The sequence below is a fragment of the Rhinopithecus roxellana genome, chromosome 16 (genome assembly GCF_007565055.1).
Source record: "Rhinopithecus roxellana isolate Shanxi Qingling chromosome 16, ASM756505v1, whole genome shotgun sequence".
Taxonomy (NCBI): domain Eukaryota; kingdom Metazoa; phylum Chordata; class Mammalia; order Primates; family Cercopithecidae; genus Rhinopithecus; species Rhinopithecus roxellana.
This window is the reverse complement of record NC_044564.1, coordinates 83,571,473-83,715,651: the sequence shown is the minus strand read 5'-3', so window position 1 is coordinate 83,715,651 and position 144,179 is coordinate 83,571,473.

Genomic DNA, 144,179 nt, shown 5'->3' with positions numbered 1-144,179 from the left:
AAGGGCCAAACTCCTGATGAGGAAATAGGAAAAGGAGCAAGCCTCTGTGATGCTGATATTGCTGTCTGTGGCCAAAGTGATTCACAAAAATTTAGTCTCTAAGTGCAAAGAGGCTTTGATTCAAACTTTGTGATATGAAAGAAGAAAATGTTGTTCAAGATGACTGACTAAAGGAATCTGTTACTGATCTTTCCAAAGAAAAACCAAAATAGTGAATAGATAATCACACTTCTAATAATCTAAGAGAAAACACTGCAATTTTACAGAGAAGTGACAATAAAACACCTTTCGCAAGGAAGGAGAGGGAAGCAAGGCAGCTTGTTCAGCCAGGATTGGCTGGGAGGCTGGAGAGGTTCCCCAATGTGAAAAAGGGGTAAGTGAGAGATCCCAAGTAGTCTACATTTTCACTGTAGACCCCTACAGTCCTAGCCATAGGAAAGCCCCTGGGCCCTCACAGGTCCTGAGACTAACATACGGTGGTACCTAGAGACCGTGCAACAGACTGCTCCAGAGAGCGAACTTACACTGGGTCCCATACACTCTCTGAGTTCTAAGTAGCTACAGCAAGGTGCCATATTGAGACCCCAGCCCACACCAGATTGCATCCTGCCTGGGGGGGCCAACAACCCCTGCATCTCCACATCCCTGGATCTCTATTGACATCCTCACCCAAGATACTGCCATAGCTGGCTGCTGCCATAAAAACTGAGCACAAAACATTGACAATGGCCTTATTGCTCCCCAGCAGCAAAGTCAGTGCACATTTTTACATGCCCCAAGGACAAACTCCTACCAACAGATGCTGCCACTGCAGGCTGCTGCAGCTAAGGCCAAAGCAACAGCAAAGACTGCATGCTTCTCAGCCAACTGCTGCCACTGAAAGCAACCCCACCCTTACCAATAGCAGAATGCAGTGCAGTTGCCACTGCTGCTACTCAAGCATTCTGCTGGGGTCCTGGGGATTACACCGCCACTACCTACCATGGCCAGGACATGCATGCAATGCTGGGGGGCCTGAAGACAGGTCTACCTGGCCCAGATCCACCTACCTACAGCCCAAGCATGCCATCCAGAGACCTGGGGAATGCCCAGCCCAGTCCACCACTGTTGGGCTGAAGCACTCCTCCTGGGTACCTGAAGTTGGGCTCACCCAATCTGCTGCTACTGGTACAGATGACACCCACCCACATGAGCTACCTGTGAGCCTGGGGACTGGCTTTCCCAGCCTGTCACAGCCACTGTAAACACCAGAGTGAACTACTCAGAAGCCAGAGGGTTGCCCTCCCACTGTGTTGCCATTATCCATTCCACATCCACTGCTCATGGGTCCAAGAACATGCCCACCTGCCTGGCCCATCACTGTCACTACCAATGCCTGAACGAGCTGCCTGGAGGCCCAAGAATTAGCCTGAGTGGACCCTCTAACACTGGTGCCGGTGTATGACACTTTAGGGCCAAAAAATTGGCATAATTGGCCCACTACTGCCACCAATGGGCATGAGTACAGGCCCATCTAGTGCCCTGTCCCCAGCAAAACTTCACCATAGCCTCCATTAACCACAGCACCCTAACAAACATCACTGATGCTGCATACAGTCAAATAAATGATATGGAGGCTGCATTTGTGGACATACTCAGAATCAAGTGCCTTACTTAACCAACACTATAAATATATCTTCAGAAAAACATCCTCCCCTACAAAGGCAAATATAAAAAATTGAAAAAGATATACCACATGTGCAGATATCAACATAAGGACATAAGAAACATGAAAAGACAAAGAAATGTGACACCTCCAAAGCAACACAATAATTCTCCAGAAACAGATTCCAAAGAAAAATAAATTTTATAATTCCAGGAAAGAAAAGGATTCAAGATAATGACACTAAAGATGCTCAGTGAGATTTAATATAAAAAAAAACACAAAAAATTATAAAAACAATTCACAATATGAATAAAAAACTTAGCAAAGTTACACATCATAAAAAAGAACCAAACAAATTGTAGAACTTGAGAATTTTAAAATAAAATACAACGTACATTGAAAAGCCTCAACAATAGACTGGATCAAGCAGAAGAAAAAATTTCAAAACTTGAAGTCATATCTTTTGAAACAACACCTCCAGACAAACATAAAAAGCAAAGAATAAGAAAGAATGAACAAAACCTATGTGACATACAGGACTCAAAATGTCACCCGATATAAAAATTTTAGGTGTCCCAGAAGGTGAAGAAAAAGTGAAAGGGACAGAAAATTCAAAAATCTCTTCACAGCACATTACAGTCAAATTGTCAGAAGTCAAAGGCAAAGAGAATTCTAAGAATAGCAAGAGAAAAGCATCTAGTCACCTATAAGGGAACATCCATCAGACTAATGGTGGATTTCTCAGCAGAAATCTTTCAGGCCAGGAGAGACTGGGATATGTATATGTGTGTGTGTGTATATATATATATATACAGCTAAAATAAGAATTAAAAAATACTGTCAATCAAGGTACTATACACAGCAAAGTTATCCTTCATAAATGAAGGAGAAATAAAGTATTTACCAGACAAGCAAAATCTGATGGAATTCAAAACCACTAAAAGGGTCTTACAAAAAGTGCTTAAGGCAGTCCACACCTGGAAGTGAAAAGACAATATCTGCCATTATGAAAATACATGAAAGTTAAAACCCACTGGTAAAGAAAACACACAAAGAAGGAAGAGAAAGAACTCAAATGTTAAAGAAAACTACCAAACCACAATGATAAACAATAAGAGGGAAAGAAACAAAGGATATACTAAACAACCATAAATCAATTAATAAAATGACAAGAATGAGCCCTCACATATTAGCAATAACCTTAAAATGTAAACAGATTAAACTTTCCTCTTAAAAGATATGGAATGGTTGAATGGATAAAAAATGACCCAACTATATGCTTGCTATAAGAAACTCATCTCACCTCTAAAGACGCATGTAGACTGAATGTAAAGGGATAGAAAAAGATACCCCACGCAAATAGAAACCAAATGTGAGCAAGAGCAGCTATGCTTATATCAGATGAAACAGAATTTATGTTAAAAGCTGTAAAAAAGAGAAAAAGAAGATCATTTTATTATGATAAAAAGATCAATTCAGCAAGAGGATATAATGATTATAAACATATGTACCCAGATATATGAAGCATATATTATTAGGTCTAAAAGAAAATACTTCAATACAATAATAGTTGGAGACTCCAACCTCTCACTCTCAGCATTAGATAGATCATCTAGACAGAAAATTAACAAATAAACATTGGATTTAAACTACACATTAGACCAAAAAAACCTAATACATATGTACAGAATATTTTATCCAACAGCTACAGCACACACATTCTTCTCAACAGCACAGAGAATATTCTCTAGGGTTAACCATATGTTAGTATACCAGACAAGTCTCAAAATTTTTTTAAAATCTCAATAATATCAAGTATTTTCTCAAACCACAATGGAATAAAACAATAATTCAATGACAAGAGGAACTTGGAAAATTGTACAAATACATGGAAATTAAGCAACATGCTTCTGAAAGACCACTTGGTGAAGGAAGAAATTAAAGAGGAAATAAAAAATTTTCTTGAAACAAATAAAAATAAAAACACAACATATCAAAACCTAAGGAATACAGCAAAAGTACTGCTAAGAGGGAATTTTACAGTAATAAGTGTCTACCTTAAAAAGGTAGACACATTTAAAATAATCTAATTATGCACGTGAAAGAAGTAGAAAAGCAAGAGCAATCCACAGCCAAAATTAGCAGATGATAAGCAATAATAAAATCAGAGCAGAACTAAAGAAAATGGAGAATAAGCATATAAAGGACAAATGAAATGAGGGTTGCTTTTTTGAAAAGATAAACCACATTAATAAAACTGCTAGACAGATTCACCAAGAAAAAAGATAGAAGACCCAAATGAATAAATTTACAAATGACATCAATAAATATAATGTATAACATTAACAGAATGAAGGACAAAACTCTATGACAATCTCAATAGATACAGAAAAAGCAATTAATAAAATTCAACATCCTTTATGATAAAAACTCTCAACAAACTAGGCATGGAAGGAACATACCTCAACATAATAAAGGGCATATACAATAAACCCCCAGCTAACATTCCACTGGATTGGTAAAAGCTGAAAGCTTTCTCTTTAAGTACTGGCTCAAGACAAGGATGCCCACTTTCACCAATCCTATTCCACACAGTACTGGAAGTTCTAGCCAGAGAAATCAAACAGGGGGGAGAGAGAGAGAGAGAGGGAAAAAAAGACACTCAAATTGGAAAAGAGAAAGTTAAATGTTCCTTTTTTGCAGATGACATGATCTTGTATCTAGAAAAACCTAAAAACTCCAAAATACTCTTACATCTGATAAATCAACTCGGCAAAGTTGCAGGATACAAAATCAACATGCAAAAATCAGTAACATTTCTATACACTAATAATGAACCAGCAGAGAAAGAAGGCGATCCCATGTACAATATCTACAAAAAAATTAAAATATCTATAAGTAAATTTCACTCTACAAAGAAAACTACACAACACTGATGAAAGAAACTGAGAAGGCCACAAACAATTGGAAAGACATCTCACGCTCAAGGATTGACAGACTTAATAGAGTTAACATGACAACTATGTCCAAAGCAATCTACATATTTAATGCAATCTCTATCAAAATATGAATGTCATTTTTCACAGAAATAAAATTCTAAAATTTATATGAAACCAAAAAGTAGCCTGAATAGCCAACGCAATGCTGAGTAAAAAGAACAAAACTAGAGCCATCACATTACCTTACTTCAAAATTTATTACAAGGCCATAGTAATGAAATAGCATGGTATTGGTATAAAAACAGCAACACAGATTCAATGAAACAGAATATACAACCCAGAAATAAATCCATATACTTCCAGCCAACTGAATTTAAATAAAGGCACCAATAACATACACTGGGGAAAGAACATCCTCGTCAGTAGTGTTGTTGGGAAAATTGGATATCCATATGCAGAGGAATGAAACTGTACCCATCTCTCACTATATACAAAAATCAACTCAAGATAAATTAAAGACTTAAATATAAGACCTGATGCTACAAAACCTCTAGATCAGTACATTCGTCCAGGCAAATATTTTATGGCTAAGACCTCAAAAACATAGGCAACAAAAACAGAAGAGACAAATAGGACTATATTACACTAAAAAGCTTCTGCACAGTAAACAGTTGACAGAGTGAAGACACAATCTGTTGAATGAGAGAAAATATTTGCAAATCATTCATTTGACAAGGGACTAATATTTAGTATATACAAGGAACTCAAACAACTGAACAATAAAAAACCAATAATCCCATTAAAAGTGGATAAAGGACATGAATAGACATTTCTCAAGAGAAGACATACACACAGCCAACAGGCATATAAAAATGCTCAACATTACTAATCATCAGGGAAATGAAAATCAAAATGAGATATCTTATCCCTGTGGAAATGGCTATTACCAAAAAGACAAAAAAATAACAAATGCTAGTCAGAATGCAGAGAATAGTGAACTCAAATACAGTGGTGTTGGGAATGCAAATTATACAACTACTGTGATAAACAGTACGGAGATTTCTGGAAAACAAAAAAACAAAACAAAACAAAAAAAACAAAAATAGAGCTACCATACGCAATCCCACTACTACTGGGTATTTACCCCCCAAAAAGTAATCAATATATCAAATGAATTCCTGCAGCCCCATGTTTACTGCTGAACTGTTCCCAATAGCCAAGATATGGAATCAATCTAGGTGTCCATGAAAAGACTGATAAAGAAAATGTATATAAACACAATGGAATACTATTCAGATATAAAAATGAATGAAATTCTGTCATTCATAACATCATGGATGGAACTAGAGGACATTATTGTTAAGTAAAGTATACCAGCAACAGAAAGCTAAACACATATTCTCACTCATAGGTAGAAACTTAAAGAAAAGCTGATACAGAAGTGAAAAGTAGAATAGAAGATACTACAGGTTGGGAAGGAAGGGGAAAGGATAAAATACATAGGGATTTGATAAGGACACAAAATGACAGCTAAATAGGAGGAATAAGTTCTAGTGTTCTAAACCACTATAGATTGAATATAGTTAACAATAACATAAGGTTTACGATAGCTAGAAGGAAGATACTGAATGTTCTCAAAATAAAGAAATAAATGTTTCTCAACACAAATAAATAAATGATGTGCTCATTACCCTAATCTGATTACTGCACATTATATGTATTGAAATATTGTGTACCCCATGAATATGTACTATTATTATTTGTCAAGTAACATAAATTTCAAAAAATATCACAAAAACATAATAGGATTATTTTTCACATTAAATTAAACCAATAAAACTAACTGAAGAACAATCAACATTTTACAATATTCAACTTTACTATTCAGGAACATGGCATGTTTTCCTACAGAGTTTAAGTAACAGACATAAAAGATGGCTTGAATAATTAATTGTCTTTATCTGGATTATCCACATTTCTTGTTAACATTATTTATATATGTCTTATAATTTTTACAGTTTTTATAAATGAAATTTTGGTCACATAAACTGTTTCCTAGGACATAGAAAAGTTATTGATTCCTACATATGTTTTATAGATTGCATTCAGATTCCATTCTTGTATTAAGTATACTTGGTTTTTGTCTCAAGTTTTTAGATATATAACAATGACAGTTGCTGAGTGATGAAATTGTATAATTTGTCCAGTATTTGTGATTTATTATTTTATTCACTATTAGCCAATGTTTCTCTTGTTTTCCTATTTGACTTGGTGATATTGCAAAATATTTTTATAAATTTCCTAAATTTAAAACATCCTCTCATCATTAAGATAAGTTCTACTTGATTACGGTAGATTGGTCTTTTAATATGATGTTATAATGTATTTTCTGGTACTTCCTCATAAAATGAGTTAGGGAGGATTCCCTCTTTTTCTATTGACTGGAATAGTTTCAGAAGGAATGGTACCAGCTCCTCCTTGTACCTCTGGTAGAATTCAGCTGTGAATCCATCTGGTCCTGGACTTTTTTTGGTGGGTAGGCTATTAATTGTTGCCTCAATTTCAGAGCCTGCTATCGGTCTATTCAGGGATTCAACTTCTTTCTGGTTTAGCCTTGGGAGAGTGTAAGTGTCCAGGAAATTATCCATTTCTTCTAGATTTTCTAGTTGATTTGCGTAGAGGCGTTTATAGTATTCTCTGATGGTAGTTTGCATTTCTGTGGGGTCAGTGGTGATATCCCCTTTATCATTTTTTATTGCATCTATTTGATTCCTCTCTCTTTTCTTCTTTATTAGCCTTGCTAGCGGTCTGTCAATTTTGTTGATCTTTTCAAAAAACCAACTCCTGGATTCATTGATTTTTTTGGAGGGTTTTTTGTGTCTCTATCTCCTTCAGTTCGGCTCTGATCTTAGTTATTTCTTGCCTTCTGCTAGCTTTTGAATGTGTTTGCTCTTGCCTCTCTAGTTCTTTTAATTGTGATGTTAGAGTGTCAATTTTAGATCTTTCCTGCTTTCTCTTGTGGGCATTTAGTGCTATAAATTTCCCTCTACACACTGCTTTAAATGTGTCCCAGAGATTCTGGTATGTTGTATCTTTGTTCTCATTGGTTTCAAAGAACATCTTTATTTCTGCTTTCATTTCGTTATGTACCCAGTAGTCATTCAGGAGCAGGTTGTTCAGTTTCCATGTAGTTGAGCGGTTTTGATTGAGTTTCTTAGTCCTGAGTTCTAGTTTGATTGCACTGTGGTCTGAGAGACAGTTTGTTATAATTTCTGTTCTTTTACATTTGCTGAGGAGTGCTTTACTTCCAATTATGTGGTCAATTTTGGAATAAGTGTGATGTGGTGCTGAGAAGAATATATATTCTGTTGATTTGGGGTGGAGAGTTCTGTAGATGTCTATTAGGTCTGCTTGCTGCAGAGCTGAGTTCAATTCCTGGATATCCTTGTTAACTTTCTGTCTCGTTGATCTGTCTAATGTTGACAGTGGAGTGTTGAAGTCTCCCATTATTATTGTATGGGAGTCTAAGTCTCTTTGTAAGTCTCTAAGGACTTGCTTTATGAATCTGGGTGCTCCTGTATTGGGTGCATATATATTTAGGATAGTTAGCTCTTCCTGTTGAATTGATCCCTTTACCATTATGTAATGGCCTTCTTTGTCTCTTTCGATCTTTGATGGTTTAAAGTCTGTTTTTATCAGAGACAAGGATTACAACCCCTGCTTTTTTTTGTTCTCCATTTGCTTGGTAGATCTTCCTCCATCCCTTTATTTTGAGCCTATGTATGTCTCTGCATGTGAGATGGGTCTCCTGAATACAGCAGACTGATGGGTCTTGACTCTTTATCCAGTTTGCCAGTCTGTGTCTTTTAATTGGAGCATTTAGTCCATTAACATTTAAGGTTAATATTGTTATGTGTGAACTTGATCCTGCCATTATGATATTAACTGGTTATTTTGCTCGTTAGTTGATGCAGTTTCTTCCTAGCCTCGATGGTCTTTACATTTTGGCATGTTTTTGCGATGGCTGGTACCGGTTGTTCCTTTCCATGTTTAGTGCTTCCTTCAGGGTCTCTTGTAAGGCAGGCCTGGTGGTGACAAAATCTCTAAGCATTTGCTTATCTGTAAAGGATTTTATTTCTCCTTCACTTATGAAACTTAGTTTGGCTGGATATGAAATTCTGGGTTTAAAATTCTTTCCTTTAAGAACGTTGAATATTGGCCCCCACTCTCTTCTGGCTTGTAGAGTTTCTGCCGAGAGATCTGCTGTTAGTCTGATGGGCTTCCCTTTGTGGGTAACCCGACCTTTCTCTCTGGCTGCCCTTAAGATTTTTTCCTTCATTTCAACTTTGGTGAATCTGGCAATTATGTGTCTTGGAGTTGCTCTTCTGGAGGAGTATCTTTGTGGCATTCTCTGTATTTCCTGAATTTGAATGTTGGCCTGCCCTACTAGGTTGGGGAAGTTCTCCTGGATGATTTCCTGAAGAGTGTTTTCCAACTTGGTTCCATTTTCCCCCTCACTTTCAGGCACCCCAATCAGACGTAGATTTGGTCTTTTTACGTAATCCCATACTTCTTGCAGGCTTTGCTCATTTCTTTTTCTTCTTTTTTCTTTTGGTTTCTCTTCTCGCTTCATTTCATTCATTTGATCTTCAATCGCTGATACTCTTTCTTCCAGTTGATGGAGTAGGTTACTGAAGCTTGTGCATTTGTCACGTATTTCTCGTGTCATGGTTTTCATCTCTGTCATTTCGTTTATGATCTTCTCTGCATTAATTAGTCTAGCTGTCAATTCTTCCACTCTTTTTTCAAGATTTTTAGTTTCTTTGCGCTGGGTACGTAATTCCTCCTTTAGCTCTGAGAAGTTTGATGGACTGAAGCCTTCTTCTCTCCTCTCGTCCAAGTCATTCTCTGACCAGCTTTGATCCGTTGCTGGCGATGGGCTGCGCTCCTTTGCAGGGGGAGATGCGCTCTTATTTTTTGAATTTCCAGCTTTTCTGCCCTGCTTCTTCCCCATCTTTGTGGTTTTATCTGTCTCTGGTCTTTGATGGTGGTGACGTACTCATGGGGTTTTGGTATAGGTGTTCTTCCTGTTTGATAGTTTTCCTTCTGACAGTCAGAAGGACTGTCTGTTGGTCTGTTGGAGATTGCTTGAGGTCCACTCCAGACCCTGTTTGCCTGGGTATCAGCAGCAGAGGTTGCCGAAGATAGAATATTGCTGAACAGCGAGTGTACCTGTCTGATTCTTCCTTTGGAAGTTTCCTCTCAGGGGTGTACTCCACCCTGTGAGGTGTGGGGTGTCAGACTGCCCCTAGTGGGGGATTTCTCCCAGCTAGGCTACTCAGGGGTCAGGGACACACCTGAGCAGGCAGTCTGTCCGTTCTCAGATCTCAACCTCCGCGTTGGGAGATCCAAGGCTCTCCCCAAAGCTGTCAGACAGAGTCATTCGCGTCTGCACCGGCTCCCGCTACTTCCCCTGTTGGTCTTCAGCTGTGCGCTGTCCCCAGAGGTGGAGACTACAGAGACAGGCAGGCTTCCTTGAGCTGCTGTGAGCTCCACCCAGTTCGAGCTTCCCAGCGGCTTTGTTTACCTACTTAAGCCTCAGCAATGGCAGGCGCCCCTCCCCCAGCCTCGCTGCTGCCTTGCGGATAGATCGCGGCAGACTGCTGTGTTAGCAGTGAGGGAGGCTTCGTGGGCGTGGGACCCTCCCGGCCAGGTGTGGGATATATTCTCCTGGTGTGCCTGTATGCTTACAGCGCAGTATTGGGGTGGGAGTTACCCGATTTTCCAGGTGTTGTGTGTCTCAGTTCCCCTGGCTAGGGAAACGGATCCCCTTCCCCCTTGCGCTTCCAGGTGAGGCGATGCCTTGCCCTGCTTCAGCTTTCGCTGGTCAGGCTGCAGCAGCTGACCAGCACCGATTGTCCGGCACTCCCTAGTGAGATGACCCCAGTACCTCAGTTGAAAATGCAGAAATCACCGGTCTTCTGTGTCGCTCGCGCTGGGAGTTGGAGACTGGAGCTGTTCCTATTCGGCCATCTTGCTCCCTCAGTCTCTGGTACTTCCTTTACATACTTTGCTTCTAAATTCTTAAATGAATTTTGTCTTTTTTTTACTCGCACTGATTGTCATATTTTGACTTCAAGGTTTTCCTAACTTCAGAAAATAAATTGAATAGTCTTTCATCTTTTCCTGTGCTCCAAAGAAAATTATACAGAATTAAAAATGCCTGTTTTTGAAAATATGAAATACTTTGTTTTTAAAACTATCAAAGGATCTTTGGTGCCTTTTTGAAATAAAGGCACCAAATTTATTTGATTTAACTTATTTATTGAATTTATTGAAATAACTATTTTATACTGATTTTAAGATATAGGGACATGTAGTAGATAGGGGTATATGGCTGTATATAAATTCAGGAAGGAAATTTGGTTTATCGTAATGTTTAAAAATATTAATTTTGGGTGAAGTCATTTGGGTGGTTTTTTAATTGTTCTTTTTTATTTCTCTATGCTGTTCTTTCTAAATTACCTATAATTAACACATTATGTCTATAACAAAATGCTAAAACATATTAATGAAGGATATAAATTCCCATATTACATAATTCAGAAGCGCTGTGCCTTCAAAATATCAGTTTGCACCACTTCTCAATTTCATGTAATATTTAAATATATTTATCTAAAATCAAGGGACTAAATTTATTCTGCAGAACTTGGCACATTTTCTTCATACAGAGTCAATAACCAAGAAAAACTTCCCTAAAATCCTCATTACATAAAAATAATTCATTCTAAACATGATGAATATTGTTATAGTGCCAATATTAGAATAGCCTTATAAAATTTCATCTGTTTCTTACATAGATCATGAGTCTGAGAAACAGAGACCTGCAATACATGAAGATTGAAATGGATGGATCTTTTTAATGGAGAATCTTTAAAGCATAAGATTCAATAGAAAGCCTTTTTTTCATAAAATAATTCCTCAGAGGAGAGGAGGATACCTTAGATGCGTGTTCTTAATGTATTTCATTTTACAAATTGTTTTAAAGATTAATTGCAATCCTAACCAAAATCCAAATTTATATGAAGATGTAAAAGGTTATAAAAGCTTAGTCAAGGTGTAAGAGCTTTTCCTACAATTTTCAAGGTTTATTATAAAGTCCCAGTAATTAAGACAGTGCAGAGCTAGACACAACAGAATAAAGGGACTAGAAACAGATCCTGATTACATGCATACTCATTATATACAAAGGTATTCAATAAGTGATACTGGACAATAAGACCTCTATATAGAGAAAATGGCATTAGACATCATACGATACATAAAAACCAATGAATACATGTAGACCTAAATGGAAAAGGCAAACTACAAGGCTTTTAGAAGATTATATAGAATATCCTTAACTAGGAGATAAAAAGCTATCATAGACAGGACCAAAATGTCTGTATACTAAGGAAAATGATAAATCCAACTATACTAAATCACAGAAGATACCACAAAGAGATACAAGCCAAAGAATGAGGAAGAATACTTACATATGATTAATAAAAAACTTGTGTAAAGAACATTTGCAAATCACTATTTTTAAGAAGCACAATAGAAATGTGCACAAAATTTTATTTTTTGCTTAAATTTTTTTTTTTTTTTTGGCTAGATAGAATTTTTTCTTTATTTTCTTCCCAACTTTTAGGTTCAGGAGTACAAGTGCAGGTTTGTTATATAGGTAAATTGCGTCACAGGAGTTTGGTGTACAGGTTATTTCATTACTCAGGTAATAAGCACAGTACCCAATAGTTTAAAAAATCCTCACCCTCCTCCCACCTTCCATCCCAAGGTAGGACCCAGTGTCTAATATCCCCTTTTTCGCATCCCTGTGTACTCATGTTTAGCTACCACTTCTAAGGGAGAACATGCGGTTATTTGGTTTTCTGTTCCTGTATTAATATGCTTAGGACAGTGCACTCCAACTCCACCCAGTTTGCTGCAAAGAATATAATTTTGTTCTTTTTATGGCTGCATAGTATTCCATAAAGTATATGTACTACATTTTCTTTATCTAGTCCACCATTGATGGGCATCTAGGTTGATTCCATGTCTTTGCTATTGTGAATAGTGCTGCAATAAACATATGCCTGCATGTGTCTTTCTGGTAGAATGATTTATATTCTGTGGGATATATACCCAGTAATGGGACTGCTGGGTCAAATGGTCGCTCTGTTTTTAAGTTCTTTGAGAAATCTCCAAACTGCTTTTTACAGTAGCTGAACTAATTTACATTCCCACCAACAGTGTATAAGCATTCCCTTTTCTGTGTGACCTTGCTAGCGTCTGTTACTTTTAAATTTTTAATAATTGTTATTCTTACTGGTATAAGATAGTATCTCACTGTGGTTTTGATTTGCATGTTTCTAATGATTAGTGGTGTTGAATATTTTTTTCATATGCTTGTTAGCCATGTGTGTGTGTCTTCTTTTAAGAGGTGTCTGTTTATGTCCTTAGACCTTTTTAAAATAGGGTTTTTTTTTTTTTGCCTGTTAATTTGTTTGAGTTCCTTATAGATTCTGGACATTAGACCTTTGTCAAATGCATATTTTGTGAATATTTTCTCCCATTCTGTAGGTTGTTGGTTAACTCTTTTGATAGTTTCTCTTGGTCTGCAGAAGCTCTTTAGTTAAATTAAGTCTCATTTGTCAATTTTTGTTTTTGTTGCAATTGCATTTAGAATCTTCATAATATTTGCAAGAGCCTATGCCCAGAATGGTATTTATTAGGTTTTCTTCTAGAATTTTTATAGTTTTCTATTTTAAATTTCAATATTTAGTCTATCTTGAGTTGACTTTTGTCTATAATGAAAGGAAGAGGTCCAGTTTCAATCTTCTGCATATGGCTAGCCAGTTATCCCAGCACCATTTATTGAATAAGGAGTTCTTTACCCATTGCTTTTTGATGACTTTGTCAAAGATCAGATGTTTTTAAGTGTGTGGCTTTATTTACGGGGTCTCTATTTTGTTGCATTGATCTGTGTGTCTGTTTTTGTACCAGGAACATGCTGTTTTGGTTTGTGTGAGGCCTTCATTCTTTTTGCTTAGGATTGCTTTGAATTTGGATTTTCAGGGTCTTTTTCGGTTCCATATAAATTTTAGAATTTTTTTCTAATTCTGCAAAAAATGTCATTGGTAGTTTTAAAGGAATAGCATTGAGTCTATAATAGGTCTGAGTAGTATGGTCATTTTAACAGTATTGATTCTTCCTATCCATGAGCATGGAATATTTTTTCATCTGTTTGTGTTATCTCTGATTTATTTCAGCAGTGCTTTGTAATTCTCATTGTAGATATCTTTCACCTCCCTGGTTAGCTGTATTCCTAAGCATTTTATATTTTGTGGCTATTGCGATGGGATATGCATTCTTGATTTGGCATTTAGATTGGACATTGTTGGTAGATAGAAATGCTATTGACCTTTGGTACATTGATTTTGTATCCTGAAGCTTTGTTGAAGTTGTTTATCAGATCTAGAAGCTTTTGGGCAGAGACTACAGGGTTTTCTAGGTATAATAAAATTATATTATCTGTGAAGATATATCTGTGAAGAGATGTAGTGAAGAGATAGAGTTTGACGTTCTCTGTTATTTGGATGCCTTTTATTCCTTTCTCTCACCTGATTGCTCTGGCTAGGACTTCTAGTACTATGTTGAATAGGAGTGATTAGAGTGAGCATCCTTGTCTTGTTCTGGTTCTCAAGGGGAATGTTTACAGCTTCTTCTCATTCAGTATTATGTTGCCTGTGGGTTTGTCACAGATGGCTCTTATTATATTGAGGTATGTTCCTTCAATGCCTAGTTTGTTGAAGGTTTAAAACATGAAGGGTTATTGAAGGTTTGAAAGTCTTCTCCATCTATTGAGATGATCACATAGTCTTTATTTTTAGCTTTGTTTATGTGAGGAATCACATTTATTGACTTGCCTATGTTGAAGCAATCTTGCATCTCAGGGATACTTGATCATGGTGGATTAGCTTTTTGATGTACTGCTGGATTCGGTTTGCTATGATTTTGTTGAGGATTTTTGCATCTACGTTCATCAGGGATATTGGTCTAAAATATTCCCTTCTTGTGTCTCTGTCAGGTTTTGGTATCAGAATGACACTGGCCCCATATAATGAGTTAGGGAAGCATCCCTCCTCAATTTTTTGGAACAGTTTCAGTAGGATTGGTACCAGCTCTTCTTTATATGTTTGGTAGAAATCAGCTGTGAATTTGTCTGGTACAGGACTTTTTCAGGTTGGTAGCCTTTTTGTTACTGCTTCAATTTTGGAACTTGTTGTTGGTCTATTCTGGGTTTCAATTTCTTCCTTGTTCAATCTTGGGACATTGTATGTTTCCAGGAATTTGTTCATTTCTTCTAGATTTTCTAATTTGTTTGCACATAGGTGTTTATACTAGTCTTCGAGAGGTTTATTTTTTATTTTTATGTGGCATTGATAATAATGTCCTCTTTGTCATTTCTGATTGTGTTTATTTGGATCTTCTCTCTCTTTTTTTTTTTTTCTTTTTTAGTCTAGCTAGCAGTCTATCAATTTTATTTATTTTTTCTTCATTCATTCAAAGAACTGACTTTTGGGTTTTTAGTCTGTTTATTATTTATTTATTCTTTTAATTTTATTTGATTTATTCTTTCAAAGAACTTTTAGTTTCATCCATCTTTTGTATGCCTTTTTGCATCTCAATTTCATTCAGATCAGCTATAATTTTGGTTATTTATTGTTTTCTACTAGTTTTGAGGCTGGTTTGCTCTTGTTTTTCTCCTTCCTCTAGGTGTGATGCTAGGTCTAACTTTTCCATGTTGGCGTTCAGCAAAACTTTACTCTTAACATTGCTTTAGCTGTGTCTCAGAGCTTCTGGTATTCTGTATCTTTGTTGTCATTAGTTTCAAAGAATTCCTTGATATCTGCCTTAATTTTATTGTTTACCCAAAAGCAATTCAGGAGCAGGCTGTTTAATTTCCATGTAATCATATGGCTTTGAGAGAGCTTCTAAGAATTGAGTTCTATTTTTATTGCACCGTGGTCTCACAGTGTGGTTGGTATGACTTCAGTTTTTTTGAGTTTGTCGATAACCATTTTATGGCCAATCGTGGGTTCAATTTCAGAGTATGTCCTATGTGTAGATGAGAGGAATGTATACTCTGTTGGAGGTGGAGTGTTCTGTAGGTGACTGTTAGGTTCATTTGGTCAAGTGTTAAGTTCAGGTATTAAACATCTTTGAGAATTTTCTGCCTCAATGATCTGTCTGACACTGTCAGTGGGGTGTTGACATCTACTATTATTGTGCAGTTATGTACGTCTCTTTGTAGGTCTCTAAGAACTTATTTTATAAATCTGGCTCCTCTAGTGTTGGGTGCACATATATTTAAGATAGTTAAATCTTGTTGTTGAATTGAACTATTTATAATTATATAATGCCTATTTGTCCTTTTTTAAATTGTTATTGGTTTAGTTTGTTTTGTTTAAAATTAGAATAGCAACCCCTTGCTCTTTGTGCTTTGTTTGTTTTATAGATCTGTCTCCATCCCTTTACTTTGAACTTATGGGTGTCCTTGCATATGAGATGGGTGTTTTCTAAACAGCATATAGTTGGGTCTTGCTTCTTTATCAAACTTGCCATTCTGTGCCTTTTCTGTGGGGATATGTAGCTCATTTATGCTCAATTTTAATATTGATATGTGCAGATTTGATCCTGTAATTATTTTGTTAGCTGGTTGTTATGAAGACCTGATTGGGTAGTTGCTTTGTAGTGACAGTTATCTATGTAGTTAAGTGTGTTTTTATGGTGGCTTGTAATTGTCTTTTGTTTCCATGTTTGGCACTCTCATAAGGGCCTCTGGTAAGGCAGTCTGATGGTAATGAATTCCCTTAGCATTCACTTGCCTGAAAGGGTTTTATTCTCCTTCACTTATGAAGCTTACTTTGACTGGATATAAAATTTTTGGTTGGAATTTCTCTTCTTTAAGAATGCTGAATATAGGCCCCCAATCACTTCTGGCTTGTAGGGTTTCTGCTGAAATGTCTCCTATTAGCCTGATGGAGTTCCCTTTGTAAGTGACCTGCCCTTCTCTTTAACTAACTTTAATATTTTTTCTTACTTACTGACCTCAGAGAATTGGATGACTATATGTTTTGGGGATGGTCATCTTGTATATTATCTCATACCTGTTTTCAGCATTTCCTGAATTTGAATGTTATCCTCTCTATTGAGATTGTGGAAAGATTCATGAACAATATTCTCAAACATGTTTTGCACATTGGCAGCTCTCTCCCCCTCTCTTTCAGGGACACCAATGAATCATAGGTTGTCCCTATATAATCCAATATTTCTTTGAGGTTTTGTTCATTATTTTTAATTCCTTTTTGTTTATTATCAGACTAAATTGATTTGTAAAATTGTTCTTCGAGCTCTGAGGTTCTTTCCTCAGCTTGGTGTACTCTGCTGTTAATACTTCCAATTGTATTATGAAGTTCTTGTAGTGAGTTTTTCAAGTCTATCAGAACAGTTTGGTTCTTTTTCAAAATGGCTATTTAATCTTTCAGCTGTTGTATCATTGTATTGGATTCCTTAGATTCCTTGGATTGGGTTTCAACTTTCTCCTGAATCTCAATGATCTTTTTTCCTATCCAGATTTTGAATTCTATGTCTGTCATTTGACCATTTCAGCCTGGATAAGAACCATTGCAGGGGAACTAGTGTGGATGTTTGGATATAAGAAGACATTATGGCTTTTTAAGTTCCCTGAGTTTTTGAACTGTTTCTCTTTCATCTGAGTGGGCTGATGGTCATTTGGTCTTTGAAATTGCTTTTCTTTGGATTTTTTTTTTTTTCTTTTATAGTATTTAATTACCTTGAGGGTTTGACTGTGGTATAAGGTAGGTTGAATTGACTGGCTTTGTTTCTGGCAGATTTCAGGGGGCCAAGGCTTTGCTTGGCACTCATGAGCTGTGGATTCTAACCCTGGGGTCTGGTACCAAGCCTATGGGTTTGTTCCCTGGCCCCTCAAGGTTAAGCACCTGCTGAACTGGAGGGGTTGAGGTATTCCTGGTCCACTGGCAACAACACTCCAATGGGGAGTGCAAGCTAATATGCTTCATTGGGGCAGTGGCAGAGGGTCTGAGCTCATATGCACATGCCAGTAGTGGCAGTGGCATGGCAGGGTGCACATGTGTCAGTGGGCATGTGGTTCCGAAGGGAGACGGGGTGGCAGTGGAGTACATGTGTGTCAATGGCAGTGGTGGGCCATGCTTGTGTGCTGGTGGTGGAGGGGTGGTGTGTTTTACTTGCACACATGACAGCAATGCAGTGCACAAGGGCTGCAGATAAGTGTATGACAACAAAATGGTGGGGGGAGGCTATGGGTGGGTGGTTGTGCATTGACAGGGTTCCTTCTGATGGAGTTCTATGATGGTCATGTGCAGTCTGCCAGTGAAGTAGCCTTGTTGTTGGCTGCTAGGAAGCACCTTATTGGGCACCTGAGGCTACAAGTGGGTGTGGCCAGGCAGGGACTCCATGAGAGCCTGGAAGACAGAAGGGAGTTCAGATCAGACTGGCTTCATCTCACAGGCAAGAGAGCCCAACTCCATCCAGGTCCAACCATCAACAAAGGCCAAAACCACCTAGAAGAGTGTGGCAAGCCTTTGGGGATGGCTATTCCAGCTCATGCTCCACTGCAACCATTCCCATGCCATACCCTTTGGGCTTTGCACAGGCTAAAGTCCTGTCCCTGCTACCTCTCCAAACTGCTTTCCCTTTCAGCTTGTGTCTGTGGGGGTTGTTAGGACTCCTGCAGCTAGGATTCTGGAGATCTTTGGCAGTATAATATAATATGCTCACTCCTTACTCATTTAACTCACCTCTTCCCCAGGAACCACTGGGGTCCAGGAATGAGTCCCAGTACACAGTAGCCCTGTGCACATTTCCCAGCTGCCTTACTCTTCAGCCCAGGATCTGTATTCTCCCTCTGTTCGTTCTCAATGCCTTCTTTCTAAAGATATGCCTGGAGTATTCCAGTTTTTTTGATGGTGTAGTATATCAGTGGGAGACACTCTTCGTGGCTGTGTACAATCAGCCATCTTGGCTCCTTCCTGGGCCAAATAATTGAATGGGGATTTAACAAAAGAGGAAATCCAAATAATTAATAAATGTAGGTAAAAATACTGAACCCCAATAGTAAGTCAAATTTAAAATCACAACCACCATATTGCCAAACAATAAAAAATGTCTGTCAATACTAGGTGTTGACGAATTTGTAGAGCAACAGAAATTTCCATGCCCTACTACATAATAGGCAAATTGGAATACAACGTTGGAAAGCAACATAACATTCTCTAGTAAGTTTAATGACAGGCATATCTCATAACTTATCAATTTCAGATCTGAGAGTATGCCCTGAAGAAATATATGCCCATATGCCAGGAAACATGTACAAAGATGTTCATAATATTTGAAATAAATTAAAAACAGAAAAAAAAGTAAAAAATATCCACAATAAACTGGATAGCTTACTTGTAGACTTTCCATACAATGTCCTTTATACGACAAAAGTGAATGTACTAGGGCCACAGGTAATAACAACAATGCAAATAAATTTTACAAACAAAAAGTGGAATAAAAGAATTCAGTCAGAATACATACATTTATATAAAGTTTAAAATGATGAAAAACTAAGCTATAACATTTGATGACGCTCCTATAAGTTAAAACTATAAACAAATAGAAGAAAGTTATTTTCAAAAGTTACCATACTGGTTATGTCCTTGGGAGAGTGAAAAGACCATGAGGGGAAGACACACCTGGAGAGCATCAGGAGTACAGAAAACATTCCATCTTGTGACTTGCCTAATGGTTACAGAGGCACTCACTTAATATTTATCATTTAGGATACAGGTACTCTTCTGAATGTGTGTATATATATCATAACAAATTTAAAATATTTACATTGTTTATTAATTCCTGGAACAGTTTAAATCCCACGGGAAGTAACTATTCCCTGAAGATATGACAAATCCATTCATGCAACTCTCTGAACTTAGATGTTCTTATAAAAGTAATTATTTGATAATGTCTTTTTAAATTTTATTCTCTCATTAATTCAGCTGCTCAGGTGTATATTTCTAAAATGATTATTTGCATTTTCCAAGGAAGTTATCCTTTAGGAAGATTTTTCCATTGTATTACCATACAGTTGTCCACTAAAATCACATATTTTAGGTTATATATTGTGTGTAGGTAATTGCTGTTTTTTTGCCATTCCTCAGTATTATGACTTATATGTCTAGTTACATATCTAACATTCTGTTTGTGGGAATTTCCAGCTACCATGGAATTTACCATGGAATTTGTGGGAATTTTACTACCATGTACATATTTTCACTTAATTGTCTTCATTTCTGTATGCTTTGCCAGATACTTCATTCACACTATGGTAATGTCTGAGACTGTCCATTTCCTTATATCCAATATTAAATCTTAATATTACCGTACTTTTAAATTTTACCAGTTTGATGGATAAAAAACAAATTCTCATTTTATAATTTGCATTCTTCTGATTATCAGCAAGCCTGAACATATTTTTTCATTACTTACTGTCCATTTCCATTATTTACATTTCCACTCACATGAATTTGTTTTCTATTTTCTTTTCCTAATTATACTTCTTGAAGTTGCTTCTTTTACAATGAATTTACAGTTGGTGTATAGAACTGCTAATCCTTTGTCTACATACATGTCAAAAAATTTCCTCATTATATCAGCTCCTTTTTTCTTAACAATCATGTTCAATGTCTTTTGCCATGGAAGAATATTTATTTTTATACAATATTCCTTTTTTTCATTTAAGGCTTTTGGATTTTATTCCCTCCATAAGAAATTTTCACTCACCTTAATGTATGCAAATATTATTTTCTAAATTATATATATTTAATGTTTTCTATAATTATAGATTACATTCATAATTGTATATGTAATCATATATAATTGTATATAATTATATATATAAAATACAAAAAAATTACCTGGAATTTACTTCTTTATATGTTGTAAAGGAGAGCCTATTCTTTTTAAATCAACAAGTATTTTTCTTCATTTGACTTTTCCATGACTGTCTTTGTATACATGTACCCTTTCTTTTGCTGATTGTACTAGATGAGGTATAATGAAGCATTTCAAAGTATGGTGTTTGAAGCTGTTTTGGCCCTGCCTATTGTTAGATATATGAATGGGAGCAAATAACTATATGAATTCTCTGTTTTCCACTTCATCATCCTTACTTTATCTCCAATAATACTTTGTTCTACTTAAAAACAATTTTAATTGAACATCTAGATAATTCCTCTTTTTTGCTAATATTAATGTATTTAATGGTGTACTTTTTCATAGATATTTGCTTTTACTAGAACCACAGATTTTGTTGTGAACTATTATCCTTATCCTAATGCTAAGAATTGACATTTTGATTTCTTTTAGAACAAAGAGTTATATAGGATAGTGATTCAAAATATACAAATGATTGAATATTTTTACATTTCATAAGTAGTTACTTATTGCATAAACCTCAGTATTTAAAACCTGCTCTGAAGTAATTACTGAGGAGTTCTCTCTTCTCTGATACACAATCAATTTTTATAAGTGATCCATGGGCACTAGAAAAGAAGTTACTTTCCAAATCTTTTTGCAATTATAATATTTAATGCAGTTTATTCAGTAGATTTATATGTATCATCTACATTCTCCCTAGCCATTTTATTATAATTTATCCTTCAAAGTGTTAGAAATGTATATTGAATCTTCTGATTACTACTGTTGAAAACAAACGTATGTTGTCTTATTATTTATACTGTTCTTGCCATTATAACCTATAGATACTTTATAGCCAAAAGAACACTTCTTTCTGGTTATGAAAATTCTCTAGGCTAAAGAGAGAGAGCAGAAATATTTATTTATATTGGAAAAACTGCCAGCATGGGCTAGGAGGGTGAGTTTCAAACTTTCCTATGTCTAAATAGAATAGCTGTAGTTAACATACAGAACTTGGTAGAATTAAGCGTGATGAGGTTGTGTGTTATACTGGACAGTATTCATTTGAAAATTTAAACCTGTTTAAGTAAAACAACAACAAAAAACTGATCTAAGGAAATCTGTAGAAAAAGATGAGATAGATAACCCTGGTATAAATAGTTCCAGCCTCCAAAAGCTGTCAGCAGTCTCTTTCTTGCTGTTTATTTATCTGTGCTTCCTCTGTGTTCTCTCACATGGAATAACCTCAGGAGTAGAGAATCAATGCTTATATATTTTCAAACTTACCCAGAAATGTGGGGAAATTCTCCTCTATTCACTTCAATCAGAAAAATTTCAGTGAAGTGTTTTGATTGATTTGCTGGCATTCGAACCCATCAAAAAAGCAAGGGCGGTAGTCATTCCCATGAATGCTCAGATCTCAGGCACAGGTCTGCCTCTATGGCTCAGGGGATGGGGTGCTGTCATTGGCCACACTCATGGAGTTAGAGTGGGAAAGGAGTTGAACAGGGTATGACCCTAGAAGACGACGGTAAAGTTGTGCAAGGAACAAAAAAAGTATTGTCCCGCCAAAGGGAAAGGGGAAGAGGCACTAAGGAGAGTTTAATTCAGATGTGGGAAGAGGATGTAGAAGCAGCAGCAAACATTTAAAACAGTCTGATGATGATGAGGCAGACCCACAAAACAGTGGAACTGTGAATGTTAGAAGGACATCATTCTTGAGGGCTCACAGGAAGCAGAATGCCTCACTCTTTCCCTTGAGTTGTCTATTACAAGGTCCTGAACTAGAGTAAAAGCGCCATCTAAACCCTGGGCTTTTTTTTTTTGAGACGGGGTCTCACTGTCGCCAAGCTGGAGTGCAATGGCGCGATCTCGGCTCACTGCAACCTCCGCCTCCCGGGTTCAAGCGATTCTCCTGCCTCAGCCTCCCAAGTAGCTGGGACTACAGGCCCGTGCGACTAGTCCTGGTTAATTTTTGTATTTTCAGTAGAGATGGGGTTTCACCATGTTGGTCAGGATGGTCTCAATCTCTTGACCTCGTGATCCACCCGCCTCGGACTCCCAAAGTGCTGGGATTACAGGCAGAAGCCAGCGCGCCTGGCCACCCTGGGCTTTCAAATGCTGTCTCAGACCAAAATATTATAATTTTACTATGTCTTACCCCACAGTAGGACAACCAAAACTTTGCCGAGAATACAAACAGTGATAGCTGCGTTGCCTGGCCTAGTAAAATGTCTTCTAAAAGGAAAAAATAAGGTTAACTGCTGACAGGGGAGAGAAGAGGGAAAAAAAAAAAATAAAGGTTTAAAAATGCCTAGAGAAGAACCTCTTATTCTTATACAACTGTTTCCTCTACCAGGAGAAAAGCTTAATCACTGTCTGATGGAGTAAAACCCGTTGGCTGGGGAAGGGGAAGCCTCAGGAAATATGGTGGAAAACGCCAGCCTGCCAGCTGTGTGGGACCCTTGGGCCCTAAGTCCCAGCCGTGGCAAGAATGGGAGGGTGGAAGGGAGCCGCTGCTCACCGATCTGACTCGAAAAAGGAAGGAAAAGGCCACGAAAAGGCCTTGGAGTGACAGGGGGTGGGGGATGGTTTCCCCCACCCTCACAAGTCCCAGGATGAAAAGGCTTAGAAACCACAGTGAGTTTGAGTCTCCATTTCACTCACCGCTTCTCAAGTCCCCACGTTGTGCGCCAAAATTGTTGCAGGGCTTTTCCTTAGTTCAGCAAAAGACGGAGTTCTTTGTCCCACGGCCACAAAATTTCAGGCTCGCAGACAATTTCAATGATGAGTAAGACACGGTTTTATTGGGTGGAAAGAAAGAAAAGCGGGAAACAGACACTCATTAGTTCAGAGTCCCTGCTAGGGCGCTTTGCCTGGCGGTTTGAATCCCAGGTTCCACACAGGAAGAGGAGGAGCCAGGCTCTTCCCCGCGGCAAAGGGCAGGAACTTCCCAAAGCTGTCCCCAGTGCGCCGGCCGGCTGGAGTTTTCCCGGGCACCCGGTGGTACGTACCTGGCTGTCTCATACTCACAAATTAAATGCCTTATCCATCTTAACTAAACACTTATTATACACTGTGGCAGTAACTTTTGCAGTTTGAGTTGTGACAGCAAAACTAGCACACATTTCTTTCTTTTTCACAATTTTATGGAAAGTTCATTCTTATTTTAGATCTTAGAAACCCCAGCAAATGATTTTGTTTTCTTTGCTTACTAAGTGAAGAACTTTCACCTTTTTACTTAAAGGCAGCCCTTTACAGTTTCTCTTTGGCATATCTGAATTGCCATAATCACTACTCTTTTGCTTCAGGGCCATTATTGACTAAAATAAGAGTAACTTGAAGACAAGCAATGTGATACCATGACCGATGATCTTGTATCCAAGATGGCTACTTAGTGACCAAAGTGCAGGCAGTGTATATAGCATGAATATGCTGAACAGAGGGATGATTCATGTCCTGGATGGGATGGAGAGGGACAGCATGAGATTTCATTAGGCTACTCAGAAAGATCCACAACCTAAAATTGTGAATTTTTTATTTTGGAATTTTCCTTTAATATTTTTAGACCATGGTTGACGACGGGTAACTGAAGCCACAAAAAGTAAAACAACAGACAAGCAAGAACTACTGTATTTTACACAGATGGCCCCCAACTTAAGATGGTTTGACTTACAATTTTTTACCTTTACAGTGATACACATTCAGTAGAAACTGTACTTTGAGGACCAATACAACCATTTTGTTTTTCACTTTCAGTACATTATTCAATAAATTACATAAGATATTTAATACGTTATCAAAAAACAGATGTTAGATGATTTTGCTGATGTAAGTATTCAAGCACTTTTAACGTAGTCTAGGCTGAGCTATAATGTTTTGTGGGGCAAGTGTATTAAATGCATTTTCAACCTAACTGTACATTCAACTTATAATGGAGATATAACCTCATTTTAAGTGGAGGACCATCTGTATGCTGTTTCTATATTGCTATTTTGTCATGTAATATCACCTTATAAAAATTTTATACCTAATATTCTTTGAAAAATTAATTTCTAATTATGACCTGATTCCAACATTTGACTATACTAACAGGTAATTATTTTCTTATACTTGGACATTTATATTATTTTTACTTTTCACCATCATAAATAATGTTGTATAAACATTTAAAAATATAAATTTTTGTGGATACCTCTGAATATCTTTTAAGTATAAAACATTTAATGTTGGATTACTGGTTCAAAATGATAGAAATTTTTAATTGCTGTTTATACATTTCACTAGTTTATTTTTCTAGATGGTTTCACCAATATCCATTTCCACTAGAAGCCTTATGCCCAATTTCTGAAAAGTGATTTAAAAATTTTTGCCAATGTCATACATGAATATTAATATTTCATGTTAATATCATTTTCTTTAATTTTATAATATTTGTTAATGATTATCATGATTTCTGATTTTCTATATTTAGCAGTTTTAACTATATATTATTTTATTAAAATATATGTTATATATATTTATATATATTCTTTCCTTTTGCTTGATGCCATCTTTTTTACTGTATCTATGCTTTACAATTCTACCTTGAGTGATTAGTCAAATAGTATAATATGTTTTATTCTAGCTTTTTATGGCTTATGTCCATTTAATTAATTGATTCATTTACTATGTATTTACATGTATAAAGTAAGATAATAATTTAACTTAATTTTCTTCTGAACATTAAAAAAGTATGCAGTTTTTCATTAGCTTGCAGTTTTTTCTTACAGCTGTACTAAAATCTGTTCCATGTGTTTTGCTCTGATAATTGATCTCTATGAGTTTGCACTACTATCACATTTTTTATAATGTGTATTTATTTTGATTATTTCAATAGCACTGGCTGTTTTCAAAATATTTATAAAATAAAACACAGTGTAAAAAGAGAAAAATAAAACCCATGAATGATTTCATCATCACTGATAACATTTCTGCCTTATTTTGTGCAGTCACAGTTTTGTGCACACAAACAAAAACACAAGCACTCTAAAATGATATGGAAGAATTGTTTCTATTTTGTCCTCTGAATGACTGATTTCATTTTCACCTGGATGTACTCTTCTCTGCTTCAAATAAACTCTTTAATTCTGTTATTAAATTTTGAGTTTCCTTGTAATCCAGTTTTATCTCATCTTTCTGCTACTCTTTCATTGAATGCTGTTTTCTAACTTCCTAACAAAGGTGTGTGAGTATGCTTAAAGATTTCCTTTTGTTCTATAGCAAATTCTTTCCCAATGTATTAATATTTGTTTTCTCTAACTCTTTAGAATAATGTACATGTTAACTTTCATTTTTTCTTATTTATCAATTTCTATCTAATTTATCATGTATCAGTCAATATACCTACCTTCTTACATACTCATCCTTGTCCTAGAACATGAAGAGTTTCAAACAGACCCAATGCCTACCAATAAATAAGCTGGAACTTCATCTTGAGCAGGTACTCTGTCTTTGCTACAGTATCACAATATTATAATTTCCTTCTCATACCAATAGCTGAAGGGCAAGATAATGAGTTCAACTCTCAAGGTAATTTACACTTTCTAACAGGAATGCATTTAGTGTAGCATTGATAGATTTTGATCGGAATTTCTTCACCTGCTACATTCTGTTTCTGTGTACAACAAACACATTAAATAATTTATAAGAATGATCACCTCCATGAATTGCTACTAGTGTTTTTTTGAGTATGTTTTCCCAAAGTGCTTTATCTGCTGGGACTTTACTTCCCAGAATGTAATGTGTCATGCCCCAATTCCTTCGATTTTTTTTTCTTCCTTGGAAGTTAAACTTTCTAGTTGGATGAGGTAGGGAATGGAATCATAATAAAGAGATGGTAGCTTGGTGTTTGGATTGACACAACCTGAATTATCAAATCAGGAAAAAGGGAGTTAGTAAAAGCCCAACTGTCTTTTCATCTTTTTAATCCTAAGATTGAGAAGTCTGATTATGGTAGTCAACTTAGCTCCAAAGGTTTTGTGGTCACCAGATGTGCATTTCTGTTGTCAGTATTACTAAGAACTTTCTTCTTTTCAGGGCTCCATTAGAGTTTTAGTGACAAATTGGAAGAGGCTGACGCAGGAAGTATGGTCTTAGGAAATTTTAAACCAGAATACCCCAGAGTATTTATACTTGCCATAAAAGGCTCAAGACTCTAATTTATGGAAATCTGGGGCTTATGCCTCACTATGTACAACATGGGGTTAGAAAGGAGACTCCAGTTATACTACTTCTTAAGATAATGGTTTTCTTTTTCTTTTTTATTTTTTACTGTGGATTGTCTTCAATTAAGAATCATAGATAATAACTGTATTTATGTTGGCTAATTAATATTAAGCAATTTCTACATTCATTTGTACTGCCTAAGATTGTAAAATGCAACAACATATAATGTGGATAGTATTCTAGTTTTTACACGGTGTAAAAAATATAACTATTTTATAAAATAACTTTATTAAAATAATTTTACACTTATAATTTGAAGGCCAGTAATATTAGTAATTTGAAAGATCATTTTCAAAAAATTATTTACTTAAATGCATAATTTTATTTCTTAGTTATTGACTGTCAGAAGGGGTGGGGAACAATTAATGCTCTTTCAGAGAGAGGCTCCAACTCTTTTCATTACACTGTAGCAATTTTTCTTCTAAGAAATTCAAATTTTAAAACATTCACTATATTTTATCCATGAGAATAACCTTCTTTTCTTGAAAGAGATTCTACTTAATTTTGAAGAAAATACAATTATCCTTAAGAAGATATAACTCTAAGATTAGTAAAAGATAGGGTTTTGAAAAAGCATTTCAAAGGGTATTCCTTTGCCCTTTTTTTGTGGCATTTTCAGTAAAATCTCTTTCATTTATAATTAAGGGTTCCTATTCTAATGTTCCATTCCAGTAACATCATAATGAAAAATACTAACTTTGTCTAAGCAAAAATGATGATTAAAAGTGGAAAGATTGGTAGAACCCATCAAGCTCAATTCCCTTCTTTCGTCTGAACCCTAGAGTAGTTAAGTGACTTGCTCAAACCTATACAGCTTCTGATTGCCACACTGTGGGCCACAGGCAGCTCACTAGACTTCACAGTCTGCTGAAAATTGTATTGTGTTCCTATGAAACAATGAAATGTTGTCTAGCCTATTTACGCTCAATAGAATAGATCGATGAAATTGATACTTGATGGGATACATCTGCTTCGAGATATACCTATTCAGCCTGCTTCAAGTCTGGGTGACTATTCTCCATTATTTAGCTTATGTGTCCCTGCCAAATATCTTTTGTGCTTAATAGAAACAAAATGATTCCGCCTACACAACCCCAGGAAAGTCCTCGTAAAAATATGTCAAGATAGTATAAGATAATGGAATGATGACAAAGACATGATGAGTAAAACTCATTGAATCTCAGTGTATTTAGGCATATAGATTCTAAACTACCATGCCATTTTAATTCCTGCTGTACTCCTTATTGATTTTGTGACCTTGGGAAGCCACCTAACCACTCTGTCCCTCATTTTTTTTCATCATCAAAATTAACTTTGCAAAATATTACTGTATATGTCACTGCATCCTAAGCCTTAAAACAGCTTGAACCATCAACATTAAGGGAATTTCTGTTTGACTCAATTCATCTATCCAGAAAAGAATACCAGGAATTCTATGAGGAACTTAATCTGTTACGCAAATTACACAAACACGAGAACATCTGGCCTTGTAATAGGAAGTAAGCAAAAGGCACATCCTGCAAAAGATGTGTAAATCTCAGCCTAGACACATGCAGTGTAGAAAAGAAAACTTTCTAGATGTAAGTACAATTGTCTATGCCTAATACAGCAAAAACACTAATTGCCCTGGAATCGAACAGAACCCAAAGGAATTGAATATGAAGAATTCCTTCATCTAATTGGATGTAGATGGCCCAGGAAACCAGCAAATGACCTTCTTAGAGGAAGTACAATAGAGTAAGGATAGGTACACAAATCCCACTTTTCTTGCATCTATAATCTTGTAGCAAAGCAAGCTTACACAGAGGATTTCTCAACTGATTGTGATGACCTCATTAAAGCCACTAATTGGAGAAAACTGTGCATCTAAGAGTCCTGAGTTCTTAGCTCATCATGGTGGCTTAGGAGATGAGGCTGCCCTTCAGTACCAGCCTGATGTAAAAATTAGTAAAACGGTTTACGGCACTGGGCATATTTTATAATAAATTAAAATTGCCAAGAAACAAAGGTAATTTCTCTGATGTTGCTGTTAGCAAAATCAGTTTAAATTTATTTAGGTACTTGATTCTTCAGAATCTATCAAGTAAAAAATATTAGACATTTGTTGCATGCTGGAATATAGAAGGGTTATGGTTATGGAATTAACATTAAATACCTGGGACATAACTCAAGTTTCTTGTACAAAACAGTCACAGGGATTAAAAAGTCAAAATACATAAAACAGTGGCCACTGTTTGGCCTCCATTCTGATGTCTGCCAGGTAACTGACACAGGACTGTAGGTCAATTTGCTAAAAGCTTTAATATTGCTGGCGCCAGTACTGTTGAGAAGCAGTAGATGAGATACAATTTGTCCAAATATAATTTTTTTCTTAATGTTGAGAATTGATCATGTCAGATTCACTCAGCATTTAAAAGTGACGTGCTACATGTTCCTAAATCATTGTTAAAAAGATAACCCACGAACCATTCTCAGAATAATTCATGAAGTTTCTGGGTCAGGTGGCAGTTATAGTTCTTGTGTCATTTTTCCTTCCTCTTTCATGTGCCTGCTGGAAAATCCCCCACCCATGGCAAATGAAATAGCAGAAATACACAGTTGCTGTTCCTTAATGATCTTTTCCTATTTTTAGGCATTGCTTAGTTACTGGTTGTCCTGAAATGTCTCAGCATATTCAAAAAATAATGGTCTGAGATTGGTTTTATTTCCATGATTTTATTTCATTCCAGTAATGGAACAAAAATTATGCCATGAAATTGGTTTTCAAGGGGTGCAATTGTGGAGTGAGGGATACATTCCTTTGATACAAGATAAAGCTTTCACTCGTGATTTCCTTTCACTCATTCCAAAATGTATACCTTTTTATTTTTTCTTATTTTTTGTTTAGGCTAATATTATCAGAAAAATATTTACTAGTGATTTAGTTATGAGTAACTATGTTTATATTTTGGTTTGGTTTTATTTTTTATTTTACTAAATTTAATTAAAATGCTTCAATAATTTCTTCATTAAGCATGATGATCCAATTCAGAATGGTTATGTTTTAACATGTCAAGAAATAACGTTTTTCATTTTGATTATACACAGCATGGGAATTAATTTTTCTAACATTATTTTGACATTGACTTAGATAACATAATTTTCTTTTATGACCTATTTTAAAGTAGTTAGTGTTTTTGGTCATAATGTATTTTTTATTAAATATATTTGCTTAGTTTGAGGGTGATTTATTTTGAATAGATGAAACCATTGCATCTTCTTTTTTCTTTAATTTAGTTTTCCTTGCAGGCTTTAATATGTGTATTAGGAAAGATGTAAGAGTAATAGACATGCTGAAATATGTAAGAACGAGGAAAATATTTCTTGTGCTTGCACATACGAAGAAAAATCTTGAACAAGTGTTTCACGTTAAAACTCTTTAGATGTTGCTCCATTGTCTTATGGTATTTTAGATTTGCTTTTGAGGGTGGGAAGAAATTTCTTTCCTAGATTATATACAACTTTTTCTGAATGAATATTTGTAGGATTTTTCTTAATTTGTATAATTAAATAATTCTTCCAAAATGTATGTAGTTATTCTCTTTTTATTATTTTCTGCAAGTGTTCAGTGTGCCTTTTGAGTTTAGAATTCAAGTCTTCCCCCGTGAGCACCCCCACTTGTTCTGCTAATTCAGTCTATTATTTTTATCTTGAAATATTTTTATCTTTCATTTTTTCTGACTTCATGTTTAGAAAAATGAACTCTTCATAAAATAGGGCTTCAATTTCTGGCCTTCAGACCTAATGTGTTAATTTTGGTTATTATTGCATCTTTCTGATCTTTCTTTGCATTCCCAGAATATATGTCACATTGCTGATTTAATTTTCTACAACCTTGTTTCTGTGGTGAGAATGTCCAGTCACAATGGTGAAAATCTTGGTGAGCTGAGAGTCATTTTTCATATCACTAAAAATACTTTCTGTGAGGAAAATTAATCTACAATGTTGCCTGGTTTGGGAGCATTTACTCCTCAATCTTTTGACATAACCTTCATAGAATGCTTTCATCATAGTGAGCTAGATAATTTTTCTTATTTTAATATCCCTTTGTTCATTCCAGCCATCATAGGGGACAGGTTGAGAGTCACAGTCTTGTTCTCATAATGTCATCTTTTACATAAATTAACATATAGTATGTATTTTAATAATAAATGAAAAGCTCAATGAACAATACATTTTTCAGTGGATTTTATAATTAGAGTAAAGATTCAGAGAAGATATTTCTTATATATTTTTCCAGGACCTCACAAATGTGGGACTTTTTGATGAAACATTCACATATAAATATTAAATATTTGTTTATGGAAATGGAATTTATAGAACAAACCACTATATTAATATTTAGAAAATAGAGTATGTCTTCTAAGAGTGCAGCAAAACTCTTCTCTTAATTTTTTATTACATTTTAAAATAGCATGGGTATCAGCAAAGCAAAAAAATGCTACCTTAATTTCTTACACATTTTTAAAGAAAAAAATAGTAGACTTGAAGTCCATTATATAATTTTTTCTATGTATGTTCACTCCAACATCAAGAATGCTATAATCTGTCAATGGACTTTAATTAGCTGTCTGTAAAGAAACAGAAATTCATTAAGTATGTTCTAGTCTCATGCAGAGTCAATGAAACTAGCTTTCAGGCTACAGTTTTCTCTTACTCCTGTTCATTTTCTCATTATTCTTCCAAACAGATTCTTACCCCTTTTCAAAACAAAGTGTGTTTTTGTTGTTAGAATTGGCTTTCTTTTGAATGCAATTATTATTTAATATTTAAATATTAATGTGCAAAAGGAGTTAAGCATTAAAATTCTTAAATCTCATAGTAATACTTTAAAAATACAATTACTTCATGCAGAGGATGTTCAGGGTTCACAGTTGATTTTGAATACACTACAGTGAATTGCCAGTTATTGTGGGTCCTCTGGTCTCAACACATTCTTTACTGTAGGATTTGCCATCTGTGGTGAGGCCTGAAAAGTAAGTGAACTACATCAGCAGCTGATTTGGCAAGAGTCTGCAAAATATGTATTCTGGCCCCTTTCCACTGCTAAGGGGTGGGACTGGAGCTGAGTAAGAAGCCCTAGGTTTGCCAGACTCAAACTGAAAAAGGCAATTCATCTCTGAGGAAAAAAGATGCAAGGAACGTGTTATTTGAGTGAATTTTCAGGAAAATCTGTGCACTCTAAGGCAAAACTAGATTAAAACTCTTGGCTAAGCTAATGATACATTACAGGGGAAAAGAACTATCAAGAAACCAAATAGAAATAAAAAAACAAAATTTTGGAAATTAAAAAAAATGACCCTTTACATAAGAAGTCAGACAGAAATAGCAACCTTGTGTGGAATTGTGTAATGAGCACACAGCATTCACTTCACATAATTCATGCATTCTACCTCTTACCACTTAGCCAGAGTCACATTGAGATTTCTGGCAAACCACATGAGTTCCTTCATACAGCGAACACTCAATGATCATATTGCACACGAGGATTATTCAACTTGATATTTTACAAAAATCAATTCTCTCTACGTTGGAAAAGAAATCATTACAGTAGAGTAGGTATAATTACTCTGAATGGATAAGCTCCAGAGTGTGATATGGCAATTTTAATTTTTGTAGTGTATTCAGCTTGGTGAAATGAAAAGAGAATTTGTTTATCCTACAAATATTTATAAGTGTCCCTTTCCTCCTCACTCTCTACCATGTGTTTACTGGACCACTTATTAGAACACCTAGTTTCAAGTCAGAGTTATATTATCTGATGTATGATTTTTACCAGGTTACTCCTCTCCTTCTTATATGTAAAAGAAGGGCATTCAAATTGAGCAGAAGTTAAAAATTAAAATGGTAGAAATGGTCCTGCTCAACTTTTTTCATGTTTATGGGAGAAAATTCTATTCAAATATTACAACATATACTTATCCCAAATGAGGCCTCTTAGAATCTTTCATGCTTGAACAACTGTTATTGATATTCTGGAGGGTGAAAGCAAGATTGACTTCTTGGCAGGCCTCCATATTAGGTAAGAATTTATATCACATCTCAAGACCAGGGAACCAACCAAACAAAAACAAAAGTTTGCACCTCAACACAAGCAAAAATAACCGAGTTATTATGTTTAATTCTAGTCTTAAAATTAGGGAAAGCTCAGATGTTCTCTGAGTTTTTGACTTCCTGTTTTGACTTCCTAATGCAAACACCTTCACCCTTGACTTTTATAATGCTGACAATTGACACCATGTCAGGATATTCTTGGATATGATAATAATGGGAAAACATTGTTTTTTTCCACCATAAACAGACTAACTGTAAATTTGATAACCTGATAATTTTGCAGTTTTGTTTTTCCTTTAAACATATGTTCTGTCTTTATTTGATGAACCGATTTTTCAAAAATCTGGCTCCCTTGCAAACCATCTTTTTGAGTACATGACTTTTTCCTAAATGTTTTTCCTCTGCTTCTTCCTTCCCTAGAAGTTAAAATGTGAGATGAAACCTAGCTGTTATGTTTGGACTAGAAGAGTTGCAAAGAGCATTTTCTGTTCAAATCGCCTAGGATTAAGGCTCCTTGTGTAGTAGGAAAGTAAATGACCCAGGTTTCCTCCATTCATTTTCAGTTCATCCATCTTATTGTTAATGGGCACAGGGTCAAGTGTAGACCGAGGTTTATTGTCATTATTTTAATATTTGGGTTTCATAAATTATATAGCTTCATACAATCAATACTTACAATAGCCACTTGTTCTTCAAAGTGCATACAAGCAGGACAGTCACAGCTGCTGCTGTAGAAACAATATACTCCATATTCAGAATCAGTATACTTCATATTCAGAAACAATAGACTCTAATATATTCGTAAAAACTAAAGAAAATTGTTCACTAATTTGTTTCTTCTTTTTATTATTTTAAACAAATGACAGGCAAAATTATTTCTTACTGTAGAGTGAAACACCACCCCTTCCTCAAGGCTCAAGCTCAAATTAAATATTATGTTCATGAAATATTACTTTAATCCCTTAATCTTTAATTGCACATTCATATGAGAAATCTTTTCTATGTATATAGCTATTTTCTTATTCAAATGAGAGTAAAACATTTACATTTTTGTTTGCTTTGGATGTTCAAAAGGGATGTTGGTCCCCGGAAAAGCAGGGAAACCAATGAGGAGCCCCAAGGTCTGAGTCCTCTTAGAAGTTGAGGGGCAGTTTTCTCTTATGATTTTTAGCCTTTTAGAGTCAACCTGATGAAAAAAATACTGGACAAGCCAGTTTCAAACTGGAAAAGAAAAACTCCGTGCCTCAAGGTATGGAGGTATTTAATTCTTTTACACATCCTAGGGAATAAGAGGAAGTGGGGACACTAAGCAAGAATGGCTGGAATTTAATGGAGTTTCTCACACTGAAGCTAGAAGGTATGAGTGTATGAGTGAGGGCTATTCTAGAAGAGAGGAATTAACAGTGATGTGTTGACTGTGCTTCATCTCCTGCATATCTGAGTTGAGAGTGAGAGAGCCTGAACAGAAAGCATTTCTTCCTGATTGCTACAGAAATAAAATAGTCTGGGCAACAAGGACTGGAGAACAGCTGGGCCTCACAGTTATTACTCACCATTAAACCTAAAGGAAGAAGACCCATGAACTTCTCCAATAAGAACATGGAAAATGATTTCTGGTGTGGGTCAAAAAGGGATAGAACATTTGATAAAAACACCAATCTTTACACAAGTCAGATTTAAAATTCAGTCTTAGGATAAAAGAAAAAGCAATGTCCCATAAAGTCTGGCTGAGGCAATGGAAATACTGGACACCAGTATACGGAAGATTTTTTTTTCCCTTTTTTCCAGAATCAAAGTCCTGGCTTCCTCCTCAAGGAGCATCTCCTAGCAAAAGCATCCAGAGTTCGGGCTTCTTTGGAGGAGCTTCACAGGGAGTTTAACAGAATTCTGGGTGGAATGAGGTGAGGAAAGCAGAGGTAAGTGAAGCCCAACGGATTGATTGCCTCAGTGCTGGGGGTGTATAGACAGGGTAAGAGCTGAAGGCCCCTTACCCCAGTGGTACATATTGGTGAGACTCAGTGTTGCCTATTGCTTTTGTCCATCTTAGTCTCAGACCTGAGTGTTGTAGAAATTAAATCAAATGCATGCTTAAGTCATTCTTCAGGGTTTGACACCTACACTAATTTTCTGAAGCCACAGATCAAAAGATTTGTGATGTAAGCTTGTCAGTGATGCTTTGGGCTTTTTAAATGTCTCAGTGAGTAAATTCCATTGGTTGGGCATCCAGACGGAAAGCTGCTCGACACCTCCTCCACATTACCAGTGGAGTAGGAGCTAGACACTATGTGGATATAGAGGTTATTTCCGATGCCGGCTGGAAGGTGAGGAGAGGGGTTGGCATTGTGCAGGAGTCAGTAACAGAATTTGTAGGCTGAGACTGAGATTGTGCCTGGCACACATGAGCTTAATCACATTTTTGAAACAGACAATGCTTAGATTTGGTCTCTTCTACTTTTCTCTAACAACAAAGCCTTTCTTAAACTGGCCTGTCCTTTATCATCCTTCTACTCCTTCTAATCTAGTGTATCATTTTTGCCACTTACCTAACTAAAAATGAATAAGATATTAATGGTTTAAGCTGCAACGTTTTTCAGAATGTCAGTAAGGCATGCTTGGAGATCTTCCTTCAAAGATTTCTATACTGAAAGAAATGAATGTCGAAAGTCAAATGACTGCTAGTAACAATTGGTGCATTTGGCCAGTGGCCACTAAGACTTGTGAGTGATGAGGGGAGAGGCTCAGGTGTTGTTGTTATTTATGCCTGTCAATAAAATCTGTTCCTAATTTCCTCGAGTGACTTACTTTTCATATGAATATATAATCAGGCTATGTGCATGTCCTTTTCATGTTATGCTAATGAAGACTTCCTGAAGAAGAGAGTAACCAATAGTGGTTTTTTAAAAGCAGTTTTGCGTGTGTGATGAGAGAAATATATATACAAAAATTATTCTGAATGGTTCATACTTAATCTGAAACTCTCTGAAAAAAATTTAGAAGACAAAAATCGTCACACAATTGATGAACTCTTTGATGTCATAGGCTTTCTGATTAGGCGTGAGTATCCATGGGACTCCTGAGACCTGATATCTAGAAGATGAAACCAGTAGCTCATCTCTCTCAAAGAAGCCAGATTCGTGGGGCTCCTGCCTGGCTATAGGTATGAAGAGGTGGAAGATGCCCAGAGTTATCATGTAGCTATCCACAGTTCACACTGGAAGACTTGAAAGTGAAAGGGAATGCTATTCATAACTACACTGGGATAGCAGGACTAAGCCAAGACTTTCCCAGATGAACTGAGACATATGATCTCCTTAGCATTGCACTCTGTCCAGCTGGGTAGCTTGATTTTTACATACTGCCTGGACCTCTTGGTGTCAGCAAAGAGCAGGTTAGATTGCCCCAAAGAGCACTCTGTAGAACATGGGCCATGCTACTACCTAAAGTCTGACAGCATCACTGGCCTCTCTGCTACAATATGTTCTGATCTTACTTGTAATAAAATAGGTCAGGAGACTTACTGAGTACATTGAAAAAGAAGAGTTGTCTGGGTAGTGAATACATGTGGACCCAGGTCTCGAGTCTTTAGGAATTGATGGGTTTTACCAGAAGTCTTCTGGAGTTCATCTTTCAAAGCAAATCATCATTCACGGCCTGCCATCAGCTGTTACCAAGTACCTAGGCTAGGAGGTGGGGAACTTGCTTTTGGCAAATGATGTATAGCACCTGCCTTAAGTTTGTGGGTGGGTGCATGCTGCTTTAACAACCTGGGCAAGTGCCCCAAGGGGTCCCAGCAGGGCCTCTGGAGTCCGACTGCTTGGGTGTTAATCCCAATTTGCCCACTTAGTATCTGTGTGGGCAAGGCACTTAGCTGCCTTGTTCCTCAGTTGTCACAACTGTGAGATGAAAATAATAACACTAACAACATTGATAGCCTTGTTTAAACTATTAGAAATGTGTAACAGTGACTGGCAATGAATATTAAAGGATCCCATGGTACCTATACCCTCAGGTCATGGCAATGAGTAGAGCTGGAACAGCTGAAGCCCATTAAATAGCCCCCATTGCTAAACACTTGTGTTTTACCATCTCCTGGTGCAATTTATGTTAACTATTTTTCTCTTCCCTTAACAGCAGCTTGGGAAGGCAAATATTTTCAGCTGACAGATCGGATAGAGAACTTTCACTCTTAGAAGACTCATTAGGAGTTTGCTAAAGGCAGGGGTAAGTAAGTCCCTTGTTTTGACTAGGCCAAATTCTTTTGGGATAAGCAATGAGACAGAAATTTTAGTGCATCTAGGAGCCATTCAAGGAATTATTCTGCTGCCTTTTGTTCTCTATTCGCAATAGCATCACACAACACTTGGGTATTATCACATTGGTTTTAACTCACTGCATGTGAGGTGAATTCTTCCAAAAGTGCTAGCAGGTTTTCCTTTGTTCCCAAAAGGGAAAATGAGTTTGCTCATTTCCTGCATTTGTGGGCGAAAACCCAGAGACAAAATTGTCTACCATAGGATAATTCTAAGTAAACCGTTTTCTGACTTGTTTTATTATTCCTGAGGAAATAAATAAGTCAAGATCAGTAAGCGGTTCCCTTTTTTGAGGTTGGCATTGAAAAGTAAGCTGGCAGGATTTTGAACTAAGGGTCTCCAAGGAACTTTGCAAACATATATTCCATTTGCTACAACAACAGGAAATTTATCCTTCTGAAAACAGGTATATACAAATCTTGGTGTGATTTTCTGAAGAAGAAAAGGTATTACCATTTATTGCTTTCTTGAAAAAAGGAAAAGATCCTTAAATATATGGTGAGAGGAGAGTTAAGAGGCATTTCAATGCTATAAAATGGAATTTAACTCAGATTTTAGAAACCCCTTTGCCACTGTGGATATGGATAAATGGAGGAAACATAGTTTTGTTCCTTTATTTCTGCGTAATATTGATACACCAGGGGCTAGCAGAGTGACCCTATTTGATGAGTGTTCACAGTGCAATACCTTCTAGCTACAATGCTTGCTACCTTTCCCCAGGGTGCTCTGATCTCAGCAGCATGGTCACAGTAAGATCCAGGTTAACCCAGGGGCTGCCTTGGAGATATGAAATACTGGGCAGGCTGACCAAGTAAGGTGGCTGTACGTATCATCTGGAAAATCCCTCACCTAACTGCACTGTGTATCAAGACACCACTTTGGCTGTCCCTGGGTGTCCCCAAAAGGGAAAAGGAGTTTTCTGACCAGCACAGAAAATATCCTGGAGGCTGTCCTAGCTTTGTCCTTCACCATAGCTCTGCCTTGGGTTCCTTTATTTAATGCTCTTGTCGTATATTTTAATGTTCTTGTCTTATCCTTTCTTCTTTGCCCTGTGAGTCATTTTGTTTGCTTGCATTATTATTATTATTTTTTTTTGTTAGTCTTTGATTTGGGCTTCTTGTTAGCATTTCTGCTCCCTTCTACATTCTCTCTCATATTTCAGAGGCTAGAAGCCTAGAAACTACTTTTCCTATGCTTCCTTGCTAGCAGATTTCTGGTTTAGGTAGGAATCAATGAGAGGTTCTCACATGATGTTTAGAAGGTTGGATAGAAGAAGCAATTATTTCCCCAGTGGTCAGCAGGTACATGGGCTCTAGCAAGCAGCAATTATGTGGTTTTGACAGTAGTTGGGAATGTCCACACATGATTCAGCAGTGGTGGTTCCCCGCAAGTTTTGTGCTTTCAACTAGCTGAAAGCTAGTAGAGGCTGTCCTGACTTTTACTCTCCAACATCCAACAGCTCTTCCAATTGCTTTGTGAGCCTGTGACACTTGGTATTCAATTCTTTTCTGGGTGAAATACTTAGAATGGTTTTAATTTTCCAGACCAAACTCTGATTAATAATGTAGCCAAGTTTTAGATAGTGTATGTCAAGACTAAATAGGAAACCCCTTTGGATACTCACTTAAGCAATTTTATCCACACACTATAATGTATGGTGTTGAGAGACCACTCAATTGCCAGCCTTGGAACCCAAAATTTTACCAGGCAGGAATTCGTAGCCTCTTCTCCTCATGGAGTTAAAGGAGAATATTTCTTCCAGTTTTCTTAACATCATCACTCTGAGCAGTATTATTTTCTTTTACTTAACAGAAAGAGAAGCTAAGGGTTAGCAATTCTAAGTAGCAGCAAAGCTGATGAGAAGCAAAAGTCTGATTTAAGCCAAATTTTCTGTGCTATTTCTATAACCCCTTTGAATTCTTATGTGGAACAGAACTTGCAGGAATAAATTATAATTCTTATAATCCTTAAATCTAATTATAATCCTCTATTTCCTTTTAGCATTTTGATGATAGGTATTTATGGTTGTCAGATTTTAAAATTTGCTTTCTAGAAAACTTTATAACTGTGAAAGCAAAACTCTGGAGTAGTAGTGGTAGTATTAAAAAGTATCACTTAAAATCACTTTTAGTATCTCTGTTTAAACAAAATAAAAACTGAGACTCACAGAAGCTAAGTCCGAAGTTATATAATGGTTTATAGTGAAGCCAGGAGGGAAACGCAGCTCTCTCCAACTCAAATGCTTCTGCTGATCCATTTATTGGGCATTTTCTTTGTCAGGTAGTATTTTAGGTGCATAGGGAAGAAAAAGCAAGTATCATACAGAAACTAACATGGAAGAGGAAACGAGGAAGGGTGTGATGGAATCCAATTTGAAAAATTTACAGTGACTAGCAGGTACACACCTTCCATCAGTATGTTGTCATGATTATTAAGGATGAAATAAAACATTTTTTGAATGTATGTGTATTAGCTTTTCAAATAGCTACAAATTTGTTAAGATACAGATATTTATTAAGTAGTTGGAAACTAATTATTTAATAAAAAACTGAGAATGTCATGAAAAGAAATACTGAGATACTAAGAATGTTATGAACTGAGAAAGTTTGGGAACTTCTGGACTGTAAGATAGAAGTACAGTAAATTTCAACTTTAATGATGTAATCTTAAAATTTAGTTGATTATTCTAAATTTTAAGGTTTCTTCTTTCCTCAAAGAACATCTCAATCCCCTTAGATGTATGTGCTCTATGCTTTGATTTAAAAACATTTCTGAAAGCAAACAGATACAGAGAAACAGACAGGATTTTCTTAATAAAACAATGCCTCTTCCATTTGCTATTACTAATCTTTCACTAGGTTTTCATTATGAAAACGCTTATAAAAATGCCACTTTGCTTCAGAAATTATTGTGAGAAAAGGAATTGGGTGCTCAGAGTCTAGATTGAAAATGAACAAAGAGTGACTTCTCCAGAGAATGATCTGATCTTTATCCTTCATTTCGTACCATGTCTTAGTGCTTACAGGGATTATGAAAAAAAAAAATGCCTATTATGATTAGTAGTCAAAATACAGACTTTGATTAAAGGGGTGCTGAACCAAAAAAGTCGATTCCTTCCACATTTATTTATTTATTTGTATAACTGTATGGGGTACAAGTATAATTCTGTTAAACACATAGATTGAATAGTAGAGAAGTCAGGCCTTTTAGGGTACTCATTGCCCAAATCATGTACATTGTAACCATTAAGTAATCTCTCGTCATTCAACCCCTCCCATCACCTTACCCTTCCAAGTCTCCATTTTCTGTCATTCCATACTCTACATCTATGTGTACACATTATTTATCTCCCACTTATAGACGAGAACATGTGATATTTGTCTTTCTGTCTCATTTTTTTCACTTAAGAGAATGGCCTCTAGTTCCATTCATGTTGTTGCAAAAGGTATTATTTCATTCTTTTTTGTGCTTGAGTAGTATATATGTACCACATTTTCTTTATCCAATTATGCATTGATGGACGCTTTGGTTGGTTTTATCTCTGTGCTATTGTGAATAATGATGTGATAAATATACAGGTACAGGTATCTTTTTGATATAATGATGTCTTTTCCTCTGGGTAGATACTCAGTAGTGGGATTGCTAGATTGAGTGGTAGTTCCATCTTGAGTTCTATGAGAAATCTCCATACTGTTAACCATAGAGTTTGTACTAATTTATATTCCCACCAATAGTGTATAAGAATTCCCTTTTCTCCATGTCTTTGACAATATCTTTAATTTTTTCTTTTTAATAATAGACATTCTGACTGATGTAAGATGATATCTCATTGTGGTTTTAATTTGCAGTTCTCTGATGAATAGTGATGTTGAACATGTTTTCATATTTCTGCTAACCATTTTCATGTCTTCTTTTGAAAATGTCTATTCATGTTCTTTGCCCACTTTTTAATGGGATTATTTGTCTTTTTTTGTTGTTGAGTTGAGTTCCTTATAAATTTTGGATATTAATCCCCTGTCACATGCATAGTTTGCAAATATTTTCTCCCATTCTATAGGAGAATTTCTGTTCATTCAGTTTCTGTTCATTCAGTTAATTATCTATTTTACTATGCAGAAAGCTTTTTAGTTAAAATTATCTATGTCCTAATCTCAAATATATGTAAGGTAATTTCAGGCTCTATGTGATTTTATAAATCCTTCTTTTCATTTACTATATCACAGTGTTTTAATCACTGCAACTTTACACACATTTTATTATACTATCTAGTAGGGTAAGTTATCTCAATTTTTTCTTTAAAAATCAGCTATTGTCACATATTCTTCTCATAGATAAATTTTAGAATGATTCTTCTTGAATTTTATTGAATGATAACAGGTGCTACTAAATAGTTCTTTGTTTCTTATTGTACATCTCTTAAAATATTGCACTTATCCTGTGTATTCTAAGTAACATACTGTATTTTTGTATGTACCAGTATATTTTCTGAATCCTACCTTTTGTGTCACTTATTTATATAGTTTTAAAATTGGAGAGGTCTATACTATGAAAAAAAAAAAGAACAGATAGGTTAAGTAAAGAATAGACACTTCAACATTTATGAAGTGTAGAATAAAAAGGTAGTGAGAGACCAGAGATTGAGCAGTCTAATCTAGAGGTATTTTGAATACATGCTACCTGGCTTCCAGGCCTAACTGAAACCCATGTCATCTGTAGGAACTAGGGCCATTTTTCTATCCACTTGTGTGTAAAAATAGTACTTACTTCACAGGATTACTGTGATAATTAAGTGAGCTAATACATGTGGGCCCTTACTGTAGTACCTGAGACACAGAAAAGCTCATTTAATATAGTTGTTTTCTCAGAGCAGGTGGTAAATCAGTAAAAAATTTTAGGAGGGAATGCCATTGCTAAAGCTATCTTATAGAAATCTCACTCTGGCTGCAGTGTGGAGGATGGATTGGGTTTGGGAAATAGACCAGAAATAAAGAGCACAGTATAATGGCCTGACTGTGTATACAGAGTGTCAGGGAAATACTATGAAAAACAAAACATTCTTTCCACCCAGTATTCCTCCCACCAAGGTAGTAGAAAAAAATATATTTATTACTGAATAGGCATTAAATCAATGTGATGTCCATCACAGGCAATGTGCTAAGAGATTGCAAAAATTGAAAAGAATATCTGCCTCTTATACAATCAAGCAGATACAACTCATTGCATACCTATTTTCAAGATAAACAATAAATCCTTAAGTAAGAGGACTGGACAGTACCATTTGTTACACATTGTTCATCGTAACTTTGTTATGGCAATTGGAACAACAATCTGTGTTAACTAATTGGCTTCATCCAGAGGAAAAAAAACAAACTTCTCATATCTTTATGACAGGAGGTATTTTTGCAACTTGGAATAAGGTGCCTACTGAAGTTAGACTTCTATCCTCCCACAGAAACTGGGAAATAGGGTTACTCTTTCTCTCTCGTTGCTGACATTTCAAAGGGATAGCTCCCAGGTATTTCAGAAAGACATTCCTAGGACATAAAGCTGACAAAATGTCTATCTACTTTTTAAAAGGCTTTTCAATGGAGATACCACAGCTTGCCTGTAGTTTGTTCTCCCATCCTTCCACACAGAGATCCTAGACTTTGACCAAAGGCTCCATATTCATGTGCCATCCATGATTTTAAAAAATTATTTCCCTAAAAATTCATATCCTGTTTGTTTCTATAAGAAACTTGCACAGTATGGTGCTTGGTATTACTTTTTTCTGATTGGTAAATTATCTTATGTCTTTCTTAATATTCATTTTGCCTCTCATTGGTCAATTAATTCTGTGTTTAGGCCCATTGTGATATCATTTTTGCAGAAGTTCCTCAGGGTTTCTGAGCCAGTACACTCATGTTATAAGTAGTTTCTTGACTGTTTAAACTAATGTATATCTGATATTGTGGTAATTGCTTTTTTTTTTTTTTTTAACCGTTGTTAATGGTTTCTTTCCAAATCCCTGGTCCTCCTTTGGTCCCAAAGCACTGTAACAAGCACATTAGATGGTTAAGGTTAAAGCTTTTTTTTTTTCCTTCATTTTTTATTTCTGTGGGTATATAGTAGATATATATATATATATTTATGGGGTATTTGAGATGTTTTGACACAGGAATGTAATGCATAGTAATCACATAATGGAGAATGAGGTATCCATCCCCTAAAGCATTTATCCTTTCTATTACAAACAATCCAGTTACCCTCTTTTAGTTATTTTATCATGTACAATTAAGTTATTATTTGACTATAGTCCCCTTGCTGTGCTATAAAATCATAGGTCTTATTCTTTCTTTCTAATTATTGTGTTTTGTACACATTAACCATCCCCACCTCCCCCACAAATCTCCACTACACTTCCCAGCCTCCGGTAACCTTCCCTCTACTCTCTAACTCCATGAGGTCAATTGTTTTGATTTTTAGATTCCACCGATAAGTGAAAACATGTGATGTTTATCTTTCTGCACCTGGCTTATTTTACGTGACATAATGATCTCCATTTCCTTCCATGTTGTTACAAATGACAGGATCTCATTTTTTAATGCCTGAATAGTACTCCATTGTGTATATGTACCACATTTTCTTTATTCAGTCATCTCCTCATGGACATTTACATTGCTTCCAATCCTTATCTATTGTGAACAGTGCTGCAACAAACGTGGTAGGGCAGATATCTCTTAGATATACTAATTTTCTTTCTTTGGGGTATAAGCACAGCAATGGGGCTGCTGAATCGTATGGTAGTTCTATTTTTAGTTTTCTGAGGAACCTCCAAACTATTCTTCATGGTGGTTGTACTAATTGACTTTCCTGCTAACAGTGTATGAGGATTCCCTTTTCTCCACATCCTCACTGGCATTTGTTGATGGCTGTCTTTTGTATATAAGCCATTTTAACTGGGGTGAAATGACATCTCATTGTAGTTTTGATTTGCATTTCTCTAATGATTGATGATGTTGAACACTGTTTCATGTCCCTGTTTGTCATTTGTATGTCTTCTTTTAGAAAGGTCTATTGAAATCTTTTGCCAATTTTTTGTTCAGATTATTAGATTTTTTCCTACATAGTTGTTTGAGCTCCTTATATGTTCTGGTTATTAATCCATCAGATGGGTAGTTTGCAAATATTTTATCCCATTCTGTGGGTTGTTTCTTCACTTTGTTGGTTGTCTATTTTGCTGTGCAGAGGCCTTTTCTTTTTTTTTTTTTTTTTTAGGTGGAAGTCTTGCTCTGTCATCCAGGCTGGAGTGCAGTGGTACGATCTCCGCTCACTGCAACATCCACCTTCCGGGTTCTAAAGATTCTCTTGCCTCAGCCTTCAGAGTAGCTGGGATTATAGGCGCCAAACCACGCTTGGCTAATTTTTGTATTTTTAACAGAGATGGGGTTTCCCCATGTTGGCCAGGCTGGTCTGGAACTCCTGACTCCAGGTAAACCACCTGTCTTCGCTTCTCAAAGTGCTGGGATTACAGATCTGAGCCACCGTGTCCGGCCAGAGGCTTTTTTTAAAGAGAGAAATAGAGGCAGCAAGAGACTTAAAAATGTAGTCATGAGAACAACATCTGTTCTTACTATAATCACATATAAATATGACCCCTTTATCCTTCAGGTCACAGTTTAAATGTCATTTCTCTAATGAAGGCTTCCATTTCTTTACAGACCCGTTTATCAATCTCAATTCCACATACCCACAGTACTTAGCCTCTTGAAAACACCCAAATTTGAACAAGAAATCAAAAGTGTAATGACTCCTTCCCCGGGGATTCCAAGTCCCCTCAGACTTAGTAACAAAGTTTTTTGGTTTTTTTTTCCTTTTTTTCTTTTTGACAGTTTCACTGTTGTTGCCCAGCCTGCAGTGCAGTGACACGATCTCCGCTCACTTCAACCTCTGCCTCCCAGGTTCAAGCAATTCTCCTGTCTCAGTCTCCCGAGTAGCTGGGACTACAGGTGTGCGCCACCACATCCGGCTAGTTTTTGTATTTTTAGTAGAGACAGGGTTTCACCATATTGGCCAGGATGGTCTGGATCTCTTGACCTTGTGATCTGCCCTCCACAACCTCCCAAAGTGCTGGGATTACAGGCGTGAGCCACCATGCCCGACCGTAACAAAGCTTTCTTATCTCTGTGTCTCCAGCATTTAGCATGCTGCCCAGGACTTAATAAGCAAGTGTGAGAGTGATGGGGTGGTAAAAGGGAGAGAAGAAGGAAGGAAAAGAGAGAAAGTAAGAGGAAGAATGAGTCCAAAAGTAATCTGAAAAAGTTGAAAACTGTGTTGACTTCAGTAATTAGAAGAACCCAAGGCTCTGCTCTTAAAGCATTACTTTTGGAATGATGGCAACAATAGACCTTGAGTAACAAAGAAATAGCTCTGATAATGGCATCTGTTTGCTTGCCAAGCTCTGTAGATGAGAAATAACGGGAATAGCACAATTAGCAATTAAGTAAACCTATCAGCCTTTATATAAAACCTATTACTATTCTCTTACAGTAATAAAAAAGTATAGAAGGAATAGAGTGAGTGCAAGGGCTGGTTTCAGAGAAACGGCAGACAGAATGGCTCAGGCAAACAAGGAAATAACTCCCAACAGCACTGAAAAGCAACAGCAAAGCACAAGCAGCATGGTTCAAAGATTCCAAATTATAGTGTGTCATTCTTTCCCATAATTATTGTCAATGGATTACAATTAGCCTGGCAGGCCTTTCCTTCTTAGAGTGTAAGCCTTGGGAAATCAGGGAGCTTTCTTTAACCTTGGATGACTTTTACTTCTCTCGAATAAATACCCTCCACAGTCCCTTTCACCAAAGGCTGCTTCTATCAGTAGTGATAATGCCTATTCCCATTTCTCCTATATGTGAAATGAAGCAATATTTTGGTTTCAAAACTTTGACTATCCATACTTATTGTCTCTTAAGTGCAAACCATGATCAGAGAAGAACTAGACAGAGAGTGTGACTGGCCTCTCGTGAAATCATTGTTGTCTCTTGGAAAAGCAAATAAGCCTCATGCATCATGCCAGACTCTGTCATAGGAAGTGACACACTTATGAGTTGACAGGGTCATTAAATTCACGTTTCACCACTCAGGTCTGAGAGATGAATTGACTGTTTTTTTTTTTTTTAACAAAACCAAAAGCAAAAACAAAACAAAATAAAAAAACCACATAGGTGAATAGTCTTTGTTTGTTAATTCAAGGTGTCATAGCAACTCAGGATGTCCAGAAAATCAAACTGGTTTTTTGTTTGCTTTTTTTTTGTTTTGCACAAGCAAGAGCACTTAGTGAAACAGCTTAGCTATAAATTCTGCAAGTAGAAACAGCAATGGATTAGAAGACCACTAGAGAATGAGTAATTCAGGAAAATAAATTTATGTGTATTCCATATTGGGAAGAAAATGGAGAACCTTAACCATTGATACAAAGGAGGTTACTGAGCAATACACTGCCCCCACTAAAGCCAGCCTCCAAGAGACTTAGCAGACTGCAGACCCCTTGGGGGAAAGAGGTGAGTCTCATTCATTTTTGTGTCCTCACTGCCCCTCACCACCATTCGCAGAGTACGTTCTCCTTAAATGGTTACTGGCAGAATTCTTCACTGTCAAGTATTTGGAAGTGTGATTTACAACTCATAACTGTTACTCTTTAACACATACTCACTTACTTTGTAGCCTCTTGTTATCCAGCTCTGCCCTCAGTGAAACTGCCCTCCAAACTTACAATCTCTTTACAACAAAATATGTTATTATTTTACTTAAAAATGCAGTCATTTTCTTTAATAACTAAATTTAAATAGCCTGAACAGTCTTCATGTTATCTGGCCTTAGTGTAGTATTTAACATTTGACCACTATAATTTCTTAAAACTTTCTCTTCCATTGACTTCCTATGCATCCTGTCATCTGAAGTCCTCTATCAGACCCTCCCCCCAAATCCTCTTCTTTCTCATATATTCTAAGACTGCACAATTTACAAGATTCTGTCCCTTATCTTCTCCTTATTATACTATCTTACAGAGAGGAGCCTTAAATCTTCATTCGTATATCTGACTATTCCATAGAAGGCAAGTTACAAGGTGAAAGAGTATGTGTATTTAAAAAAATCTCTTGATTCACATTACAAATTTCTTTCCAGGACTCTCATACCAGTTTACATTCCACTTACAGTACAGTAGATGCCCACTTTGCTAAACCTGCATTAATATTGAATGCTGGCTTTGAAATATTTGCTAATTTGACAGAAAAAAGTTAGTATCACAATGGTTTTTCCTAAGTAGTTAAGCATCTCATAATGGTACGTGCTCTGAGCTGTCCCATACTTTCTGCCATTTTTATGTTGGGCATCCCTGAGTGAAAGCGAAGAGAGAGAAACTATCAAAGGGGCCAAGAATTTACAGATCCCAGAAAAGACAATTTGCAGAATTAGTTTGGTAGACAAGATGATTTTTTGTGTTGGAGGTTATAACCTCCTTTTATGATGCATGTAGGTTGTAAATCCTGAAACTGAGTAGGGGTGAGTCAGTGTTTCTTCACCTTCTTTAGTAAATTCTGACTTGCTTTAGATCATCACAGAGTGCAGAGTTTAAGAAGGTGTTTCTCATTGTTTCTTCATTCATAAGTAGTAGTTAGAAATTCTGCTCAGATTTGGGCAGATTTTCCATATATTTAATATACAGGGTCACTGCTATTGTTTGTGATTTTATGCATCTTTATAAAAGTTTAGAGTAGGTATACCAAGCATTTGCAGCCATTTTACAGAATGATTTATGAAGATAAATAAGACTAATACTCTGTTTTCAGGTGGACTACTTAACCAGTTGAAGTAAATAAGTAAAGCATATACATGACTATGGATCAAGTGTGATAAGTAAAGTACAAATGAAGAATATAAAGGATAAGTATAAGAATCATCAGGAAGGAAAATTCATAATCAGATGGAAATGGGAAAATTTTCAAAAATAATATGGCATTTGGTATAAGCCTAAACAGATGGATAGGGTTTTCACAAGTAGAATGAGGCTGTGGTTGGGGAAGAGGAAATAGCATTTGAAATTGAGGAAACTGTGCAATAGCAAAGAGTATGGGGGAGCAGCTTCTTGAAACTGGCAGGTACATATTCAAATTGTGGATGTTAAATTCAAGATGATGAGGTTACATTACATTCTGCAGCTATTAGAAGCCCCTGGCAGCCCCCAAATAAGAAACAGATATGATGTTAAGCTTTATTGTAAAGTGGTAATTCTAATAGCAATGTGAAATCTAGTTTAGAATAAAGAATTGGAGTATGATGCCTACATAGAAAGTTATCTCATTAGTCTAGGAAAAGGGGAAAGTATACTTCAACTGGGGAGGCAAGAATGAGAAAGAAAATGAGAAAGTAGATAAAGTTCTGGTAGAAGCAAAATCTAATTACTTAATACCTAACTGAATTTAGGACAAGTGGGTAATTTTCAAGTCCAGATGCCTAGAAAACTATTAAATTAATCACATTATTAATAGATAATAAAAGCAGAAGAGCAAGAAATTTTGTAAGAAGAGAAGTGAGTTTGGATTTGAACATACTGATTTTAATTTGACAGTTTTCATTCACTTATTTGAAAATAACAATAAGCAATTGGAAAGGAAAATTTGGGAATTGGGAGAGAAAAAGCAATTACACATGTTTAGGAACAATTACTATAATTGATCTTGGGATGAGCGTATCACCCAATGTAGGCAAATGAGATTTCTCTTTTAGGAACAAAATAAAGGAGAGAACGGCCAGTTCTGTTTTGGTGACACAGAGGTTGCTGACAGTGTCATGCCGTTCAAATTTAAGCAAGCTGTTTTGAGAGAAAGAAGCAAGCACAGAGGGAGGAATGGAGTTGAGGATGGAGAGAGAAAGCCCTGGTAGCACTTGAGTCCCTCATAAATGACTGCATCCCTTTTCATGGTTACTTGGGCCTTTTAAAAAAATTATCTCTGAGAAGAAAATTGCTAAATTAATTTGAAAAGCATTGCTATAATTTGTAACAATAGTGTCACAAGATCCTTAGGGTGTTGACTTTTCCAGCTGGAAGCTTCTGTGGCCAGTGGTGCCTTTGCCTGAGTTTTGCTCAGGCCCACTGGGCTCATTCTGTTCACTTGGCCTGGGAAGCTGCATTCAGCTCATGCTACTGGCCCAGATCTCATGCCTGCCAAAAGTGAGCCAGGCACAAAGTAGCAAAGGGTGTGTGAGCGAACAAGTGGCAGGTCTGGCCACTGCACACAGCCAGGCACACTGGCTGCTGCAGTGGGGCGGGCAGCTCCAGGCACTGGCACAAGCACCAGCTTCACACAGCCTGTGGTTGGATAAGGGGAACCTGGTGGCGTCTGGAAGCTTGGAGATGCCAGAAACTGCAGAGTTCCCAAGAAGCTGTCACAGCCCTGGCTCAGGGAGCCCCTAAGTTTGGGATCCTAGAAGAGTCACAGCTCTTCTCTCCTTCCCATTGCCCACAGTGTGGTGAGCAGGGGGGTGGGGTGCAGGTTTCAGCCCTGTTTGTGTTATGGCTTTTTCAGTCCTGCCATTTGGTGGGTCCTGAGTTCTTGCCCTGTGTCCAGGAGGAATGAGGCTTATGGACAACTGGAGGGTGAGCAAGGGGAAGAGAAGCTTTATTGAGCAACAGTACAGTTCTCAGGAGACCTGAAGTGAGTAGCTCCTTTCCACAGGCAAGTCATCCCAATGAGTATGCAGCTCTCAGCAGAGAGGAGACCCTTAGCAGGTAGCACCTAACTGCAGGCAGATCATCCTGGTTAAGCCTGCAGCCCTCAGTGGAGAGGAGACCCAGAGTGGGTAGCTCCTATCTACAGGCAGGTCATCCCAATGTCTGTGCAGTCCTTAGTGGAGACAGAGTGGGTAGCTCCCATCGCAGGCAGGTCATCTCTGCATCTGGCTGAGTCTGGCTGAGTCTGGGGTTTTTATGAACTCAAAAGGAAGTACATGCTAACTGGTCCCTGGGGGGCCATAGGTGGGCCTGAAAAAAATACCATACATTCTCACTCAGGGCCATGGACTTCACCTGGAAGTGGCAACTTGTCCCCATGCTTCAGGTTGTCCCTGACTTGAAGATGGGCAGGACTTGCCCCTTTCCACCCAGGAACCTGTTGGCCTCCTGCCATCAACATGCCATTCATGACACTCAGGCTGTTGGTGCCAAGGGGCACCTTCAGGCTTGCACTGAGCTGCCCTCAGCACCCCCTCCCCAGTCTCCTTCCTGAGCTTATTGGCACCCAAAGTCCAGAGGGGCTTGAGGTGGCATGCCAGCACTTCCCTGAGCATGTTTCCACTCAGTGGGGTTGCGACAGTGTCTGGGCTCAGCTACTAGTTTGCTCTGTGCTGGAGCAGGCACCGGGTGTGGGGAGAGGCCAAGGAGTTTGAGCAGGCACTTCTGAGCCTGCAGGGCCAAGAGGTGCTTCCTGGGCCCCCAAGAGTGCAGGGATGCCCAGCTCTGGAGCTGTGGCTGGGTGGCTGCAGCTGCACCTATAGAGTGAAGGGCTCCTGGCCCACCAACTTGGTAGGAGGTAGGGTTCCCACCTGTTGCCAGCCCTGACGGGCTCCATGGAATGCAGAGTTCCAGTTGTGCTTTTCTCATCCTGGCAGCAGCCACTCCCAATGGGTGGCTACCACCATCAATAGGAATCCTAAATGCTATACTATTAAAGAGTCTTCAGATATTTAATTCTTTTTTTTTTTTTTTTTTGAGACGGAGTCTTGCTCTGTCGCCCAGGCTGGAGTGCAGTGGCCGGATCTCAGCTCACTGCAAGCTCCGCCTCCCGGGTTCACGCCATTCTCCTGCCTCAGCCTCCTGAGTAGCTGGAAATACAGGCGCCCGCCACCACGCCCGGCTAGTTTTTTGTATTTTTTAGTAGAGACGGGGTTTCACCGTGTTAGCCAGGATGGTCTCGATCTCCTGACCTCATGATCCGCCCGTCTCGGCCTCCCAAAGTGCTGTGATTACAGGCTTAAGCCACCGCACCCGGCCCAGATATTTAATTCAAATTTACATTTGCTATAGAATGTATTCTGCTTTGATCTGAGCAATGTGAAAGTCTCTGAAGATAAATTAGTTATATAATTGGAGAGAGGACTGAATGGAGCAGGAATGTTTTGAAGTAAGTCTGGTTTAGTAGTGAAGACAAACCTCAATTTATGAACAGGCAGAATTCCAAATTCCCTTTTGTAAATTGGCTAGTTAGCAGTTGCAATAGTTTACTCCATAGAAACCTCATTCTGAATAGGTTGATGTGCCCAGGATATCTTGAAGAGAAGCCAGTTCTCTAGAAAATATGACAAATTAGACACAAAAACAAGTTTGACCATGTGTAGCTTTTTTTTTTTTTTTTTTTTTTTTTACAAAACTCATGCCTTGCAACACTTCAGGACACCAGGTATAGAGCCGACTTAGGTGGATTTCCATGAGCTGGATGAAATCCCTTTTCCCACCTCTTAAAAAGGCTGTGGCGACTGTAGCATGCAGATTCAGGTTTTAAAAATTCTTGATGTGTGAGGAAGGACTAGGACATATTAGTTGTGGCAGAGAGGTCCCTAGGCATTCCAACTGTGAAGAGAAAGGGGAATTCTCTCAGTGCTTATATGCAGTTGATTCCCAGCTATAGTTTTGTAAAGTATATCTGTAAATCAGGAGTTTCAGACTGAATTGTATATATCAAATAGGTGAATTTAAATTTCTACTATCTCTGCAATAAAGACAAACATCATGACAATGTAATTACAAGGTTTTGTATTCTGAGATAAAGTATAAATGAAAAAGAGATAAATATTACAAATACCCTCAGACATCATTTTCTTCATGCATTCACATGCGCATTTAGTAAGTTTTTATTTTTATTTATTTATTTATTTTTTTGAGATAGAGTCTTGCTCTGTCACCCAGGCTGGAGTGCAGTGGCATGATCTTGGTTCACTCCAACCTCCGCCTCACAGGTTCAAGTGATTCTTCTGCCTCAGCCTCCTGAGGAGCTGGGACAACAGGCATTGGCCACCACACCCACCTAATTTTTGTATTTTTAGTAAAGAAGGGGTTTCACCATATGGGCCAGGCTGATCTCAAACTCCTGACCTCATGATCCACCCGTCTTGGCCTCCCGAAGTATTGGGATTACAGGCATGAGCCACCACATCTGACCAGTAAGTCCTTATTAAGTACCTCCCATACTTTTCATACATTCAGCAAAGTGCCAAGCCCTGGAGATACAGAAGTAAGTAAACTTGGCAACTCATAGTCTATAATAGACAGAATAATTAGTTAAAAAATAATTAACAATGTATTATTTGGACCAAAGAAGTCACTTACACAGTTGTGAATTCTTCTAAGAAGCTCTTTTTTTTCTCCATAGCAATTGTTATTCCAAAATATAAAGTATATATTAACTCCTTATTTATTTGTCTTCTCACTTGAAAATGAGTCCCTTGGGGGCAGGGGAAAAATGAACTGTCCTTCTCACACATTTACAAGGAAAAGTACGAAGAATGAGTGCTTAACAGCACAGACAAAGTTAGGAATAAAAAGAAAAAAAAGTCTATCTCACATGCTGTCACATGCTTTATCTCACAGAGTTATTGTAGAAGAGTGATTGTAATAACAATAATAATAATAGTAATGTCAAATAATAGCAAATATTGCCATAGGGCTGACTATGTCCCCTGCACTGCTATTGATCATGTTGGGTACATTTACACATACAATCTTTACGTGCTTGTGTATTGGTGCTATTAAAATCCTATGTTACAGGAAGATGACACTGAAGTAAGGCAGATATTATGCAACTTGCCAAAGGTCACGTGGCTGGTAGGGGCAGGAGCCAGGATTTGAACCCAGATAGTCTGGTAGGAGATTAGGCCGAAAAGGTCAGACAGAAACCAAATCAAAAAGGGCATAAATTTCATGCTAAGGAATCTGTCTTTGGCTTGGAGATAATGGGGCACCACAGATGGGGGATTTTTGCAAGGGATCTGCATAATCTGATTTGTATGTTAGAAAGAGTGTCCTGGAGAAGTGAAGGATGGACTTGAGAGAGAAGAGGAATGGAAACGAGGAGGAAAGTGGTTACTATGGCGGTTCATGGAAGAAATAATGAGTCTAAATTAGGACTGTGGTGAAGGAGGAGAGAGTAAAAGAAAGAGTTCAAATTATTGAAAAGACATAAGCCACAGGAAGATGAAATATTCTACCAAATTACACTCCTGGTAGCCAAGTTTGAGTCTGTACATTGCACTGCCACCTTACCCATATTGGATGATTAGCATTGTTTCTGATTCCAGTTATTGACTTGTTGGAGATATTAATTTTTTCGTATTTAGAGATTATTTGTATATAGGCAAATTTTTCTTTGCCTATTTTTTCTATCATTTTCGTCTTAATATTTAAAATTTCTGAATTATTTTATGTGGTCCTACACATGACTCTGGTAGAGGCACTCTGATCTCATTTCCTGTCCCTTAGCTCTATGGGAAAAATGAACCTGACCAGCACTTGACTCCCTCCTAAAAGGCGATGGAAATTTAGGCAGTATCTTAATTAAAATGATAAGTTTTGCTAATAAAGATAAAAATTTATCTGTGATATGCTTAGTTTAATGTTCCCATTGAATGCTCAAGTGGATTGAACTATGCCAAGAAAATGCAGGATTGGAAGTAACTATTTAAGAATTGCTGGTGATGGTTAAAACCATGGACATAGACAAGATCACCAAGGAAAAATATACAGAGTTAGAATGGAAAAGTAAATAGCCTTATTTAGATACCCTGGAGATGCCCATTTACAGCTTTAGAGGGTGAGATCCACAAGAGGGTGACAGAAAGGTGAGAGTGAGAGAAGACCCAGCAAGGTATACTAGAATTAATGATTAGACAGATGTGGTGGGGGTGGAAATGGAAACAAATACTAATGTTTATGCTGAAAAAAATGAATTTTCCAGACCAAGAGAGTAGTGGAGAGACACTGAGGACAGAATAAAAGGAAGAATAAATACAACCTTTGTATTTATCCATCAGGTAGCCTTTGGTGAGTTTAGCCAGAGATTTTATGGATTATTAAGGATGAGACTGGATTTCCTTTATGTTGAGAAGTGAGCAAAATAACAAGAGCTGAAGTCCTCAAGCATACAATATTTTCTGAAAAACTTTGCTGTTAATGAAAGGAGGCAAGAAGAAAGGTCAGGATAGTTAATAGAAAGAGATGTAGGGTCAAGAATGGGCTAGATTTTTAGAATGAAGAAAATTCAAGTATTTTCATTGTGGGAAGGGGGAGAGTAAGTATGAGTGGCTCTTTGCAAATATAGGAGATGAAGCAAATTTGGAAGAGATGTAAGAGAATGGGATCCAAAGAATAGATAGAACAACTATGCTTGGATAGAATAAAACATATGCAGAAAGGTGTACCTGTTTTTGAGTTCAAAGCAATTGAGCAAATATGTATTAAGAGGCTAAGTGTGAGCCCACTGTTTTCAGCTGCATAGACACAAAGATTATTAATCCCCATTTATGCTCCTAAGAAGCTAATAGTCCAGTGGAGAGGTTGGTGATTGGGGTATGGGAAGGACAATGGGGATGCTCCTGATGGAAGTGATATATTTTCTATAAAGTGGGCAGTAAAGTCATCTCCCTTGAAAGTGAGGGCAACTGAGATTGGGAAAGACTTGAGAATGTAAGAAAGATTCAGAAATTCTGGTGATAGTAAGGAGGAAAGAAATGGATCAGGTGCAAGTAACAGGATTACCGAAGGGTCTAAAAACCCAGAAGAGGTTCAAAACTGTTTACTTGAAATGTCACCAATCTTTAAGCCTCTGTGATTTCTGCCAACACTCTCCTGGAGGAAGTGAGTGTGTGTGCTTTAATCCGGGTTTACAAATGAGCATTTGCAATGTGGAATGGGTATAATAGAAAAGAAAAAGGGAAAAAGGGACCTTATGAAGAGACAGTTGAAGTGATAAAACATGTATTCCAGGTTGAACTGGGAAAGAAGTGATACAGGAGCCTGACGGTAGTGGATAAAGGAGAAAATATAGACAGGAGCTCTTGATAGATTGGAATGGCAGGTGCCACTGGTAGCAAAGATAGAAACAGAGAATCATATTAGGAATATAGAAAATAGGGTTAAGGATCAAGGATTGGGTAGCTCAAATAAAGTAGAAATAAAGGCTATTATAAGACATAAAAAGGAAAATGAAAATAACTCATATTTATTGTGTATCTGTTTTGTTTTCGCCACTGAAGATGACGAGTTTAAGATACTGAAATCTAGGAACGTGGCTAAATTATTCATTTTGATGCCAAAGTCACCCAGTACAATGGCAGGATTTTGAGAGAAAGAGAAAGACTGTAACATATGCCAAGTGTTGTAATGAGTAACCGAGAATGAGCTGGCCCTCTTCATAGCAGCAGCAAATTGTGTGTATGTCAAGGGACACAATACAAATAATAAGACTTGAAGGAAGAGGAGCTTTTGCAAGGGGCTGAAAAACTTCAATTATCTAGAATTAACATTGGACTTCAAGAACTCTAAATGAGCCTTCTTTCCCTGTAGTATACAACCCAAAGGAAAATCAGTTTGTTTTTTTAGGGGGCTTTTTAAAAATTATTATACTTTAACTTCTGGGGTACATGTGCAGAACGTGCAGGTTTGTTACATAGGTGTACATGTGTCATGGTGGTTTGCTGCACCTGTCAACCCATCATCCACATGAGGAAAATCAGTTTTTACTTCAGAACACTTCAGCAGAAGTGGTATCATTGAGGTAAGAAATGTGTGTCATCTAAGGCCAGATGGTAAAGAAAGAGTTAAGAGTAGATGAATAAATTAGCTATTGCTGAATAACAATGGATTTCAAAATTCTAAAAGTATACATTAGTAAGGATTTATTTAATATATGTGCCTCTGGTGGATGGGGTTGGCTTATCTATGCTGGACTTGGCTCAGCAACTTATATATAGGACATCCTTGTACCATATGTATATTATTCTCCCCCTTAGATAGAGAATGATAGACCTATGGTACAACGCACATATGTTACAAGTATGCTGTTCTCAGAGCAATGCCAGAGGTGCAAGGGAACAGTAGCCCAGTGGAAAAAGTATATGTTGTGCTTCTGCTGCTTTATATATGACCACTAAGATCTCATTGTCCAAAGCAAGTCAGACAGACAAGTCCAATATCAATAGAGTGAAGAAGTATGCCACTCCCACAGGAGTAAAATAAATAAATGAATAATCAGATATACTGTAGAAGGGGAGTTTGATTATGGTCAATTGTAGAGGGTGCAAGTAAAATTAGGAACATAAAGGAGGTTCAGAGGTAAAAAGAGAATACACAAAGAAGATGTTCTAATAAGAATTGACGGAAGGATTCAGAGGTGCACAATTTTGTCAATGCAATGTGCCCAATGTGGAGTGTAGAGGAGAGGAATACTTGGAGTTAACTGAGCTGATGGTTCCCATTGGAATTCTGGTGAAAAAAATTTTTAGAGAGTTGTTTTTAGGCAATTTGCTCCCCCAGGATGAAAGGATATTTCTCAAATTTCCAAATATTAACTGATAATGAGGCATCAAAAATGTCAACACAATGTGAAAGTAATCTGTACTCCTTCAAGATTTTAGTCATGCTGTACTTCTTAAGTGTGTCTAGATTATTTAATAGATTCTGGTTGTCTTAATTTATGCTGATGGCTGTGGTACAAACTGAGGTGGAAGGTTGGATCTGCCATACAATAATTTCATGGATTATTTGGTATCCATGTCAATTCTAATTATGGTTTCAACTGCCTCCAAGAAAAGGCATATCTTACTTTAATGCACTTCACTTTATTGCACTTTGCAGTTTTTTAATAAATTGAAGGATTGTGACCACCCTGTGATGAACATGTCTATCCGTGCCACTTTTCCAACAGCATGCGCTTACTTTATGTCTCTGTGTCACATTTTGGTAATATCACAATGTTGAAAACTTTTTCATTATTTTTATATCCCTTATGTTCATCTATGATCAGTGATCTATGATGTTACTATTGTAATTGTTTAAATGTACCCCAAACCACATCATAAAAGTTGACAAACGTAATTGATAAATGTTCTGTGTGTTCTAACTGTTCAACTGACCAGCCATTCCCCACCTCTTTCTTTCCCCTCATGCCTTCCTGTTCTCTGAAGTATGCTAATATTAAAATAAGGCCAATTAATAACCCTACAATGGCTTCTAAGTGTTCACATAAAAGGAAGAGTTGCATGTCTCTCGCTGTAATTCAAAACCTAGAAATGATTAAGCTTAGTGAGAAAGGCATGGTGAAAGCCAAGACAGGCTGAAAGTCACATCTCTTACAACAGTTAGCCAAGTTGTGAAAGCAAAGAGAAAGTTCTTGAAGGAAATTCACAGTGTTACTCTAGGGAATACACAAATGATAAGAAAGCGAAACAACCTTAATGCTGATATGGAGAAAGTTTTAGTCGTCTGGGGAGAAGATCAAACCAGCCACAACATTCCCTCAGGCTCAAACCTAATCAAGAACAAAGTCTTACCTCTCTTCAATTCTGTGAAGGCTGAGAGAGGTGAGGAAACTTGCAGAAAAATATTTGAAGCTAGCAGAAGCTGGTTCATGAGGTTTAAGGAAAGAATCTCTCTATATAATGTAAAAGTACAAGGTGAAGCAACAAATTCTGATGTAGAAGCTGCAGCAAATTATCCAGAAGATCTAGTTAAGATCATTGATGAAGGTACATGGAACAACAGATTTTAAATGGAGATTAAACAGCCTTATATTGGAAGAATATGCCATCTAGAAGTTTCATAGCAAGAGAGGAGAAGTCAAGGCTTGGCTTTAAAACTTCAGAGGACAGGCTGACTCTCTTGTTAGGGTCTTAAAGCTAGTGGCTTTAAGTTGAAGCCAGTGCTCATTTTCCACTCTGAAAGTATTAGGGACCTTAAGAACTATGCTGTATTTACTTAGCCTGTTCTCTATAAAGTTTGAACAACAAAGCCTGAATGACAGCATATCTGTTTATAACATGACATACTGAATATTTTAAACCTATTGTTGAGACTTACTGCTCAGAAAAAGAGACCTTTCAAAATATCACTGCTCATTGACAATGCGCCTAAGAGCTCTGATGGAGATGTACAAGGAGATTAATGTTGTTTATATGCCTGCTAATACAACATTCATCCTGGAGTCCATGGATCAAGGAGTAATTTTGACTGTTACATCTTATTATTTAAGAAATAAATTTCAGGCTGGGAACAGTGTGGCTCATGTGTGTAATCCCAGCACTTCAGGAGGCTGAGTCAGAAGGATCACTTGAAGAAGTTTGAGACCAGCCTAGGCAACAAACTAAGATTGTCTCTACAAAATATAAAAAATAGTAGCCAGCTGTAGTAGTGCATGCTTGTAGTACCAGTGATTGGGGATACTGAGGTGGGAGGAATACTCAAGAGTACCAGGCAGCTGTGATGGTGACACTGCACACAGAGAGAGACCTTATCTCTGAAAAAAAATCACTTTATAAGTTTAACTGCCATAGATAGTGATTTCTCTGATGAATATGAGAAAAGTAAATTGAAGAAAACCTCTGGAAAAGATTCACCACCCAGATGCCATTTAGAACATTCATAATTCATGGGAGGAGGCCAAAATATCAACATTAACGTGAGAGTTTGGAAAAAGTTGACTGCAACCCTCAGAGTTGACTTTGAAGACCTCAAGGCTTCAGTGGAGGAAGTCACTGCAGATATAGTAGAAATAGCAAGAGAACTAGAATTTAAAGTGGAACCTGAAGATGTGACTGAATTGCTGCAATCCCAGGATCAAATTTTAATGTATAAAGAGTGGCTTCTTATAGATAAGCAAAGAAAGTGGTTTATTGAGATGGAACCTTCTCCTGGTGAAGATGCTGTGAACATTATTTAAATGACAACAAAGAATTTAAAATATTACATAAACGTATTTGACAAAGCAGCAGCAAGATTTGGGAGGATTGATGCTAAATGTTGAAAGAAGTTCTACTGTTGGCAAAATGCTATCAAACATCATTGCATACTTCAGAGAAATCTTACATGAAGGGAAAAGTCAATTGATATGGCAAACATCATTGTTGTCTTATTTTTAAAAATTGCCACAGTCACCCCAGCTTTCATCAGCCACCACCCCGAAAAGTCAGCCATCAACGTTGAAACAAAACTCTCCACCAGTGAAGAGATTATGACTTGCTCAAGCCTCAGATAATTGTTAGCATCTTTTAATAATAAATTATTTTTAGTTATGGTATTACATTGTTTTTATAGAATAATGCTATTGCATACTTTGTACACTACAGAATAGTCTACAAACATAACTTTCATGTGCACTTTGAAACCAAAAACTTCATGCAACTTGCTTTATTGCAATATGTGCTTTATTGTGGTCTGGAACCAAACCCCCAATATCTCCAAGGTATTCCTGCACTGATTTGGGAATTAAATAAGGTCTTCTACTTAGCTACCTGACTGCTTACAAAATTAAAAAAATAAAAAGCATCTTTGCAACATTTTGTTTGATAATTCTTGCAGTGATTTGAAAGGAATTTTAACAAAATTGTGGATTTTTTTTAAAAATTAAGATGAACTGATAGTAAATACCTGAGAACCTTTGGCTCACCAAATTTGCAGCTCTACAACTGCAAAACATTCTTCACTGTGAAAGTCCTCCAGAGAGATTATCATATTTCTCTTCTCCCCTTTCCAAATACATATATATTTAGTATGTTAACTATCTTTAAATATAGTCTATTTGCTATATCAATATTAAAATCTTTGAAATTCCAAGATGGTATGAAACAAATTTGAATCAAAATAAATTTTACATTTGCTGTCTGTTCTGTGCAGTGGTGTTTAGGCTTGTAGCTTTGATAGAGGGTGAACTGTGAGCATGTGTCACCTGTGTATTGTAATACAAAATGCCAGAAGGAGAGTCTTAAATTTTTCAAGGGGCCTTAATGACTCCCAAGACATTGGGTTGTAGCATGGATCTTGTTGAGAGAATATAAACTCTGTGTGACAGGAAAATAATCATCTAGCTAGAATGTAGAGAAGTGAAAAATACTTAACATTCACTCTTAATTGTTTGAATGGTCAGTAAGGAATTTAATTTTATAAAAGGTATTTTTAAAAATCATTCAACCTGAAAAAATCATAGTGAAAGGATGGAAGGCGGGATGGAGATACAGAAATATATTATTTAAGTTATATTTATAAAGACCACAGACCTTTTCATTCTCTCTCTCTGAGCAAAAAGGCTTAGAAATGATGTCCCAAAGGCATATAAGCTGGAACAAATTAAGCCATGAATGACAATAAAAACATAATAGAAAAATATAATTGCATTATTTAAATTATTCAGGAAAATAATGCTAAAAACTTCTTAATAAGGTCACCGTGAAGCATAATGACAATGTGTGAAATGTTAATCCTATGTGATTTTTGAAACAAATTTTCTGATATGAAAGTAATGCAAATACTGTTCAAATTTTGGGAAAGGTATAAAAAAAGAAGATGTTCAAATTTTGGGAAAGGTATAAAAAAAAAGATGAAAATAAGAGTTAAATCCAAAAATAAAAATTTAAAAATTCTATATAGTTTCCCAGTATTTTCTTTTTAATTATTGTTGACTGACTATAAAAGCAACGAGTTCCTTATAGGAATACAATATAGTCTAAAATAAGCCCTATCTATAATTCATCTGGCAGATAACAACTGTTAGCATTTTGAGATATATATGAATTTGCAATAATTTAAGCATGCATTTTTATCCAAAAATTACAACATGTACTATTTTACTCACTTGCAGGTTTAATAACAATACATTTTGAACATTTTGTATGTTATTAAATATTCTTATTATTCCCCATTTTAATGATTGCATAGATTTCCATTACATTTCAGACATAATGTGTTGATAAAATGTACTTTTAATGAAAAGTAGTGGGATGAAGATGAGGGAGCATGCACATTAATATTTTTCTAGGGTAAAGTCTGGGTTCATTAAAGGTTTTCATAGATATTTTCAATAATTTTTCATTACAATTTTACCAGATTTTCCTCTTGTCTACAGCTCATGGTTGGGTCTCTTTCTCTGCAACGACAGCATTGCCAAATCTTTGCAAACTATAATGTCTTTGCCAAACAGATAGAAATTTGAGCTTATTTCTTAAAACTCATTTTTTCTCTTTCTTTCTTTCTTTTTACTGATAGGTGATAGATGCACATATTTTAAGGGTATATGTGAGTTACATCTTGATATATTCATATAATGTGTAATAACCAAATCAGAATAATTGAAATGTCCATCACCTGAAACAGTTATCTATTCTTTATCCTGTGAACATTCAAATAATTCTCTATCAGTTATTTTGAAATGCACAATAGATCATTTTTGCTGTAGTCACTGTACTGATTTATCAAACACTACATCTTGTTTCTTCTATCTAACTGTATCTTTGTATTCATTAATCAATCTATCTTCATTCCCCTCTCACTACTCTTCCCCTTCCTCTGGTAATCACTGATTTACTCTCTATCTTCATAAAATCCACTTTCAGAGTGATACTGGAGGAGGGCAGGGAAGTGCTGGGTCCCTGGCTAGGGCTCCACTCCTGGGCCTGTGCCAGCGGACCTAGGTGAGGACAGGCATTTCTGTTTTCCTGTCCAAATGTTGCATTTCCCAAGACCAACCTGGTCCGCCACACCCCCATCTTGTGCCTATAAAAACCTTTAGACCCTAGTGGGCATGCACATAAGTGGCTGGACCTCAGGAGGAGTACACCAGCGGAAGAACAGACAAGCGACTGGACATTGAGAGGATGTCCAGAGGAGCACCTCGGCAGAAGAGCACCTCGGCAGAAGAGCACCTCCACAGAAGAGCACACTGACTGGCACCAGCAGGCCGTCAGGCCATCGACTGGTGGAATTACATGGAGTTTGGCTGGGGCCGTCAGAGGAGAGCCCGCGTCCCTGAGCGGCCTGACTCCAGGGAAAAACCACCTTCCCATTCCATCTCCCTTCTTGCTCCCCCATTTGCTGAGCACTACCTCCACTCATGAAAACCTTGCATTCATTCTCCAAGCCCACGTGTGATCCAATTCTTCCCATACACCAAAGCAAGAACCCCGAGATACAGAAAACCCTCTGTTTTTGAGATAAGAAATGGGTCTAATTGAGCTGATTAACACAAGCCTCCTATGGATGGCAAAACTAGAGGAGTAGCCTGTAACACAGTCCCACAGTCCCACAGCTGCATCCATGTCCCTACAAAGGACATCAACTCATCCTTTTCTATGGCTGCATAGTATTCCATGGTGTATATGTGCCACATTTTCTTAATCCAGTCTGTCATTGATGGACATTTGGGTTGGTTCCAAGTCTTTGCTATTGTGAATAGCACGACAATAAACATACGTGTGCAATGTGTCTTTATAGCAGCATGATTTATACTCCTTTGGGTATATCCCCAGTAATGGGATGGCTGGGTCAAATGGTATTTCTAGTTCTAGATCCTTGAGGAATCGCCACACTGTTTTCCACAATGGTTGAACTAGTTTACAGTCCCACCAACAGTGTAAAAGTGCTCCTATTTCTCCACATCCTCTCCAGCACCTGTTGTTTCCTGACTTTTTAGTGATTGCCATTCTAACTGGTGTGAGATGGTTTTGATTTGCATTTCTCTGATGGCAAGTGATGATGACCATTTTTTCATGTGTCTGTTGGCTGTATAAATGTCTTCTTTTGAGAAGTGTCTGTTCATATCCTTTGCCCACTTTTTGATGGGGTTGTTTGTTTTTTTTAGATTTCATTCTTGAATCCACTTTGATTCTATTTTTGTATGTGGTGAGAGAAAGGGGTCAAGTCTCATTCTTTTGCGTGTAATTATCTGGTTTTCCTGACACCATTTATTAAAGAGACTGTCCTTTCCTCAAGGTATATTCTTGGCGACTTTGTTGAAAATGAGTTGGTTGTAAATGCATAGATTTATTTTTGGGTTCTGTATTGTGTTTCACTGAACTATGTTTCTGTTTTTTGGTCAGCACCATGCTGTTTTGATTACTACAGCACTGTATATTTTGAATTCAGGAAGTGTGATGCCTCCAACTTTTCCTTTTGCTTAGGATTGGTAAGCAAAGGACCTGAAAATAATATTTAAAAAATGAACAGGCCAAGTCTTCAGTTCATCCATGACACAGGTGTAGTGTTCCCTTCTCTTATCATGTACTTTGAAGCATCCAGTTTTTTCATATAGTGTAAAAGCTAGAAGAACAAGAGTACATAAATAGAGAAAACATTCTAAAAATGTACGTGAAACCACAAAAGAAAATAAAGTCTTTCTTTATAAAGTCAGACTTTATTTTCTTTTGTGGTTTCACGTACATTTTTAGAATGTTTTCTCTATTTCCGCGAAGAATGGCATTGCATTTTGACAGGATTGCACTAAATCCATAGATCAGTTTGGATAGTATTGATATTTTAACAATATTCTTCCAATCCATGAGCTTGGAACATCATGCCATTTTTGCATCCTTTTCCATTTTTTTCATCAGAGTTTTATAATTTTGCTTGTAGAAATCTTAAGCTTCATATGTTTTGTAGCAATTGTCAATAGGATCACATTCTTGATTTATTTTTCAGATTGCTTCCTGTTGGCCTATATAAATGCTACTGATTTTTGTATGTTGATTTTGTATTCTGCAAGTTTACTGAATTCATTTATTAATTCTAACAGTTTTTGGTAAAGTATTCAGGGTTTTCTCAAAATAAGGTCATGTCATCTGCAAACAAAGCAAATTTGACTTTTTCCTTTCCAATCTGAATGCTCTTTCTTTCTCTTGTCAGCTCTGGGTAGAACTGACATTTGCACTAACTCTTACGTAGACATTTGCTATAATTTTCTGATGAGCCATCTGAATCTGCAGTTTTCTTTGTGGTAAGTTTTTTTTAATTTATAAATTTAATTTTTAAAACCGTTTAGGATCCTTCAGATTTTCCATTTTTTCTTATGTCAATTTTGGTAGTTGTATTTTTCTTACAATACTGTAAAAATTTTTTTCTTACAACTATGTAAGTATTATGTTGGACAAAAGTGATACAAGTGAGCATCCTTGTCTTGTTCCAGGTCTCAGAATAAAGGCTTACAATTTTTTCCTATTCAGTATGATATTAGCTGTGGGTTTGTCATATATGGTTTGTATTGTTTTCAGGTATGTTCCTTCTATACCCTGTTTGTTGAGCTTTTTTTTTTTTTTTTTATCATGAGGAAATGTTGAATTTTCTTAAATACTTATTCAGAATCTATTAAAATGATCAAATGGTTTTTGTTTTTGCTTCTGTTAATGTGGTATATCACATTTATTGATTTGTGTATGATGTGCCATCCCGGCATTTCTGGGATGAATCTCATTTGATTATGGTAACTAGTCTTTTTAATGCATTATTGAATTTGGTTTGCTAGTATTTTGCTAAGGTTTTGCATCAATGTTCTTCAAGCATATTAGCCTGTAGTTTTCTTTCTTTGTTGTGTTCTTAATTGGTTTTGGTATCAGAGTAATTCTGGATTCATAGAATGAATTTGGAAGTATTCCTTCCCGTTTTTTTTTTTTTTTTTTTGGAAAAGTTTGAGTAGAATGGGTATCATTTCTTGAGACGTTTTATGTAACTCAGCAATGAAGTTATGATGTCCTGGGCTGTTTTTATGGAAGATGTTTTATTATGGTTTTAATATCACTACTCTTACTAGTTATTGGTTTGTTCAGAATTTCTATTTGTATATGTTGTTTCTAAATTGTACGTGTCTAGGAATTTATTCATTTTCTCTAAGTTTTCCAATTAGTTGGTGTATGGTTGTTCATAATGGTCTCTAATGATTCTCGGTATTTCCATGGTCTTTGCCTTATGTGTTCTTTTTTATTTTTGGTTTTATTTCTTACGGTCTTTTTTTTTAATCTGGCAAAAGTTTGATTGATTTTATCTTATTATTGTTATTATTATTTTTGAGACAGAATCTTGCTCTGTTACCTAGGCTGGAGTAGTGAAAAGGCATGATCTTGGCTCATGGTAACCTGCATCTCCAGGGCTCAAGTGATCCTTCTGCCTCAAACATCCAAGTAACTGGGACTACAGGTGTGCACCACCATACCTGGCAAATTTTTGTGTCTTTTGTAGAGACAAGGTTTCACTATATTGTTCAGGCTGATCTTGAACTCCTGAGCTCAAGTGATCCTCTCACTTTGGCCTCCAAAGTGCTGAGATTACAGGCATGAGCCACAATGCTCAGCCTTTATCTTTTCAAAAAGCAAACTTTATTTTTGTTGAGATTTTATATTATTTTAGTCTCAATTTTATTTATATCTGCTCTGATCTTTATTATTTCTTTCCCTCTAACTTTGGTTTGGTTTGTTCTTGTTTTACTAGTACCTTGAGGTGAAATGTTAGGTTGTTAATTTGAAGTATTTCTACTTGTTTGAGATAGGCATTTACTGCTATAAACTTCACTCTTAGTACTACTTTGTAATTTTATAAATACACATTTTGATATGTTTTATTTCTACTTTCATTTGTTTCAACAAAGTTTAAATTTCCTTCTTAATATCTTCCTTGATCCATTGATTGTTCAGGAGCATGTTAATTTCTATGTGTTTGTGTAGTTTCTAAGGTTCCTCTTGTTACTGATTTCCAGTTTCATTTCATTGTGGTCAGAAAATATATTTTATATAAGTTTTACTTTTCTGAAAAGTAGTAATCAAGGCTTGAAGTGTGAAACAAGTGTCAAGATTTGTTTTGTGGCTTTAAATAAATTTATTTTAAAGAATGTTCATGTGATCATAAGACAAATGTGTATTCTGCCACAGTTGGATAAAATGCTCTGTAAATGTCAGGCCTAGCATTGTCTAGCATGTAGTTTAACCCTGACGTTTCTTACAGATTTCTGTCTGGATTATCTGTCCATCAGTAAGAGTAGGGTTTTGAAGTCCCTAACTATTGTGTTGCAGTCTGTCACTCCCTTTGGATATGTTAATATTTGCCTCATATATTTGAGAGCTCTGGAGCTGAGTGCAGAGATGTTTATTATTGTTATATCCTCTTGCTGAATTGAGCCCTTTATCATTATATAGCGACTTTCTTTATATAGTTTTACAATCTTAGGATTGTAGTCTATTTAACTGATAAAAATACAGCTACGCCTGTTCTCTGGTTTTAGGTTGCATTAAATAGCTGTCTCCACCCCTTCACTTTCAGTCTATGTGTCTTTAGAGGTGAGGCAGCATATACTTGGGTCTCGTTTCTTTTTCCGTGTAGCCATTCTATGTGTTTTACTTGGAGAACTGAGTTCATTTACATTCAATATTAATATTGATAAGTACAGAATTACTACTATCATTTTGTTACTTGCTTTCTGGTTGTTTAGTAACTCCTCTTTCTTCATTTCTTCCTTTGTGTTTAAGTGGTATTCTCTGGGAGTATGATTTAATTCATTGCTTTTTTAGTGTATTTATTATAAGGTCTTGTTTTATGGTTATCATGATGCTTATAAAACTATGTTATAGATATAACAGATTATTTTAAACTGGTGACAACTGTATTAGTCCATTCTCATGCTGCTAATAAAGACATACCTGAGACTGGGTAATTTATAAAGAACAAGAGGTTTAATGGACTCACAGTTCCACATAGCTGGGGAGGCCTCACAACCATGGTGGAAGGCAAAAGAGGAGCAAAGGTACGTCTTAAATGGCAGCAGGCAGAGAGCGTGTACAAGCGAACCGTCCTTTATAAAATGCTTATAAAATGAGATCTTGTGAGACTTATTCACTATCATGAGAACAATATGGGAAAAACCTGCCTCAATGATTCAATTACCTCCCACTGGGTCCCTTCCATGCTGCATGGGGATTATGGGAGCTACAATTCAAGATGAGAATTAGGTGAGGATTCAAAGGCTAACCATATTATTCCACACCTGGCCCCTCCCAAATTTCATGTCCTCACAATTCAAAACACGATATATCCTTCCAACAGTCCCCCAAAGTCTTAACTCATCCCAGCATTAACTCAAAAGTCCAAATCCAAAGTCTCATCTGAGACAAGGCCAGTCCCTTCCACCTATGAGCCTGTAAAGTCAAAAGCAAGTTAGTTTCTTCCTAAACAGACTGGGGGTACAAGCATTGGGTAAATATACCCATTCCAAATGGGAGAAATTGGTCAAAACAAAGGGGCCACAGGCCCCATGCAAATCCAAAACCCAGCAGGGCAATCATTAAACCTTAAACCTCCAAAATGATCTCCTTTGACTCCTTGTCTCATATCCAGATCACGCTGATGCAAAGGTAGACTCCTGTGGTCTTGGGCAGCTCTTCCCCTGTGGTTTTGCAGGGTACAGCCCCCTTCCTGGCTGTTTTCAAGGGCTATCATTGAGTGTCTGTGGCTTTTTCAGGTGCATAGTGCAAGCTGTCAGTGGATCTACCATTCTGGAGTCTGGAGGATGGTAGTCCTCTTCTCACAGCTCCACTAGGCAGTGCCCCGGTGGGGACTCTGTGTGTGGGCTCCCACCCCTCAGTTTCCTTCAGCACTGCCCTAGCAGAGGTTCTCCATGAGGACTTTGCCCCTGCAGCACCCCCCTGCCTGGATATCCAGGCATTTCCATACATCCTCTAAAATCTAAGTGGAGGTTCCCAAACCTAAATTCTTGACTTCTGTGTACCCGCAGGCCCAACACCAGGTGTAAGCCACCAAGACTTGGGGCTTGTACCCTCTGAAGCAATGGCCTGAAATGTATGTTGGCCTCTTTTAGTCACAGCTGAAGTGACTGGGACACAGGGCACCAAGTCCCAAGGCTACACACAGAAGAGGAGCCCTGAACTCGGCCCAGGAAACCATTTGTCCCTTCTAGGCCTCCGGAATTGTGATGGGTGGAGTGGCCTTGAAGAGCTCTTACATTCCCTGGAGACATTTTCCCCAATGTCTTGATGTTTAACATTTGGTTCCTCATTACTTATGCAAATTTCTGCAGCTGGCTTGAATTTCTCCCCAGAAGGTAGAGTTTTCTTTTCTACTGCATCGTGCAAATTTTCCAAACTTTTATGCTCTGCTTCCTCTTTAACACTTTAACACTTAGAAATGTGTTTTGCTAGATACCCTATATCATCTCTCTCAAGTTCAAAGTTCCACAGATCTCTAGGTCAGGGGTTAAATGCCACCAGTCTCTTTGCATAGCAAGAGTGACCTTTAGTTCTTATACTAGATTTATGAGTGGATTGCATATTATAATTACAGTGTCAGCCTATTTTGAATTTCTTTGCATACTTACTTTTACCAGTGGGTTTAATACCTTCAAATCTTTTCATTTTTGGACATTAGCATTTTTGTCTTTGAGAGTGAAGAATTACCTTTAGCATTTCTTGTAAAATGAGTCTGGTGGTGATGTATTCCCTCAGCTTTTGTTTGTCTGAAAAAGATTTTATTTCTCTTCAATCTTTGAAATGTTATTTTGTAGGGTCCAAAAGTCTCATTTGGGCGGGGTTTGATTTTGCTTCCAGCACTTTGAATATTTCATCCCACTCCTGCCTGGCCTGTATGGTTGTTATTGAGAAGCCTGTTGTCAGATGAATTAGATGTTCTTTATATGTTATTTGCTTCTTTCCTCTTACTGCTTTTAAGATCCTCTCTTTGTTCTTGATCTTTGAGAGCTCGATTATGATATGCCTTAGATTAGTCTCATTTGGGTTTAATCTATTTGGTGATCTATGGCCTTCCTGTAGGTTTATAACTTTCTTAAGTTTCAAAAAATTTTCTATTATTATTTCTTTAAACAAGCTTTCTCCCCTTTGCTCTTACTCTAATCCCACTTGAACAACAATAATTCTTAGATTTGCTCTTTTGAGGTAGTTGTCTATATCTTGTAGGCATTCCTCATTCCTTTCCACAGTTTTCTTTTTTTCCCTCTGACTGTGTATTTTCCAATAGCTTGTCTTTGAGTTCACTGATTGTTTGCTTGATCCAGTCTGCTTTTGATATCTTCTGAGAAATTTTTCTGTATAGCAAATGTATTTCTTATTTCCAGCATTTTTGACTATTTTATTTAAACCTCTTTGTTAAATTTCTCTGATAGATTTCTGAGTTGCTTTTCTGTGTAATTTTAGAGATCACTGAGTTTTCTTAAAGTTTCTATTTTGAATTCTTGACGAGAGAGCTTGCCTGTCACCATCTCATTATAGTCTGTCACTGGTTTCTTGCTTTGTCCACTTTGAGAGATCACAGTTCTCTGTTTGTTATTGTTTATTGTGGATATATGTCTATGCAGGGATATCACATGCATATATCACATGCAGGGATATGTTATTTATTCTATGCAGGTATAAGTTATTTATTCTAGTGTTCTCTATCTTGTTTTTCTTTTTTATTAGTTAAGAGATTTCTTTGCAACATACCATTGCAAGGTACCATTGAGTATCTTTTTTTGCTAAGTCACTACCTCCTTTTCAGCACTAGATGGCATTTTAAATTCAGGTTTGCCTCTACTCCAGTAAATTTCAAAGTGCTGTTCATCCTGAATTGGGGAGGTCCCAAAGGGAATATCCTGGCAGTGTGGAAAGGCTAATGAGGGGTTTATGTTCAGGGAACTTGTGGAACATAGTGCCTATAGCATGGTGCTACTAACGGCTACTCTGATTTGGTGGTTTCTTTGGCTGAGATATAGAGCAGAGTTTTCCAGTTTGGAGACGGTAGTCCCATCTCCCCTTTGTCTCTGGCTGTCATCAGGAATTTTTATCCTTTTAGGCACTTGCAAGGCTTTCTGTCAGTAGGACAGGCCTTTTGCCAGCGAATTCAACATGGTAGGTAAACTGGTTGTCCATCTCTATCTCATTTTTTTTTTAGTATAGTAACTGTGAGTCAGGGGGAAATTTTCTGCACTCTTGGGGCCTAGCAGATTGGGGGAAGGGTGTTGTGGATCCAAAGTTTGATTCTGTTACAGTCTACATGATTTTTTTAACCTTTCTGTGGCTCCAAAAACTGTCTCATTTTCATATTTGAGTTCTGGAATATTGCTGGTGATAATCTCAGCACTATATATTTGTTCTTGGTTTTCTGTGGGTGGAGGAGTGAAGTCAACTCACTTCTACTCTGCCATTTGGTTCTCATTTCTTTAACTTTCAAAAATATTTTTGACATTTAGGTGGTGTATTTTATGTAGATGTAGACTACAGAACTATGTTCAAACTAGGACATTTGTTTTACAGTATACTAATATATTCACTTATTTAGATTACATTTTTCAATCAATTTTCATGTTAAAAATACAGTTTAATGTAAACAGGCAGAACCCAGGAGTTGGTGGACACAATGCATATTAAAATATTTAGACTCTTCCTTACATGCCCAAATATCTGATTTACAAATTTATGTAAAACCTTTCTGATTTAGATTCAATGCAATTTTCATTTTAATGAAAGAGACTGGGAAGTCTTTTTTTGTTTTGTTTTATCACTACTTAATACAGCAGAAATAGGCAGCTATATATTGCTATAAAATGTTTTATCCAGTTTGGTATTATAAGAATTAATGATTCCTATAATAATAAAATTCTTCTGAAAATAGTATTTACATCTCATGTGTAAACATTTTTGCTTAACTCTCCTTTATTTGATGAAAATTTCTTCATCTTCTAAATACTCTTGACCTACAGATGCCAAATAAGTCTTCTGTTATCAGATATTGGAGTTGTAATTCTTTTTTCTTCATTCATTTCTCTTTTTTCTTAGTTTTAAGTAAGTTTTAAATAATCTGTGCTTTTAAACCAAGAATCTAGAAGAACATATCTGAGAATCAACAATCCCAATATTTATTTTTAATAAAGATATTTACCCATATTGTCTCAAATTGCCTTTTTAAAAAGTTACATGAAACAAAAATCTAGTTACCTCATGGTAAGTTATAATGTTAATTAGTGTTTCTAGTTCTTATTATGTTGTTGTGTATTGGAACCTGTTTCCTGCTGTAGACCATCAAAGAAAAATTTGGAGGACAGAGTTAAACAAAGACTTTACTGAAGATTATTCCAATAGGGGAGAATATCAAGAAGGAAGTTTATCATATGTGATTAGGCCATCTGTATTTGCTAACTGGTGCTCATGGAATTTAGGTTCTTACCTTCCTATAGAGACTGAAAGATAGGGGTTCTTATTTCTCTTAGTGATTACATTTTAAAAGGATGCTTTTTCAGCTCCTTGAGAAATGCGTTTGTGGTTTGTAATATCGGCAAGAAGCTGTGAGAAAACTTATATCTCAAAGGGGCAAATAAAGTATTTATGATGTTTTCTGTATAAAATGCTCTAAGAAAAAAGAGTTTGGGGAGCCACAGTCAGGAAGAAACCTGACTAATGTTCTGCCAAGCTGTTGTGGGAAGTTAAAGTCATGTTGGTTAAAACTCACTTGGAAAAAAAAAAAATTACTCTCCACCCCACTCTTCCCACCTTTCAAAATTATTAGAGGGCTCAGAGTCAGATCTTACTTGATTTAGAGAAAAAGAACACTTGATATTCAGGGAGCAATTTATAGTAGTAGACATAAAATAGTAAGAAAAAATAGGGGAAAAAACCCTTAGCACTTTTCTGGGTTTAAAAAAGAGTATCCCTTAAGAATGCTGTATATTCAATGATGCTTATTGACAAATATTTTTATATTTCCTATCTCAGAGTCATATATAATATTTTAAAATGTTATATGTATTATATACAACATAATGTGTATAATATTGTGAAACATTTTGTGAAATGTTCAACTTGTTTTCCACATTGATATATATTCTCAAGTTTCATTCATAATGGAAATATGTAATACCACTTTTTCTATTTTTTAAATTATTTTAATTGCTTTGTCAAAATTTATCTTATTGGCCTTTTCAGAGAAATGTCTTGGATGTGTTCATTAATTCTACCAATATTTCGTTGTCGTTAATTTTGGGTTCGTAATTTTATTAATTCTTTATTCTGTTTTGTTAAGAGTTAGGTACACATTTTATAATTTTAAGGTAAATGTGTAATTACTATAATTTTTGATGTTTAATTCAAAGGCATTTAAAACTCTAAAATTTTCTTTTTGGCTGCATCCCACAGATATTTTTCTCCATTGCCTTCGTTTTCTGGATATTTTTTGTTATTCTTGAATTTCTTATTTAAGAGTTAAGAGCTTTATCTGTTTTCCTTTTTACATTTCTCTTTTTTATCTTTTTTTTTTTCCTTTTTGTGGAGAATGGAGTCTTTCTATATTGCCTTGGCAGGTCTCGAACTCCTGGGCTCAAGCTATCCTCCCACTTCTGCCTCCCTAAGACCTGTGATTACAGGTATGAACCACCATGCCCAGCATCCTTTTTACATTTCTAAGCAATATTTTGTTTTGGTAAAATATATATAGCATAAAGTTTACCTTATAAGCCATTTTAAGGGTACAGTTTTGTGGTATTAAGTACATTCACATTATTGTGCAGCTGTGATCATCATCCATCTCCAGAATGCTTTCATTTTTCTCATTTGAAATACTGAAATACTGTATCTATTAAACATTAACTCCCCATTCTCCACACCCCTCAATCCCTGGCAATCACACCACTCTACTTTCTGATTCTATAAATATTCTAGGTACCTCATGTAAGTGAATCACACAATATTTGTCCTTTCATGACTGATTTATTTCATTTAGCATAATGCCTTCAAAGTTCATGCATGTTGTAGCATGTGTCAGAATCTTTCTCTTTTTAAGGGCTGAATAATATTCCATTTTGTGTTTATACCACTTTTTGTTTATCCATTTATCTGTTGATGGACACTTGGATTGCTTCTATCTTTTGGCTATTATGAGTAATGCTGCCATGAGCAAAAATGTGTAATAATCTATTCAAGACCCTGCTTTCAGTTATTTTGAGTATATAACCAGAAATAGTGTGCTGGATCATATGATAATTCTAAGTTTATATTTTTTTGAAGAATTACCATAACATCTTCTACAGTGGCTGGAATGTTTTATATTCTTACCAGAAATGTATAAAGGTTCCAATTTCTTTATATCCTCACCAACAATTGTTATTTTCTGTGTGTGTGTGTCTGTGTGTGTTTTTGTAATAGCCATTCTAATGAATGTAAAGTGGTATCTCATTGTGGTTTTCGTTTAAATTTCCCTAAAAATTAGTAGTGTTAAACTTTTTGTGTGTGTTTTTTGGCCACTTGCATATATTGTCTGGAGATATAAATTTGGATATCTTCTTTGGAAAAATGTCTATCCAAGTATTTTCTTCATTTTTTAATCAAGTTGTTTGGTTTTTTGTTGTTGTTGTTGCTGTTGAGTTGTAGAAGTTCTTCATATATTCTAGGTATAAATTTCTTATCGATATATGATTTGCCAGTATTTTATCTTATTAGGTGGGTTGCCTCTTTATTCTGTCGATAATGTTTTTGATGCCCAAAAGTTTTAAATTCGATGAAATCCAACTTATCTATTTTCTTTTGTTGCCTGTGCTTTTTCAGATCCAAGAAATCCGCTAAACCCACTGTCATGAAGTTTTTTTCTCCTATATGTTCTTCTAAGAGTTTTGTAATTTTAGTTATCAGTGTTTAGGCCTTTGATCCATTTTGAGTTAATTTTATCAATTTTGAGTTTTTTTTAGATAGTATAAGGGTTCAACAGTATTTTTGCAGGTAGATACCCAGTTTCCCCAATAACATTTGTTGAAAAGACTCTCCTTTCCCCACTGAATGGTCTTGGAATCCTTGTTAAAAATCATTTTACAGTATATACAAGGATTTCTTTCTGAGCTCCATTTTATTGTGTTGGTTGTTTTGTCTATCTTTGTGTCAGGACTGTACTGTTTTTGTGTTTTCCTGGGAGAACCATAACCTGGAGCTTCCTAATCTGCATTGTGCTGACAGCAGTCCTCCCAAATTCAGTTTGCAAATTGTGTTATTTATCTTTACTTAGATCACTGAAGTTATAGATGAGACATCTACTTTTTCTGGTTTTTGAAATGTTTTGAAGTTATGTTGTGGAAACTTGAAATGAAGATATCATTTCTGCTTCTTGTGAATATAATAAAGACAGATGTATAACAAAGTCATGGAAAAATAGCACATTTAAAAAATTTTTCTATTTAGTTAAAAATGAAAGAGATAAGTTTCAAAATAATATTATTTCTTGCCTTGATCATACTGAAGACATCATTTTTTCAGCTTCTCTTAAGAAAATAATATTATTCTAATTTAATATTTAAAATAGTATTGTCTGCATTGAAAGATCTTTGCTTTTGCTTTTTCAAATGCTTTAAAATGTTCAAACAACTAAATGAGTTATTAAACAATGTGAATATTAATATAGTTTTAAAAAGTACATCAACTGATAGATTCAATAATAAATAAACTAAATTTTTCTTAAAGATACCTGTTATTTAAAGCATATGAAAAGTCTTAATTAAACTTAGAGAATTAAGTTCAATAATTCACTTGAGCATTTTGATTGCAGTTCACTTTTTAATAATGTGATTTCTGAAGTTTATTTTGTAAAACTCAAAACAAAACAAAGTTTTTGAAAACATACATTTTTTACATTTATAAATTATGTTATTATAGTACTTTATGTACCTATTTAGGTATACAGCTACATCTGTGTTTCTGTCACTTTTTATTTCTATATTTAACAGATTTTACTTTACCAGATAAAAGGTCACAATTACCTCGGAATGAGCGATACCAGGAAAAGACTACTTAAACTGCAACCACTTGAAATCAGAACCAAATTTCATAGGGTATTGAGAACTCATATTTTGATTAATACTTAAATTGAAAAACAAAAAGTTGAAAATTATACAGCAATTTGATTTTAAAAAATGAAATCTGTTCATCATAGGCCGTGTCACAAAGAACATAGTATCTTTGCACATGGAGGTGGAACTGTATTACAAAAAGTGAAAAAAAGAAGGAAAAAACCATCTTGAGTTTGAGATAGACTTAATTTTTTCGGCAATAGCACAATGTAACAGCCTCCCTGGGCATTGTCATTGGTAATAATATCAGAAAAAAGACAATATTTCAGGGCTTTGCCAATTTCTCCAAAGGCCTCCTTTAGTCCCTCAATTTTCAAATCATTCTCTTCTGTAGCATCTGTCATATTATATGACTGTTGAAATTGGTCTCATTCTAGAAGACTCTCTTAAGACACTGTCTTTTGGTCAGATTTCAGCAGATCTCCAGTAGTACTTTCATCCATTTCATGAATGACACATTTTTTTAAAGTTTGAAATTCACTTTAGAATAACTTTGATTTAACAAAGTTGATTTGATGACTAGGGACACGTGTATTAAGCAGGAAAGGATGTTACGGAAGAGACAAACTTTGTTCATTTTGAAACTTTGTCTCTTGACGTCTGACTTCAGCATGGTATTGAGTTACCGTTGCAGAGTTTTAAAGATTTGAATTTTCATAAAACATGACTCCACGTTTTTAAAATCAATGTTACTTGGAACATAAATGTTTATGACTCATTTTCATTGAGGATATAATTTTTTTCTGTTTAATGTGTTTAAAATTGAATTTTATTTTCTCTGATGTAAACACTGAACCACTGCAAGAAAGCAAGCAACATTTTTTCTTTTTAATTTATCAAATATATTTTTGCTAATTATTCTACATTTGCCATTTTTGTTTCATAACTATAGGTAGGTTTCTTATAATCATCAACATTTATACATTAACTTGACATATTATAGTAGTGTTTTTCATTTAAAAAGGAGGAAATAACTTAGATATTTTATTTATTACCATAACTCCTAGGTTTTATCTTAAATTTTATTTTATTTAATATTTTCTAATTCTGTACATTCTTTTTTTTCCTGTTTCCCACAATTTGTTTGCTCTAAAGTTTTCCTGTTTTTATAGGCATATTCTAACAGCATCCATGTATTAAGTAGAAAGCAGGAAGGTATTTGATACAAAATTGTTGGGATATCGAGAGAAACAAATTATCCTGGGCCTCCAGGAATTATTTCTTGAACATGAAAGAATCGATCCATCAAAGGAACTATTATCTTTTAAGTCACTTTGGAAATATTGAGCTTAAGAATATAGTGTTTGAGCTGATATCCAAGGTGTAGGAGTGGAAATCAGGAATTACGACTGACTTTACAGCTTACCACTGATGCTAACATCACCACCACAATTGTCTGAGAAACTGGGGAATGGACACTGGACTGCTGATGCAGGAAAGCTGTTTCTCTACACCCTTGATTGCCAACAGCTAAAACAGAAAAATGGGCCAGATATAATTTTAATTCACTTCTGCTTTCCACAGTTTCTGTACTTTTACTTGATTGGTGAGAATTTTACCCAAATCTCCAGCTGTGAAGGAATCTGGAAAATGCATTGCTTTCCTCTCTGGGATCTGTATAGAAAGTTATCATGGAAGACAGGTGGGATAGAAATGGAGTGGCCAGTCCACAGCATCTATTCCAAGAGGGTCATGTTTTATTTATAATTCTACTTGAAGTTGTCGTTATGATTTTCTGCTTCATAAAATCAGTCTTAAACTCTAATTTTATAATTGTGAGCATTAGGAGATAATTCTCAGTCTTTGCTTATACGTAACTTAGTGTTTTCTAACTATTACACTGTACTAAAATATTGCATGGTAAGATATACATATGTGTATATATACATAGATAAATGTATCATACATATTTTTTCAAAATAATTTCTTCAACTTCTGCTCATAAGTTGATAAGCAGATTCTCAGAGCCATCTTCCATGTCTCACTGACATTTTGAGAGGTGTTTTAATAAAAAGTTTTAAAAATGCATCTGAGACATTATGCAAGAATCCAAAATCATAGTTTATTGGCTCAGGATGTATAACAGCTATAACAACACTTTCCTGTTCCAGCATATTATTCTTGTAACTTAAAGCTATTTCTCAATATATGATTTTTTGGTAGGATTTTATTGTAAATTGTCAAAATCTGGAAAGTGAATTTTTCTAAAGTTGCTTAAGGCAGAACAATATAGCACGTATGCAGTTTTCTTCAAAATCATCATGATCTGGAATTATCCTTTGCAATGTATTTTATTTCAGTGAATATGCTCCATAAGCATTCCGATTGCCTGATAGTTAAATCAATTTGGTAAATGTTAATTGTATACTTAATGTATTCCAGGCATTATAATAGGTCCTGGGGCTTCAACAATGAATGCCCCATTCCACCTCTAACATAATGGTCTGTTATAATCTAATATAAATTGATAAGCACTATGCCAAAAACATAAAGGAAGTATTATAGAAGAATCATTAATTTTCCCTGTTGGCTAAGAATCAGAGCAGATTTCACAGAGAGAAAATGGTTTGCCATATCTCTCAATTTCCTAGTTAAAACAAAAGGTAAACCCAGGACAGAGCTGTCATTTTAATTAAAACAATTAAAACAAATGCGAAGCATTTTACACCTGTGATTTTTGTTTGTGTTAAGACCTACAGAAAAATGAAGGTAAAGATAATAGTGATGATGAATGATGGCGATGATGATGATGATGAATATTACTGGTTGCATAACCAGCAGCTGTTTTACCATTTTCTTTTCCCTGCTAACATCCTAATTTTCCTTTTGGTGTCTACCCTCTTGATTTGTAGCAACCATGTGATTTGGAACGTTGGTTCCAGATCTAATTAGTTTAAGTCAACTAACAAAATCACATCTCCCAGTTAGTGATTGGTTTAGGAATCCAAGTGTATGCTAAGTAGATTTGGGAACTCCTTGTCAACAGAGATTGATTCTGGAAAGGACACAAAACCAGATTTGGATCATTGAAATGTAAGGGGAATTTTGGAAAAAGGATTCTGAGAAACTTTTTTCTTATTCTTAAGGGGAAATCTTAGGAGAGCTCTCTCCTGCTGGCCACTGGGAAATATACTACGACAACTATAGATACCTGATTACCAGCCTGTAGATGAAGCTAGTACATAGAGATGTCATCTGCTCTCTCTCCTCCCCAAGAATCACAGGGAAAATAAAGACAGAGTCATTAGATTAAGTAAATCCTAAAGTCCATCTTGTATATGTACTCACATATACAAGAGTTCTAAATGTTCTTATTGATTAAGCCAGTTTGATTTGACTTTTCCATTGCTTGTCATGAAAGACATTCTAATAATTTAATAATTAACTCCTGACAAAAACAGCTAACCCAAGGATTAAAATGATAAAAGGCAATAATATTTTTAAAGAATGTGAACAAAAATAATAATAGTAGAAAAGGTTAAAACCAGAGAACCTAAAATATTAGCTAAAATATGTAAAATTGAAAGTGTAAGTAGAAAATAATTAAATATTACAAATTAATTTGGTAAACAAAATCCTAAAATTGGCAAAAGTAGCAAACCTTATTTTTGAGAAAGCACCATGTTCCAGTGTATTAGTAAGGCTCTTTCAGTTGTAAGGGAAAAGTTGGCATGCACACTACTTTAGGAGTGTTGAAGACTTAATATATGTCAGGTTCTAACTGAGGTCCGAGGGGAGTTGATGGGTGAGTGGTGGTAGCTAGAAAAACACTCGAGGAATAGTAAACTGTTTTGACATGGCTTTACTCTCTTTCTCTCTGGTTGTGAGGGATCCTGGGCATGAGTTGTGTGCACAAACCATATATACAGCGTTATCAGGGTAATTATATCTTTGGCAGACAATAGTGGCTCTGAGCCAAGCACGAGCTCACCTGGGTGATTAACTAATGTGCCTCACATGGAGTGGTTACATAATGAGTGGAGTTGTGTGCCTGTGCTCCAAACTTGCTGAGTCAAGTAGGACTGGGTATCTGCCTTGGCCGATTCTTGACTGTAGCACATCCATTTTCCTTACAATATAAGAGATGCTTCCAGCTAAGGGTACATAACAGACATATCTATGCAGTTTTTAGAAACAACACGTTTCTAGTTTCAGCCCTGGTGATTCTGATAAGGCAGGCATTAGTGAAGTCTTGGAATGCAGTGTTATGGACTGTTCAAAACAACGCAAGTTCAGATATAAATGCCTGTGATAAAGACAACTCCTGTAAAATATAGGTGATTCTGTATTTGTGTCTCTCCATATGTGTCTTCCTGGGGTATCTTTTCATGTATGATTCAATATTTGTGTTGCCTCTGCCTTTTATGTGTTTCTGTGTGCATATCTCTATCTCTCCATGAGTCTTTCTGTGTGCCTGTGTATATGTCTGTATGTGGATGTGTCTCTGTGAGTCTTCTTTGTTGCTTTTTTTTTTGTCTTTCATTTCCCTCCGCATATCTTTGTACCTCTGTGTTACCCTATGTCTATTGTCTCTGTGTTTCCCTCTGGATGTGTAGTATATCTTTCTATGGTTGTGTCTTTCCCTGACTTTATGTGTTTGTGTTTGTGAGTCTGTATCTGTGTGTGTTTTACTCTTTGTCCCTCTGTATCTCTACATGTAGTCTTCTCTTGGTGTTCATTTATCTTTTTCTGTCTATGTGAGCCTCTCTTTGTGTGTCTTATTCTTTGTATTTTATTTGCCTGACACAGTTAATTGAGAAAAGAAATAAACTCAGTCAAAGAAACCTTATGTTCTTTCCCGCTCTGTACCTAAAACAGAAAAGAAAAAATAAAAGGCAAAACCAAATTCTAGGAATTTAAGTGACTGATGTTCCTTAAAGAGGGTCAATAAACCAATGAAAATTATTGTCTGTCCCTCAACCTTCATGTTTCCTTCAGAGCAATAAAACCACTGGACAACAATTAAGTCCTTCATCTCATGAGGCAAACATGTGTCTTTGAGTGCCTTGCAATGATCTCACAGCATAAGACACACCTGTTCAGACCTTGTCCCAAGCTCACGTAATACAAGACAGAAAACCACCAACACTGAGGGAAAATTTGTTATTCATTTCCATTATCCTAATCATAAATAATCCTACTTACATGCACATATCAGTACCTAGTCATGTCACTTCTAACTCCTTATTAGTTCTTGTAATCACAACGTTTCCTAGGGCATGGCCATCAAGCATAGAGCATAGCTACGCCACACATTCCTCAAAGGACACCTGCAGCTTTCTTCATCACAAAGCATTTTTGTGTGTTACAGGCATACCTCTGAGATATGGCAGGTTTGGTTCTAGACCACTACAATAAAGCACATATTGCAATCAAGTGAGTCATATGCATGTTTTTTTTTGTTGTTGTTTCCCAGTGCATTTAAAAGTTATATTTACAATAAGCTATAGTCTATTCAATGTGAAATGGCATATGTCTAAAAATCAATGTATGCACCTTGGTTAAAAATGCTTTATTGATAAAAAATGAGTATCTGAGCCTTCAGCCAGTCATGATTTTAGCTGGTGGGGGGTCTTGCCTCGACATTGATTGCTGCAGACTGATCAGGGTGGCAGTTGTTGAAAGTCAGAGTGGCTATTGCAATTTCTTAAAATAAGACAACAATGATGTTTGCCACAACAATTGACTTTTCTTTTTATGGGAGATTGCTCTGTAGCATGACATGCTGTTTGACAGTGTTTTGCCCACAGAACTTTTTGAATATTGGAGTAAATCCTCTCAAATCCTGCTGCTGCTTTATCAACTAAGTTTATGTAATATTCTAAATTCTTTGTTGTCATTTCAACAATGCTCACAATATTTACACAAGGAGAAGAGTTCATCTCAATAAACCACTTATCTTGCTCATCAGTACAAAGCAACTCTTCATCCATTAAAGTTTGATCATGAGATTGCAGCAATTCAGTCATATTAATTCAGGGTTCACTTTTAATTCTAGTTTTCTTGCTATTCACTGTGCCTGCATTTACATTCCCCACTGAAGTCTTGAACTCCTGAAAGTCATCCATTAGAGCTGAAATCAACTTATTTCAAACTCCTGTTAATGTTAGTATTTTGACCTCCTCCCATATATTATGAATGCTCTTAATGACATCTATAATGGCAAATCCTTTCCAGAAGTTTTCAATTTGCTTTGCCCATAGAGTCATCAGTGGAATCACTCTCTATGGTCTCTATAACTTACAACATGCATTTCTTAAATAGTAAGACTTAAAAGTTGACATTACTCCTTGGGGCTTCACAATGGATGTGCTAGCAGGCATGAAAACAACACTTATCTCCTTGTACATCTCCATGACCAGGTACCATTGTCAATGGTCAGTGATATTTTGGCCAATGATATGTTGAAAGGACTGTCTTTTTCCTGAGCACTAGGTCTCAACAGCAAGCTTAAAATATTCAGTAAATCTTGTCATAGTACATGTGCTGTCATTCAGGCTTTGTTGTTTCATTTATAGAGCGAAGACTGAATAGAGTTGGTGCAACTATTAAGGACTTTAGGGTTTTTAAAATGGAAAATGAGCATTGGCTTTATCTTAAAGCCACCAGCTGCATTAGCCCCTAACGAGAGGGTCAGCATGTCCTTTGAAGCTTTGACACCAGGCATTGGCTTCTCCTCTCTAGCTATGAAACTCCTAGATGGCATATTCTTTCATTCTAAGGCTGTGTCATTTCCATTAAAAATCTGTCATAAGCATAGCCACCTTCATCATGATCTTAGCTAGATCTTTTGGATAACTTGCTGCAGCCTCTATGGCAGCACTTACTGCTCCACCTTGTACTCTCAAATTATGGAGATGGCTTCTTTCCTTAAATCTCATGAACCAATGTCTGCTAGCTTAAAACTTTTCTTTTGCAGTTTCCTCACCTCTCTCAGCATTCACAAAATTGAAGGGAGCTAGGGCTTTGTTCTAGATTAGGTTTTGGCCTGAGGAAATATGTCTGGTTTGATATCCCCAGACCACTAAAACTTTCTCCATACCGGCATTAAGGCTGTTTTGCTTTCTTATCATTTAGTGTTTCTGATAAAATACAGTTTCAATATCTCCAAAGGTAGTTTTAAAATATGTTAGTAAAAAATATGATTAATGAGTCAGATAAAAAGAGATGGCAATGATCTGTAGATCTTTGGAAAGAAAAAGTTTACATCGTAAAAGCAGGAGTTCCCATCTTCATGATGACTCTGTGTCCTTGGAGGGACGTAACTTCTCCCAGCCTCTGTTGCCCATAGAAAAAATTAGGACTTAGACTTTATAATTATTAAAATATAACTGGGGCCGGGCGCAGTGGCTCAAGCCTGTAATCCCAGCACTTTGGGAGGCCGAGACGGGTGGATCACGAGGTCAGGAGATCGAGACCATCCTGGTCTACACGGTGAAATCCCGTCTCTACTAAAAAATACAAAAAACTAGCCGGGCGAGATGGTGGGTGCTTGTAGTCCCAGCTACTCGGGAGGCTGAGGCAGGAGAATGGCGTAAACCCGGGAGGCGGAGCTTGCAGTGAGCCGAGATCGTGCCACTGCACTCCAGCCTGGGCGACAGAGCGAGACTCCGTCTCAAAAAATGAAAAAATAAAAAATAACAAAAATAAAATATAACTGGACCCTAACAATTTCTGTTCATCATATATTTTTCACTGGAATGAAAACATATTACCATTTAACTCATAACATTTAAGGAATTAAAAATCATAATCCCCCATGCTTAAGTTTTCAATCAATTAAACAGTAGTTTACTTTCCAAAAATAAATTTGCATTTACATTTTGTACATGATTTCTAATCTGGCTTAGTTTGTTTTCTAATTTAAACTTTTGTAAAACTTTTACTGAGAAATTATTTAATTGACTAGAACTCATTTCACTGCTAAGAGGCTAAGTCCTTAATTTCATCTCTCATTATGAATCCCAACAACTTAGTTTATATTCATTTATTTACAGTACATTAATTGTCTTTTTTTCACACATGAGGAGTTTGAATCTAACATACGTAATCTACGCAAATTTACCAAGATTAAATTCAATATCACAAAGCAATAATGCTATTTAAAACAATGGGACATCAAGTACACTAATGCCTTTTGGCTCTCTAGCTACTTATCCTGAAAATGTAATCTTCTTGGAAATATAGAATGCTATATCTTCAGGCTTTTAGAAGATCTCTCATCAGAAATAATTCAATCCAAGATCACAACCAAATAATGTAGTAAACAGATTATGAAAAGAATAATGATTATAATACATGTTTTTAACACTTGAGTAGAAAGAGGAATAGAATGTTGATCAAACAATATTGAAACTATTTAAATGGGCATATGCAGGAACATACACTTTTGGCTTTGAAATAATTTTTAAAAGACTTCTGGTTTTGGAAATTTTTGTTATACATGAAAAGGGCACTGATATTATTATCAGCTAAATCTTGTTACTGTGTTTGAGAAATCTGTGCTATGCACAAAGCACTCAAATGACTTAAGCTTCTTAGCTAAAATAGAGACAAGGAATAAAAGTAAAGAAAAAGCATATATATAGAATCAAATCCTATAATTTATTTCTGACTTTTTGTCACTACTTTTTTTCTATGTTAACTGCTACATAGTGGTAACACTAAATAAAAATATCATTACAAGTGTGTTTTTTCATTATTTTTAGGATTTCTGATGAAATTTTGCTTTGTATATTGAAATGCCTTGGTATTTATTGAATATAAACAGACTCAGTCTTTTCATGTCTGTCTGCACCTTTCATCATTGTATATCTGCTTTCATCTTTCACCTGATATTTCCCTTAAATTTTATTGCTTTAAATATGGAAGTGGGAGAACAGTGGTGGCAATATAATTATTAGGCAGATCAGTTTGGTGTTTTATTCTTAACTTTGGCTAGTCATCATTCAGTATCCTTGGGGGATTGTTTCTAGGACCCCAACAAATACTAAAATCTGCAGATGCTCAAGTCTCTTGCATAAAATGGTGTGTAGTATTTGCATATAACTTATGAACATCCTCCTGTATGCTTTAATCATCTTGGATTACTTACGGTACCAATACAATGCCTACAAATTACTTATTTGCATGGATTTAACATAGTTCTTGGTGTCTGAAAATTCAAGTTTTGCTTTTTGTAATTTTGTGGAATTGTTTCCTAATTTTTTTTTAACTTTGAATGGTAGGATTCAAGAATGTAAAACCCACAATATGAAGGACCAACTATATTTTACTTTAAGCATCCTTTATGTAAGAAAAAATTTAGATGTATTACTTTATTTTGGTCTAGTTTCTGCCTTTCTACTTTTTGTAACTTGCCTTTTATCTATCTCAACAAATAAGAATTGTGTATCTTCTTAATGCCCCTTATGTGACCAAGAATTTTGCTAAGCACTAAGGATACTATATAAGTGATACTGAGTATAAGTTTTATTGAGCATTTTAATGTTTTATTGAATTAAGTATGATTTTTTAAATTTAGAAATAAAATCAATTTGTAGCATTAATGTTATACACACATATATGTATGTGCGTGTGTGTATATATATGTATATATATGTCTTGTCATCTTGTTCATCTTAAAACTTCTCTAGCTATTATTAATCCTTTATATAACTTTAATAGCCTACACAATAACTTTGGATTTAATACATGGGAAAGAGAAGAGTATATTTTATATCTTTATCTTTTCAGTCCTCTGCCATCCTAGTAATCTAATTAGAACTGTGAAGACATTGCTGTGTGTTTTTATATTGTATATTTTTTCTAATGTGTTTGTTTCAATTCTTGGATAATTCTAACTACCTACAGGTATTGCTTTCAGTGTTCTTATTTACTGACCTTCAATAGATGTATCTGTCAGCATCCATTTTCATCAACAATATCTCTGTTCCAAAATTTCTTTTGAAACTTGGCCTTCAAGACCTGGAAATTTTTCCTTGAGAAAATTTTGGTGAAAGGACATATTTTATGGATGTCTAAAGACATACATCATAATTCTTTTTTTACCTGTATATATGAAAGGCAGTATGACACAGACAATTCTTAAAATATGCCCGCTTTTTCTCAGAATTTTTAAACTTTACTTTGTATTTTCCAAGTAGCATTTTTTTTTCTCCTTAGTAGTCTAGACATTTATTTATCTTACATTATATTTAGAATTTTATACAATTATATGGCAATGAGGAGGGCTCTCACAACTATCCTCTTCACCACTGTTTCTGGCATGTATATGATTGCACTTCTCTGCTCCTTTATAAGTTAGACATAGTCATGTAACTTGCTTTGGCCAACAAAAAGTGAGTGGAAGTGACATATATTATTTCGATCAGAATGCTATAAAAGCATGTGCAAGTTACCCAGTTGCTCATGAAACCTTTGTAATGTGGGGTTTCTGAGTAATATGGTTTGGCCATGTCCCCACCAAAATCTCATCTTGAATTGTAGTTTTCATAATCCCCAGATGTTGTGGGACGGACCCAGTGGGAGATAACTGAATCATGGAGGTGGTTACTACCATGCTGCTCCCAACAGTTAATGAGTTCTCATGAGATCTCATGGTTTTATAAGTGGCTTTTCCTCCTTTGCTCAGCACTTCTCTCTCCTGCCATCATGTGAAGAAGGATGTATTTGCTTCCCCATCCACCATAATTGTAAGTTTTCTTAGGCCTCCCCAGCCATGTGGAACTGTTAGTCAATTAAACCTCTTTTCTCTGTAAATTAGCAAGTCTCAGATATTTCTTCACAGTAGTGTGAAAACAGACTAATATACTGGGGAACTGAAAAGGCAGAATCCTGCCCTCCAAATAATCTTCAATGGGCTTGTAGCATAAACAAGAACTTAATTTTTTCTAGATTCAGGTTTTGGGTTTATTTGTTACATTAGCGTAACTGTCTATCTTGGCTGAGAAGGATTACAACTTTATGATCATTCTTCTTAATTTTAGATACAACCTAGTAAATCTTATCTATTTTGGGGCATTCTTATGCAATCAAGAGGCAATACCCTTGACCACATGTGTGCTTATCAGTCTTATGCAAGTTAGTGTTTCTTTTCCTCTAATAATATATAATCTTAAAAGGTCAGATAGCTAAGATCAGTTTGGCAGATCTATCATCTTGTTTATGAAGCATTAAGTATTATTCCCAATTGTCTGCATCTCGGTGAAGCACAGAAACATGGTTTAGATAGTAGGATGGAGTGGATGGTCCTGTCATCTCTTTATTTAACTCTTCAACGTTCCACATAACTTTCACATGTATTTTCTTTTGTCCTACTTTAATATACACAATACAGATTCTACACTATACTAATTTTAACAGAATTTTAAGCTCATTTAATGCAGTAGTTATTATGCAACAATCTTTTCTAAATCTTATGTGTCATGTAAGAAACATGGTCTCTCCCAGCACTAGTTACTTGCAGCCAAAGAACTCGGGGGGAAAGAATCCTTTGAACAAATACTTAAGGAATAGAAAGGTCTAGCAAACTAAGGCAAACATAAGGAACTGATACAGTCTTAAATAGCTGTGTCAAACTCCTGAAGATTGGCAGGAAAGCACTGGTTAATGAACAGAGGTTGATAATCAGTCAGAGAGGAATAGATAGAAACTTCTCAGATTTTTTTTTAACATCTCCAGTTTTATTAGAAACACATCTTCTATGGCTTCCTAGGAAGAGTATATGAGAAGTAACATATATGAGTCCTTGCATATTGGAAATATTATGTGTTCATTGCCATTCCTTTTTTCTGATATATGTATTTATTTGTTCATTTATTTTGATAGATTTAGGGGACACAAATGCAGTTGTGTTACATGGGCATATTACAGAGCAGTGAAGTCTGGTCTTTTAGTGTACCCATTATCTAAATAATATACATTGTACTCGATAGGTAATATTTCATCTTTCAGCCACCTTCCACCCTCTCACTTTTTGGAATTTTCAATGTCTATTTTTCTTCTCTGTATGTCCCTGTATATCCATTGTTTAGCTCCCACATATAAGTGAGAACATGTGGTTTTTTATTTTCTATTTTTAAATTTTCAACTTTTATTTTAGATGCAGGAGGTACATGTGCAGGTTTGTTACATGGATATATTGCATGATGCTGAGGTTTGGGATACAGATGAGCCTGTTACCCAGATAGTTTGCATATTACCCAGCAGTTAGTTCCTTCCTCTTCCCTCTCTCCACCTTCTTTTAGTCACCAGGGTCTATTTTTGCCATCTTTATATGCATGAGAATCTAATATTTAGCTCCTACTTATAACTGAAAAATGATATTTGGTTTTCTGTACCTGCCATAATTCACTCAGGATAATGGCCTATAGCTATGTCCATGTTGCTACAAAAGACATGATTTTGTTCTTTTTTATGGCTGTATTGTATTCCGCAGTGTCAGATATGATTAGTTTTTGTGCCCCCACCCAAATCTCATCTTTAATTATAATTCCCATAATTCCCACATGTCTAGGGAGAGACCTGGTGGGAGGTGATTGGATCATGGGGGCAGTTTTGCCCATGCTGTTCTCATGATAGTGAGTTAGTTCTCATAAGATATGAGGGTTTTGTAAGGGACTATTCTTCCTTCACTACTCACTCTTCCCTCTCCTGCTGCCTTGCAAAGGAGGATGTGTTTGCTTCCCCTTCTGCCGTGACTTTAAGTTTCCTGAAGCCTCCCCAGCCATGCAGAACTGTGAGTCAGTTGAACCTCTTTCCTTTATAAATTACCCAGTCTCAGGTATTTATGTACAGCAGTGTGAAAATGGACAAATACAGTAAATTGGTACCGAGGCAGTGGTATACTGCTATAAAGATACTTGAAAATGTGGAAGTCAGTTTGGAACTGGGTAACAGGCAGAATTTGAAACAGTTTGGAGGGCTCAGAAGAAAACAGGAAGATGTGGGAAAATCTGGAACTTCCTAGAGACTTGTTGAATGGTTTTGACCAAAATGTTGATAATGATGTGGACAGTGAAGTCCAGGGTGAGGGGGTCTCAAATAGAGATGAGAAACTTATTGGAAACTAGAGCAAAGGTCACTCTTGCTGTGCTTTGGCAAAGAGACTGGTGGCATTTTGCCCCTGCCCTAGAGATCTATGGAACTTTGAATTTGAGAAAGATGATTTAGCTTATCTGGTGGAAGAAATTTCTAAGCAGCAGAGCATTCAATAGGTAACCTGGTTAATTTTGAAAGCATTCAGCCTTATACATTCACAAAGAGATGGTTTGAAGTTAGAAATTATATTTAAAAAGGAAGCAGAGCATAGAAGTCTGGGAAATTTGCAGCCTGACGATGTGATAGAAGAGGAAATCCCATTTTCTGGGGAGGAATTCAAGCCTGCTGCAGAAATTTGCATAAGTAATGAGGAACCAAATGTGAATTGTCAAGACAATGGGGAAAATGTCTTCAAGGCATGACAGAGATCTTCACAGCAGCCCCTTCCATCATAGTTCCGGAGGTCTAGGAGGAAAAAAATGGTTTCATGGCTGGGCCCAGAGCCTTGCTGCTTTGTGCAGTTTTGGGACTTGGTGCCCTGCATCCCAGCCATGGCTAAAAGGGGCCAACATACAGCTCAGGCCATAGCTTCAGAGGGTGCAAGCAACAAGCCTTGGCAGCTTTTACATGGTGTTGTACCTACAGGTGCACATAAATCAAGAACTGAAGTTTGAAAAACTCTGCCTAGATTTCAGAGGATGTATGAAAATGCCAGGATGTATGAGAATGCCTAGATGTCCAGGCAGAAGTTTGCTGCATGAGTGGAGCCCTCATGAAGACTATCTGCTAGGGCAATTAGGGCAATGAGGAAAATGAGGGATTGGAGCCCCCACATGGAATCCCCTTTGAGACACTGCCTAGTGGAGCTGTGAGAAGAGGGCCACCATCCTTCAGACCCCAGAATGAAGATCCACTGACAGCTGCATCATCCACCTGGAAAAACCACTCAATGCCAGCTTGTGAAAGCAGATGGGATTGGGGCTGTACCCTGCAAAGCCACAGGGGCAGAGATACCCCAAACCATGAGAGCCCACATCTTGCGTCAGTGTGACCTGGATGTGAGACATGGAGTCAAAGATCATTTTGGAGCTTTAAAATTTAATGACTGCCTTGTTGGACTTTAAATTTGCATGGGTAGGCATCCTATCTTGTTTTAGTTCTCAAAAGGAATGCTTCCAGCTTTTGCCCATTCAGTATGATGTTGGCTGTGTGTTGGTCATAGATGTCTCTTATTATTTTGCAGCACATTCCTTTATGATTAGCTTGTCAAGGGTTTTTATCATGAAGAATGTTGGATTTAATTGGAGACTTTTTCCATGTCTATTGAGATAGTCATATGGTTTTTGCTTTTAATTCTGTTTAAATGGTGAATCCCATTTATTGGTTTGCATATGTTGTACCCCAGGAATAAAGATACTTGCTCATACTGAATTAACTTTTTGGTGTGCTGCTGGTTTTGGTTTGCTAGTATTTTGGTGATTATTTTTGCATCTATATTTATCAGGAATATTGGCCAGAAGTTTTCTTTTTTCATGTGTCTGTGCTACCAGGTTTTGGTATCAGGGTGATGCTTGCTTTGTAGATGAGTTAGGGAAAAGTTCTTCCTTTATAATTTTTTTAGAATAGTTTCAGTAGAATTGGTACCAATTCTTCTTTGTATGTCTGTTAGGATTCATCTGTGAACTCATTTGGTCTAGGACCATTTTTGGTTGGTAGTTTTTTTTTTAATGATACAATTCCAGAACTCCATATTGGTCTATTCAGGGTTTCAATTTCTTCCTGGTTGAATCTTGGGAGGTTGAATGTTTCCAGGAATTTATCCATTTTCTCTGGAATTTCTTGTTTGTCTGCATACAGATGTTGATAATAGTCTAGATCTTTTGTATGCCTGTGGGATTCATTGTAATGTTGCCTTTGTTGTTTCTGATGGTGCTTATTTAGCTCTTCCCTATTTTTTGTTTGTTAAATTTAGCTATTGATCTATCAATATTGTTTGTCCTTTCAAATAACCAACTTTAGGGTTTTCTTGATTCTCAGTATGGTTTTTCACATGTAAATGTTGTTGACTTTATTTATTTCTTTGTTTTTTCCTGCTAGTTTTGGGGTTTGTTCTGAGTTTTCTAGTTCTCCTAGGTGTGGGATATTATATTGTTAATTTGAGATCTTTTTAACTTTATAAGGTAGGCATTTAGTTCTATAAACTTCTCTTAATGCTGCTTTATCTGCATCCAAAAGGTTTTCGTATGTTGTGCTTCTGTTTTCATTTCAAAGTTTTTTAAAAACATTTTTTGATTTCTGTTTTAATTTCATTGTTTACTTCAAAATCATTCAGGAACAAGTTGTTTAGTTTCCATGTAACTGTGAGGGTTTTGGTGATATTCTTAGTATCAATTTCTATTTTTAGTCTACTGTGGTCTGAGACTATGGTTGGTATAATTTATCAGGAATATTGGCCAGAAGTTTTCTTTTTTCATGTGTCTGTGCTACCAGGTTTTGGTATCAGGGTGATGCTTGCTTTGTAGATGAGTTAGGGAAAAGTTCTTCCTTTATAATTTTTTTAGAATAGTTTCAGTAGAATTGGTACCAATTCTTTTTTTAAATTTCTTGAGACTTACTTTATGGCTGAGCTTGTGGTTGACCTGGAAGTATGTTCCATGTACAGATGAGAAGAATATATATTGATGGATGTAATGTTCTGTAGGTGTCAACTAGGTCAAACTGGTCAAGTGCCAAATTTAAGTCTAGAATTCATTTGTTAGTTTTCTGCCTTGATGGTCTCTCTACTGCTGTCAGTGGGTTTTGAGGTCCTCCACTATTATATGGGGGTGTATAGGTCTTTTGGTAGGTCTAGAAGTACTTATTTTATGAATCTGTGTCCTCCAATTTGGGGTACATATATATTTATGACAGTTACGTCTTCTTGTAAAATAGAAAACTTTATGCAGTTTCCTTCTTTATTTGTTTGTTTTTAATAGTGTTGGTTTAAAGTCATTTTATGTGACATAAAAAGAGTGGCCCCTGCTATTCTTTATTTTCCATTTGTATGATAGATAGGTTATCGGTATCCAGATTCCTTCTCGAGCTCGAATCAACATTATACTTTTCAAAACGGGAGTTAACACAAGTGTATAAGTGACAATTAATGCACTGGACAGTGTGACTGTTAGCCCAAATTTTGATATTTCCCACTAACAGCATGTAAGGAGGCTTAACATAACTTTGTATAGGAATAGTCAGGCAGAGGTAAACAAAGCAGAATGTCTGAATCTACATTGATACTAAGGGAGAGGAGCAGCAGTGGCCACGCCCGATGTTCTCCCCAGTGAAGAAGCAATCCGAGGTGCCTGGGGATACCAAAGAGGTAGAGGGGCATACCTGGGCCGAGAATAATGATCAAAATGCCAATTGGAGTGCCATAAAGGAGGACTAACATCAAAAAGAGGAAAGGGGTTCAAAGGGGATTTATCATGGGGTTCAGAATCTTGGATGCAAGGGGCGGTAGAGGGGACAACAGACAGAAAATTTTCCCCTTCCCATACTCACAGTCTGGACATGGCAATAGCCAATTTCCAAAGTTCTGGGTGTTCTGGGCTCAGAATGGGGAATATCATATGAGGCCTCGGGGCCAGGGGGCGGGTAATGCCCTTATCTTCCGATTTTAAGGGAAAGAATGAGCTGAACCTCCTATGCAAAGTAGGGTGATGATCCTCCTCATCCTCCCAATAAGAAATAAAATAAGTAGCCTCCAGGCATTCCCTTCTGCCAGAGAAGCAATTGTTTTTTAAATAGCCCTTTCATGCCCAGTCTATTACTAAACCATATGAGTCATTTTTTAAATATTACTGCATGTCAGTTAACACAATCTTCCCAAATTAAAGTTTTAATGGGCCCTCAAAATTTTTAGGACACGTGGTTTTCCTACAGATTTATATTGAAAATATGGGGTACTCCTAATACTCCCCTTTTCATTTGTCTTGAAGGAGAAAGGGAGAGGCTGGGGACCAAATGTCCCAGTTTGTCTGTAGCTAATCTCTCCAGAAGATAAGCAGCCCAGACTTGAGTTTCTAGATGGATACAACCAGGTGCATATCCAAGGCACAGAGGAGGGTTTTTATAACCCATAGTAACATTAAATGCAGTGCCTTCTTCTCCTGATTCAGCAGAGCAATGATCATCTGTAGCTCCAGGCATCCACACAGTATCTTTAGTATAGGTTTCTGCAGGAGCATCCATGCAGGTGAGAGGTCAAATAAGTGGAGGAAAAGGCACATAAGCCCAATAAGAATAATATTTTTGTAGTAGGTAAATCAGTGTGAGAAGGAACAGGTGAGACAGAAAGTATAAGGAGGAGAATCATTAAATGAAACCTATTGTAAACGAGATTCAGTGCTGAAGGCAGAAGAGAAGAACAGGGGGATGTTATTTTCAGGTTAATAGAAATAGTGAGATTTTTAGGTTTGTAAGGAGAAAAAGAAAGGGAATTAGAAGTGGGATTAGTTAGAGGGGTCTCCGTTGCCATTAGGGAGGATCAAACCAGATCCATTTTGATTTGACATGCCAGTTTTTGAGGAGTTGGCACAGATCTTACCATGTATGAGGGTGGTCTCTGACGCAGATGTCTTTTTCTTGTGGTTTTCGTTGTCAGTATTCACATGAAGTTTAAGTCTCCCAGCGGGTACTCACTAAGGGGATTGATGATCTCCTGGTGAAACACAAGCATACCCTCTTCCCCACGTTATAATTGTTCCAGGTTCCCAGGTATTGGTCTGGGAATTTTTCCATAACACTGGTTTGCCTTCATTTAGGGAGAATTTTTTGCCTATATAACGGTGTTCAGCTGCAGTCAGAGTATTGTCTTTAGGAGCATTTAGAAAGTTTAAAGTAAACAATGCTAAATGTAATTGGGAGTGGGGAGTGGTCGAATTATGCTTTTGTTGTTCAGACTGTTTGGACAATTGCATTTTTAAAGTGTGATTGGCCCATTCCACCACAGCCTGTCCTTGAGGATTGTAAGAGATTCCGGTAATATGGGAAATTCCCCATTGTTGCATAAATAAATCAAAAGGCTTACTAACATATCCAGGGTGTTGTCTGTTTTTATTTGATATGGAAGCCCCATAACTGCAAAGCAAGAATACAAATATCTTTTAATATGGGCCATACCTTCCCGTTTGGCAAGTAGCCCAGATAAAGCCTGAAAAGGTGTCTACAGAAACATGTACATATGAAAGTCTGCCAAAGGAGTTAACATTAGTTACATCCATTTGCCATAAATCATTAGGAGTTAGGCCTCTGGGATTAATGCCAGGTTCCTGATTTGGAAGTACAAAAACTTGGCACTGAGGGGAGCGGTGGACAATAAGCTTCGCCTCTTTCCAGGTGAGAGCAAATTCGTCTTTTAATCCAACAGCATTGACATGAGTGAGATTATGGAACTCCTGAGCTTCTTGGGTTGCAAAAGAGACCAAACAGTTGACCTTTTAGTTGCCAGTAGGCATGGTAAAGTGGTATGAGATCTAATATGTGTAATACAGAAAGGGTGTCTGTGTTGGTGAACCGCCTGTTGTAACCTTGAAAATAAAGAAGCCAATTCAGAATTATCAATATGTTTGATAGTGGTGGTTTCTATATTTTTAGTGGCATGTACAACATAGGCAGAATCAGAGACAATATTTAAAGGTTTGGGGAAATCCTGTAAGGTGGTAATTACAGCAATTAACTCTGCCTTTTGATCAGATGTGTAAGGGGTAGAAATAAGCTTGTCTGTAGGACCCATATAAGCAGCATTTCCATTACTGGAGCCATCAGTGAACACTGTAACGGTCTCAGGAATGGGCTGATCTTTGGTCAATCGAGGGACCACCCAAGAAGTCATTTTTATAAAATCAAACAATTTGTTTTTTGGATAATGATTGTCAATAACATGGATAAAATCAGCCAAGTGGATTTGCCACAGTATGGAATGTTGAAAAGCAGCTTGAACTTCAAGCCGACTTAAAGGAACCACAATTAAATTGGGATCAAATCCAGAAATTTTAAGTATTCTACACCAAGCTTGTCCAATTAGGGTGGCTATTTGGTCCAGATGAACAGACAGTTTTTGACACAGAATGAGGAAGAAAACACCACTTCACTAAATCATTATGTTGAACTATTGGCCCAGTAGGGGAGTGTAATGAAGCCAAAACCAGAAGCTGAAAAGGCTGAGATGGCTGTACCCTAGACAACTGGGCAGTTTGGATTCTTTCCTCTATGAATTCCAGTTCCAATGAAGCCTCAGGGGTCAAAGTCTTGGGACTGCGGAGATTGGAATCTCCACGCAGTGTAGAAAACAAGTTAGTGCATATGTTGAAATGCCTAAAGTAGGTCTTAAATCATTAATGTTACCCAAAAGCCTTTGGAAATCATTTAAAGTTTTCAAAGAATCTCTCCTAATTTGAAACTTTTGAGGTTGAATACATTCTTTATCGACTACCATTCCTAAATATTGAACAGGAGTGGTCTGTTGAATTTTATCCTGAGCGATGTATAATCCAGCCTCTGTAGCATGGTGGCTCAAAAATTGATAACAGTCAATTAATTATTTATCAGTGGGGGCAGCAATTAATATATCACCAATATAATGAAGAATATAGGCCTGGGGAAATTGAGTTCAAACTGGTGAAAGCACCTGTCCAACGTAATAAAGCTGGCAGATGGTAGAGCTATTCAGCATTCCCTGAGGAAGTGCTTTCCATTGATGATGAGCTGCAGTCTCCTGATTATTGATAGATGGTACAGTAAAGGCAAATTTTTCACAATCCGATTTATGCAAAGCAATATAAAAAAATCTTTAAGATCAATAACTATGAGAGGCCAATTCTTAGGTATTAAAGCAGGGGAAGTCATGCCGGGTTGGACAGCTCCCAGAGGTTTAATTACCACATCAATGGCCCTTAAATCAGTTACCATCTGCCACTTACCTGATTTCTTTTTTACTGGAAACACAGGAGAATTCCAGGGGGAAAGAGAAGGTCCGACATTTCCAAGTTGTAACTGTTCAGAAACCAAGTGAGTTAAAGCCTCCAGTTTTTCTTTAGAGAGTGGCCACTGCTCACAACAGGTGTTTCTGATTTCCAGTTTAAACCAATAGGATTAGGAGGCATGGCAGTGGCCACCATTAAAAAGGATAAACTAAACCAGTCCAGTCTTGTTTTACGGTAACTTGAAGGGGGTTAGTAATTCCTTCATGGTTTGGACCCAGACTGAGTCTGGGAACAAACCCCATGTTTTCCATTATATGTTGACTGGGGGCACTATGAGTTATGTGGAATATTAATTTCAGCCCCCCCATTGTGCCAGCATATCTCTTCCCCAAAGATTAATGGGGATTGGTGTGACATAAGGCTGAATTGTACTCTTTTGACCATCAGGGCCAGTGCAAGGCAAGATAAATGTGCTCTGGTGAACTTCATCAGCTTTTCCAACACCTACTTGTCCCATGTTAGTGGGATGTTTAAGCCGGGAGGAAGGCCATAAATTAGAGGAAATAACAGAAACATCAGCCCCAGTATCTACTAAGCCCTCAAACTTTTTTCCTTGAATGTGTTTGGTGCAGGGAGGCTGTTGTTTAGAAATTACATTAATCCAATAAGTGACTTTTTCACTGCCGGTGCCCATCCCAGGGCCCTGTATCTTATCTCCTTTGTTTAAAACAATATTAGATAGTAAAAGTAATTGAGAATTGACTCACCAGCCAGAATGGAAACAGGACCCTTGGCACACACCATAAGTTTAATCTCATCAGAGGAATCAGAATGAATGAAACCAGTATGAACCATGATTCCTTTAGCAGAGGTGGATGCCTTACCTAACACCAGGCCCACCAAACCTTGAGGTAAAGGGTCAGTAACCCCTGTGGGAACAATTAAAGGCAAAGAATTAGTTAGTAAATTTAGAGTAATGGTACTACAGGGATCGACTGCCCTGCCCCCTACTGTGGAGATAGACAAGCATTGTACTGAGACAGAAGAAGAGGCTGGGACCCATCTGGGTTGATTGTAGGTAAATTTGTTTGTGCTGGGGGCTGCGTTGCGACCACTTGAAGTGGAAACGCAACATTGGTCTGAGTCTGAGGTGTCCCATTTGATATTGGGGCCTGGGATTGGCCCTGCTTCCTGTTTCCCTGGTTCTGTGGCAAGGGATTTCCATCTATATCATATTTAGAGTGGCAAGTACTTGCCCAATGTTTACCTTTACGACAACGTGGGCACACAGTAGCAGGAGCATTTGGCTGTGATGGTTGAACTGGCTTGGCCATTTTTAAGTTTTTAACAGTGCAATTTTTTTTGAGTATGAGCAAGTTGACCACAATTATAGCAGGCTCCAAGAAAGCAATCAGTTGAACCAGTTTGATTGCCATCCTTCATGGCTCGTGCCCACAGAATAACTTGGTGGGTCTCTGATCCAATGCCTTTACAAGCTTTAATAAACGCAGGCAACACCTTGTGATCAGGTAAATGTTGTCGTTGGATGGAACGCATGGCCATTTTACACTCATGGTTTGCATTCTCAAAAGCTAACATACAAAGGAGAATGCCTTGAGCGCGCTCATCAGAGACAGATTTTTGAACAGCATGTTGTAATTTGGCCAAAAAATCAGGATATAATTCATTGTGACCCTGTTTAACAGCAGTAAAAGAAACAGGAGTTTGGCCTGGGGCATGTAATTTATCTGAAGCTCTCATACACACCTTTGTTACTTGTTCCATAACACACCTTGCCAAAAAGTCCCAGTCTAAAGGAAGCAAAATGACCTCAGTACAAAGAGTCTGTAATACCATTTTAACATATGGAGAAGTAGGACCATACTGAGTACAAACATCCTTGAATTCTTTTAAAAAGGTTAGATTAAGTGGCGCATATCGACGCACTTGTACCCCTTGAGCATTTGGAGGTTCCAGTGTGACTGGATAAGCCCACGCCTTTAATCCACTTGTTTCTTTTGTTGTGGTGTAATAAGCATCGCATGGAAGTTTCAAGAGCCAGCACATGAGACAGAGTCGGCATAGAAGTGACAAGAAAAGTATGTGTAGATAAGGGAAACAGGTTGAGGAGATTGGACTGGTGTGAGAGTGTGAGAAAGGGGCATTGGGGGAGCAGAAGAGGCAGAAGCATACTGGTGATTATTGGTGTCTATGTGTGAAGAAGGGTACAGAGAAGCAGGTTGAGTGGATGGCAAAGTGACTAGTTGAGGGACCAAAATGACAGGAGGGTGAGGGGCTGTGGTGGATGGGGGAGGGCCTGCAGAATTACAGGTAGATTGTTGTTTGGTCCTGGAGCCATTAGGTGGCTCTGGAACCAAAGACTGACAAGGTTTGGAGAGGGAAGAGTTAACATAGATATGGTTCCAGGCTGTTCAAGTTGGGGCCACGGGAGCTACGAGTATTGGCTCTTCGTGAAAAGAAATGAGATCATCAAGGGGTGACGTTAAGCCAAAGCCACTGGAGTTAGATATTGAATCCTCAATGTCATCAGGTGGGGGAGGAGTAGGCAAAGGGAGAGGCTGAGCAGATAACAAAGGCCGAGTGGGAGAGGAAAGCTGAGGAAGAGGTAGAGCGTCACCAGATTCAGAAAACTGTGGTAACTGTAGGGGGTGATGGGATTGGTATGTCATTAGGACGGCATGTACCAAGGCCCAATCACCCCGAACAGTGATGGGAACATAGTTTCCTGTCGGGACCAGTTCCTGAAATTTTGTACCAAGATGATCCCATAGTTCCACATCTAACGTTCCCTTTTCAGGAAACCAAGGATAGTGTTCCTCCACTGCCCTGAATAGAGTGACCATATTTTCCATAGGCATTCAAACACTACCCTGTTTTAATAGGAGCTTAATATAGTAGAGATAAGCATGATGTTTAGACTCTGCATGACCTATAGTTACCCTGGACAATACACAGACAACTCACCAATCGTCAGGGAGCCGAACAGGCATTTCTGTGGACTAGACCAGTGAATGTTTCTCCATACATACCAAAGGGAATTGGGTTCCACATGCATTTGGGAAAAAGTAAACCATGTTGGGCATCAGATATTGGAGGAACCCACCCCCAATATTTCAATGTAGGTTCTTTGTATTTTCCATAAGGGTCAGCTGGCTGAGAAATGAAGAGAAAGAATACAAAGAGAGAAATTTTACAGCTGGGCCTCTGGGGGTGACATCACATATCGGTAGGACCGTGATGCCCACTTGAGCCTTAAAGCCAGCAAGTTTTATTAAGGATTTCAAAAGGGGAGGGGGTGCAAGAATAGGGAGTAAGTCACAAGATCACATGCTTCAAAGGGCAAAAAGGAGAACAAAGATCACATGCTTCTGAGGAAACAGGACAAGGGCAAATTCAGAACTGCTGATAAGGGTCTATGTTCAGCTGTGCACGTATTGTCTTGATAAACATCTTAAACAATAGAAAATAGGGTTTGAGAGCAGAGAACTGGTCTGACCTCAAGTTTACCAGGGCGGGATTTCCCAATCCCAGTAAGCCTGAGGGTACTGCAGGAGACCGAGGCATATTTCAGTCCTTATCTCAAACGCATGATACAGATACTCCCAGAGCGGCCATTTATAGACCTCCCCCGAGGAATGCAATTCCTTTCCCAGGGTCTTAATATTTAATGTTCCTTGCTAGGAAAAGAATTTAGTGATATCTTCCCTAGTTGCACATCCATTTATAGGCTGTCTGCAAGAAGAAAAATATGACTCTATTCTGCCTGACTCTGCAGGCAGTCAGACCTTATGGTTGTCTTCCTTTGTTCCCTGAAAATTGCTGTTATTCTGTTCTTTTTCAAGGTGCACTGATTTCATATTGTTCAAACACACATGTTTTATAATCAGTTTGTACAGTTAACACAATAGTGGTCCTGAGCTGACGTACATTCTCAGTTTTCGAAGATAACGGGATTAAGAGATTAAAGACAGGCATAAGAAATTATAAAAGTATTACTTTTGGGAACTGATAAATGTCCATATTAAAATGAAATCTTCACAACAATTTATGTTCAGAGATTGAAGTAAAGACAGACGTAAGAAATTATAAAACTATTACTTTTGGGAACTAATATATGTCCATATTAAAATGAAATATTCACAATTTATGTTCCTCTGCTGCGGCTGCAGCCGGTCCCTCCATTTGGGGTCCCTGACTTCCGGCAACAAACAATACCCAATAGGTGGTTGTTTAGCCTACACTTGCTTCCCTCCCTCCTATCCAGTAGCCTGCTGTTCTATTGTTCCCATATTTATGTCTTTGTGTGTATTCAATGTTTACCTCCCACTTGTGCAAGATCATGCAGTATTTGCTTTTCTTTTCCTGTGTTATTATATTTTGAATAATGGCCTCCAGCTGCATCCATGTTGCTGCAAAGGACATAATTTCAATTCTTTTTTATGACTGCATACTATTAATATTTTATGGTGTCTGTTTATCACATTTTAAAAATCCACTCCTCCATTGATGAGGACCTAGGTTGATTCTGTGTCTTGGCTGTTATAAATAGCTCTGTGTAAACATACGAATACATGTATCTTTTTGATAGAATGAATTATTTTCTTTCATATATATACCCAGTATTGGAGCTCCTGGGTCAAATGGTAGCTCTGTTTTATATTCTTTGAAATCACTGAATTGATTTTCTCAGTGGCTGAAATAATTTGCATTCCCATCAATAGTGTACAAACATTCCCTTTTCTCTGTAGTCTCACCAGCATCTATTGTTTTTTTGCTTCTATAGTCCTATGCACTTCTGTCAGCAAGTTTTATATTGGGCTGTGTGGTTCCATGTTCAAGCCAGTAGAATGATACCATATGAAATTGTCTTTAAAACAAAATCTTCAATGCATAGTCCTTGCATTTTATGATCTTCATATTATATAATAACTTGGTGACATGCCTGGCTAACGTGGGTAGAAAACACAAACACACACATACACACATGTGCACACACTCATATGTATCTTTATCAAAAATGATCTTATTAATTATTTGCAAAATTATTGAGGGGCTGGTAGAGATTTCAGTTAAAATACAGAAAATAGTATCAGGAAACCATTCCTGAATGGAATAATTGATGTGATTCAAACAAAGATTTTTGTTATATAAAACTCCATTGTTTTCCTAAGAGTTTGAGTTATGTTAAGAGGAAAACTGGCCCAGTTCTGCCTTGGAAGTGATATTTATGGTTTCTTTTGAATAAACATAAATTATAATTCACACTCTCTGTCTTAAAACTTGAGAAATTTTAATTCCTCTTGTTTGAGTTTCTTTCTCAGGAAGCCATGCATCAGACCTCCCAGATAGTATCAAGAAAATGAAACATACCAGATCACCACATCTAGGCAATGAGACACCAGACTTCTTACCCATTATGGTTGCCTAACTGACCACCTGCTGCCTGTTGACCAACTTCTTTTCTTTACCTCCCGAAATTCCTGTTTTCCCACAGGTAGTTACATTTCTTTCTGTTATATAAGCCCCTAATTTTAGTGAGGAGATGGTTTTTTTTTTTCTTTCTTTTTTTTTTTTTGAGACGGAGTCTCACTCTGTTGCCCAGGCTGGAGTGCAGTGGCCGGATCTCAGCTCACTGCAAGCTCCGCCTCCCGGGTTTATGCCATTCTCCGGCCTCAGCCTCCTGAGTAGCTGGGACTACAGGCGCCCGCCACTGCGCCTGGCTAGTTTTTTGTATTTTTTAGTAGAGACGGGGTTTCACCATGTTAGCCAGGATGGTCTCGATCTCCCGACCTCGTGATCCGCCCGTCTCGGCCTCCCAAAGTGCTGTGATTACAGGCTTGAGCCACCGCGCCCAGCCGAGGAGGTGGTTTTGAGACTGATCTTTCATGCTCCTTGGCTGCAGTGCTCACGTGAAGCCTTCTCTGGCAATACTAATTTTCTCAGTGATTGGCTTTTTGTCCAGTGATCAGCAGAACGTAAACCAAACCCCTGGCATTTCAGTAAGCAGAAGACAATCTCCCCAAAGTCCTCGGTCTCCAGTAGGCCTCCGCTGACACCGTTCTGATGGGGGAACCATGAGGCATCTGTTGTATATGAGTCTATTCATGAAAACTGACTTGAATGCACCTGCAGAGTTCATGTCTTCATGTGGGTGGCCTCTCAGGAGGTGAGAGAAGTAGGCTGGGGCCCCAAACATTCCATGTTTGTGCATTGGTGCCCTTCATATGTGGAGCTGGTGCAAACATGTATGAGGCAGTGGTGGTCAAGTGAAAGAACCCAGGTGTTGGTCATATCTAAGGACTTATGTTGACAAAACTTTGGCATGCTAGCCTCCACAGAAGCTCTGTGCTGCTTACCCTACTTCTGAGGTCTAAAGACATTTGCCTATGATTTAGTTTGTTCTAATGTGTTTGTTGTAAACAGCCAAATGTTTAGGTTTTTAAGAAATTTGAAAGCTGATCTTTCAATAGCAAAACTCAGTAAATCCATGTTCATTTTGAGTAGTAGGGATTCGTTTAAATAGTTCCTGTCACTTTTGTTATTATGTTTTCTATTTATATGGTTCTCTTGTTTGTTTCTCTCTTTCTCTTGTTTGCTCTTTCAAACTATGTTTGTTTAAATAATCAACATTTTTTTCCTTTAGGGTTCTTAAATAAGTTTTATGCTTTATGTTCATGAATCTTGTTGTCTTTAATTTTAAATAATAATATAATATTCATTTTGTGCACAATTAAAACAAGTAACTATGATTGAATAAATAATCCAATATCCTGACCCCTAAAAGCTTCCATTTATGTAAAAATAATATATCAAGATGAAAACATTCAAATCATAGAAAGTTACAAAACAAAATAATCTTCTCTGTATTTTCCAAACTTTTTTCCCTCCAAAATTACTGTTACAGGCTTTTTGCTTTGGGTATCCATCTGTGTGTGTGTGTGTGTGTGTGTGTGTGTGTGTGTGTGTGTGTGTATATGTGTAAAATAGTATATTTATTAGATGTTATAAATACATATAATACTTGTATAATGAAGTCATAGACATTATGAAAAGATGCCAAAAAATCTTTAATATTATATTGAGTATGATTTTTCTTATGTGAAGTATTAACATCACATAAAAGACATGCTCTGTGCACTATTTCATTCTCTGCTTTTTTCAGAGTATATTTTAGAGATGTTCCATATGATACAATGTATTTTAGAGATGTTCCATATCAACATATAAAAGTATACTTATGTTCCATATCAACATATAAAAGTATACTTAGTTAATTTAATTTCATAGTATTACATGTACAGATAAACCATAATTTTATTGGCTGATGAAATATTTAGGTTAATTCCTAATTAATTTTTTTATCACAAATACTACCATAAGCAAACTTGCACATTTCTTAGCAGAACTTTACACATACATCCTAATAGTGGAAATTTACACATACATCCTAATATTGGAACTTATGGGTAAGAAGATCTCAGAAGAGTTACTCTTCATTGAAATGATTTGAGATATCTGTATTTTATTTCCCTCAGGGAACTTGGATCAACATATTCAAGGAACTTGGATGAACATATCTTTCCCCATGTTTATTACAGCCTCAGTTTCCTAACATGTACTATTTACAGATCCCTATATCTACCATTCCTTCCTCATATTTCTGTTATAAAACTCAACAGAAATAGTAGCTGCTTCTTTCATGGAACTGAAAGGAGGAATAGAAATATTCCTGAATATAATATAGAAATATTCCATAGAAATTCATGGAGGAATAGAAATAATATATGTGAATACTCATATATGATCCATATTTAGTGAATAAGAAATAATTGCTTTTATTTTTCGAAGTGCAGTTATTATTGAAACTAGACAGAGGGAAAAAACCAAACAGACCAATGAAATTAAAAAAAAAAACACTTACCTGTGGGGATCTTTTGTTCAAAAATAAATATGGTAGGGGTTGAGGGGAGTATGATGGGGTTGAGGGGAGTAACAGTATTAAATCATGTTAGGTTATTAATAACTATTTCTTGAACTAGTTTACATTAAAAGACACGTGGATTGGTGAAACCCCATCTCTACTAAAAATACAAAAAGTAGCCAGACATGGTGGTGTGTGCCTGTAATCGCAGCTACTAGGGAGGCTGGGGCAGGAGAATTGCTTGAATCTGGAAGGTGGAGGTTGCAGTGAGCCGAGATCGTGCCACTGTACTGCAGCCTGGGTGACAGAGCGAGACTGACTCAAAAAAAAAAAAAAAAAAAAAAAAAAAAAAAAAAAAAAAGACATGTGCATAAGTGCATAATTTAAAAATGAAGGAAAATAAGAAAGAATAAAGATCAAGCAATTCATAAATAATGAAGGGAAAGACAGAAACCAAGAACATATATAATCATATAATTATTGCTATTGCTATTGGTCCTTAATTTGGGCATAAAGACCTATATATTCATATTACATTTACGAACTGGAAAGTTATATATCATTTTAATGCCTCACTAGTTTTCAACTCCTCTTCCTCAAACAACTGCCTCTTTCCCCTATCACCAGTGGCAGTGGAAACTATTTTGCTCATCAGTGGTATTCCACGTTTTGCTGTTTAGCTACTTGTATGCATCCACCATTTCTTCCGAGACCATACTGAAAACAAATAAATGAGCACTCTTAATATCAGAAGGAGACCAAAAGTAAGGAAGAATGAAATTGAGGCCAAAAGGTTAAGAGAAGAAAGATGTAGTTGCTCTTTTCCTGTGCCAGTACCTGGTGGTTTCTATTTGAGTGGGCAATTTCAGATCTCTGGTGAGTGAGGTTTTTGTAGTTCTGCTCCAAATCTTGATCATTTGGTTCTCAGTGTAGTTGTTCTTGAATTTTTCGTGTGTGTGTGTGTGTGTGTGTGTGTGTGTGTGTGTGTGTGTGTGTATATATCCTGATATTCTGGGTAAAAAGTCCTAGGTAGAAACTTTCCATTCTCTGTATAATAAATTTCCACTTTCAAAATGCTACTGTGACAGTGCTGAGGCAAAAAGTGTTTTTTACACATACACCCAGATGCACACATACACACACACACATCCCACAACCTTCACTAATAACTGCAGACTAATCTAGTGATCAGTCTGATGCTGATTACAGCAACGGAATTATACAGAGAGTACATTCCTGTTCCAATCCAGAATCAAAGCCAAAGCACTTTACTTAACTGATACTACAGATACACCTATAGAAAAAATAAATTTCCCAATAAAAGCCAGTTTATAAAAGTGGATGAAGTGACTATTACACCAGATGCACAGATATCAATGTAAAGACATGAGAAACATTAAAAAGCAAATGACACTTCCAAATGAATGCAATAATTCTTCAGTAACATATCTAAAAAATAGAAATCTATAAAATGCTTGAAAAAAATTCAAAATATTGATATTATAGAATGATATTGTTTGGCTGTGTCCCTACCCAAATCTCATCTTGAATTGTAGTTCCCATAATTCGCATGTGTTGTGAGAGGTAATTGAATATTGGGGGTGGGTCTTTCCCATGCTGTTCTTGGGATAGTGAATAAGTCTTATGAGATCTGATGGTTTTATAAAGGGGAGTTCGCCTGCACACACTCTCTTGCCTGCTGCCATGTAAGATGTGACTTTGCCCCTCCTTCACCTTCTGCCATGTGGAACTCTGAGTCATTCAAACCTCTTTCCTTTATAAATTACCCAGTCTTGGGTATGTCTTTATTAGCAGCATGAGAACAGACTAATATAGTACATTGGTACTGGTGGACTGGGGTGCTGCTGTAAAGATAACCAAAAATGTGAAAGTGACTTTCAAACTGGGTAACAGGCAGAAGTTGGAATGGAGGGCTCAGAAGAGGACAAGAAGATGTGGGAAAGTTTGGAACTTCCTAGAGACTTGTTGAATGGCTTTGACCAAAATGCTGATAGTGATATAGACAATGAAGTACAGGTTTAGGCGGTTTCAGATGGAGATGTGGAACTTTTTGGGAATAAAGGTGACTCTTGTTATGTTTTAGCAAAGGGACTAGCAGCATTTTGCCTCTGCCCTAGAGATTTGTGGAACTTTGAACTTGAGAGAGATAGTTAAGTGTATCTGGCGGAAGAAATTTCTAATCAGAGAAGAATTCAAGAAGTGACTTGGGTGCTGTTTAAAGCATTTAGTTTTATGTACACACAAAGATAGGGTTTGGAACTGGAAGTTACATTTAAAAGGGAAGCTGAGCATAAAAGTTTGGAAAATTTGCAGTCTGAACATGCAATAGAAAAGAAAAACCAATTTTCTGAGGAGAAATTCAAGCTGGCTGCAGAAATTTGCATAAGCAATGAGGAACCAGATGTTAATTGCCAAGACAATGGGGAAAATGTCTCCAGAACATGTCAGAGATCTTTATGGCAGCTCCTCCCATCACAGGCCCAGAGGCCTAGAAGGGACAAATGGTTTCATGGGCAGGGTCCAGGAACCCCTGCTATGTGCAGCATGGGGACTTGGTGCCCTGTGTCCCAGCCACTCCAGCCATAGCTAAAAGAGGCCAATGTAGAGCTCAGACTATTGCTTCAGATGGTGAAAGCCTCAAATCTTGGTGACTTACATATGGTGTTGGGCCTGCACATGCACAGAAGTCAAGAATTGAGCTTTGGGAACCTCTGCCTAGATTTCAGAGGATGTATGGAAATGGCTGGATGTCCACACAGAGGTGTGCTTCAGGGGTTGAGCCCTCATGGAGAACCTTTGCTAGGGCAGTGCAGAAGGGAAATGTGGGGAGGGAGCACACCCACAGAGTTCCCACTGGGTACTGCCTAGTGGAAGTGTGAGAAGATGGCTACCATCTTCCAGACCCCAGAATGGCAGATTCACTGATAGCTTACACTGTGCTCCTAGAAAAGCCACAGATACTCAATGCCAGCCCATGAAAGCAGCCAGAATAGGGGCTGTACCCTGTGAAGCCACAGGGCCAGAGCTGCCCAAGACCATGGGAATCCACCTCTTACATCAGCATGACTTGGATGTGAGACATGGAGTCAAAGGAGATCATTTTGGAGCTTTAACATTTGACTGCTCTGCTGGATTTCATATTTTCATGGGGTCTGTAACCCCTTCATTTTGGCCAGTATCTCCCATTTGAAATGGGTGTATTTACCCAATACCTGTACCCCCATTGTATCTAAGAAGTAACTAACTTGCTTTTGATTTTGCACTCTCATAGGCAGAAAAGACTTGCCTTGTCTCAGAGGAGACTTTGGGCTGTGGACTTTGGGCTGAAGGACAGTTCATTTTTCCCCTGCCCCCAAGGGACTCATTTTCAAGTGAGAAGACAAATAAATAAGAAGTTAATCCCCACATGTTGTGGGTGGGATCCAATGGGAGGTACTTCAATTATGGGGGCTGGTCTTTCTCCTATGCTGTTCTCATGATAGTGAATAAGTCTTATGAGATCTGGTGGTTTTATAAAAGGGAGATCCCTGCACACACTCTTTTACCTGCCACCATGTAAGATGTGACTTTGCTTCTCATTTGCCTCCTGCCATAATTGTGAAGCCTCCCCTGCCATGTGCAACTGTGAGTCAATTAAACCTCTTTCCTTTATAATTTTCCCAGTCTTGAGTATGTCTTTATTAGCAGCATGAGAACAGACTAATACAGAGAAACTCAGTGAGATACAAGAGAGTACAGGCAAACAACATAAAGAAGTAATCCATTTATGATTTAAATGAGAAATTCAACACAGAAATTGATACCATAAAAAACTAGAAATCCAGAAAATGAATAAATTTAAAAATGAAATAAAACATAATCAAGAGATTCACCAATAGAATAGATTGAGCAGAAGAATGAATTTGTAAAATTGAAGACAAGTCTTTCAAAAGAACCAAGTCAAACTAAACAAAAGAATATGAAAGAATAATAAAAGCTTGCATGATATATGGAGTATAAAAAAGTGACCAAATATTTGAGTTTTGAAAGTTCAAGGGGAAGAGATGGGCAAAGGCATGGACAACCTATTTAATAAAATAATAGCTGAAAACTTTCCAAGTCTTACAAAGGATATAGAAATTCAGATACAAGGAGTTCAAAGATCCTCAAACATACTCAGCTCCAAAAGATTTTTTTCTATGACACATTATAGTTAGAATTTCAAAAGTTAAACACAAAGAGAGAATTTAAAAACAAAGAAATGCATCAAGTCACATATAAGGGAATCTCCATCTGACTAACAGTGGATTTCTCAGTTGAAAACGTACAGGCCATGAGAAAATGGAATGATATGTTCAAAGGACTGAATAAAACAAACAAGCAGAAAAATCTGTCACTCAAGCATACACTGCCCAGCAAAACTGTTCTTTAAAAATGAAGTAGAAGTAAAGCCCTTTCCAGGTAAGCAAAAATTACAGGAGTTCATCACTATTAGACCAATTTTACAAGAAATGCTTAAGGGCATCCTACATCTGGAAGTGAAAGGGTACCTCACTATGATGAGAACACACAAAAGTATAAAACTCACTATTAAAGAAGATACAAAAATGAGAAAGAGAAAGAAGCCAGACATTATCACTACAAAACAACCATCAAATCATAAAGGTTGTGAAAGGAATATTAAATCTTGGGATCTCAATTGACTATACCAAATGGAAAAAACTAAGCTGAAAGCCGATTCATGCCAGAAACTGCATTTCCTATTGTTTTCAAGCCATTATTTATAGATAAAATGTTAAATATCTTCACAGATAGATACACTATGTTTACCTTATCTTATGTAAAGTGTCAATTTACCAAGTGCTAGCTGAATAAATAATTGACTATTCCTCTACCTGTTCCTTTTCTCCTGCAACAAACAGGTGGGTCCAGTAATGTGCACACACCCTCCCTCTTTCTACTGTAGCCTGCTTTCCCCCTTTAAATATTGAAGCCTTCAAAATCTTTGAAAAAAGTGTGGAGCACGGATTGTTCCTGTGGATTTGTTATCCTTTTGTCTGAGTACATAACCTCAGCAAAGTAAATTTCTAAATTGATTAAGACCTGTCTTGGATACTTTTTGTTTTAGATAGTAAACAACAGAAGAGGAAAAAACAAAGGATATACAAAAAATCAGAAAATAAATAATAACCAAATAACAAAATGATGGAAATAAGTCACCACCTGTCATTAACAACCTTGAATGAAGACAAAGATGATCATTGTATAATCATAGAGATCAATTCACCAAGAAGTTATAACAACTGTAAGTATATATACACATTAATATTGGAGCTCCCAGATACATAGTAAAAATATTAATAGAGGTAAAAACAGAGATAGACCCCAATAGAATAATAGTTAAGGACTTCAACACCCCACCTTCAGCATTGGATAGATCAACATACAGAAAACTAATTTTAAAAAATTGAACTTATTCTGTACATTGGACTTAATCTGCACAATTAAGATAATTTTAATATAACTAATGTGACAAGATTACAGGTACCTAACAGACATTTATAGAACATTACATCCAACAGTTTCAGAATCCACATTCTTCTCATCAGCACATAGAACATTCCCCAGGAGATATCATATATTAGTCCACATAACAAGTTTCAACAAATTTTAAAATATTGAAATTATATTAAGTATCTTCTGAGACCACAATTGAATAAAAACAGATATCAATAACAAGAGGAATTTTGGAAACTGTACAACTACTTGGAAATTAAACAACATGCTCCCAAGCAACCACTAAGTCAATACAGAAATTAAGAAGAAAATAAAATAATTTCTTGAAATTAATGGAAAAGAAAATACAACATATCGAAACTATGGGATACAGCAAAAACAGTGCAAAGAAGGAAGTGTATAGCAATAAACAACTACATAAAAAAGTAGAAAGATTTCAAATAAACAACCTAATGAACCTCAAAAAACTGGAAAAGCAAGAATAAACCAAAAACAAATTAATAGACTAAAAGAAATAATAAAAATCAGAGTAGAACTAAATGAAATAGAGACTAAAAATATACAAAAAATTAACAAAAGTTGGTTTTTAAAAAGATAAACAAGGCCGGGCGCGGTGGCTCAAGCCTGTAATCCCAGCACTTTGGGAGGCCGAGACGGGCGGATCACGAGGTCAGGAGATCAAGACCATCCTGGCTAACAAGGTGAAACCCCGTCTCTACTAAAAATACAAAAAACTAGCTGGGCGACCTGGCGGGCGCCTGTAGTCCCAGCTACTCGGGAGGCTGAGGCAGGAGAATGGCGTGAACCCGGGAGGCGGAGCTTGCAGTGAGCTGAGATCCGGCCACTGCACTCCAGCCTGGGCGACAGAGCGAGACTCCGTCTCAAAAAAAAAAAAAAAAAAAAAAAAAAAAAAAAAAGATAAACAAAATGGATAAACTGCTAGCTAGACAGAAGACCCAAATGAATAAAATCAGTAATCAAAAGGAAACATTATAACTGACACCACAGAAATACAGACTCAATAGTGACATTATGAACAACTATAGGCTAACAAATTGGAAAACCATGAGGAAACAGATAAATTACTAGACATATACAACTTACCAAGATTGAACTAGGAAGAAATAGAAAACCTAAACAGACCAATAATGAATGATGAGATTGAATCATTGTTAAAAAGACTTCCAACAAGAAAAGCCCCGGATCAGGTGGCTTTATTGTTTATTTCTCCCAAACTTGTAAGAAACATTAACACCCATTTTAAAAAATTGGCATCAAAAAATTGAAGAGGTGGGAATTTTTTCTAATTTATTATATGATGTCAGCATTACCCTGATGCCCAAACCAAAGACACAAGAAAGAAAGAAAACTACAGGCCAATAGGCCAATATTCCTGATTAACATAGACAGAATAGTCAACCCCCATCCCCCCCCAAAAAACCCCAGAAAACTGAAACCAACAATACATCAAAACGATAAAATATAATGATCAAATAAGATTTACCTCAGTGATGGAAGAATGGTTCAACGTAGACAAATCAACAAATGTAAGTTGTCACATCAACAAAATGAAGGACAAAAAATATATGATGATTTTAATACACCAGAAAGAAAGCATTTGATAAAATTCAACATCTGTTTATAATAAAAACTCTCAACAAATTAGGTATAGAAAGAGCATATCTCAACATAATGAAGTCCATATAGCATATGCCCACAGACGACATCATACTGAATTGGGAAAAGCTGAAAACGTTTCCTCTAAGAACTGGAATAAGGCAAAGATGCCCACTTTTACCATTCTTATTCAACACAGTACTGTAAGTTCTGACAGAAGAATCAGTCAAGAGAAAATAAAAGACGTCCAAGTTGGAAAAGAGGAAGTCAAATTGTTCCTCTTTGTGAAGACATGATCGTATATATAGAAAAACCTAAAGACTTCAGCAAAAAAGTCTTAGAACTGATAAATAAATTCAGCTGGTTGCATTATACAAAATCAACATATACAAATTGGTAGTATTTCTATACACCAATAACAAACTAGCTAAAAATGAAATCAAGAAGGCAATCTTATTTACAATAGCCAATAGCTACAACAAATGCTTAGAAATAAGATTATGAAGAAGGTGAAAGACTTTTACAATGAAAACTATAAGATACCAATTAACGAAATTGAAGAGAACACAAATAAATGTAAATATATTACATGCCAACAAATCAGAATGATTAATATTGTTAAAATGACCATACTGTACAAAGCAATCTACAGAGTCAGTGCAACCACTGATCAAAATATCAATGGCATTTTTCAAAGAAATAGAACATTCTAAAATGCACATGGAACTACAAAAGACCCTGAATAATCAAAGTAATATCAGTAGTAATCAAAACAGCATGGTATTCACATAAAAACAGACATATAGACCAATGTAACAGAATAGAGAACACATAATTAATTTCACATTTTAGAGCCAATTTATTTTCAACAAAGCACCAAGCACATACATTGGTGAAATGACACTCTATTCAATAAATAATACTAGGAATACTGAATATCCACATGCAGAAGCATGAAACTAGACCCCTTTCACCATAAACATAAATCAATTGAAAAAGATAAAAAAGTCTTAAACGTAAGACCTGATATTGTAAAATTACTAAAAGAAAACACAGGAGGAATGCTTCAGAACATTGATCCAGGGAAAGATTTTATGATTAAGACTTTAAAAGTATAAGCAACAAAAGCAAAAGTAAACAAATATCACCATTTTAAAATAAAGATCTTCTATACATCAAAGGAAACAATGAACAAAATGAAGACACAACCTGGAGAATGGGAAGAAATGATTTACAAATTATTTATCTTGCAATAATATACAAGGAACTCAAACAGCTCAACAGCAAGAAAAACCCACTGAAAGTGGGCAACAGACCTGTATAGACATTTCTCAAAAGAAGACAAAATGGCAAGAAATATGTGAAACAGTTACTCAACATCACTAATAATTAAAGAAATGCAGATCAAAACCACAATGAAATATAATCTCACCCTAGTTAGAATGACTTTTACAAAAAATTAAAAACAACTAAATAACAAAGATTGGTGAAGATGTGAAGAAAAAGGAACTCTTATACATCTTTCATGGGAATGTAAATTAGTATAGCCATTATGGAAAATAGTATGCAGGTTTCTCAAAAAACTAAAAAATCCAATCCAGCAATTTCACTACTGGGTATTTATCCAAAGTAAAGTAATCCATGTATTAAAGGGAAACCTGTTCCCCCACATTTATTGCAGAACTTTTCACAATAGCAAAGATTTGGAATCAACATAAGCGTCCATGAATGGATGAATGAAGAAAATATGGCAATATACACAATAGAATATTGTTTAGTCATAAAAAGAATGAAATCCTTTAACCTGCTGCCACATAGATGGAAATGGAAATCACTATTTTAAGTAAAATAAGCCCAGCATAGAAAGGCAAATATTACATGTTCTTGTTCATATGTGGGGGGTAAAAAAAGCTGATCTCATGAAGGTAGAGAGTAGAATAATAGTTATCATAGGCTGGGAAGTTTTGGGTGGGGGAGAATGAAGAAAAGTTGTCTCATGGGTGCAAGCATAGAGCTAGATAGAAGGAATGAATTCTACTGTTCAATAGCATAGTAGCAGGATATAGTTAACAATAATTAATTCTATACTTCAAATAAAGAATTAGAAGAGAAGATCTGATATGTTCCAAAACAAAAGAATAATAAATGATATTTGAGGTGATATCATTTATCATATTTGAGGTGATGTTTGAGGTGATAAATAAATTAAATACTCTGATTTGATCATTGCACACTATATGCACGTATCAAAATATCACATTCATATCTATACCATAAATATGTGCAATTTTTTTGTAGCAATAAAAGAAATAAAAAAGAGTTCCTGTTCTCAAAGAGCCCACAATCTAACTATGAGAGTTGGTGGATGGGGATAGAAAATTCACCAACTTGAATTATATCTCTCAGATTGATAATCCCTAAAAGAGCAAGTGAACCAATGCAAGAAAGCCTAGGGCCAGAAGAAAACAAAAAGAAAAAAAAACCATCCAGTAGTTTCTGAAAAGTCCAAATTGCTTCTAATAGTACATCCTTATTCATATTGTTACGGAAATCACTTACCCAATAATTGTGACTTATTCAATTACTTTTGCGAACCAACTTCTGTCTCTTGAAGTTTGTATGTGACTAGAGTTAATCATGTATTGGAAACTTAGTGGTACAGAAGGAAGACCAAAATATTTTCCCTTACAAGTTTTGGATTTTATTTCCAGTCTTACTACTTGCTATTCATTACTTGACTTGAATGAAATTAGTTAACATCTCTAATACTTATTTCCCTTTAAGAGAGGTACAAACTCAGCCTCCTGATTGCTCACAATTGTTAGGAGCCATGTTTGAGAAAATTTGGATGTCGTTATTAATTTTGGTGATAATGGTCATATATATATATATTCTTTTTACAATTAGAACAGAGAAGAGGATATTGTTACAGTCCACATATAATAAGGAGATTACCTGAGATATTAGACTTGAATGGTCATTGCCCCAGGACATGAAAGTGGCTTAGGTGAATTGTTATTGAAGGAGTTTAAATACTTCTCAGAACTATTACAGATTGATCTCTAACACTGAGATCAATAAATAATTATACTGCCAATGCAGATTAGAGCATATCAGAAATCACTTCCACTTGGTAGTAGGAAATAAATGACAGAGAAACAATTGCTTAAGACTGGACATTTTCTTAAAGGTTAATACCTACTTTTTTCTTCTTTGCATCATTGTTCTAGCCATTTGCCTATTTACTTTTGCTTGTTCTTCCTATCCCCCTTCTGATTCTTCTTTCTGTAGCAGAAAGTAAACCTGTGAAAACTGTGTCTTTCAGGTTCCCTGGCTGATTGACTTCTGTTTAGATTCTGTCTGCCTAAATGGCAGGAGACTGGAGTGTGGGAAGGCCAGCTGAGTTCTTTCTCTGCCCCTCTTGCTGCTTCAGATGTAATCTTCAGCAGTAACTCTACCTTTATAATTCTAGTTCTTTTTAGAAAGCTCCTTATTGTCACCTGTTCCTTCCTTCATGGTCTCAATCACACTTAGAAGCCCATACTATGGGTCTAACCCCACCTGCGGTCCTCCGACAGAGTTCCAGCTCCCATCTGGTGGTCTCTTCTATGTGGCTCATCTGGTGGTCTCCTGGGAATCTCCTTCACTGGGGTTTTGGTTCCCCACGGTGAGCCTGGCTTCTGGACTCTGGTATCATTTCCTTCTGCTTCTGTACCTCCAGTTTTAGGAGTACAAACAGCAGCTTCCTGCAGATGATTTATCTCTGGGTATCTCATCTTTCCCTGTTTTTGGCTTTTTGGAAAACTCTGTGACTAGTTTGCTGAATTAAATTCCCTGGTATGGTTCTGCTTTCCTGGCTGAACACAGGCTTGATATAATGATCAAATAACAGGTGGTGTACATCTAGCTCATTAAAAAGTAAGAAACAAGTTAAAATGAAGAGGTTGGGTGAGTGAAAAAATAGGTTTTTACCAAATTAAATTATGATTTATACACCATGAGAATCTTTTTTAAACAGTAATCACAATTTTGATATGAGTTTTAAATATTGATATGAATTATGTGAGAATATCAGCTAAAATGTGGGATTTTAAGACTTATACAGATTGCTCATTAACTGGTTTCTGACTACAAAATCAGATTTTTTTTTTCACCATGGCTACTTGTAGTATAATTTTGTCTAAATCTCATTAGCTCTTCATGGAGAATATTTTAGAACTACAATTTTCCAATAAATAAACCAGGATAGATTTTTAATAACTTTCCCAGTAAGTCAATCCCTCTAAATGACTTTAGAGGGATTGAGTAATTTCCTTTTAAAAATTTGAATAGACTCTGCTTTGAACTGTGTGTCTACATCTGTAGAATTAATGTATATGAATGCATTGACAAAGATCAGAACTTATCTACAGGAAAACTTTAAACAATGGTGATATCTAAAAGCCTATACCACATGCTTTATTTATTTTGAACTTCTTATTTATTTGTAGATTTGAAGAATTACTATCCTCCTTGAATGATGAAACTGAAGGAAATATTTCTGCCCAATATAGTCGCTATCTGATCCTGGCTTATGCTATAAATGAATGTGTCTACTATTTGCCTCATTTCTCCAGTGTAAGGGGCAATCCCAGGATTTTGCTCAGGGATTTGTTGAACCAGAGTTGCTTAGAGAAGGTAAATTTAAGATATGGCTAAGTTGTTGATGTCCTGTTTGATACGTTATAAATTTTCATCTTTTGTTTTCCCTCAGTAAGTACACTCAAATTCTAGAATGATTGCTCCTGAGTAAGGGATGAATGATCCTCATTAAACCTAAATATACAATTAAAGTTCAATCTACTTCATTGATGACATTGAGAAGGGCTGAAAACCTCTACATACTCAAGTTAAAAAATAATTTTAGAGGCTCACACTCTATTTCAATTTTTCTTATATGCCAAATGATGATGAGTACAAATTGTCACCCAGATAGAACACTATGCAAAAGGTTGAAACCCAGCCTAAGACAGATAGGAGGAATAGAAAATCTATATTATTGTTCCCCAGTGTGAAATACTTGGTTTTTAAAAATTCATCATTATAATTATTGAGTAACAATTACATGAGAGAAATCACATTAGACATTATGTATACTATCTATCCTGCCTTTTTTCCTATAGGCATATTGGAATGCCCAAACTGAAAAACAAGATGGGAGGATCTTAGCTGATAAAAAGAGTGGCAGAAAGTTGATGACTACTAAGCATAAAAGTAAATGCTTATTAATAAGAGATGCATACTGAAGTGTTAATGTGTGACGTGTATCTTTGATTTACTTTAAAACACTCCAGCAAAAAGAAGTAAAAACAAAAACAAATAAGCAAAGGGCATAAAGAAAAATGAAACAATATTGAACCTAAGCAGTTGAGCAACATGATACATTTTGCATTTTGGAAAGATCACTATGGCTACCTGCATGGAGAAAGACTAGAAAATGGATTATATTTTCATAGTCACTTATTTTTTCTATTACTTTCTTATGCTTGAGCACTGGATGTCCCTTGCATCTCCTTTACAAGGACTGCCCCTTTTTCTCTACATTCTTAGTTCCTGGCTGACAATTTTCCAAACCTGGCTGACAGCCTGAAACTACAGGATTATATATTTGGTTTCAAGCTTCATCCACACTGAGAGATGGTTGCTACTAAACCATCCTACCAAATAAGATTACCCTACAAACTAGTTGTGGCCCATATAAATCTCAAATTTACTATTTACTATTGGCATATTAATTTGTTTCAGTGAAGACTAGCCCTACATTTTGATTTGACTCATTAGCCCTGTCACTTCTTACTTTATGTTTCCTTCTCTTCTTCATCCATTCATCTCTTTGAATGGCCAATATGGTGAAACCTTGTCTCTACTAAAAATACAAAAATACACACACACACAAAAAATGAGTCAGGCATGGTGGCAGGTGCCTGTAGTCCCAGCTACTCGAGAGGCTGAAACAGAATCATTTGAACCTGGGCGGTAGAGGTTGCAGTGAGCCGAGATCGCACCACTGTATTCCAGCCTAGGCAACAAGAGCAAGACTCTGTCTCAACTAAAAAAAAAAAAAAAAAAAAAAAAAAGATGGAGAACTCATGTTTTACACTTGCAAGCATTGTGGAAATGCCATTCTGTGCTGGTCTAGATCTCATTAAGTTACCATATTGACCTCAAATAGGCAGAAGTATGTGCTATATGTGGAGACAGGATTATCTGGGTCACTGTCAAATTATGAATTCACCAAAAATTTCTCCTGGCCTCTATCACACACTCTGGCCATCAACACTGTTCTTGAAATAGTTGTGCAGGGGATTCTAACCCTTCTTTGACCACACATTGAATCATGGAGAACGGTGAGTAGTAGGTATGGCACAGCATGTTCACTACTAGTGGATAATGTAGAGAAATGGTAAGACCTTGTTCTGCTCATCTGTCATCCAAGGAACTAACGACTATATGTCTGGAGTTTGTTACTTGGATTATGGAACATGAAGCTCCAGCTGCTTCAGGCTTTGTGCATCCTTAACCCAAATAGCTAAGGATATCAATATACTGTGCCATAGCTCCAACCAGCATACAGGTGACTAGCAATTAGAATAGTGTTGAACGCTCATATGAATCACCTGATAGATCAATTAGACAGCTTAATAATTGTAAAATATTATATGCCCATATTGCATTTGTTTATAATCACATTTTACTCTTTCCCTATATATTTTCTCTTTATGTTTGTTTTGTCTCTCTAATGAAATTCCAACACCTAGTCTTAAAATTATAGTCCCTTGTACTCTTGGGGAAAGAAACTCAGCTGTCTTACGGAGCTGATATTATTGTTTTCTATAAAGTTAGTTTAAATTAAGAGACAAATCAATGACTTTAACAAAAGTATTTATTGTCTTCTTTCTAATCTGAAGATTTTTATAGGAACTAATAATTATTTTATTTTGCAAATGTTTCTTTTGAACTTTTATTTTTATAACAGTGTCTTGTAAAACATTTGGATTTTAGAGATTATTACTATATCCCGTGGAAGTAAACTTCATATCTGAAACGAAGTCTTTAATTGTGAGTGAGGAACTCAGATTTCCCTACATCTGCACTAATTCAGCTTACTCTTATCTGCACTTTTACGTGGGGGAAAAATAGAACAGCAGAGAGCCAGTGCATTCTCCAGGTTAGTGTCTTGCTTACACACAAGAGTGTTTAATCACAGTGAGTGATTAAAGACTTAACTGTTACTTTTGTATTTGATTTTTCCTCCAACTTTTTTTAGGTTTATTTGACAAATAAAAATTATGTATATTTACATTGTACAGGGTGATCTTTTAAAATCCTTGTAAAATGATTATCACAATGAAACCAATTGACATATCCATCACCTCATATCGTCATTTTGTATGGGTGTGTAGAGAGAACATTTAAGCAAATTTCAAGTATACAATACAGTATTAACTCTAATCATGAGGCTACATTAGATCTTCAGAACTTATTTATTCTGCCAAACTAATACTTCGTACCCTTTGACCAACATCTCTCTATTTCCCCCACTCCTCCACCCTCAGCCCTTAGCAACCATCATTCTACTCTCTGCTTCCATGTTTGACTTTTTTAGTTTTCACAATAAGTGAGATTATGTAGTATTTGCTTTTCTGTGCCTGGATTATTTGACTTAGCATAATGTCTTCCAAGTTCATCCACCTTTTTGCAAATGACAGGATTTCCTTTTTTAAAAGGTGGAATAATGTTTCTGTGTGTGTGAGTGTGAATGTGTGTGTGTGTGTAACATTTTCATTTGAAAATTTTCCATTGAAGAACACTTTGGCTTATTCTTTATCTTGGCTATTATAAATAATGCTATAATGAACATAGGAGTGCAGCTATCTTTCTAAGATACTAATTTCATGTCTTTTGGATATATACCAAGAAGTAGTATTGCTGGATCATATGACAGTTCTATTTTCAATTTTTTTTTTAGGAAACTTTATACTGTTTTCCATAATGGGTATGTCAATTTACATCCCAGTCAACAATGTACCAGGGACCCCTTTTCTCCAAATTCTTGCCAGCACTTGTTATCTTTCATCTTTTTGATAATAGCCATTCCAATAGGTATGCCTTGATAGCTCACTGTGGTTTTACTTTGCATTTCTCCAGTGATTAATGAGGTTGAACATTTCATTTCATATGTCTGCTGGCTATTTTTATGTGTTCTTTTGAGAAATATCTATTTATGTCTTTTGTCCATTTTTTAGGAGTTTTTGTTTTTGATTATGCAATTGCGTTATTTGAGTTTCTTACATATTTTGGAAATTAATCTATTGTCAGATGTATGGTTTGCAAGTATTTTCCCTCATTCTGTGGGTTTTCTCTTTGCTCTCTTGTTTCCTTTGTTGTGCAGAAACTTTTTTTTTCGAGATGGAGTTTCAATCTTGTTGTCCAGGCTGGAGTGCAGTGGCACAATCTCAGCTCACTGCAACCTCCGCCTTCCGGTTTCAAATGATTCTCCTGCCTCAGCCTCCCGAGTAGTTGGGACTACAGGCACCTGCCACCACACCCAGCTAATTTTTGTATTTTTTAGTAGAGATGGGGTTTCACCATGTTGGCTAGGCTGGTCTCGAACTCCTGACCTTGTGATCCACCAGCCTTGGTGTCCCAAAGTGCTGGGTTTACAGGTGTGAGCTACCATGCCTGAAACTTTTTAGCTTGATGAAATCCCATTTGTTTCTTTTTGGTTTTGTTGCCTGTCAAATCCATTTGTTTTGGGGATCATATAAAAAAAATTTCCCAGAACAATGTTCAGGAAAGTTTTCCCTAGGTTTTCTTCTAGTATTTTTTATAGTTGTGGGTCTTACATTGAAGTCTTTAATTCATTTTGGGTTGATTTTTGTATATGGTGTGAGATAAGGCTCTAATCTCAATTATGTGAATATTTAGTTTTTCCAACACCGTTTGTTTAAAAAAGACCCATCCTTCCCTTATTGTGTATTTTTGGCATTTGACTGTAAATGTATAGATTTATGTTTAAGCTCTTTATTCTGTTCTATTTAGTCAATATCTCTCTTTTATGCCAGTACCACGATGCTTCTATTGCAAAGCTTTGTAGTATATTTTGAAGTCAGGTAATGTGATGCCTACAATTTTATTCTTTTTGTTCTAGATAGCTTTGACTCTTCTGGATCTTTCTTGGGTTTTTGTGAATGTTAGGATAGTTTTTTCTATTTCTGTGAGAGATTACTTTCAAATTTCAATAAGAATTTTATTGAATCTATCGATTGCTTTGAGACATATTGGCATTTTAAAAATATTAATTTTTCCACTTCATGAACACAAAATATCTTTCCAGTTATATGTGTCCTTTTCAGTTTCTTTTGTCAGTGTTTTTCTAGTTTTCAGTGCACAGGTTTTTTAACTCCTTGGTTAAATTTATTCCTAAGTTTTTTTGATGCTATTGTAAATGAGATTGCTTCTTGGTCCCTTTTTCAGAAAGTTTTTTGTTACTGTATGACAACACTACTAAGTTTTTTATGTTGATTTTGTATACTGAAACTTTACTGAATTCATTTATTAGTTCTAACTTTTTTTGGTGGACAACTAGTACATTCATTTTGGCTTTTTTTTTTTTTTTTTTTACTATAAATGAAACTATTTATTGATAATTCCAACCTGACAAATTTGTGAGAATTATTATTTTGAAACCCCCTCATCTGTATTTCTTGTTTATAAAAAATGATCTATACTCTCATTGTAAGTCCTGTTAATAATAAACATCACATGATTGTCCTGATATTCTCACTTGTTGTTTTAATTTACTGCCCTAATACCTCATAGTTCAGCTGTCTCCAGCTCAGCTCAGCTCTTGACATGAAAGATTGCTTTTATTGGTAATTTTTTGCCTTCTTTAAAAAAGGATATTTAAATAAATAATCCATAATACATTTATTTATTTGCCCACTTTTTAATGTATATAATAAAATTCCTTCTGTGAACAGTTACTAACTCTGATCTGACCACTACCTTGGCCCTGACCCCATACTTCACAGTCACCTTCTTGGTAATAAGTATTAGTTGACATATCTGTGTATGTCTGTATTTTGCCTTTATGTGCCTGTATGTACATACGTATCTGTATATCTATATACATTTGTACATATCTATATACATTTGTGTCTATCTCTATATTGGCATATCTGTACACATCTGTATAATGTTTGTATTTGTCATCATCTGTAAGGATTCTTTGTCCAACTAGAATATAATCCTTGAATTATTTTATTTTATTACATGAATATGTTAAGAAAGAAAAAAACCTTGAAACTATTCACAAAAGCAAGAATATATGAGTTTCTTCTTTATTCATTTAAATTTTCAAATGTCGTTATGCATTGAATGACTAAACTGAGCTGAAAACAGAGAGCTCTATATGGAGACTCCATGTTTAGATCAAATATCAGCCTGCAAGGGGCAGGAGGCTGACTTCTTCAGGGTCTCCTTAGAGCCCATCTATCTCTGTGGTGACCTCTACCCAGCCTGGAGCTGCATTGCCAATATTTGCTTTGCTGAGAGAATCCAGAGAGCTGTCATATATATCAAGTTTGTTGGTGTCACTTTTAGTTGCTGCTATAATGTAGCTATAGCTAGAGATTTCTGAACATGGACTGAGAGGATTTTTTCCTCCTAACACAAAATATGTGATATCCTTTCCAATTCTCTTTTCAAAACCCATTTCTCCAATTCTATGACACTGACTTGGTATCCTACGATTCAATTTAAACTGACGAACTGCTCAGGTTTAATGTCAGACTCCATAGGTTTAAGAGCTCAATCTCACAACCTCATTTCAGATGCAAATTTTTACTTCTAATCGACTGGCTATAAATTGGGGGTCCCCATGGCTTCCTCCTCAGGTTTTGCAATTTGTTAGAATGACTCACAGAACTCACGAAGCCATTTACTTAGGTCTACTAGTTTATTATAAGGGATAAAAATAACTGTCAGGTGAACAGGTAGGTAGGGAGAGGTTCAGAAATGTCCTAATGGTGGGACTTTCTGTTACTCATGGGGTTGAGGTGTACTACTCTCCTGGCATGTGAATGTGTTCCCCAATTAGGAAGCTCTCAGAACTCCATCATTTATTTTTTATTTTTATTTTTAGTTTTTTAGTTTTTAATTGAGATTTCATTATGTAAGCTTGATTGTGGCCATTGGTTATTAATTAACTCTGATCTCTCTCTCTTCCCCAAGGTTGGCATGGAGGGGTGGGTGGTGGGGAGGCGGGTAAGACTGAAAATTCCAAGTTTCTAATTAAGGCTTGGTCTTTCTGGCAACTAGCCCTCATTCTGAAGCTATCTAGGGGCCTGCCAAGAGTTGCTTTACTAGAACAAAAGACATTCCTATCAACCTTAGCCCTTAGGAAGTTCCAATGGTTTTAACAGCTCTGTGCCAGGAACTGGGGACAAACACCAAATATATTTCTTATTTCACCACAAGTTGATATGAAAATGTATAAGCGTATATGTTTAAAAATACATAAATATACTTAAGAGGTCAGTGACAAACTGGGAAAGGGCTGGGTGAGAATATGCCAAATATCCTTTTAGGTACATCAGTTACTTTTGCTGCGATAATGTTGCGTAACAACCACCCACAAAATCTTAGTGGCAAAAAACAGTAACATTTTATGTAGCTCACAGGTCCATGGGATTTAGCTGACCTCCTCTGGACTCATTTATGTGCCTGTGGTCAACTGAGGGGTAGTGAGGCAGTTCTACTGATCTTGTCTGGGCTCTCTCCCAAGACTAAGAGCCAGCTGGCTGTCACTTAGTACAGGATAGACTTGGCTGGGATGATAGGGAATGATTCAGTTTTATTCACCTGTCTTTCGTCTAGCAGGCTAGCAAAGGTAAGTACTCATGGCAATGGCAGAGAAATGAAAACCAATACAAATGCAGAAGCGTTTTCAAGTATCTGCCTGTATCACATTTGCTAGCATGCCATTTGTCAACATAGGTCACGTAATTGATCACCATGTTAAGGAGTGAGTATAACATCTTTTCCTGAGTAGGAGGGTACTGCAAAATTACATGGCAGAAGGACAGTTCTCTGGAAACAGGGAGGGCGAAGAATTGGGCCTTCAATGCAGTCAATGCATAATACTATATAAACAGCTCCTATTAATCTATAGGAAAAATAATAAACACTCCACTAGAAAAATAAAGACAAGGAGATAATTGCAAGACAGAAAATACAAATAGCCACAGGATACAATACTACATTGAAAACATTTTTTACAATGAATTAATAATAATAACAATAATAACACTTTAATGCTAGTAAAGTGGTCTAACATGTATTAATATTCTATTTTGTAGGGAGGGAAATAATTTAGGGGATAGTTTGCAGAAAAATTGTTAAAGTGTATGAAGTGCTATTTCTGAACAATATTAAGTTTATAATCTAGTAAATCATCTTCTTAGAATATAGACCTTAAAATACTGTTAATTGGAATAAGTGTTCACCTGCAATTATTTTGCCAGCATTGCTCATATGAGTTAAAGGTAAAAATGCTCTCTATATCTAAGAGTTGGGGAGCATGGGAAGGTTCATGTGAATTAGGAGCTGGTCTGGATAGCAAGTGAGCCTGGCAAGATAGCGTGCATACTGCCTTACTGCCAGGATGAAAGGCATGGCCCGAGTGTGTGATCCAACACTTACAATGTGGTTTGAATTCAAATTCCTTACTTGGGAAAAGCATGACAGCAATATTGACAGTATTTCTGGAAATATTGTGAGAGAAGGGACTCCCTCACTGCAGGAATAAAGACAATGGGTATAAAGCTGGGAGCCTGGGGTTTGAAATTTGACAATAATTATTATTTTGTTAAAGCAACTGCCATTTATTGAGGACCATACTGTATTCAAAGTGTCAGGGATCAGAGAAGTTAAATGTCTTGTTCATGGCCGTACAGTTGGCTGAATGGAAAAGCCAGAGTATGAAAACTGGACTTTTTGACTCCAAAGCCAATGTACTTTCTACTGTTCCATAGAGCAAAACACTCTTATTTCATCTGCACCTTGGATGATAAAGATGTAGAATGACCAAGCATAACTGAAATGAGATGTGAAAATACAGTTCCTCAGGCACAGAATAAAATATTAGCTTGGGTATTGCTTATTGTAGTAGGCAGAATATAGCTCTGAAGGTGTTCATATCCCAGTCCCAGAAACCTGTGAATATATAACCTCGGTAGAAGGGACTTTTTAGGTGTGATAATGTTAAGTATTTTGAGATGTGGAGATTATCTGTATTGTTTAGGTAAGCCCAACATAACCACAAGGGTCCTTATAAGAGAAAGGCAGGAGGGTCAGTGTTTGAGAAAGAGGGGTGATGATGGAAGCAGAGATCTGAGTGATATCAGGAAAGATCCATGAGCTAAGAAATGTGAGTAGCCTCAAAAAACTGGAAAAGGCAGGAACACAGGTTATTCCTTACAGCCTCCAGAAAGAATGCAGTCTTGCAAACTCATTTTAGACTACTTACTTTCAGAACTGTAACATAATAAATTTGTGCTGTTTTAAGCCATTAAGTTTTTAGAAATTTGTTATAGCAGCATTTGGAAACTAATGCAGTTACCTTACTTATTCTGTTTAAATTAAAATAGGTTTGTGTTCTCTATTTTATTATTATATATGGATACACATTTCATTATCCTATTTTATCATCATGAGAGTGACCTAATTTTCGACAAAATCCAGTCTTTAAATAATTGCATGGGTCAGTATGTTTCTGATAATAAGGAAATCCAAATAAATAAATAATTTCATATAAAGATAGAGAAAGAGGTTGATTCCATTAAACAATCAGCTAATGACACTGTTGAGGATAAACCCTAAATCTGTGTATTAAGGATTATGTTCCAACTAGAAAGATAGAGGAGAAACAGTGTACAAAAGGATGCAAGTTTCAGATAGGGTATAAATGCAAGATTCAGTTAGAGTGTAGATGATATTGATCACCTCTTGATAGGGTCTTGACTAGTCACAGGAAATATTCAACATGTCTTTCTGTATGCTACGTTTTGCATGATATATTTCAGTCTAGAGGGCCTTATGCATTAATACAGGGAGCTACACAGTGGTCATTTACTTTCAGTCAGTTCCAAGACGCATTGGCTTTGACTTCCCTGTGGCATATAAAAACAGCTAAGTTCTGAACTGATTAGGTACCAGGCTTAAAACAAAGCCTATTTACTTCAGCAGTAAAAGTTGTACAAGCCACCTCCAAGTCCTTTACTGAGGGTTCAGTGTATCCAGAAGGAAGCAATGCCCGTATTCTTTCCCCTCAAAAATAGGTCCCAAAAGGCAGCACTCACAGAGCCCAGGAAGCTTTCAAACCAAGTGTGGCTAGATATGGATATGATGGCGGTGGCTTCCTTTGGATCAGAGTTTGGATGACAGGGTCCCCTTACAAAATAAGCCAACTAGCAATTGCTGCAGTCCTGTCCTATGAGCAGATTGTCTCTTTTATCCTATTTCGCTCAGCACAACTAAGTGCATGGCAGTGAGGTTTAGTGCTTACTAATCTACCACTTTTTGCAAGAAAATACAAAGCAATAATTAAAAGCAGGAAACAATTTCTAATTCTTAGCTTCCACTCCTCCTATTTCTCTTGTGTATTGTAATGAAAAAGGAAGATACTTTGTGATAAGAGGCGCTCTCACTAAGCATATATGATAGAAGTTAATTTTTTTCAACTAACATCAGTTAATGTATCTAAAATTTCTAACTGGTGCAGGGCATGCTAAACTTGATCATGGATGTACTCCAGAAAAAAATTAAAATAATCACTTTTTTGAAATAGAGTATCTCCTGCTAGAGATGCCTAGTGATACAAGTCACACAATTTTAATTGTATTCTTAAAATTACATATTCTGAAATAAAACATTTGGAGGACATTATCTGATGAGAGATTTTAAAACAATCTACATTGTGTTTAATTATGCAAAAACCTTTCGTAAAGCTTCACTTTTTTTTTTGTTAAAGGAGATATGAGTTTTATTAATCTGTAGATCTTAAATACACGAGAAAAATGTTATACAGTAGTTTGACTATGTGACTACAGTAGGAGGAAAACTGTTCTCAGGCCAAGATAAAAAATGTATCTACAAAAAATAGTAATCATTTTTGAAAACTGATTTTAGATCTGTGGTACACTGTTAAGCAAGTTGTGTTATGATTCTATCCTATTTTTGGGGGGAAGCACATTACAAAAATTCAAATTCAAATAAAGGTGATAATTATGAGGCCCACTACAGACATTAAGTACTGCCACTTACAGTGAGGACCAGTGTTAAGCAACATCACAAGATTTAAAAGCAGTTTTTCCTAGTATCCTAATGTCTAAATGGTGAGATCCTATTCTGTAGGCATGATAAACCATCTTGCAGGTTAAAATTCATGGAATGTAGAATCAAGCTTTACCCTTTTCCAGAACTTATAGTAGACATTTAATAAATTATTATAATTAATTATGAATAATAACCCCGTGTTTTTGAACGTGTCTTTGCATATGCAGAAGATGATTCCATCAGCACCTAACAGACTTGCGTATTCACAATTATTTCACAGGATGACAATATCAGCTTCCTGGAAAATTGCAATAGCTAATCAAGATGCTTGCAATCTTGCTGAAGTTACACCTTCCAAACAATTGCATACACAATCTGGTCAACATCTTAAGTTGGTGTTGGATTCCACAAAACTGTTGTGGAATCATTTTGTGTGTGTGTGGTTCTTCAGTGGATGGTAATATTTTTGAAAGTTAAAATGAGGATGTTGTTTTTCTCGTTTCATGTTTCAATTGAAAATCTAAGGGAATTTACAGATGTGCTAATTTTAAGTGACCATTATATTATAAGCCAAGTTACTGTAACAGAAAAATTGGGAAGGTAAATAAGCATTGTGTGGTTTAAAATTAATGTCTAATTAATTTGAATGGAAATACTGATATTTATATAAGAAATAGGATCTTGGCTGAAAATCAGAAGCATCCCTATGACATATTTAAAAATCAACAAAGCTAGAAAAGGATTTTATCCTAAACCATTAGTTATTATCAAACGTCACTGTAGAGTATTCAATATATCACTTTGAAATTAAATATATCACTTTGAAATTAAATAACAGAATAGAAATTGTTAATAACATCATGTTATAATTGTTTTGTGATTGTAGAAATTTTTGTTGATGTAACAGTAAGAATACAAACAATATTACCAAGTAAAAAAAGTAATTCTTTATAGATTCTATGATCACATACCTGAGCAATCCTGAGTTGTCAACTCACAACTATTAGATATAATGAAAAAATTCACTAAAGGGCTGGATAATAAAAAATAATTAAATCGCAATAGTGATCCTGCATCCCAGCAATAAGTACCTAAATTTTATAATTGATAAGGAAATTCCACTCATAACATAATAAGATAATATTTGGGGGAATAGGAAATAAGCAATCTGGATGAGTCATATAAAGAAACTGTGAAATTGAGACATGCTGAAGGACACATATTTTATACATGAGAGTGGATATCCATGCAGGAGCGTGGAGGAGAAACTTAATATGAACAGAATAGAAACGAAGTAAGAACTGAGCCTTGATTACACCAATGACAAGAGCACATGATGAAGACAGGATTATGTTTAATTCAGCTTCTTGTCCCTGAGGTTAAAAATACATGGAGAATAAAAGATAGCTGGCACATGTATTTTGTTCTAAACTGTTTCCACAACGTATTGTGAAAATAAGTATTCTGTCCAAGTTAACTTACAGTTTGCATACTGTACCAATTAGCATTCCAACAGAAGTTTTCTATGACTTTTTTTTTTTTTTCTTTTTGTTTTGAGACGGAGTCTCGCTCTCTCTGTCCCCCAGGCTGGAGTGCAGTGGCGCGATCTCGGCTCACTGCAAGCCACGCCTCCCAGGTTCACGCCATTCTCCTGCCTCAGCCTCCCAAGTAACTAGGACTACAGGCGCCCGCCACCACGCCCGGCTAATTTTTTTTGTATTTTTAGTAGAGACGGGGTTTCACCGTGTTAGCCAGGATGGTCTCGATCTCCTGACCTCGTGATCTACCCGCCTCGGCCTCCCAAAGTGCTGGAACTACAGGCGTGAGCCACCGCGCCCATCCATCCTTCTATGGCATTTTAAATGTTACTTAAAGGTACAACTAGGCAAGAACATAAAAATGAAGTATTTGTCAATGACTAATTTTGATGAACGTTGTGTGACAATCTCATGCAAAGGGAACTAGAAAATAATGTATATGAGAAAAAAGGGGAAAGTTTACAATTATTAGAAGCAAATAATCCACATGAAAAAAGAGGAAGGCAAACAGAAGAGCCTAAGGACCTATTTGTGCCATTTTGTAGGGTCCTTATCATTGGTAGCCTTAAACACAGAGAGATAAGGTAAATCACCTGGGAACACAGCGCAGATCAGCAAGCGTTTATTGACTTCCTGCCAGTGACAGATACTGAGCTAAATGTCAGGCACTGGCTGAAAAGGTAGATTCAAACACACACACCTCCTCACACAGCGCATAAAAAAATTACTTATAATGGGAGGAATGCGTATATCCATGAAAATATTTATTTTAAAAAATAGTTAACCATCAAGAGGAAAGGGGGCATAACTAGTTAATTTGGGGAAATATTTTAATCAGCAAAGGTATAAATGTTTCATAGGATATCAAACCACTATTGGGAATTATGACGAGAAAGAGGAATACGTTAAGACTGGACAGGGGTGGGAGTTTACACAAAAATGAGAGAGGGCTGTGAGAGGATCTGGAAGGAGCTCCAATATCACCCACTAAAGATTTTCTAATGGCACAGTTGGACTTTCCTCTGAGATTTCCCAATACTTGAATCTTCTACTTTTCACATTCGTCTTCCCATAGGCTTAGAATAGCAATAAGTTTACATCTAGAAAGCACTTTGCAAATTCATTGCAGGCACAATTATTATGACTAACTATTCATGAGGTTAATTTGCTGATTATATGCATAAAACACTCTAAAATATGTTGTAATGAAGCTTATTATTTGTATGAGGGCTTCAAAAGGCATATTCCCACAATGACTACTGTAAGTCACAGTATCTTATAGCCATCCTCTTAATGCAAGTGTAGTTCAAACGCCCATAAGAGCCAGAATTGTTTATTCAAGGCATGTGTGCTTACAAATAGAAATTGCTCATTAAATATAAAAGTGGACATTAAATATAAAATTGGAGTTATTTGAGAATGTTCCTCAGGGTAATAAAAAGTGATGTTTTTCAGAGTGATCATTCTCTTAAAAAAATACAGTGGTGCCACCAGGTTTTAACACTTCCCTGGGTTATGATACAAAGCAATCGAATTTGCTCATGGATTTTGTTTGAACAAGTGCTGCATTCTCTAAAACTACTTTATCTGTATATGATATAGTACAGATTTAACTTATCATACGGCTTTTACAGTTTGTTTGTTTGTTTTTTTTTTTTTTTTTTTTGCACCTCCTGAGTTCAAGGGATCCTCCCATCTCAACCTCACAAGTAGTTGGGACTACAGTCATGCACCACCATGCCTAATTTTTGTATTTTTTGTAGAGATGGTGTTTTACCATGTTGCCCAGGCTGATCTCGATCTCCCAAGCTCAAGCAATCTGCCTGCCCCGGCCTCCCAAAGTGCTGGGATTACAGGTGTGAGCCACTGTGCCCAGCTGGGTTTTAGAGTCTTCAAAGAAAAAGAAAAAGCTCTATTTTTTTTCTTTTTTAAAAGTTCCCTGTTCCAGAACCTGTGCTGGATGCTGTATAGGATTTATTATTTAATCTTGTTTTACTGAAATAAAAACTATTACTTAGATAAATGCACAGATATTAACTGTTCACTTTGATGAGTTTTGACAATTGTATGAACCTTTCTCATTTGCAACAATTGCAGAAAGTGATTCATAGACAATTTTCATCCCCTCAAAATATTTCATTCTATAACTTTTCTCAACTCCTTATGCTTCCTGTTTCCATCAAACACTATCATAATAGACTAGGTTGCCTATATTTGGATTTAAGAGCATTGGGATATATAGTTTCATTCAGTGTGTGATTGCTTTTGCATCATCTAATACTTCTTACATTCATTCATGTTGGTGTATGAATCAATAATTGTTCGTTTTATTGCTGATTAGCATTTCATGGCATGAATGTGTGTAAATTATACATAAGGATGTACATTGGTGTACAACTATATTTTTATTTTTTAGTTTTGAAACAGTCTCTGTTGCCCAGGCTGGAGTACAATGGCATGATCATGGCTCACTGCAGCCTCAACCTCCCAAGCTCTAGGGATCCTCCCACTTCAGCCTACTGAGTAGCTGGGACTACAGGTGCACACCACCATGCCTGGCTAATTTATATATATATATATATATTTTTTTTTTTGGACATGTAGTCTTTATTCTTCCATGGTGCATATATTTTTGATTTTCAGATGTTATACAATTTATTATTTTTCTTTTACAAATAGTCCTTTTGGTGTCATATCTTATAACTCTTTGTCTAATGTTAGGTCTCAAAGATATTTTCTCCTAAAAGTTTGATAATGTCATGTTTTATATTTAGAGATATTCCTTTTTGATTAATTTTTGCATACCATGTGAGGTTAAGATAACAGTTTGTTTTCAAAAAATACATAGATGTCCAATTGTTGTAGTGCCATTGGTTAAAAAGGTTACCTATTCTCCACTAAATTGCTTCAGAACTTTTATTACAAATCAAATGGTTATGTTATGTGGTTCTATTTCTTGGATTTTTAATGCTACACCTTGTCATTACTGTAAGTGTACAGTAACATTTAAAATTAGGTAATATGATTATTCCAAATTTGTTCTTTTTTTTTTTTTTTAATTATACTTTAAGTTCTAGGGTACATGTGCATAACGTGCAGGTTTGTTACATATGTATACTTATGCCATGTTGGTGTGCTGCACCCATCAACTCGTCAGCACCCATCAATTCATCATTGATATCATGTATAACTCCCCAATGCAATCCCTCCCTCCTCCCCCCTCCCGATGATAGGCCCCAGTGTGTGATGTTCCCCTTCCCGAGTCCAAGTGATCTCATTGTTCAGTTCCCACCTATGAGTGAGAACATGCGGTGTTTGGTTTTCTGTTCTTGTGAGAGTTTGCTAAGAATGATGGTTTCCAGCTGCATCCATGTCCCTACAAAGGACGCAAACTCATCCTTTTTTATGGCTGCATAGTATTCCATGGTGTATATGTGCCACATTTTCTTAATCCAGTCTGTCACAGATGGACATTTGGGTTGATTCCAAGTCTTTGCTATTGTGAATAGTGCCGCAATAAACATACGTGTGCATGTGTCTTTGTAGTAGAATAATTTATAATCCTTTGGGTATATACCCAGTAGTGGGATGGCTGAGTCATATGGTACATCTAGTTCTAGATCTCTGAGGAATTGCCATACTGTTTTCCATAATGGTTGAACTAGTTTACAATCCCACCAACAGTGTAAAAGTGTTCCTATTTCTCCACATCCTCTCCAGCACCTGTTGTTTCCTGACTTCTTAATGATTGCCATTCTAACTGGTGTGAGATGGTATCTCATTGTGGTTTTGATTTGCATTTCTCTGATGGCCAGTGATGATGAGCATTTTTTCATGTGTCTGTTGGCTGTATGAATATCTTCTTTTGAGAAATGTCTGTTCATATCCTTTCCCCACTTTTTGATGGGGTTGTTTGTTTTTTTCTTGTATATTTGTTTGAGTTCCTTGTAGATTCTGGATATTAGCCCTTTGTCAGATGAGTAGGTTGCAAAAATTTTCTCCCATTCTGTAGGTTGCCTGTTCACTCTGATGGTAGTTTCTTTTGCTGTGCAAAAGCTCTTTAGTTTAATTAGATCCCATTTGTCAATTTTGGTTTTTGCTGCCGTTGCTTTTGGTGTTTTAGACATGAAGTCCTTGCCCATGCCTATGTCCTGAATGGTACTACCTAGATTTTCTTCTAGGGTTTTTATGGTATTAGGTCTAACATTTAAGTCTCTAATCCATCTTGAATTAATCTTCATATAAGGGGTAAGGAAAGGATCCAGTTTCAGCTTTCTACTTATGGCTAGCCAATTTTCCCAGCACCATTTATTAAATAGGGAATCCTTTCCCCATTTCTTGTTTCTCTGAGGTTTGTCAAAGATCAGATGGCTGTAGATGTGTGGTATTATTTCTGAGGACTCTGTTCTGTTCCATTGGTCTATATCTCTGTTTTGGTACCAGTACCATGCTGTTTTGGTTCCTGTAGCCTTGTAGTATAGTTTGAAGTCAGGGAGCGTGACGCCTCCAGCTTTGTCCTTTTGACTTAGGATTGTCTTGGCAATGCGGGCTCTTTTTTGGTTCCATATGAACTTTAAAGCAGTTTTTTCCAATTCTGTGAAGAAACTCATTGGTAGCTTGATGGGGATGGCATTGAATCTATAAATAACCTTGGGCAGTATGGCCATTTTCACGATATTGATTCTTCCTATCCATGAGCATGGTATGTTCTTCCATTTGTTTGTGTCCTCTTTGATTTTACTGAGCAGTGGTTTGTAGTTCTCCTTGAAGAGGTCCTTTACATCCCTTGTAAGCTGGATTCCTAGGTATTTTATTCTCTTTGAAGCAGTTGTGAATGGAAGTTCATTCCTGATTTGGCTCTCTGCTTGTCTGTTACTGGTGTATAAGAATGCTTGTGATTTTTGCACATTAATTTTGTATCCTGAGACTTTGCTGAAGTTGCTTATCAGCTTAAGGAGATTTTGGGCTGAGACGATGGGGTTTTCTAAATATACAATCATGTCATCTGCAAACAGGGACAATTTGACTTCTTCTTTTCCTAACTGGATACCCTTGATTTCTTTCTCTTGCCTGATTGCCCTAGCCAGAACTTCCAACACTATGTTGAATAGGAGTGGTGAGAGAGGGCATCCCTGTCTTGTGCCAGTTTTCAAAGGGAATTTTTCCAGTTTTTGCCCATTCAGTATGATATTAGCTGTGGGTTTGTCATAAATAGCTCTTATTATTTTGAGGTACGTTCCATCAATACCGAATTTATTGAGCGTCTTTAGCATGAAGGGCTGTTGAATTTTGTCAAAAGCCTTTTCTGCATCTATTGAGATAATCATGTGGTTCTTGTCTTTGGTTCTGTTTATACGCTGGATTACGTTTATTGATTTGTGAATGTTGAACCAGCCTTGCATCCCAGGGATGAAGCCCACTTGATCATGGTGGATAAGCTTTTTGATGTGCTGCTGAATCCGGTTTGCCAGTATTTTATTGAGGATTTTTGCATCGATGTTCATCAGGGATATTGGTCTAAAATTCTCTTTTTTTGTTGTGTCTCTGCCAGGCTTTGGTATCAGGATGATGTTGGCCTCATAAAATGAGTTAGGGAGGATTCCCTCTTTTTCTATTGATTGGAATAGTTTCAGAAGGAATGGTACCAGCTCCTCCTTGTACCTCTGGTAGAATTCAGCTGTGAATCCATCTGGTCCTGGACTTTTTTTGGTGTGTAGGCTATTAATTGTTGCCTCAATTTCAGAGCCTGCTATTGGTTTATTCAGGGATTCAACTTCTTCCTGGTTTAGTCTTGGGAGAGTGTAAGTGTCCAGGAAATTATCCATTTCTTCTAGATTTTCTAGTTGATTTGCGTAGAGGCATTTATAGTATTCTCTGATGGTTGTTTGTATTTCTGTGGGGTCAGTGGTGATATCCCCTTTATCATTTTTTATTGCGTCTATTTCATTCCTCTCTCTTTTCTTCTTTATTAGCCTTGCTAGCGGTCTGTCAATTTTGTTGATCTTTTCAAAAAACCAACTCCTGGATTCATTGATTTTTTGGAGGGTTTTCTGTGTCTCTATCTCCTTCAGTTCGGCTCTGATCTTAGTTATTTCTTGCCTTCTGCTAGCATTTGAATGTGTTTGCTCTTGCCTCTCTAGTTCTTTTAATTGTGATGTTAGAGTGTCAATTTTAGATCTTTCCTGCTTTCTCTTGTGGGCATTTAGTGCTATAAATTTCCCTCTACACACTGCTTTAAATGTGTCCCAGAGATTCTGGTATGTTGTATCTTTGTTCTCATTGGTTTCAAAGAACATCTTTATTTCCGCTTTCATTTCGTTATGTACCCAGTAGTCATTCAGGAGCAGGTTGTTCAGTTTCCATGTAGTTGAGCGGTTTTGATTGAGTTTCTTGGTCCTGAGTTCTAGTTTGATTGCACTGTGGTCTGAGAGACAGTTTGTTATAATTTCTGTTCTTTTACATTTGCTGAGGAGTGCTTTACTTCCAATTATGTGGTCAATTTTGGAATAAGTGCGATGTGGTGCTGAGAAGAATGTATATTCTGTTGATTTGGGGTGGAGAATTCTATAGATGTCTATTAGGTCTGCTTGGTGCAGAGATGAGTTCAATTCCTCGATATCCTTGTTCACTTTCTGTCTCGTTGATCTGTCTAATGTTGACAGTGGAGTGTTGAAGTCTCCTATTATTATTGTATGGGAGTCTAAGTCTCTTTGTAAGTCTCTAAGGACTTGCTTTATGAATCTGTGTGCTCCTGTATTGGGTGCATATATATTTAGGAGAGTTAGCTCTTCCTGTTGAATTGATCCCTTTACCATTATGTAATGGCCTTCTTTGTCTCTTTTGATCTTTGATGGTTTAAAGTCTGTTTTATCAGAGACTAGGATTGCAACCCCTGGTTTTTTTTGTTCTCCATTTGCTTGGTAGATCTTCCTCCATCCCCTTATTTTGAGCCTATGTATGTCTCTGCATGTGAGATGGGTCTCCTGAATACAGCAGACTGATGGGTCTTGACTCTTTATCCAGTTTGCCAGTCTGTGTCTTTTAATTGGAGCATTTAGTCCATTTACATTTAAGGTTAATATTGTTATGTGTGAACTTGATCCTGCCATTATGATATTAACTGGTTATTTTGCTCGTTAGTTGATGCAGTTTCTTCCTAGCCTCGATGGTCTTTACATTTTGACATGTTTTTGCAATGGCTGGTACCGGTTGTTCCTTTCCATGTTTAGGGCTTCCTTCAGGGTCTCTTGTAAGGCAGGCCTGGTGGTGACAAAATCTCTAAGCATTTGCGTATCTGTAAAGGATTTTATTTCTCCTTCACTTATGAAACTTAGTTTGGCTGGATATGAAATTCTGGGCTTAAAATTCTTTTCTTTCAGAACGTTGAATATTGGCCCCCACTCTCTTCTGGCTTGTAGAGTTTCTGCTGAGAGATCTGCTGTTAGTCTGATGGGCTTCCCTTTGTGGGTAACCCGACCTTTCTCTCTGGCTGCCCTTAAGATTTTTTCCTTCATTTCAACTTTGGTGAATCTGGCAATTATGTGTCTTGGAGTTGCTCTTCTGGAGGAGTATCTTTGTGGCGTTCTCTGTATTTCCTGAATTTGAATGTTGGCCTGCCCTACTAGGTTGGGGAAGTTCTCCTGGATGATATCCTGAAGAGTGTTTTCCAACTTGGTTCCATTTTCCCCCTCACTTTCAGGCACCCCAGTGAGACGTAGATTTGGTCTTTTTACGTAATCCCATACTTCTTGCAGGCTTTGTTCATTTCTTTTTCTTCTTTTTTCTTTTGGTTTCTCTTCTCGCTTCATTTCATTCATTTGATCCTCAATCGCTGATACTCTTTCTTCCAGTTGATCGAGTCGGTTACTGAAGCTTGTGCATTTGTCACGTATTTCTCGTGTCATGGTTTTCATCTCTGTCATTTCGTTTATGATCTTCTCTGCATTAATTAGTCTAGCTGTCAGTTCTTCCACTCTTTTTTCAAGATTTTTAGTTTCTTTGTGCTGGGTACGTAATTCCTCCTTTTGCTCTGAGAAGTTTGATGGACTGAAGCCTTCTTCTCTCATCTCGTCAAAGTCATTCTCTGACCAGCTTCGATCCGTTGCTGGCGATGGGCTGCGCTCCTTTGCAGGGGGAGATGCACTCTTATTTTTTGAATTTCCAGCTTTTCTGCCCTGCTTCTTCCCCATCTTTGTGGTTTTATCTGTCTCTGGTCTTTGATGATGGTGACGTACTGATGGGGTTTTGGTATAGGTGTCCTTCCTGTTTGATAGTTTTCCTTCTGACAGTCAGAAGGACTGTCTGTTGGTCTGTTGGAGATTGCTTGAGGTCCACTCCAGACCCTGTTTGCCTGGGTATCAGCAGCAGAGGTTGCCAAAGATAGAATATTGCTGAACAGCGAGTGTACCTGTCTGATTCTTCCTTTGGAAGTTTCCTCTCAGGGGTGTACTCCACCCTGTGAGGTGTGGGGTGTCAGACTGCCCCTAGTGGGGGATTTCTCCCAGCTAGGCTACTCAGGGGTCAGGGACCCACCTAAGCAGGCAGTCTGTCCGTTCTCAGATCTCAACCTCCGCGTTGGGAGATCCAAGGCTCTCCCCAAAGCTGTCAGACAGAGTCGTTCGCGTCTGCACCGGCCCCCGCTGCTTCCCCTGTTGGTCTTCAGCTGTGCGCTGTCCCCAGAGGTGGAGTCTACAGAGGCAGGCAGGCTTCCTTGAGCTGCTGTGAGCTCCACCCAGTTCGAGCTTCCCAGCGGCTTTGTTTACCTACTTAAGCCTCAGCAATGGCGGGCGCCCCTCCCCCAGCCTCGCTGCTGCCTTGCGGATAGATCGCTGCAGACTGCTGTGTTAGCAGTGAGGGAGGCTCCGTGGGCGTGGGACCCTCCCGGCCAGGTGTGGGATATATTCTCCTGGTGTGCCTGTTTGCTTAAAGCACCGTTTTGGGGTGGGAGTTACCCGATTTTCCAGGTGTTGTGTGTCTCAGTTCCCCTGGCTAGGAAAACGGATTCCCTTCCCCCTTGCGCTTCCAGGTGAGGCGATGCCTCGCCCTGCTTCAGCTCTCGCTGGTCAGGCTGCAGCAGCTGACCAGCACCGATTGTCCGGCACTCCCTAGTGAGATGACCCCAGTACCTCAGTTGAAAATGCAGGAATCACCGGTCTTCTGTGTCGCTCGCGCTGGGAGTTGGAGACTGGAGCTGTTCCTATTCGGCCATCTTGCTCTGCCCCTCTTATTTTTATTTTTATTATAGAGATGGCATCTTGCTATGTTTTCCAGGCTGGTCTCAAACTACTGAGCTCAAGAAATCCTCCCGTCTTCGCTTCCCAAAGTAGTGGAAATACAGGTGTGAGCCACCATGCCTGGCCAATGATGCTTGCTGATGCTATTGAAAAAAACATTATTTTTAATCTCCTTTTTTAAAAGTTTACATTGCTTGGGAACACAAATACAATTGCTGTTTGTATTTTGACTTTGTATATTCCAAATTTGTTAAATTCTGTTATTGTAATAGATTGTTTTAAGATTCCTTTGGATTTTTCATGCACAAATCATGCTGGAATAAGGCAAAGATATTCACTATAAACACTTCCATTCAATATTTTGCTGTAAGTGCTGTCTAGTGCAATAATGCAAGAAAAAGATATAAAGGGCAAAAAGAAAATTTAAGAGGACATGAATCTCTCATTATTTTCAAATAACATGATTATGTTTATTTAATTTTTGCTACATCTTTTCTGAGAAGAGGTTTTCTTCAGTTTTTTTCAATCTCCGTATATGCTTGATCTCAAATTTTAAGAGAGCCATGCACTCTCTTATTTTATATGTTTTAGATACAATTGCATAAAGGCTTTATTACATAAAATGAACAATCTCTTTAAAAAGGTAAAGCGAGCATGGAAAAAATCCTGTGATTCCGGGATTATAGCACAAAATGTAAAACAATCTTAGAAAGGCATTTCAGAAAAACATAATAGACTGGTGTCTGTAGGAAAATTAATGGTATTATAGATCTAAATTAATTACCTCAAAGAATAGGACCAATTGAGAAAATATTGAGTAAGAAAAGAAAAAACTGCATTTGGGAGAGGATGAGCCAGAAGTAGTGGTAGGGGGATGGTTGTATATAAGTTACAAGAGAGAGGATATACAATCTTCTCTGATCTTATGTAAGTTACCTAGGACTATTTATCCCACTTTGATAGATCAATGAATTCAGACCTAGGTTTTGAATCTTTGAAATGGCTTGCATACTGTGGTGATCATTGTTATTTGGGTGGTCATGGGGGCACTATTTCCCTTTCAAATCCTTGGGTAATTATCTTCTTTTTGATGTAGAAATTAATTCACAAAGGAGATTACTAACATGCCAAAAGTCAACACAATTAGGTAGAAACAGGACTCTAATTCTGGTTTCTATTTCCCCCTCTTTGCAATACCAACAGAACTTACAAAAGAATTTGTTAAAAGTCTTGAAAGGAGGCTAAGGACTAAGCTTTTAAAATTCATTTCATGCTCAATATTATTTAAAGCCCTAGCCCCTTAAGTAGAAAAACATACAGGGAGTATTAGAAATAAACTTAAGGCTCTTTTGTGATGCCTAGTCACTAAAATTGTTTCTAAATAGTAGATTGATGTGTGCCAAAACAGCACTAGGGCACTTGACCTACTTTTTAAATGTCAAATCTTATATTGAGGGTTTAAGCATTTGAAGCTTTAGAATTGCCTCTTTTACAGATTTTAGAGCAAACTGAAAGAATTTCATGACTTAACATGCTGAAGCTGTTACTTAAGGCGTGTTGATAGAGGTACCAAAGGAGAAATTGTCTTAATCCCTCTTGGGAAGTAAAGGAAATGGAATAAATGCTTAAAGATGACATTTAGTTTAAAAAAATAAATTTGCACATAAACACACACACACACACACAGTCACACAATCAAACACATAGCCCCATAACAAATCTGCCCTGATTTTTTACCTGAAGTAGTTTGGCCTATATACTCATGTATATATGCATAAATAATTTCTATTATATATGAATAATTTTATGCTATTAAATTAACAGAGATATTCCATTGAACATAGAAACAATAAAAATTAAATGACTATTTCAATTACATTTATTTCAGTTATGAAATAAGATTATGTTTTAAGATAACTAAAAGAAAGTTCTCTTTAAAGTCAATAGGACTAGACCTAAGGCCCAAGAAATTATGTAAGACTAAATAAATATGTGATTTATTTAAAAATGGACCTGGATCAATAAATTATGATAAATCTAGGTCACATTACTAAGGAAAGTAAGTGTATTCAAGCGTATTATTTACCTTAGTGGTTGGCAATTATATTTATTAACAAAACAATTCTTGATACTATTAGGGAAATTGTGCAGAGTGAACCATTGGTCTTACCAAGAAAGACACACATATGCTTAGTCTCATAATACAGTAGAGGACTCAGTTTTCTCATTTTCTCCTCTGTAAGATGATAATATCGTTATTTACTATAGAGTTTTCTGTTAGAATTAAATAAGATAATCTATGTGAAAACATTTTATGTACTGCTTTTATTTCATTTATAAATTATACTCATAAATTTTATTTGTAAACTCCATTCATATAGATACTGAGATTGAGTACTTCTCTGTGCTGGGAAGTAGGAATACAGTAATGACCAAGATGAAGTCCTAGAATTTGTGGATCTTATTTATTTTTTATTTTTTTGGAGAAACAGATACTAATATCAACTCACATAATCAGTTATTTACAATTGTGTTATTGCTAAAACGGACAAAATTTTGATCTCGATTACACAGACAGTGAAGGCTGTCTTGAGGAAATGGTACTTCAAATGGACTCTGGAGGTTTAGTTACAATGAATTACTCATAGAAGGAACCTGCTCTGAGCAGAAGAAAGGGTATAATTGGATGGTGGGAAATATAAGCATGTGTTATGAGAATTCGACATATGAGGCTGAAATGGGAATATGAGGGAGGCTGTTAGAAAATACAAGGAGAGTGGCATAAAATGAAGCTGGTGAAGTAAGCTGGAGTCGATTATTCATGTCCTTGTTAGGTCTTTATACTAAGAACAATGAGGATCTTCTGAAGGGTTTCAAGCAGGAAGGTGACATGATCAGATGTATAGTTTTAAAGGTTTCCCCTTGCTACATAATGAAAAATGAAGTAGAGAGTGGTGGGAGAGAATTCAGTGAATCAATTTAGAGGCTACTTCAGTTGACTTAAGTAAGAAACAATGATAGCCAGGCCAGGGCAGTAGGAGCAGAAATGCAGAACGTTATCACTGCAGCTGTCACAGAGCAGCATTCATATTAATGTGTTAATTGTGGTTACGCCTTCCAAGTGAAACTTTGGCCTAAGTGTCTATTTGTCTATAATGTTTTGGTTACTGGGATTAGGATGAACTGAATAAAGGTTTTTTTATCTTTCCCCCTTTGTTATAATTTGTTCAGAAATGCGTAAGTATAAGTAAAAACAAAGCATGAGTAAATTGCAAAAGTGACGTTATTTAATATGAACAGTTCTGCATGTAAGGAATTAACAAGTATGGAGGTTTCATTTTATCAGGTACCAGCTAATACATAGTTTGCCAGGAATTTCTGAAGTTAAGGTTTGGCTCTGTGGTTTGGGGAGCCTCAATCTAAGTTCAGAGTTTTTGTTCCTTCTAAATTTTAGGTAGCAGACAGTGGTCTTGTGAGATAAAAGGAAAAAAAAAAAAAAGCCCTGCTATTTGATGGTCAAACAATTTAGATAAATGACTTCTTATTTGGAGACATTTATTACTGTTTCTCTCTCTCTCTCTGTCAGATATCTCCTTATTTGTTTGAATCTTTATTGAGGAGCCTACTTGGGAAATGACAGCATAAGGGAAAATAGATGCAGCCTAAATAAATGTAAGCCTTTCTGAGAAAGAGGTCAGCTTAAGATGTAAATACTGATAACAAAAATAATTCAAAATAAAGATAAATCATATTCAAACACCATATCATGATTTTTAGCTTCCACAGAAGCCACAGAAATATTTATTATTTATGTTCTACATATAATACTGTAAGCCCTATTTACATGTAAGTTTTAAAAGTAATTATGCAGCAGAGATCAAGTGGAGTGGCTTATGTAACTATTGAGATGCTCCCGGAGGGCACAGCTCCAGGTGAAATGAAAAGAATAGAACCAACAAAAAGAAACACCAATTCTGAGGCATCTTCTAGGGAGAAGATTTTAGCATCCATCTCATCTCACAGGCTTGAGACTCCCTCCTAGTTCTAAACTCTCAGGCAAAGTGGTCTTTTGTAGGGTTTAAAGGTGGCTGTCATCAAGTGACTCCTACCTATGTCAAGACCATTCAGAATTTCCTGGAGGATTATGATGCCTATTCAGACTGCAGTGCACTTGTGGTTCGAGGCTTATCCAAACCTTAACAGAAGTGATTGGCATCAGCAGAAATGGCAGCATGAGGATCTCAGAAATTTCACCCCTCCACAACCTCCACAAAAGCAAAGAAAAAGCTGCCCCCCTCCCAAAAAAAAAAAAAAATATATATATATATATATATATATATATATATATATATATATGTTCTTCAGAACTCTGGAAATAAAGGCTTATAGCAGTGTGAGAGTGAGAGTGTGTATTCAATAAAAATTACCAAATCACAGTAAAAACAAGTTTTATGCTACCTTAACTCACCCTAGTTCCATCCCATTTCACAATTTGGCGATAGCCTTGAGAAAAAAAAAAATTTCCCACGTTCCCAGTACCAGAGGTTGTATAATTGAGCTAAAGCTCTTTCTAAGCTTCATTTTCACAAAGATGGCATTATTTGACCTGCCTCCTGCCTTCATGGAAAATTCTACACAAAATGCGTGTCTTTATTTGACTTGATAGAACATGCTCAGTGCTAAAAGACTCAGAAAACATTCACTGGCCAGTATTTTAACTTACCACTGCCTGAGGCAATGAGCAATATTTGGGGCAAACAATAGACTAACTAAAAAGCTTAAAAGAAAATGAGATGTTTATAGGACTTTTACTTTTAAATCTCCATCATACTTCTGGGCACCCAGAAAGCCATTTACATGCCTAGGTCTGTGCACATGTTCAGGAAGGAGCCAAGAAATTCTGGAAAGCACGTTTTCTGATCGTAATAAAAATAAATTAGAAAGTATTAACAGAAAGAATCTTAATAAATTAATAAATATTTGGATATTAACAACAATAGATTCCTAAATAACCAATGGGTCAAATAATAAATAATAAGGGAAATTAATAATAAAGATAAAATATGAATAAAGATGAAAATACAGTGTTGCAATACATTTGGAGATGAAGTATACGTAAAAGGAAATTTATAGTAGTAAATACCTAGGTTGGAAAAGAAAAATCTCAAACCAATAACTTAGCCTTCTACCTAGAACATCCAGAAAAAGAAGAGAACTAACCCCTAAGGCAGCAAAGAACGGAAATAATTACTATTAGAGCATAAATAAATAAAATAGAGAAAAATAATAAAGAATCGACAAGACCAAACATTGTTTATTTTGAAAAGATCAACAAACTGAAGAACTTTTAGCTATACATATTAACTAAGAATAAAGAGAGAAGTTTAAAATTACTGAAAGAGAAAAAAAGAGAGATAATTACTACAGACCTCAGAGGGAAAAAGATATAATAAGAAAATGTTATGAACAATTTTATGCCAACTAATTAAATTATATGAAACGGAAAAATTTCTGGAAAGACATAAAAACTAATGAAACTAACTCAAGAATAATAGAACATTTGACTAAACCTATAATAAGTAAAGAGAATGAGTTATTAATCAAATGACTTCACAAAGAAAAGTGCAGGACTCTATGGCTTCACTATTAAATTCTGTTTAAAGAAAAATTAACACAAATCCTCTCAAACTCTTGCAAAAAATAGAATAGGAGGAAAAACTTTCTAATTTATTTATAACCTCAGTATTCTGATACAAAAACCGAAGTCATCACAAAAAAAGAAACTATAGACCAATGTCCCTTACGAATATAGATGCAAAAATCCTTAACAAAATACTAGCAAACAAAATCCAGTAACCTGTGAAATGCATTATACAAGATGATCAGGTGTTTTTTTTTTTCTTTTGAAATAGGGCCTTGATCTGCCACTTAATATGGAGTACAGTGGCATAGTCATAGCTCACTGAACCTCGAATTCCTGGGCTCCAGTGATCCTCCCACGTCAGCCTCCCCAGGTGCTGAGACTACAGGCATGGCCACCAAGCCTAGCTAATTATTATTATTATTTTTGACACGAGGTCTTGATTTGTTCTCAGGGCTGGTCTTGAACCCCTGGCCTCAAGAGATCCACGCACCTTGGCCTCCCGAAGTACTGGGATTACAGGTATGAGCCATGATGTCCGGCTGATCAGGTGAGTTTTATCCTAAGTATGTAAGCCTTGTTCAACATATGAAAATCAAGCAATATAATGTATTATTAACAGAATAAAAAATAAAATAAAATAAAGTTACATGATTGTCTCATAGATGCAAAAGAGCAATTGAGAAAATCCAACACTTTTTAATGATAACACACTCAACAAATTAAGGATAGAGGGTCACTTCCTCAATCTAGTAAAGGGTGCCTATGAAAAACCTAGAGCTAATATAATACTTAATGTTCAAAGGCTGAAAGCTCTTCCCTAAGAGCATAAACAAGATAAAAATGTCTACTTTCTGCACCTGTATTCAACAATGGGCTGTAAGTTCTGGCTAGGGAAATTAATAAGAAAAACAAAGAAAATGCATAATGTTGTAAAGGAAGATACTTTGGATTGTCAACAGCAAGATGGCCACCTAGAGTTACCTGGTGCTTGTTTCCCCCAATGAAAAGACCAAAACAATCAACAAGCAATTATATTTCCATTGGAGTGACTGAGGAATTATGCTTCAGAGCTTCGGGAAAGTGACAAAATCCCTGTGTAGCACAGAAGCCCAAAATAGCACTATAAAGAGCAGAGTGAGGCATCCACTTCTGCCACAGTCTTCCCTATCTAGTTCAGCCCAAAGTCAGAAGGAACTTGTTCTTACAGGAAAATAGGTAAGTTAGAGATCCCTAGCATGTCCCATTGTCACCACAAGCACCAGCAATTCTTGCTACAGAAGGGTCCCCCAGTCCTCATAGGCCTTGCATCCTGTAAGGATTCTTGGAGAGTAGATGGGAGTTCATGCAGCTGCATGGTACCAGAATAGGAGTTCACTTTGAACACCTCCCACCCTGCCAGCTACGTTGCTATGGCATGGCACCATCTTGAAATTGAACTCTCTGCTAGAGTACATCCTGCCCAGGGGCGAGGAGCAACTGACTCTATGTATCCCTGAGGCCCTGCCATCATTTCACCTTGCTCACACAGGTGCTTCCAACACTAGGATTTTATCTTTCTGGAGCCTAGGCAGGATGAAAAGACTGAGATTTTCAGTTGGAACCTACATGGCACCCCATCCCCTCCAGGGACAGGTGGACTGCCATAACACGAAAGCTGCCAAACAGCTGGCCAGCCCCTCACCCATGTACACCTGTACCTCACAGCCAGCTGGTCCCTTTTGTCCATGTGTACCAGCACCCAGCCTGAAAGCTAGCCAGGTGGCAGCCCTGGCCCTTGACACACTGCCACAGAGATGCCTCACCATGCCATATGCATGCCTGCTGGCATGCCAGTCTGGACAGCTGGCCCAGTGGTGTCCCTGTCTCTCTGGGCAGACCAATACAGAGCTGCCTGGCCCTGCTGCACCTGAGCTCAACTTAACAGCCAGCCTAGTGGCAGCCACCATTTCAAAATAGAAATGAAACAGAAAGTAAAACAAGCAAGTCAAAGGTCCAACAAAATGAAGAGTTGTTTCTTTGAAAAGATAAACAAAATTGACAAACCTTTAGCTAGACTATGAAAAGAGAAGACTGAAACAAATAAAACCAGAGATAAAAAAGAGACATTA